This window comes from Enhydra lutris, unplaced genomic scaffold (genome assembly GCF_002288905.1).
Source record: "Enhydra lutris kenyoni isolate GAN:26980312 unplaced genomic scaffold, ASM228890v2 scaffoldscaffold18, whole genome shotgun sequence".
Taxonomy (NCBI): Eukaryota; Metazoa; Chordata; class Mammalia; order Carnivora; family Mustelidae; genus Enhydra; species Enhydra lutris.
In genome coordinates, this window is record NW_019154102.1 from 15353745 (window position 1) to 15497923 (window position 144179).

At 38.1% G+C, this 144179-nt stretch overlaps 1 protein-coding gene across 5 annotated transcripts; it reads right to left on the reverse strand.

The window, feature by feature from the left end:
* Positions 1 to 24208: 24208 nt before the first annotated feature.
* LOC111148074 (pellino E3 ubiquitin protein ligase 1) lies at positions 24209 to 97607 on the reverse strand. Of its 5 annotated transcripts, XR_002640670.1 has the most exons (9): positions 95136 to 95434; positions 50971 to 51110; positions 48067 to 48196; positions 45202 to 45303; positions 40999 to 41196; positions 40715 to 40903; positions 38413 to 40160; positions 36901 to 36950; positions 24209 to 24594 (listed from the first exon to the last, which is right to left on the reverse strand). XR_002640670.1 is itself a non-coding variant. In XM_022504459.1 (8 exons), the coding sequence occupies exons 3-8, from the start codon at positions 51039 to 51041 to the stop codon at positions 39594 to 39596; spliced, it is 1257 nt and encodes a 418-aa protein (XP_022360167.1). In that variant the 5' UTR covers positions 51042 to 51110; positions 87066 to 87106; positions 95136 to 95434; the 3' UTR covers positions 37639 to 39593. The 5 variants fall into 5 exon arrangements, 4 of the variants coding, with proteins under 4 accessions (XP_022360167.1, XP_022360168.1, XP_022360166.1 ...); XM_022504459.1 differs by lacking the exons at positions 24209 to 24594; positions 36901 to 36950 and adding an exon at positions 87066 to 87106 and having other exon boundaries at positions 37639 to 40160; XM_022504461.1 differs by lacking the exons at positions 24209 to 24594; positions 36901 to 36950 and having other exon boundaries at positions 37641 to 38531; positions 39550 to 40160; positions 95136 to 95435.
* Between the last annotated feature and the right edge of the window lie 46572 nt (positions 97608 to 144179).

Here is a 144179-nt window from a genome sequence, read left to right on the forward strand (position 1 = left end):
TATTTTTATTTATTTTAAAGATTTTATTTATTTATTTATTTTTAAAGTAAACTCTACACCCAACATGGGGCTCAACCTCCAGAACCTGATATCAAGAATTGCATACTCTATAAGTCAGCTAGGCACCTCTGTAAGTTTTGTTTTTAAAAGCCATTCTAGTGAGTGTGTAGTGGTATCTCATTGTGGTTTTAATTTGTATTTCCCTAATGACCAAAGATGTTGTGCCTCTTTGCAGGTACTTATTTGCGATCTGTATATCTTCTTTGGTGAAATATCTGTTGAAATTTTTTGTCCATTAAAAAAAAGTTTGTTTCTTATGGTTTGCTTTTAATACATAATCTTGAAAAATACATACAAATTTTGTAGAAAAAAGAAGAAAGTTAAAATCACCCATGAATCCACAATAAGATAATGATTTTCAAATTTTGGTATGTGTATTTCCAGGCTATTTTTTCACGTGAGTATACATGTTACAGACATGTAACCTGAATTTCTTTGGTTGCAACAGCCTAAATATACAAACAAGGTCAGTACATAGTAGTAACTCAAATGTTACTCACATCTTTTTCTACACCTTGATCACAAAACATTTAAAACAGGGTAATGGAGAATTCTTCAATGGACAAACTAAATGCCCTGAGAAAAAAGTATTTTCCTAGACTGGTGTTTTATAATCAGCCAATAAAAAGGTCAATGTATCAAAGGATCACCCTAAAAGGATCCCACCATTTGACCTCTCCCTCAACCCCAGCAAGGGCTTTCAATTTGCTTTCTTAGTTGATTTTTCTCACTTCCAAAAAGAACAGAGAGCAGACAATGAAGAAAACCCCACAGTATCATAGGTAACAAACAAACAAACAAAAAGGAACTCAGAGGAAACAAACTTAATGCAGGATGCAGGGGGTTAAAAACCCAACAACCAAAAAAAAAAAAAATACCCTTTCTAAAAAAAATTTGCGAATCAAAAATTGGGGAACCTGAGTGACTTAGTTAGTTAAATGTCTGCCTTAGGCTCTGGTCATAATCCCGGAGTCCTGGAATTGAGCCTTGATGGCTCCCTGCTCAATGGGGAGTCTGCTTCTACCTCTGCCCCTCTCCCTGCTTCTGCTCTCTCTCTCTCTCTCTCTTTTTTTCTCACTCGCTGTCTCTCAAATAAATAAACAAAATCCTTAAAAAAATTAAATTAAAAATACAGTGTGCATGGCTGGCTCAATTGGTGGAGTGTACGACTCTTGATCTTGGGTCATGAGTTTCAGCTCTACGTTGGGTGTAGAGATTACTGAAAAAAAAAAAAATATATATATATATATATATATATATATAATCCCTGAAACAAAAAATCAGAAAAAAAGGTCAAGAGAATATTGAAGATACGTCCCAGAACATCAAACAAAAAGACAAAGAGATAGAGAATGGGGGGAAAGTTAGGAAACTTAACAAACATCAAACAGAAATTCCATTTCAGCTAGAGTTCTAGAGACTATAGAAAAAAATGAAGGAGAAAAAAATTATAGACAAAACCCAAGAAAAATCATCTGAAGAACACGAATCTCCTGGTTGAAATATTGAGCCCAATGAATGAAAAAAGGCCTATAACAAGGACAAGATTATGAAACGGAGCACTGAGAATAAAGATCATAAAAGTTTCCAAAGAAGAGAAAACTGATTGTGTCAAAACGAAGGCAAAACAAACCAACCATTCAAAAGAAGGGGGGGGACACAATAATTTCAGGCTTCTCAACCAGCATCACTCAATTCTAGAATGCAATGTAATGTTACTGTCAACATTCTGAAGTAAAATTGTGTTTCCCTACAAATTTTATATCCAGCCATCAATACAGTGTGAGCATAGAATAAAGACATTTTTAGAGAATCAAGATCTCAAAAATTTACATCTTATGTACCCTTTCTGAGGGTAATTTCTGAGGAAATTACTATTTCAGAGATAAGAGAGCCAACAGAGAAAGAAGACCAAGAGCCCAGGAAATGGGAGAACTAAGCTAGAGGATGAGAGAAGTGCTAGAATGACAGCGATGCCTCAAAGCCTAGGGCACAGCCAGTCCTGATTAATCAAGTGGACAAGGGACAGATGGTGCCTACATTTGTGGTGACCATAGTGTAATGAATAGACTTGTCAAATCACTCTGCTATACACCTGACATATGCACCGTGTGTCAACTACACTTCAATACGAAAAAAAGAGGATGGATTTTTTTGAGGAAAAAAAAAGAGCTGATAAATTGTTTCACGGCTTTGCATTTGCAGGTTTGAAAAAATATATTGCTAGCTGATTGACATTTGAAAATCTTTATGTTCATAAGTATGTAAATATTGACTACTGAATTAATCAACACATTTTTGCCTTATGATGTTTTTGCCAAAAAGTCTTGCTACGTGACATTTAAAGGTTATGATAAACTATTGTGGGAGGAGGTGGGGAAGTGGAGGTGGCTGTTGAATGAAAAGCTAAATCCTCAATCACCATAACAGGATGTCAATAGGGTGTATTTTCAGTTGACAAACCAAAAAAGACAGAGTGAAAAGACATAAATGAGAGACCTGAAACCATTAAAATCCTATGAGAGAACACAGGCAGTAGTTTCTCTGACCCAGGCCATAGAGACATTTTTCTAGATATGTCTCCTATGGCGAGGAAAACAAAAGCAAAAATAAACTAGTGAGACAGCAACAAAATAAAATTCATCTGCACAACAAAGGTAACATCAGCAAAACGAAAAGGCCACCTTCTGAATGGGAGAAGATATTTGCAAGTGATATAACTGATAAGGGGTTAATATGCAAAATATGCAAAGAACTCATACATCTCAACACCAAAAAACCAAACAATTCAATTAAAAAGTGGGCAGAGGACCTGAGCAGACATTTTTCCAAAGAAGACATACGGATGGCCGACAGACACATGAAAAGATGCTCAGCATCACTGGTCATTAGGGAAATGCAAATCAAAACCACAATGGGACATCACCTTACACCTGTAGAGTGGCTAAAATAAAAGACACAAGAAACAAGTGTTGGTGAGCAAGTGGAGAAAAAGGAACCCCCGGGCCCTATCGGAGGGAATGTAAACTGGTGCAGCCACTGTGGAAAATAGTATGGAGTTTCCTCAAAAAATTAAAAATGGAAATGCCATATGATCCATTAATACCATTCCTTTGGTATTTACCCAAAGGAAATAAAAACGCTAATTTGAAGAGATGTATGCATCCCTATATTTATTGTTGCAGTATTTAAGGGAGCCAGGATATGGAAGTAACTTAAATGTCCACCAAATAGACAGATAAGGAAGATGTGGTACACACACACACACACACACACACACACACAGTGGATCATTATGTATCCTTAAAAAAAGAATGAGATTCTGCCATTTAGGGCAACATGGAAGGGCCATAGAGGGTCTTATGCTAAGTGAAATAGGTCAGACTGAGAAAGACAAATACCATGTGATTTCACTTATAAATGGAATCTAAAAAACAAACAAATAAATGAGCAAAAGCAGAATCAGACCTATAAATACAGAGAACCAACTGATGGTTACTGAGGGGAACTGTGGAGGGTGTTGGGCAAAATGGGTGAAGGGGAGTGGGAGATACAGACTTCCAGTTATGAAATGAACAAGCCATGGGAATAAAAGGCACAGCGTAAGGAGTATAGTCAATGATATTGTAATAGCTTGTAGGGAGACAGATGGCAGCTAGACTGTTATGAGCATAGCATAATGTATAAACTTGTTGGATCACTATGTTTTACACCTGAAACTAATGTAACATTGTGAGTCAACTATATTTAAAAAAAAAGGTGGGGGGCACCTGGGTGGCTCAGTGGGTTAAGCCTCTGCCTTCGGCTCAGGTCATGATCTCAGGGTCCTGGGATCGAGCCCCGCATCGGGCTCTCTGCTCAGCAGGGAGCCTGCTTCCCATCTCTCTCTCAGCCTAGTTCTCTGCCTACTTGTGATCTCTCTCTCTCTCTCTCTCTCTCTCTGTCAAATAAATAAATAAATAAAATCTTAAAAAAAAAAGAAACAAAGAAATAGCTGAATAAATTATTTAAACATAAACATGTAAATAACAGACCAAACAGCTAGATGTTGGAAGTGGTGGCCTTTCAAGAGCAGTATGGGTAGGAGAGGGAGGACAGTTTGCACTGTGTTCTTCTATGTCTTTTAGGATAATTTATTTTTCTAATACCGTGTACATATATGAGTTTGATGGAAAACAATTGAATGAAAACATTTACATATATTCTTCAGGTAGTGTGGGAGGCGGCAATAAGGCTTGAGACGAGGGCCAAACCAGGCCCTGACTTGTGCCTCCTTTAAAGTCTGAATAACCTAACAAAAGGTTTAGGACGGGAAAAGTTGAGTAGCACTGAGAAAGGTCTGTGCTATGGGCTGTGCGCTCGCCTACGTGATTTCCCATATGCTTGCTAAACAAATGAGAACAATTCGGTTGGGGTCATAAGTTCGTGGCTGGTCCTTGCTGCCGAGTAGAGCCCATAAATTACTTTCAGTTTGCTGTATCAATACAGAACAATTGTACTGGCATCAGCCATTTGGCGTCACGAGGTCTGCTTATAGTTAAGTGTGAAACTTATTATGGGAACTCGTGGTTGTTTAACTAGACACAGGTGTATTGCTTCTCCTATTGTAATATCACTCTATATATGGCCTTAATGCTTTGAATAAACTAGCACTGTTGGACATCCTCCTCAGTGCTGCTCCTGCCCCCATCTCTCTGCTACTAGAGTTCTTTCCTTCATCCTCTTACCCTCACGTTCCTGGTCGATTTGTCGCACCGGCCGCGACAAGGTAGAATTGGAATTGATGGCTCAAAAGGCCTAACACTTTTTAGGTTTTTGCTATATACTATAAAATTGTCTTCCAGTTGTAATCACTTATATGTACACCAACCTATACGACAAGTATCCATTTCCCTACATCTTTGTCAAACTAAGTTATTAAAGTTGGGTAGAAGAAAAAGAAGAAGAAGAAGAAAAAGAAAGTCTGGCTATTGTTTGAAGTACATTGTCTTGAAGTGGGTCCTACTTACAGTTGAGACTAAGTGGTATTCTCTCAGTTTGCCTTCTGGTGAGTTCCTGGATTATTCCTTAGTGAAATTATTAATCTTCTATATGAGCATCTAAACATCTAGACTCTAGATCTAGAGATACTTTGTGAAAGTATCAGAAAACATAACATATCCCAAACTGGATTATTTATCTGCTGTCCAAACAAGTGTCTCCTCCTGACTCCCTATTTCTGTTAACATCCCTAGTAATTTTAGTACCTTTTCTCCATATTTAGTCAGTCATATAATGAATCCACTTTGACTCTACATAGACTCTTCTCCCTGTTGGCTCCTTTCCATGCCCACTCTTTTTTTAAAAAAATGTTTTTTGGCATTTTTATTTTAATTCCAGTTAGCTAACGTAGAGTGTTGTGTCAGTTTCAGGTGTACAACATAGTGATTCAACACTTCCATACGTCACCTGGTGCTCATCATGGCAAGTCCATGCCCACTCTTACCACTTAAATGTTGCTTTTGCTTTCAGGAGAATTTTGTTAGATATTTCCAAATTACCCTTCCAAAATACTTTCTATAAACTTAGGTTTCTACCAATAGTGGAAAAGAACAACTGTGTCCTCAAACTGTCAACATTTGGTATTAACAAATTCTTTGATCTTTATCAATCCAATAGATGAAAAATAGATGATACCTCACTGTTATTTTGATTTATATTATTTATATCTGTGGCTATAATGTATGATTTCTGCCTACACCTTCATTACTAGCATTAGGTCACATTTGGCCTCCATGCCAGGGGGCTAGCAAAGTCAGCATTTTACTTTATAGACTTTATGATGGAAGAGAAGAACTGGAACAGATGTGGAATCTTTTCTTTTTTTTTTTCATTTATGACTTTTAGATTTTGTGTTGTCTTTGCTAAGATTAAAAGTTCATACATGGTTTTTAAAAACTATTATAAAAACACTCAAATACATAAAAGTAGGGAGAATAGAATAATGGACTTTGATGTATCCATCCTACAACTTAACATTATTAAATTCTATATTTTTGTTTTATCTATCCATACCTAATTATTTTTCTGAACTTTTCTAAAAAAAAAAAAAAAAAACCACAACTCAGGTATCATATTATTTTACTCATGAATATTTAATTTCTCTAACAAGGATTTCTTATTGATATATATCAATACTTCAATCATCTACATCAATCAATACATTGCTATAGGTGAAGAACAGGTTTTCCTCAACCCTCTTAGGGTCCTTAGCTGGGTCTGAAAATTAAACTTACAAAGACAGATTAACAGGTGAAAAGCATACACATTTAATATGAGTTTTAGTTAAGAACCTTATCAGGAAGTGAAGACTCCCCTGCCCCCCAAAAAACTACAGAGCTGTGTATTTTTAATGCTAGGTTTGATGACAAATGGACAGTTATGCAGGAGTGTGATAGGTTAAAGAGCATGAGGTAATTACAGTAAACTGGGGGAACTTAGCAAGTTCTGTTTGTTAGGATTCTTCCTGGTGTCTCTTTATCTTCCAAGTTAAGAATGAGTCTTTCCTCTTGGTATAGGGAGGGCACCTCTCACACGGGTTTTATGACCTGTTTCAGAGGAGAAGGTGGAAATGACGAGGGGGAGAGGTCAGAGTGACTTTCCTGTTCTCTCTTTTCTAACTCTTTCAGCTTAAAATATTCAATATGCCAAGATGCCATCTTTGGGGATTGTGTGTCCTAAACCCCACCACTGTCCCACCCCTATAGTTAACCACTACCAGCTTCATTGAGTTTTGACTGTTTTTGAACTTTATAGACATAGAATTCCATTACAAACTTTGCATCAGTAGATGGCATATTGTCTGATGTCTGGCTTACTTCACTCAACGTGCTGCTTCTAAGATTCAGCCATGTCTTGGATGGCAGCCATCAGCGCTCATCACTACAGTATATTTCATTGAGTTTTAGGATTTCTGAAGAAAGAGTGCAAGGCTCAAGGATGCTACCCTGTAAATCATCAGTTTTTATTCTTTTCTCATCCTTTCTCCTACCAAAGACTCTCCAGGACGGTGAAGAATAGATAAAGATACATAGAACTAGAAGAGTCGAGAAATAATCAGCCTCTCAACAAGAGATTTTATGTAGGTTACTATGAGCCAACTTGAAAAAAATAATGCTGCTGAGTGGTGAAGAATAAATGCTCTTCTAATCAGAGAGAGATGCCAATTCCTTCTGGGCACCATTCCTATGGATGAGTCTGCTTTGGTGCCCTCCAGTTTTGGAACGTCGAGTGGTTTTCCTCTTTGCACTCCTGACACGTTGAGGGGAAGGCAGGTGGGGTTGTGCAATACACTCATTTGTATAGAGGAAGTGGCTGTTCAGTGACCTTGGAAAAACCCAATGCTGATCTCGTACAGCAGGTGGCAGCCTTTCCCCAGGAGAGGGAAGAGCTAGGCTTCCCTAAAGAAAATTGGTTTGGGTTTTATAACTTTTCTTTGACATGAGGGTCAGGTGATTTATCTAAACCCTGAAGTTGAAATTGGGTTCATAACAGAGAAGAAAAGCAGGGACCCTGGAACCTGGAAAAGGAGTTACTCAGTGGCGGCCCTCAGGGAGCCTACCCAGCTCTGGTTCCACACCAGGGATGGGTGAAGGCTGTCAGCCTGACTCTCAGGAGGGGGCCATGAGCCAGAGTCCACAGGGAAGCACAGAACTGACCCAACGACCCAGAATCAGAGCAGATCAAGAATTAGCCGGCTGGGGACTGTGAGGGAGAGTAGCTGACAGCAGAGATATCATTCCCTTTTCATTCCAGATCTGTAAAGCAGTTATTCCTTCCTTCCTTCCTTCCTTCCTTCCAAAGTAAGCTCTATGCTCAACGTGGGGCTTGATAAAACAGCCTTTTAGATTAAACTGCCAAATTTTTTTTTTAAGGTTATTAAGTTCTTCTCATGCAAGTTTACAAAATGCTGATGAAGGGGCACCTGGGTGGCTCAGGGGGTTGGCGCTGGACTCTTGGTTTCAGTCTGGGTTGCCGTCTCAGAGGTGGTGGGATTGGCCTGCCTTGGGCTCCAAGCTTGGTGGGGAGTCTGCTTCTCTCCCTCTGCCTCTGCCTCACCCATGCTCTTGCTCTATAATAAACAAATAAATTTTAAAAATTAAAAAAAAAAAAACAAAAAACAAAAACGCTTACGGAAAACCAGACTTGGTGGAGAAGACTGACGCTGGAAATACATCCAGATTGTTTTTACTTTATGAACGGTGGCACTGTAATTTATCATTTATCCAGAACGTACCCTGTAGAAAATTACATTATTCAAAACTGAATGTGAATGAGGAGACCTTCCCTAGAGTCCCTACAGGTGAATTTGCATATGTTTAAAGGCAATTAAAACAATCAGACAGGAGTAGGAACAGAGAGAAATCATGGGATTAGCTGTGAAATGAAAATTAAATAAAATTAAAACTAAAAATTCAACCCATCAGTCGTACTAGCCACATTTCAAGAGCTCACTAGCTACATTTGGTGGATGGCTACCATACTGGCCAGCACAGATTATGGACCATTTCTATGATCACAGAAAGTTCTACCAAACAGCTCTGGACTGGAGTAAAAAACTGGGGAGTGTTGCCAAAGGAAAATGTGGGTGGTTAAAAACTAAACCCTCCCTGTAATACTAAGTATTGTAATAATAATGCCAAAGTGTGGCAGGAGTTTCAAATACAGTATTTCATATAATCCCCATGGCAATCCACAACCACAACAATAATGCTGCCGACATTTGTTGAAGTCTTACAGCAGGCCAGGCACTCAGGACTTGGTTGTAAGCTCACTGGTCTTTACGAGAAACTGGTGAGGTTAGTACTCTTGTTGTCCCTATTTAATAGATGAAGAGACTGTGGCAAAGGGCCTTCTTAACTTACCCACCATTACCAGGCTAGTTAGGAACAGCTGGGATTCAAGCTCAAGTTTTTCTGGATTGTAATAATCATAGAGAAGGCGTGGAAAGTGCCTAACACACTCCATATGTGAGTAAAATTTGCCTTTAAGCCACTTTCTTCTAAGGCAGGTCCAACTCTTGGATTCTGTCACGTAATTGTCCTTCTGGCTGAAGAAGGCGCTAAGCCAGTTCTGATAGAGAAACAATGATCCCCTGTTAGGCAGGATATGCGCCACTTCCTTCCCTACAGAGCAGAATCTGCTGTCTGCACAAAGGAAGTTGGTTTCTCAGAAGCTCACCTTTGTAGAAACAGGTCTATTTGAGTGAAAATTTTGAAATAAAATCTTGTTTAAGACAAAAATTAGTAGAAGTATATATGGGAAAGTGTTATTTTCTGTATGTGGTGAGGTTATGAAAAGTTGTCTCTTTTTGTTTGGCCGTATTATGCAACTTTTCTACATGAATATGTGCGATAAAATTTTTTAAAAATCCAAAAGCCAGATACTGGCTTTTGAAGAACTAGTCAGAGAGTGTATCATAAAAATCATTAATTAACAATATTTTAGGCTGTTTATTTATTTTTAATTACTCTCTACACCCAACCTGGGGCTTGAACTTACAACCCCAAGATCAAGAGTCCCATGCTCCACTGATTGAACCAGCCAGGCATTCCATTAGGCTCTTGATAATATAGCAAATACTTTAATACTAATAGCCAATAGAAACCTTTTAGTTGAATACATTAATTAATAGCAGAGGTAGTGTGGAATTTAATTGTAAGGTTAAAAAGGGCAGTAAACAGTATATAGGTACTCAGAGCTGCTCTGCAGGTGGGGACTCGTTTCACATTCCAGGGCCCCGTAGATGGCTGCCTTATGTCTTCCAGTTCAAGATGAAGCGATAGTCTCGTCAATAAAACAAGAAAAGTCTATAAATCACACTATCATTTTTATCACCCACTGGCACCAAATGGTCTCTAAAAATGAATAATCTTGGTGTCAGGTAAGAATGAGAAAGGGGATCTTTCCAAGCTATGGTATAGATGTTTGTCTTTCTCGGGTGGGACTCCTTATGTCGAAATGTTGCTACTGAGTGTGTTGCAGGGGAGACAGAAAAGAAATAAAGAAGCTGAGGTCAGTAATTGCTAAGGTTCTTTTCTTCTATAAAGTTCTAAGACTTTGTGATAGCTTAACTTTAGTAGTATATCGATATATCGTTTTGAAAACTTGTATCCATTCACATGTACATACATTTTCAAGTTCTCTTTAATTCAACCTGGCCTGCTGCTGAAGGCTAGCTTGATATACTGGCAGCGAAACCTGCAGGTGAGACCTGTGTAAGGCAAGAAAATGTTTTCAAATAACTCAATATCCTGATGGAATACATTTTATAGAATTATTCCTTCTAATGGCAAAGAAAGGGGCTTTTAAGGACAAAGGACAACTCAGGTGGGAGCAAGTGTTAGTGTAGCACTAAAGAATCAAGAATTCACTCCTCATTCCCTCACTTCCCCACCTTTTAAATTTTCTCTGGAAAGCAGATGCTGCCAACTTCAGAGTGTCCTTTAAGTTAGGTGGCTAAAGTTTTAAAGGTAACCGAAAAACCAAAAATAAAAAAAACCCCAAAACGCAAACCCAAAACAAAAGAAAAGTGAATTCCCAGTGATCCACTGTCTAGGCAGGCAGTTGAAAAAGAGAAAGAATGAACTGAAAAAGGACAAACCAATTCATTCTGCAGGTGGTGTAATCTGGTCCTTCTCAGAAACAGAGCAATACTCAGGCTCACTGGCTCCCGTTCCCTTCAAGAGGACAGACCTAACAGGTTTAAAAAGAGCGAGCCCTGGAATCAAACCAGGGCTGTTTCCTGTTTGATTGAAGGCATTTTGAAGCAAACAGAATGCTGAGGTAATTCACTTAAAAAAATCCTTGTAGACACACGGACATATATGTATATGCATTTTTTAAAAAAGATTTTATTTATTTGATAGAGAGAGATCACAAGTAGGCAGAGAGGCAGGTGGGGGCGGGGAGGGGGAGCAGGATGCCCACCAAGCAGAGAGCCCAATGCGGGGCTCGATCCCAGGACCCTGAGATCATGACCTGAGCTGAAGGCAGAGGCTTAACCCACTGAGCCACCCAGGCGCCCCAATATATATATGCATTTTTATAGTGCCTGCTGATGCCACATAATCCCCCTTTGCCAATTGAATTGTCTTTGCGGATGTCTGGGAACTGTTTGTCTCTTCTGTTTTTCATAGTTAAATAATATCTCAAATTTTCTTTTCGCTGGATGGAAATAACTAAGTCAGGTCACAGATCTGCCACTACAATATGTTCATTATGGGTTTTGCAGTGCATTTCTAGTTTCATAAATAAGGCTGCTATTAGGCTTTGGTTTCTAGAATTCAGTTTACAGGTGTATCCTCCACATTGTTCTCACCCACTGGCTTTTCGTGGATGTCTGCTTTGCTCAAATGTGCCCTGAGACCTGGAAAGCCTGGGTAGATGGATGGGCTACTCACTCAGCCATTTACATGATTACCTAAAAAAGGCAAACAGCATATCTCATTTGCGGAATGAAAAAAGTTCAAGAAATATAGGGTTTAGATTTTTTTTTTTTTTTGGACTTTGCAAAGACTTGAGTTAATCACCCTCCAGAGCTCATGGTACACAATCATCCATGCAAGGCCTTTTCTTGTTTTATTTTACTTTATTATTTTCTTTTCTTTTTTTTTTTCCTTTCCCCAATCATCTCCAGCATTCACAGCCATTCTAATGGATTTAATATGTGCTTGGAAATGCACGTATCCCTGAGTTGGGTTTTATACTGTTGTTTTATGAATGTATGTGTTTTCAATCTGTATTGTTCAATGGCTCTTATTCTGTTTATTGCTTCTTTTTCGGGGGGAGCAGAAAGAGAGGGAGAGAGAGAATCTTAAGCAGGCTCCACACCCAGTGGGGAGTGTGACACGGGGCAACACAGGGCTCAATTTCACCGCCCTAAGATCATGACCTGACCTGAAATCAAGAGTTGGACCAAATGAGCCACCCAGGTGACCCTGTTTATTGCTTTTTTACACAATGCTGTTTCTAAGTTCTTTCCTTGTTCCTTTATGCACATGTAGCTAATTTCTTTGAACTGCTGCAATAAAGTTTCATATTATGTGTCCAATACATTTAACATATCCACTCCTCTAGTGATAGATACCAAGACTGCCTCCAATTCCTTTGTACCATGAAGGAGCCTGTGATAAACACACTCATACATTCATACACGTCTCCTTAGGAACCTGTGTGAAGAGGGATTCCTGAGTCATCTATAGAATTCTAGTGTACATGTGTGCGAGCATGGGTGCACACAGAATGACCATATCTAATTACAGTCATGCCAGCGGCATGTGAAGGTTGTTTCCCCACATCTTTGGCAAGACTGCCAACTCACTGCTCAGCTTTCTAATTTTTACAAATCTATTGGGTGTGAGAGTAATTAATCTTAATTGGCAGTTCCCCTGTTTACCTGTAATATCGAACTTCTCTTCCATTCTTCCAGGTCAGCTTTCTACTTCTGAGAACTGGCTATTCATAGGCTCTGTTGATGCTCTGACAAAATTCTGTGCTCGACAGAACTACTCCGTCTCCTTAACCTTCTCCTAGGAACATTATGCACACTTCTTCGTAAAATCCAGTTTCAGCAAGAACCCCCCACCCCTGATATCTGATCAGGTTCCTCGTGCTCCACTGCCCCCAGGGGTTGTCTGTCTCCCTGGCCTGCCTTCAGCAAGAATCTTGGGACCTGGGGTTAGCCAGATGCCCCCTTACTCCCGATGTTTCCTCTTAGTAATTTCCCACCCACTGACCCCACCCCCTTCCTTAGCTACAAATTCCCACTTGGCCACGCTGTATTCCGAGTTGAGCCCAATTCCTCCTACCATAAAACCCCACGGCGATCGTTCTGAATAAAATCTGCTTTACTGTTTTTAACAAGGGTCATTGAGTACTTTTCTTCTCTAACAGTTTCTTTTGGGTACTTCATTTGATTTGCTGGAGCTCCTTATATAGGCTAAGTTTTTAAAAAGTTTTTACTTAAATTCCAGGTTGGTTAACAGTGTGATATTAGTTTCTGGTATATAATATAGGGATTCCACACTTCCACACAACACCTGTGCTCATCACAAGTGCCCTCCATAATCCCCATCACCTATTTAACCCATCTCCCCCAACTTCCCCTCTGGTAACCATGAGTTTGCTCTCTTGAGGTAAGAGTCTGTTTCTTGGTTTGCCTGACTTTCTCTCTCTCTTTTTCTTCTTTGCTTATTTATTTTTTTAAAAATTTTTTATATTAAAAAAAAGATTTTTATTTATTTGACAGAGATCACATAGTAGTCAGAGAGGCAGGCAGAGAGAGGAGGAAGCAGGCTCCCTGCTGAGCAGAGAGCCTGATGCGGGGCTCGATCCCAGGACCCTGAGATCATGACCTGAGCCAAAGGCAGAGGCCCAACCCACTGAGCCACCCAGGTGCCCTTGTTTTGTTTCTTAAATTCCACATATGAGTGAAGTCCTATATATGTTTGGTTTTAATTCTCTGTTGGTTTGAAATATCTTTTAAATATTTTCTGTCTGTCCTCTGCATAAGTTTGTCGACAACAGCCCTCATTGAACAGAAATCCTTAATTTTGGTGAGCCTAAATCTGTCACAATTTTGGGTTATGGCTGTGCTTTTTGGGTCTGACTTATAGAGTTCTTCCCCACCCCAAAGTCTGAAATATATTCTACGTGTTCTTCTATTGGCATTATCATTTTATAGCTTTCTAGGGGACCACAAGGCACCAAGGAACGTGTGGTTATTATAGAGTCCCCCTACCTTTGGGTAACAGAGTACTGGCCACCTGGTAGGAGCTAAAGATTCTACCTCTAACTCAAGTCCTGCTTCTCTGGTGGTAAACCGAATGATTGCTGAACTGGCTAGAGAGCCCTTTCTGCTCTGGGCACTGGTGAGGCAGCTGCATGCCCTCTGTCTCCCTTGTTCTGGCCACCATCACCTCATGCTGGGACTCCTGTAGCAGCTTCCTAGTTGGCCTCCTTCCTTGTACTTTGGGCTTTTTCCTATTCACTCTCCGCCCTCTTGTCCAAGTGACGGAGCTTAGTAAGTAGTCAGTGAATGTTGGCTATCATTACTATCACTGTCATCACCATTATTACAGAGTTTGGCATTTAAGAGTTACAAGCAAGAAAGGTGTTCAATTGTGATCGTACATGTTGGACCAGTTAAATGCTATCCAGAAAACCTGCGTGGCTTCAACTGTAGTTTTTACCAATCTTTCTGCTTCACCAAGTTCAGATTAACCGCCTATCTTTGGTCATTCAGTATCCATTACGGTCTCCAGATCATCATCCTGAACATATATTCCTACTGTACAAGATATGAGTAGCTGGAGATTAATCTCTGCAGGTTCTAGAAAATGTCTTGAAATTTTTTAAAATTCAGCCTCTGATTTGTCTTTTTATCATAAAAGTCAAGTGCACTGTATCAAAGTCCAGTTAGATGACAGAATAATTGGAAGAAGGAAAGTGTAATATGAATTAGATTAACTAAAAATGGGATTAACTACTATGGAGTAAAGGGGATCCTAAAGAATGAGGGATAGTGGGTATGGGGAGCCGCTGCTGCTTTTTGAACACTATTCCCTAATTTTTTTCCATTGCTCCCCTAAAGAGATTTCCTAGACTTTTTTTTTCCCCTTTGTGCCTCCCTTGTGTTAAATTTTAGTGCTGCAGATACACTGTATATCTGTTTAAGTTCTGTGCTCCTTTGGAGGGCTGCACACACCATTGGAAATCCCTGACATTTCACACCAACCTCCTGCCCCCAGAAGCCCTTTTCACCACCACCCCTCCCCCATCCTGCTCCCAGGAGGATGCCTGCTTTAGGGCTAGGGCTGCAGGTCCAAGGAAGGAATACAGTTAACAGAGCCTTTCTTCTCCCAAGCCTGAGAGGCTGACCTCACTGGAGAGGGTGTAGTGAGGTGCTGGAAGGCAGGTGGGGAAGCAAGAGGTCATCGACTGGGGTGTCTGTGAGACTTGCTGCAGGACTGAGCACAGCTGAAATTCTGGCGCCCGTGGCTGTCATGCACTGCAGGAGAAGGAAAGTCCCCTCAACACAGGGAAGAAAAGAACCCTTCCCCTGCAGTGGCCTCCAGTGCTCTTTATTCACAAACCATCACGGCCAGCTACAAAGGAAAAATGTTTAGTTTCAGCTGCCGCGTCACAGAACAAGACACTGAAGAGTGGATTTGGAGCTGAGAAGAATTAGTTAACTAGAATATGTACCAAAATAAAGTCTTTCTTTAAAAAAAAAACAAAAACCTTTAATTTATTAAGTAATCTCTACCTCCAACGTGGGGCTCAAGCTTACAACCCCAAGATCAAGCATTGCATGTTCCCCTTACTGAGCCAGCCAGGTGTCCCCAAAAGAAATAATTTTAAATTAGGGTTCTAATTAAGTTCTGGCTGGTCAAAGTTTTAGCCAGGGTTTTGCTACTTTGTCATATATACAGATAAAAAAATACCCAGGAATTTGTAAAATGCAGGGCATATCAGTAAAGTAATTCATCAATAGTATATGTTGTCATTTATATGTGAATTTTTATTTTTGACCCACAATCAGTGGTACTTATAATTTGAGTTACTTTCTTGAGAATGGAAGTGAATGTCTGATCTGTCTACATTCCTTCTCCAAACAATTCAGCCACACAGTGTTGACCAGCTGATACCACTCTTGCCTTTTCGACAATAACATTTCTCAGGGTAATTCAATGGACATTTGACTGAAACCTGTAGCCAGATTGGCAAATGCATCAATTCATCAGGACCTAACTATTCTCAGGTGAACAGATGAGTTGAGTTTCTGAATTATAAAACTAAGGTCTAAACCTCAGAGCAGAGCCCCAAATCATTGTAACAAGGAAGCCTGGTCTAGCCAGTGGGACTTCCCTACTCACCATATACTGCACCACCTAAGGATGATGTCTGCAGCCCAAAAGACAGCCAAGATAGCTAAACAAGTATTTGATCTTGTTTGAAATTTTCCCCTGTGCTAACTGCCTATGGAAGCCTGTAGCTGCATATCCTATAGATGTCTTAAGTCCTACCTCTAGTTGGGATTTGACTGTGAAATGGCTTGCTGAAATGGGGCGTGGGAATCAAGCTCTCTGGAATGCGGTTTCATGACCTATAAAGTGAAAAAGTTGGTAAAGGTGATGTGATTGGTATGTTGAATAAGTACAAATTTCTGACCTAACTGAAATGCGCCCGTACTTGTTTTTGTTCCCACTGTGACTTTACATATGTATGAAGTCAGCAGGTAGTCCAAGAGGAGAGCAAAGTCACCTTTCTCTGCTCTGGGATGAAAATTCTGGTAGGCCCTTAAATTTTCCAGCCATTCTGATGTCATGGACTAACAATTTCCGTTAGAAACACAGTCTTCATGCAGAAATTAGGTATAGTTCTGGGATATTAAACAGAACGCCAAACCTGATTTTTTTTTTTTTTTAATTTTATTCATTTGACAGAGAGAAAGCCAGAGGGAACACAAGCAGGGGGAGTGGGAGAGGGAGAAGCAGGCTTCCCGCAGAGCAGGGAGCCTGATGCGGGGCTCGATCCCACGACCCTTGGATCATGACCTGAGCCGAAGCCAGATGTTTAACTGCTGAGCCACCCAGGTGCCCCGCCAAACCTGATTTTAAGGACACATTCTTTCCTCTCCACAGCCCACGGCAGTTTCATTCTGAAAGCTTAGAGTGGGAAAGGGATGTTGGCTGGCTCTTTCTCAGAACGTCTTATCAAGTGAACAGAAGCATCATTATGCTGGGTATCTTCCACTTGCTCCTGAGACCCACTATTTCATGGCCTACCTTCCTCTCTGCCCAGGGAGGCTGGCCCTGTAGGAATGTGTCCCCTTTTCCTTTAGCCTCCAGTTGGGTTTGGCCAATGAGCAGCCCTGGTGGAAGACCAGAGGAAGGGAGAAGAAGAAGGTCAAAGTGTTCATCTGTTGGCTTTTTCCCAATCGGTTTGCCTCTGGCTGGCTGTGTCAAGGTCATTGCTCCTCTTACTGTGGTCTACTCTGAATAGCTCTCCCTTTCCAAGCTCTGAAAATCACTCCTTTCGGGCTAAAGGGTGTCAGCCACTCTGCGGCTTCTAACTCCTACTTCCTAGACTATCCCATGGGTTTCCACTACACCCCTGCAGCCCTTTGTAAATAGTCTCTTTGAAAAGAAACTCTCTTCAAATTATCCTAATTTAAGTGTGCCATCTGTTTTCTGTTGGGACCTTAACTAGGAAAAAAATCCATCAAAATTCATATTGCATAGCAACACTGAAAGTCTAAAAAATCCATTCTTTTTTTTCAGATGAACTCACATGACAAAACTCACTCTCAAAAACTCTCCCCACAATATTATCCTCCAAAGTAGTTCAATGACTACTGTACTGTACTGGGTCCATTCTATGTTCAGAAAAGCTAGACTTGGTGCTTCTAGTCTCCTCCAGTGCATTTCTGCCTTTCTCTTTCAGGTTCTCTTACAGATAATCTCTCCCCGTGGAAGAAACATGGATCTGATTAGTTCCAATATCTTCAGGAATCAGTCTCCTCTATTTCCAGGAATACATGCATTTTAAAAGCAAAACCCTGGATAAAAACAGAAGCTCTAAAAGTAGGCATTTCAGACTTTGACACCAGTGTAGGAGAAGGATTTTGACCTCCTCTATTTTGACCAAGAGGAGCCTAATTTTTCTCCTTTCTTTGTTCTAACATGTGTCACCTGGAGACACACTTTAAAGTCCCTGCTTCGGTTCTATGCAGCTGTTCCAAGATTTTCCAGTATATCACTTTTTCAAATTCATAGCCTATATCAAGGAGAGCCTTGTGTTCAGTTTTGAAAGTACAAGAAATACCTAAAGATTGTTGGTAACTGTTTCATAGTGTGGCTGAAAAAAAATCATCCATGTTGCCTCTTTTTTCACATCTTGCCTCTGATCAACCCTGCCTCTTTAGTCGTACTTGAAAGAAATCAAGTCAACAACATTCAGCAGTCAGAGACCCTAAAATAGTAAGCAGCTGGCAGCAGGTTAAGCACACACCAGCACACATGCAATCATTCAAATTTCGTACCTGGCAAATAAGGCTAACAATTTATGCTTTGATCTGACTTGATTATTTGAAAAAATTGCTTTTCTGTGGCATAAATATAGATGCTCTTCTGTCTTGCAGCCACATTTCTCCCTAGAAAGCCACATTAATCGTAGGATTCCCTTACAAGGAAACTAGTAGAATGATTTATTCTAAATGGTAAACTAATAAAAAGGTATCCACTAGTGCTTGTGAAGTTCAAAAAATATTGTCTTCCTTCTTTGCCCCTCTGGTTGAAATTAGCTGGTTTCAGTCCCTTAATATTTAGTGTTTACCATGTGCCAGGCACTGTTGCTGCAAAAAATAACGGTACTGAAGAAGGCAAACCAAGTCCCTGTCCATGGTGGTTGCATTCCAAGGGAGAGGGAGCTAGATAATAAACATGTAAATAAATAAATACAATTTCAGGAACTAAGTGCCATGAATAAGATTAAATAGGGTAATATGGCAGATAGAACCTGAGGGGGGATGTGGTTATTTGGTGACATCTGAGTTGAGACCTGAAGGCTGAGAAGAGGGCAGTAGTGTGGCCTTCTAGGGAGGAGCTCTGCTAGCAAAGAAAAAGCAAGTGCAAAGGATCTGGGGTAGAAATGAACCTGGTGTGGGGTCCCTGGGTGGCTCAGTCAGTTAAGCATCTGCCTTTGGCTCACGTCCTGATCCCAGGGTCCTGGGATTGAGCCCCCCATGGGGCTCCTTGCTCAGCAGGGAGTCTGCTTCTTTTCCTTTTGCCCCTCCCCACTCTTCACTTGTGCTCTCTTTGTCTCTCTCAAATAAATAAGATCCTAAAACAAACAAACAAACAAACAAACAAAAGAAATGAACCTGGTGTATGTGAGGGCAGAAAGATGGGCAGTGGGGCTGGAGCAGAGCAAGAGGGACAGCTTAGAAAGGGATGAGGAGATGAGACTTAAGAGGGAAGCCCAACTAGATCAAAGACCCACAGGAAATTTATGGAGGATTTAAAGCAGGAAAGCTGTTCAATATTATCAAAGCCATCTATGAAAAACCCACCGCAAATACCATTCTCAATGGAGAAAAACTGAAAGCTTTTCCGCTAAGGTCAGGAACACGGCAGGGATGTCCATTATCACCACTGCTATTCAACATAGTACTAGAAGTCCTAGCCTCAGCAATCAGACAACAAAAGGAAATTAAAGGCATCCAAATCGGCAAAGAAGAAGTCAAACTATCACTCTTCGCAGATGATATGATACTATATGTGGAAAACCCAAAAGACTCCACTCCAAAGCTGCTAGAACTTGTACAGGAATTCAGTAAAGTGTCAGGATATAAAATCAATGCCCAGAAATCAGTTGCATTTCTCTACACCAACAACAAGACAGAAGAAAGAGAAGTTAAGGAGTCAATCCCATTTACAATTGAACCCAAAACTATAAGATACCTAGGAATAAACCTAACCAAAGAGGCTAAGAATCTGTACTCAGAAAACTATAAAGTACTCACGAAAGAAATTGAGGAAGACACAAAGAAATGGAAAAATGTTCCATGCTCCTGGATTGGAAGAACAAATATTGTGAAAATGTCTATGCTACCTAAAGCAATCTACACATTTAATGCAATTCCTATCAAAGTACCATCCATTTTTTTCAAAGAAATGGAACAAATAATCCTAAAATTTATATGGAACAAGAAAAGACCTCGAATAGCCAAAGGAATACTGAAAAAGAAAACCAAAGCTGGTGGCATCACAATTCTGGACTTCAAGCTCTATTACAAAGCTGTCATCATCAAGACAGCATGGTACTGGCACAAAAACAGAAAAATACATCGATGGAACAGAATAGAGAGCCCAGAAATAGACCCTCAACTCTATGGTCAACTAATCTTCGACAAAGCAGGAAAGAATGTCCAATGGAAAAAAGACAGCCTCTTCAATAAATGGTATTGGGAAAACTGGACAGCCATATGCAGAAAAATGAAATTGGACCATTTCCTTACACCACACACAAAAATAGACTCAAAATGGATGAAGGACCTCAATGTGAGAAAGGAATCCATCAAAATCCTTGAGGAGAGTACAGGCAGCAACCTCTTCGACCTCAGCTGCAGCAACATCTTCCTAGGAACATTGCCAAAGGCAAGGGAATTAAGGGCAAAAATGAACTACTGGGATTTCATTAAGATCAAAAGCTTTTGCACAGCAAAGGAAACAGTTAACAAAACCAAAAGACAACTGACAGAATGGGAGAAGATATTTGCAAACGACATATCAGATAAAGGGCTAGTGTCCAAAATCTATAAAGAACTTAGCAAACTCAACACCCAAAGAACAAATAATCCAATCAAGAAATGGGCAGAAGACATGAACAGACATTTCTGCAAAGAAGACATCCAGATGGCCAACAGACACATGAAAAAGTACTCCATATCACTCGGCATCAGGGAAATACAAATCAAAACCACAATGAGATATCACCTCACACCAGTCAGAATGGCTAAAATTAATAAGTCAGGAAATGACAGATGCTGGCGAGGATGCGGAGAAAGGGGAACCCTCCTATACTATTGGTGGGAATGCAAGTTGGTGCAACCACTCTGGAAAACAGCATGGAGGTTCCTCAAAATGTTGAAAATAGAACTACCCTATGACTCAGCAATTGCACTACTGGGTACTTACCCTGAAGATACAAACGTAGTGATCCGAAGGGGCACTGCACCCGAATGTTTATAGCAGCAATGTCTACAATAGCCAAACTATGGAAAGAACCTAAATGTCCATTCACAGATGAATGGATAAAGAAGATGTGGTATATATACACAATGGAATACTATGCAGCCATCAAAAGAAATGAAATCTTGCCATTTGTGATGATGTGGATGGAATTAGAGGGTATCATGCTTAGTGAAACAAGTCAATTGGAGAAAGACAACTATCATATGATCTCCCTGATATGAAGAAGTGGAGATGCAACATGGGGGGGCGGTTACGCGGGTAGGAGAAGAATAAATGAAATAAGATGGGATTGGGAGTGACTCTTAATAAGTGTCTCTTAATCTCACAAAACAAACTGAGGGTTGCTGGGGGGAGGGGGGTTGAAAGAGGGGGGTGGGGTTATGGACATTGGGGAGGGTTTGTGCTATGGTGAGTGCTGTGAAGTGTGTAAACCTGGCGATTCACAGACCTGTACCCCTGGGGACAAAAATATATGTTTATAAAAAATAAAAAATTTTTAAAAAAGCAGGAAAGCTGGGAAGTTGATACAATCTAACTGATATGTGAAAAAGATACGTCTGGGGCTTTGTGGAGAATGGATTGTAGGAATTAAACACAGAAATGGGGAGACAATGGCTGGGAGGAGACAATTGCAGGAGCTGGTGGCTTGGCCTAGGGTTTCAGTAAAGAGGACATGCTGGCCCATACAGTGCTTCTGTGAAGATGAGAACGTCTCCCCTTCCCCTTAGTGGCCCCAAATACCAGGTGGATTAACTGTGGGGTGTGGAAGAGAAAGGAAGCCAGATGACTCAGGTTTGTACTGGCATAATGGGGTGGACTGTGGTGGAATCACTAGTTCACTTTTGGTCATGTTCACTTACAACACCATAAAGTAGGTGTACCCATTTCCTAATATGCAAACTTAGTAGCATTTATCACACGGACAAAGTCAAGTAGTTTGGCTATGGAAGGAAGTTACCACTTTGACCAGCACCGGAAACCTTATGCTGACGTTATGGAAATAGCATTTGTGAGATATCCAACCAACTTATGTTGCCTTCCTAGTAAACCCTTGTCCACATGGCTCCCCCACCCATTGAGTCAATGGCATGCATTGAGTTACAGAGAGCGAGTGAGAGAGAGAGAGAGAGAGAAAAAAAAAAAAAAAACAGCCAAGAATGGGTAAGTCATCATTTAGCTTTGAGTTTCAAAGTAGGATTTTTAAAAAATCCGGGCAAGACAATAGTTTGAAATCAACTGCTTTTGACTAGCAAAGGCCAGACTGTGTTGAGAGGGGAAAAAAAAATGTAACTTTATCTATCAATGAGGCAGAGCTTGGAGAACTGCCCCTGAGCAGATCGCAGATAGTGCCAGGAAGAACACAGGATATGATGTCAGAGTCATTTTCCCATGAAAGGAAAAAAAGATCAAGTTTAAGCAGCAGGCAGGAAGTTGAAAGATTCAGAGGGTATAAGCTCAGGCTTGCCCTAGGCGAGTGGTGGCAGAGTCCTAAAGCTGAAGAGATGTGTACCCAGCTTCCCATTTGGAACCAGCCGACTACACAAAAGTGGATATGCTGTGGTTAGGTAACAAGAAGCCTTATGACCGTGCTTCCAGTTCTAGGCCTGTGTGTTTTCTGTAGGAGAGAATGGCAAAGGCTAACAGGATGAATGGGCTGGAGGAGGCCTGGCTTTGGGCCAAGAAGGTGCGAGAGTCATTACCCCTGCAGGCTGTGGCAGGGACTGTAGCTGTTGGTAGAATGTGGATCTGGTGTAGGCCCAAAGCCTGGCGAGAACAATCTCCTCACCAGAGGAAGCTGGGAAGGCCTGGATATTGGCAGACAGACTTTCCCTGCAGCTCTCCTGCAGAAGAGAAGCCTGGGGATGAAGGACAAATACTGAGGAAGGACTGAGGGTTTGCCAAGATAGACTGTTTTAAATCTAAAGGGACTGAGCTATGCTTAATCAGCAACATCAGGTTCTTTCCACTCACATGAGGAATGGGAGCTTTTTAGCAGGAAGTCATTATAGACAATAAATGTTTTATTTTATTGGCATATCTGATTTTTAGTGCATACATTTCAAGATTGCTACATTAAGAAAGTCTGTTTCTTTTTACTGAATGAGGAAAGCTCAGCTTGATGTACCTCACCCAAAATGGGGAGATGGGGAGAAAGGAAAAAAGAGGGCAAGGGTTGACTGTCCACATTGGATGCCTCCAGGGAAGTTAACTGGGACACAGAAGAGGGAGAAAGACATATTTTTTTACTGTATACTTTTTGTACCTTTTGCATTTGTGTCAGGCATAAGCATTAACTTTCAAAAATAAATTAAAATGGGAAAAAGAACAGATTCTGAAATTAAAAAAAAAAAATGCAGGGGCACCTGGCTGATTCAGTAGGTAGACCATACAATTCCTGGTCTCAGAGTTGTGAGTTTGAGCCCTGTATTGGGTGTAGAGATTACAAAAAAATAAATAAATAAACCAAAAAGGGCAGATACACAAAATCTGATAGTGAATGCTTGACAATTGACATGAAATACTTTTTATCTTGCCAGGAATCTTCTCTGTGCACCTTGTGGTTGTTCCTTTCATTGGCACTGATGTTTTGTAAGCTGTCCATCTTGCCTCTCCAGCTTGCCTATGCCGTCTGTGCTTTGTACCCCAAACACATACCATACATTCAGTAGGTAGGCCATCACTTCTATAGGGAAAATAATCCTACTGACCCAGTCTTGCTTGCCATCCTGGATTGAGGCGTGGAAAGGATTGATGAGGGGTATTTGTCCCCATGCTGGACACGTCTATCCCTTTGGCATCAAAGAGCAGCATGGAAGTAATGGAAAGAATTTGGGCACGGGAGTCAGACTCACCAGGACTGAGCCCTGCGAGCTTCAATTTGTTGAGTGAGACTTGAGTCTTCTTCCACACAGTGGAGTTCATACAAACCTCATTGGGCTACCCTAACAAAATGCTAGAATCATTCTGATTACTCCCAACCCCCAGTCCAAGAGAACAGAGATTAATTTTTGAAAAATTTTGCATCTGCCCAGACTCTGCATATCTCTTCTTCCCACCCCCGTTCTGTTGTACCTACCTTGATAAACCCTATTAGTATCTGCTATGGTCTGGGTTCAAGCCTTTAATTTAAAATGTAACTGGGCACAGGGCCACCTATAATGTCTATTTGTCAGTGTCCCTTGCAACTAGATGTCTCATGTTCTATGGCCAATGGATTTAAGTATGCGTAGCATATGGGCTTCTCCTGATCCTTCCTTCCTTCCTGCTTACTGGAACACAAACAAAAAGGAAGGAATTGAAGAAACTGCTGGACCAGGATGTGTAAGTCAAATCCTGAGGACAGTAAAACTAGGAGCTAGAAAGAGTCTTGGTTCTTGACACCTTGGTGCTCTACTTTGGCCTTATTAGTCTAGCTGGATTTTTGTGTAAGAGAGCAGTGAATCTCTTATGTTTACGTTACTTGGGCTTTTCTGTCACTTGTAACCTAATCTAATGAATATAACAAAGTTGCATCATGATCATTCTAACTTCTTCCCCCATACCAATCCTGGGGTTTCTAAATGCTAATGGTCAAATGACTAAGAGATCACAGCCAATACCTAGTACCTTCTCCCACCTCACCTGTGCTGCTTAGCAGTGTGTCCAGTTTTCTCCAGTAACCACTTCAGATCTCATTTGTTCTCTTCGAACTTTTCTCTCTTCCTTCTCCCGTTTCCTCTCAGCAGTTGGGTCTCTCCTTATTTCAGAAGGAAAATACAAAAACCCATTAGATAGGGACTATCCCCCCCATGACCCACTTCCTAGATTATCCATATCCACACCCATTTTTTTTCCTTTCCACCATTTACAGTGAGATTAGCTTCTGAAGGCTAATTCTTTCCCTTGCTAAGGACCCAGTCTCTTCCATCCTACTAAGAGACTACCCTACTACTGTCCATTATCTTCCTTCCTTATTCCCCTGGCTCCTTTTCAGTTTCAAGCATCCTCAAGTAGTTCTCATTTGCAAAACAAACACATAAAAACCTTCCTTCAGCCTTGCATTCCTGTCCAGTTTTCTCTTCTTCCCTGCTTCCCTCTCCTCCCTCTTCCCTCTCTAACACCCTCCCCAACTCCTCCTCTCCACAGTCAAACTACTTGACTTTTCCAGGATCTTCTCAAACTTCCAGAGCATGGTTTCTGCTCCCACCACTCCACAAAAATACTGTTGTCAAGGTCACCAACACCTTCCTTGTAGCCAAATCAATGGATATTTCTCAGTCCCCAACTTGCTTTGCTCCTCAGTAATGTGACTCTGTAGACCATCACTCCTTAATGCGTTCTCTTCTCTTAGCTTCCACATCACTTATCTCTCCTGGCTTTGTCTTTTTTTCCCAATGACATCTCTTTCTCAGTCCTTGTTATTTTTTTTTTTTTTTCTTTACTCCATAGATGTTAATCTTCCTGTCTGTCTAGGTCACGACTTCCTGGGAAGTTTCATTCACTTATAGGACCTCAGGCTGGTGATCCCCAAATCTTCATTACCATCTCCAAGGTGGATCTCATTTTGGGGCTTCAGAGCCATACATTCAACAAGCAACAGAGCAGCATCATGGATGTATTATAGTGATCTCAAACTACCTTCATCCCCACCCCCAGACCTGCTCTTCTGTTAGTCCAGTTCAGTAAATAAACAACCATCCATCTAATTGTCCAAAACAGTCATGGGTCTTCTTTAATCAATCATAAAGTCTTGCCAAGTTTACTCTTAAATGTGTTAAATATGTTTCAGATCCATCCACTTCTCTCCATTCTCAATGTTACTTCCCTCATGCAGTTCCCCACCATCTCTCCCTTGGGCTATTCTACAACTTAAGCTCTGCTTTCCAGTCGTGCACACCCATTCTCTGCAGTACAGCTGAGTGATTTTTCTTTCTTTCTTTTTTTTTTTTTTAAAGATTTACTTATTTGACAGAGAGAGACAGTGAGAGAGGGAACACAAGAAGGAGGAGTGGGAGAGGGAGAAGCAGGCTTCCTGCTGAGCAGGGAGCCTGATGTGGGGCTCGATCCCAGGACCCTGGGATCATGTCCCTAGCTGAAGGCAGATGCTTAACCATCTGAGCCACCCAGGGGACCCCCGAGTGATCTTTCAAAAGTGCAGATCTGCCCTTGGCATTCCCTGATTCCTTGTGGCCATTAGTATAAAGCTTAATATCTTGGCTTTCTTGCAAAAGCTGTTGGATATGTCTCCAGCCTGTGTCTAGGCTTCTTCTCTTGCCATTTCCCTCCTTTTATTCTCCACTCGGCCACATTCAACTTCAGTTCCTCAAATATGTGCGGCTCTCTATTTGTGCTGAGACTCTGAACAGGCTAAGCTGTTTCCTCTGCTGGGAATCCTCTCCCCACTGCCCTCATCTGCCACCCTCCTTCATCCTTGGTTACCTCCCCCTTCTTTCAGGTCCCTGATTGTTATCACTTTCATCTAAAGAACCTTCTCTGACCTCTCAAGTTTGATTCAGTACCCCTCCTATGTGCTCTCTGCCAACCACAAAGACTGAGATCTTATTTCTGTCATAGCACTTACACATCACATTGTAATTATTTACTTACCCACTTCCTTTTACTAGATTTTTGGCATTATGAGGGTAGGGATCATTTCTATTTTACTCATCTTTATATCCCCAGTGTTTCCCGCTTAGTAGATGCTCAATATATTTTTAGTGACTACATGAACCCAAAGTAGGTATCTGGTATTCAATACATGTGTCCTTTTCTCAGTGGCTAAACTCATCTGAGTAGTCAGGCAATTGAGAGATACTCAGTGAAACAACGCTCCTGGTGAGTGAAAAGAAAGAATCCCTCTCTTTAGACATTTTTATTTAAAAATTTTTTAATATTGCTAAGTTTAACAAAGCTCTGGAAATTGTGACGCTCATTCAGAGAAAAAGATCAAATTAAAATCAGCTCTTGCTTTCCAATTAAGCTGTCAACAGGCTTCCTTCTTTGAGGTTTCCCCAGGAGTCCCACAGACTAAGGAAAGAGAAAAGGTTTATCTTAACTGTGAGCAAAGACCCTTATTAATTTCCTACTCCATGCAGAAGTGGAGTTCCTCTCTCTTCCATCTTGTGATCTCAAGTTGCTAAAAAATTAAAAATAGTTCTTCATCATTCATGAAGGATGAAGGGTCCACTTCTGCTCAAATATTCAATGAATATTTAACTGAATGCTGACTATATGCAAGACACCTCTTATTTGTCACAATCTCAGGTTTTAAGAAGGATCATTGGGGAGGGTATGTGCCATGGTGAGTACTGTGAAGTGTGTAAACCTGGCGATTCAGAGATCTGTACCCTGGGGCTAATAATACATTATATGTTAAAAAAAAATGAAAAAAAAAAAAACCTAAAAAAAAAAGGATCAAACTTTTGTCTTTTGCAAGTATTTTATTCTCTCGCAGACCTCCCTTCAAGAGGCCCCCTGGCCTTTAAGAAACAGAATGAAATCAGAGATATAGTTTCAGTCACAGTCATTCAAGTCTAAATCACATTACAGATTTAAGACACCAAAAAAATTTTTGCTCTGAGCTGTCTTTCTAATCATATTGATCATGATGCGTTGCACTACTTACATGCTCTAATCCAGTCATTCCAGATGGTCCCTAACTTATAATGATTTGACTTAACAATTTTCTTTTTTTTTTTTTTTTTTTGACTTAACAATTTTCTGACTTTATGATAGTTCAAAAGCGATATGCATTCAGTAGAACGAATTTTAAGTTTGGATCTTATTCCGGACTATCGATGGACAGTTTGAGCTCTTATGACACTGGGCAATAGCATCCCAGTCAGCCTTGCAATCAGGAGGGTAACAACCAATATACTTACACACATTCTGTCCCCATACAACCATTCTATTTTTCTCTCTCAATATAGTTCAGTAAATTACATGAGATATTCAGGACTTTATTATAAAATAGGCTTGGTTTCACCAACTGTGGGCACATGTAAGTGTTCTGAGCACAGTTAAGGTAGGTGAGGCTAAGCTATGATGTGCAGTAGTATTCAAAGTATTTTCAACTTAAGATATTTTCAACTTATAATGGGTTTATTGGAACGCAACCCCACTGTAAATCAAGGAAGATCTGTATATATTAGCCCCTGATACATGTTTGTTGGTCATAAAATAGTTTTCTCCCTGAGAAGATAATTGGTTCAGAAGGATCAGAAATTTTAGTGTTATTAAAAAACCCATTTCACTATCTCCAACTTCACTTAGAGAACTGAACTCCTGGAATTCTCCAAAAACATGGCATTACTTTTGTTGGCCCCCATGTAAGTTGAGCTTGCTTAAACACAACACCAGAAAACAGAAAGCCAATGCTGGCATTTCAGAAAAGCTGTGTTAGCTGGAAATAAAGCATGCAAACAGAAGCAAATGAAAGAGGGCCTTAAAAGTCACAGAGTGTTTGCCAGCCAGGAAGATAATGTCACTGCCTAAGATTCCATTTTGTTTCATTACACCTAGTTCTCCAAATAAATAAAGACTTCTATCACCTTTCCACATAAAGAGAAACTGAAAAAAAGCAGTCACAAAATAGGTTTTCTGGAAATATTCTCACTTGTTTGCGTGTAAATCTTCTCTAGTGAATGTGGTTACAGGTGAACTTATGATTCAGACCAAGGGTATTTCAGAATCCAGAAAGTTGACTGGTAGCTCAAAGTGTCGGCCATTATGAGCAACGATAATGACCTACATCAAATTAATGTAATATTCTCAGTAAAAATTTAAACTACTACATGTGTTGCCCATTCTTTCATTCATGTTTCTCTCATTTGATGGTATATTTTATGGGTGAGCAGGCTTAATTCATAATAAAGAAATACATAAAAAGGTTAAGATCAACTATCTATTCAAATTGCCATCATAACCAAATATTTTTGCAGATCAAAAAGATACTCAAACTGCTGTCATAGATCAACATATAACTAAATTGCAATACAGGCTAATATGGACAGATCCTTGGAATCTGTTAGGGGATTTCAGATGTTGCATCACTGCACTGACCTCTGTCCCCTCAAACTAGATAGACCCTTTCAGAAGTGTTTCAGCCATGAATAATTTGGAATATCCTTTTCGTTAGCCATTAAATGACTTAAAAATACTCAAACTGAAGGTAATCTCAGAATTTCTTTAAGACTCTCTGGTTCTGTTATATTTCAGAGAGGCTACTGAGCTCTTCAACTGAAGTTTTCTTAGTCTGGGACCATCTGCTCTGACAAGTCTCATTCCACACAAAGGACCAGCACCCAAGTCCTAAAGGCCTAAGATGAGGTAGTGAATGCACTGATGCCAAAGAGTCAGATTATCTTGTTCCCATAGGTTAGCAGGTAATGAGATTCTTAACCACAGTAGAGTCGGGGAGCTAAACATAAAAAGTATGTTGCAAAATTACAGGAAATGCTGGCCTCAGCATAACTGGATCATCTCCAAAAGGGGACTACTTATCTCCATATTTTCAAACTCCCCTCACTCAGTCTCTAGTTTTACAGCGAATAACTGCTCATTGTTACCTACTTTGATAAAAGAACATCTAAGCATTGGTATCTGGGGCCAGACTGGATTAAGGCTTGGACTCATGCCTTGTCTGAAGAATTCCTTATGTTTGTGAAATTCCACCCAGACATTTTCAATGGTCCTTTTGTATTTGAAGAGGAATTGAAACACTTTGGTAAATAAATATGGTCATATTTGAAGTCAGGAGTAATAATGAAACCATAAAAGCACCTTTAAACAAACCGTTGATTATAAACTCTCAACCTTTTAAACTCCTAAAGCACATGCCAAAGCGTAAACGTTCTCTTAGTGCTTGTCTGCAAAAGGCCACGTCTCAAGAGTAGTATCTCTGACTTTCGCTTCATCATATCACAGGTATCACTTCATAGTTATTTATATTTGTTACCTCTGCCACAAGATACCAACTTTGCATAGGACACCTCATTCAGGAATTCCTGCCACAGTTGAGTTCTTTGAATAAAATCAATAAAAAATATAATTAACTTTTGCATTCATGCAGTGTGACTAGTATAGAAATTACACTAACAAACTTGTTAGAATTTACACACTCAAGTGAACACTGTTTCTTTCAAAAAGTCATCTTGAGAGGCTATACTTATTCCAGAATTGTAAGCAGCTGTTTGGTGGGTGTGTGTGAGACAGAGATAGAGGGACAGAGAGCTCCAAGAAACTGCCAATCTCTTCTCGTTAGGATTCCTTCTTATAATGTCCACACCTGGACATGTGGATAATTACTATGGCTTCTCAGGGGAGAGGCACAATTAATTCTCAAATCCACCAACCCATCCCCAACCCCTGTTTACACTCAACTCTGAAAGTAATTACTTTAGGGATCCTAACATGTTGCTAAGACCCCTCTTATCATGTTACTAAGATCCTAATATGTTACTAAGAATTCCTTTCCTTACCCCTTCTCACCTGCACCTGAGCCCATCTCTGCTTTGGGAGCTCTTACCTGCTGTAGGTATTTGAAGTCATTTTGTAGGAATGTCCTTGTACAGCTAGGTACAACTGTCAACTACTGTTTCTCTACCTAGGGAACTCTTCCTTGTAAGGGCCTATTCAGCCAGAGCAGCCTCACCCTGGTTGAACTGCCATTTTGTTGTAAAACTTAAATTGACGTTGCCCCCCCCACCCCCAGGAACTTACTTAAAAGCAAGTCCGGGAAACCAGTCCCAGGTAACAAAGTCCAAATACAAGGGTGGGTCAGGCCAGGTGGAGGTATTCAATCTGTGGCGGTGCATACTGTCTCCTAGCTAACAAGGAGTATGGGCCCCGCCCTTTGGGCACCTTTGGGGCGCCAATTCTGAACTAGGTGATAGGCTGGTTCAAATGTCTACTAGGGTAAATTGTAATTCAATTGGTCACCTAGCATCACTGTGGAGTTTCCTGTGTGTGTTACAATCTCATTGGCCACCTGTGTGTGGCCAGGCCCAACCACATGGCCTTTGCTCTATAAAAGGTAGTCTGGAAAGCAGGGAGGGGTCGTCCTCCGTGTAGTGGCGGCCCCAACCGGTCTGTTTGACAGTTGGTCTGATTCCTGATGCTTGGCGCGAAATAAAGTTTTGCTTGACCTTCGCTTTGTATCAGTCTTGCTCCTTTAAAAACGGACCCATTATTGGGGTACCCAATTTTGGGGGGACCCAACACCTTCATGATTCAAGCTTTGGACAACTTTATGGGCACTTAGGATTCAGGTGACTATTGTTAATTACATCATGGATTAAAAAAGATTTTGGGTTGCTTGACAATGCAATAATTTTAACTTTATTTTTTTTAAGATTTTATTTATTTAACAGAGAGATCACAAATAGGCAGAGAGGTAGGCAGAGAGAGAGGGGGAAGCAGGCTCCCTGCAGAGCAGAGAGCCCACTGTGGGGCTTGATTCCAGGACCCTGAGATCATGACTTGAGCTGAAGGCAGAGGCTTAACCCACTGAGCCATCCTGGCACCCCTAATTTTAACATTTTAATGAGACATTACATCACCATTTCAAATAACTCATTTTCCAAAGGTTGTTTGACAAAGAAGCCAATTCAAAATGAGGAGTATCTGAACGTGCTGCATTCCCGTATAGGTGTGGTATGCAAAACAATTGTGCTAACCACACAATAAACAGATAAAGGGAAAGAAGAGCCTTGTCACTGAGTGAGTGCTCCTGTTAGCTGAATGATTCATGCAGAGTACCAAAGGACTATTAGTCAAACTACTGCACGTTTTCTCACTTCCTCTTGTCTTTCATTTCCAAACTAGGCAGCCTTTTAGTTGAAAGAATTCTGAAGCAGATCATCCCCTACAATTGGGAATCATTGTTTATAACACTAGGACAGTTGATGTTTTGACTCTACTGGCACTTATAATTTAAAAATAGAAACTATTAAAGTGCAACATAGTTATCTCTGCTTCAACAAACAAAACTTGGGAATTTAACTGAAACTTGGTGACCTAAGTCCCTGAATTAGGTGGACATAGGAAACAGAGGTTCTAGTACCAAATTTATCAGTCAAGAGCCACTTTGCCTGACTAGGCTTTGGTTTCTCAACTGTAACTTGCTTGATGGAGGGATAGTCCTAGTTTCATATTCTGTATTTTTAATAATAGTTACACAGTAATATGATATAGTAGCACTTTAGGAAATTCCAAGGTGGACAGATCTTAATTTTCCCTTTCAGTCTTGGATTGATTTTTGTGCCTTTCCTACCAAAGACAGGCCTTCAAGTCTGGATGACATACTTTTGGGCTGTAATTGATATTCCTTGTCTTTTCTCCAGGAGAATCCTTTTTGTTCTCTTCTGGCATCATCCCTGGGTTTCTTTTTGTTGCCCAGTAACCTACTATTGTCACCTTTTGTTATGTCTCTACATTTTCCATTTTTCTCTTTTCAGCCAATAAAAACCATTTTCTGATCAAACAAATAGCTTCTGTAACCTTCATTCTTTTGACTGTTTTTAATGCTCCTACTTAGAGACTGTTTTGGTAGCTAATAGTTCAGAGTTCTAACAGTTTCCTACAATTACCTAAGAAATAGTTTTTGAGCATCTACCTTGTGCGAGGGACCATGATAGCTCATCAACTGGGTTAAGAATTCCTTCAGTGTGGGGCACCTGGGTGGCTCAGTGGGTTAAAGCCTCTGCCTTCGGCTCAGGTCATGATATCAGGGTCCTGGGATGGAGCCCCACATCGGGCTCTCTGCTCAGTGGGGAGCCTGCTTCCTCCTCTCTCTCTGTTTACTTGTGGTCTCTGTCAAATAAATAAATAAAAATCTTTAAAAAAAAAAAAAAGAATTCCTTCAGTGTGTTCTCTCATTAAAGTGGGGAAGGAGCAGATAGGACACCAGAAGCACAGGCAACAAAAGCAAAAATAAACAAGTGGTACAATATCAAACTAAAACCCTTTTGCGCAGCACAGCAAACAACAGAATTTCGAAAAGGCAACCTGTGGAATGGGAGAATTTATTTGCAAACTGTATCTGATAAGAAACTCATACGATTCAATAGTTTTAAAAAAACAACTAAAGTTGATTTAAAAAAATGGGCTAAGGACTTGAATAGCTATTTCTCTTAAGAAGATATACAAACGGCCAATAAGTATATGAAAATGCTCAATGTCACTAGTCATCAAGGAAATGCAAATCAAAACCACAGGGAGATGTCATTTCATATCTATCAGGTTGGGTCTTTTTAAAAGACATTTTATTTATTCACTTGAGAGAGACAGAGCAAGCAAGAGCACAGCTGGAGGGGGTGAGAGGGAGAAGCAGACTCCCTGCTGGGCAGGAAGCCCAACACAGGGCTGGATCTCAGGACCCTGGGATCATGACCTGAGCTGAAGGCAGACATTTAACTGAGACACCCAGGTGCCAGTCAGGTTGACTATTAAAAAAAAAAAAAGACAACAAAGCACTGGCAAGATTGTAGAGAAATTGGAATTCTTGCACACTGTTGGTGGAAATGCAAAATGGTGCAGTCACTATGGAACACACACACACACACACACACACACACACACACAATCCTCAAGAAGTTAAAAATATAACTACCATTTGATCCAGCAATCCCGTTTCTGGGTATTACCCAAGAGAATTGAAATCAGGTTCCAGAGGAGATACTAGCACTCCCATGTTCACCATGATACTATTCACAAGAGCGAAGGTATGGGAACAACCTAAAAGTCCAACAGGTGAACAGATAAAGAAAATATGGTATATACATACTCTGGAATGCAATTCAGCCTTAAAAAAGAAATTTTACAATATGCAATATGGATAATACCTTAAGGACATTGTGTTAAGTGAAATAAGCCAGTCACAGAAAGACAATCCTGCATGAATCTACCTATATGAAGGAATGGCACTATTTCCCGGATGTGAATTTCTCTGGTTGTAGGATTAGAAATGATCGTGAGTTTCTTCATCAGTGAGTTTGCTGTTACTTTCTAAGCAGCTGCCCGGATCTTATAACTGATCATGTTGCCCTTACCGAATAACCCACTAAACACCTTTGTGCTAGACTGATTTGTGACTCTCATCTAACAAGTCTATAGGTCTTCATTAAATCCATTCATGTACTCATGCCACTTCTGGTTCTATCTTACTTTGTTCTAATTTCAAACCCTTTTTTTTTTATTGTTGTTCATTTAAAAATTTTTGTTATTGATGTTTTAATCTTCTTAATTATAATTTTGGTTAGCTACCATAAATCATTTTAAAAACAGTGAAAGAAATAGACTTCAAATCCCACTCAATAAAAAAGGGGTAAGGAGCAAACATGGTGGCTTTGTAAACAGGAATGGAGCAAGAATTTCTTTTTTTTCTTAAAGATTTTATTTATTCATTTGACAGAGATCACAAGTAGGCAGAGAGGCAGGCAGAGAGAAAGGAAGGGAAGCAGGCTGCCTGCTGAGCAGAGAGCCTGATGCAGGGCTCGATCCCAGGACCCTGAGATCATTTACCTGAGCTGAGGGCAGAGGCTTTAACCCACTGAGCCACCCAGGTGCCCTGGAGCAAGAATTTCAAGGTTCAAATTCCAACTTCTGTAGTCATGGGCCATGTGAACCTTGGGCAAGATACTAGAATACAATGTACCTGGTTTTTGTCATGAAATGGACATGAATTCCTGTGTCACAGAGCTCTTTTCAGCTTTAAATAATCTATGTAAAATTGTGCATTTAGAACAGTGCTTGACACATAACAAATAGTCATATGTTAGTTGTGAGGAATTTATTTTATGCTGTGGTTGAACTTTAACACACGTAGCTGAGTTTACAATCTAATGTCAACCTAAACAGACCAGTATTCCCACCAGATCATCTAACAGAATGTTTGGACATGATGCTTTACAACAGTCACTAGGGAAGCTCTGATACTCTGATCTCATTTACTCTGTTTTCTGCTGACAGTATTATCAAATACAGGCATACTTCTTTAAGGGAAGCTGAATATTGAAATCTGGATTTATAGGTTCAAGATTTGTTTTCTGGGGGCACCTGGGTGGCTCAGTTGGTTGGGCGACTGCCTTTGGCTCAGGTCATGGTTCCAGAGTCCTGGGATCGAGTCCCGCATTGGGCTCCCAACTCCATGGGGAGTCTGCTTCTCCTTCTGACCTTCTCTGCTCTCATGCTCTCTCTCACTCTCTCAATCTCTCAAATAAATAAATAAAATCTTTAAAAAAAAATTTTGTTTTCTGTAAACATCTGAATATTTGACATTTTTAAAAACAAAACACAACTTGTACTTTGCCAGAAAGAATTTGAAGCAGCAAAATATTAAGATTCTAAGGACTTTTTTTTGTTCTTAGCCAGAGGACTTTTTTGTTTTTGTTTTTTTTTAAGGCAAGAGCAACAGAAAAAAGATGTACATGAAGAGAAGGGAGAAAAACTGTATTAGAACACGTTGGTTAAAGGAAGTTACTATAGTTGAAAACAGAACTGCATTTCCTCAGAGGGCAGCCAAAGCAAAGAGACAAACATGAGAGGTGTCCCAACTCTATCTAATGACAGGAAGTTTGCCATTAATCAGGAGAACCACTTTTTGTTTCTAAGCTAACAGAGCATGTATGGAGAACTTTGTTCATGATGGTTAAGAACTTTGACAGCAGGGGCACCTAGGTGGCTCAGTGGGTTAAGCCTCTGCCTTCTGTTCACGTCCTGATTTCAGGGTCTTGGTATTGAGTCCCGCATGGGGCTCTCTACTCAGGGGGGAGGTTGCTTCCCACCCACCCCCTGCCTCTCTGCCTACTTGTGATCTCTGTCAAATAAATAAAATCTTAAAAAAAAAGAACTTTGACAGCAGCTTAAAAAAAGCAGAGCCAGCTTGCCTTTGGCAAGTACCTTGTCTAATAGAGGAGTCTCAGTCTAATGTTCAGGGCTCTGTTCCTGGTTCTCAAGTAGCGAGCCCTCCTCCCCAACTTCTCTTCTCATAATCTTCACTTTATTTAAATGGTAATTCTATTCTTCCAGTTGGTGAGGCCAAGTCATTCTTGACTCCTCTCCTTTTACACCCTATGTCTGATCTGCCGGCAAATATTGTCAGCTCTGCCTTCAAATATATCCAGATTCTGGTCACTTTTCAAACCGGCTCCACCGCCACCACTTTGACCCATGCCACCATCATTTCCTTCCAGGGTTACTGCAATGGTCTAACTGGTCTCCCCCTGATCACTTCAGTCTATTTGTATCTATAAAAAACATTAAGTCGGATCATGTTACTTTCCTGCTCAAATTCCTCCTATAGCTCCCATCTCTCTCAAAATAAAAACCAGCCTCAGGAGGCACTCCATGATCTAGTTTCATCCCTTTTCCTCTTTGGCCTTACCAATTACTCCTCCCTCTCATACTATATAGCTACACTGCCATTTTGCTATTACAGAAATATTCCAAGCACACTTTTACTTCAAGACTCTTGCAATTCTATTCCCTCTGTCTAAATGCTCTTCCCCTAAGTGTGGCTTTCCCTTGCTCTCCCTTTAATATTGCAAACACCCCACACCCATCACCCATGACATTTTGTATCTCCCTTTCCTGCTTTATTTGAACCTTCAGCACTATTCACTATCTATCATGCTGTGTCTTTTATTTTTCTTATTCACTTTTATCTTCCCCACTAAAATATAAGCCCCATGAAGGCAGGTATTTTTTTCCTGTTAAATCACCCAGTGTGGCTTGGTGTGTAGCAGATACTCAAATATCTGTTGCAAGCATGTGTAGATAAAATTTGAGGGGATGGTCTTAAAGTATACTTATTTCTGAAAGTGGGAGTGGGTGACAGAATAATATAGTTCCCCAAGCAGTATTTTGGTAATCTGATTTGCTACAGGGTTAATGCTTGGAACACAAATTACGAAAGAATGGATCATAGATCTCTTAGCTAGTGGTCTCTAAAGTAGAATAAAACAGTTAGATAACCCATCAGGATGAGGGCCCAAGTGTTTAAATTTATATGAAAAATATAGTCCTAAAGAATAATGGATGGACTTTCACTGGTGCCCTCACTCACTCAGTCTATGTGTCAGAAGATCATGCATCACCCATGGCTCTTGAGGTATCCTGAGAGAAAAGTAGAATAGGAGTACTCAGGTTAGATGTAATTATATATTTATTTACATTATTATATATTCCTATCCTATTTTAAATGTTCCAGAATATTTTTAAAATGGTAGAAGTAAGCAATTATAGCTTCCAGAAGATAGCCTGGTAAAAGACTCCTCCTTCGGGTTATTTAGCCTATCTCACATCAAGACCCTAACATTTTAGATGATGGGAACTTCCCTATATAAATTAAGGGACATTTAGATTGTAAGATCACTTTGATAAAAGAGTTAAGCCGTAAAGATGATCTTTCTTTCAAGTACATTTGGGAGATCTAAATACGACTTTTTCTCCTTGGCCAGGATACTGATATTCCTTTAATACAACTAAGTAACTAAAAGTGTTCTATTAGGCATCAGCAAAATGACAGAACCAATATTCAAAATGCTTGAACAGAAATACACCTAATGATTTAAATTATTGGAGTTTTCAAAACTTGGAATTTGGTAGAAAATGAACCTAACTTTTCATAGTCAGTGAAGCACTGTCTAGTATCACACTCTTGCAGAGAGCCAACTCCGTAGCAGGACTTAACTAAAGCATCAATTATTCGACCACTAAACAAAGTTCTTTTATTAATAAGTAAGAGATGCTTTCCCAAAAGAACCAGAGATTTGAAGTGTTACATTAAATGCAAATTCTTTATCTATTTCAAGTGAGTATTTTTGAAGTCAGGGGTAGATTTGTCCACAAGTTTTCATTTCTGGTTTCCCATTCTCAGTTATGCAAAAACGAACTCACAGAGACAAATTCAAGTATCTATTTTGAAAAGTATTTACTTAGTTTGAATAAATTAATTGCAAATAAAAATTAGCTACAATATATAGCCTGAATAGAAATGACTAGAACAAATACAACACAGGGCTTGATTTCCTTGCATTAGTCACAAAGCATGTGACTAGAAAACTTCAAAATCAATTATATTTCTTTGAAAAGGGGGTAACAGCAGTTACGGATACATCACAACTAGTAAACTTATAATACAAGTTTCCTGACATGCATTTCCTGAGTGAACCCAAATGATCATTTTTTAAAAACAAGGAAATTTTGACAAGTTGAATTAAAGTAAAATAGTTCATGGCTTCTAAGCAACAGGTTTTTTTTTTTAAACCAAAAGAAAATTCAGAACAGCATAGAAATAGTTATGATAAATTAAAGCTATACTACCACATACGAAAATTTGCTAGAGTCAATTATTACACAACTTTTGAACTAAAGGAAAAACAAATCAAAAGATTAAAAAAAAAGATTCTGTCTACTCTAAAAGTGTACTGATTTCTACAAGTGTCACAAAGGGTTTGATGTAGTGCAACTGTCTATACTTCCCTTGTGTATTAAAGAAAGGGGAGGGGAGGGAGTGAAGAAACGTTTTCTTGCTTCTTTAAGCAAAGAACTTATTGGAATGAGAGAATAAACATACCATGCAAGTATGTTCCTCTACTCGGCTGTCACTGGTGCTCATCTGCCAACCAAACATTTCCTTGAGTCACACGGTGGCAACTCTCCTTAGGATTCAAAGCCCACAAAGTTAAGGCTGGTCTGCTAGGTTAAAAAAAAAAGAGGGGGCACTATTGTCATTGAACCCTTTATATCTCTCTACATTTCTTAATGCCTGGATAAGATCACATACAGAATAATCAACTTATTTATTTTTCTAAAAGCAAATCAAGTCACTCTCCTCCTTGTTAATTTATGCGTCTTCTCATGAGAATTTTTTTTTTCTAGAAACAGTGAACAGATGAACCACAGTTTATATCTAAAAAATAAACTTGCCAAATGTTGCTGGTACTAAAAACAGATTAGTTATCATGGGAGAAAAATAGATAATCTAGATTAAATTGCATATTCAAAGGAGCATATAAAATGTTTCTTAGCATTTTTTGTTATATACTACACTTGAGAGAAACATTAAGAAAAAAACTTTCCTGATTATATTCAATGTGGTTAAAAACAAACAGCTCTTACACAATAATAATTAATATGAATTTGGTTTTACAAAGTATTTTAATTTACCAAATTCCATATTTAGAAGGGGTTAGGGAGAGAGGCTCTCTTGTCCTTCTTTCTAAGCTTGCAAATCCTTGAGCTGTGCTCACTAAACTACCATTCACACCAAGAGTGTGACACCATCGTTACCATGCTACTCTATCAAGAACATTCTAAGATGTTTTCTATAATAAAGATAAATAGAAAAAAGTTAATATACATGTTGCTGTATTTTACAATGTTTGCAACAAACTGTAAACTAACATAGTTTGAACCAACAGTACCCTCAGTTATATAAAACAATTTTTCAACACTGAGGATGGGTGATTCAAAAACACTAAAAGGAAGGCAACAAATTAGACTGTGTCTTTTCATCCTCAAAATATATTTCCAAAACTCAGAATTCAGAAGTCTGGTACTTTCAGAAATTCTTTTCCTTGAGTTTCCCAGATTTTTTGATCAGAAATTGTTACTTTTTATTATAAATGTTTAAAAAAATTCTTCATCTTAATGCAAATGACCAGAGCAGAGAAACTGTGACATGGACAACAGGTTGGAAAACCCAACTCACTTAGCTTATAAATTTATAATGTAGTCCTGGAGGACAACTGTCTGTTAGTCTAGAGGTCCTTGGAAAATAAGTCTGATGTAGCCTTGTTCACCAGCCAACTGATGTGCACAAAAGGGGCAGGCTGCATGAAAAGTATGAGTACCATGAGGAAGCGGGATCTGGGACCAATAAGCAGTTGTCTTTTCTGAACACACATGCCCACATGGGCTGAATGCATGGGTTGGAGGGCCGGCGTCCACATAAAATCCAGCTTCACATCCAAGCCACAGAGGGACATAGGGACCAACAGACCTACACATGGGACATTCACGATCTTTTCCATCACGTTCTTCTTTGTTTCCCCAGTTATGATAGCCATGCACATGGCCACAGTTTAGATACACCCATGGTTGTTTTTCATCGACAACATCTTTCCTCTTCATACTAGGAAATGCTAGTGTGTTGAACCCTACAGGGCATTGAGGTCGTGCTGCATTGATTTCCTGTCTTAAAGCTTCTAAATGCTTCACTGTAGGAGTGTGGGAAAGGCCTTCTGCAGTACGCCACAGCAACGTTGCACCGCAGAGGTCAATTAATGAGCCATCTTGTAACTGATTGGTTTCAATTTCCACCTAGAGGAAACAAGAATCAAAAAACACATTCACCACTATGTTTTCAATTTTTACATGAGAGTTTTGGTCTTATATACTCCTTACTCAAGAACTGAGATTTCCTATGATTATTACTAAATATAAGAAACTCTACTGGCAGTCATGAAAAATTTAAGTCTGAAAATCAAGGATAAAATATTGAACAGGAACATATTTCTTCTCAGCCTTATAGTAAAGACAATTTATGATTAAAACACCTGGCTACTCAGTAAGTCTAATATTTCCCATATATATCATGGCCAAAGAGGTAGAAAATACACAGTGTTATCTAATTTAGGAAAGCTCAGGTTTTAAAATATATTAACATAATATGAAAGAACAAATTTTTAAAGGTCCTGATTGAAACCTTAAGATAATACCCTCTAGTATAATATTTAGTGGTCAGCATTTTTGATAGACTTAAGTACTCTGTGTACAGCAAGAGATTTAAGTTTTTGGAATTATGTAATGCATTCAATCCAACACACCCAATGTGCTTAGTGGAAGTAAGTAAGAAGTTACATCTCAATACTTGCCATTTTTCCTCTCTGCTGGGCTGATCTGGTTTCCCGCAGGCTGAACACATTTCCACACACTGATATTTCTCTCCATATTCCAGGCTTGGAGTCTTCTGTGAACCCATTGCGTGGATGCATAACAAGAACGCCATTAGTGGTCAAACCATCCATCTGCCCATCTGATGTCTTCCATTTGGCAGCCTTCTCCTAGTAGCAATAAAAATAGTGAGCTTCCAGTTCTTTGGAATTCGGAAACAGAAATGGTTAAAAATAATGCACCATTCAGGAAAAAAGCTCTTTACCCCAAGAAAGATGTTTTTTGATGAGTCAAATCCTGCAGCATAAATCCGTGCTGTAAAGGGGGGATTCCGTTCACATATGATTCTACAGGCAAATCTTGATATAGTGCTTTGCACTGACTGTGTGTCAGAATTACTTTGGCTTCCAGGAACTGTGTCAGTTACTACAAAATCAATGGGACTTTCAGTCGACCGACCAATCTAAGGGAAAAAGAAATATCTATAAACCTATTGAAAGGAACACTGTGGAAAATCCATTCAAGAAAGGTACAAGAAAAAAAAAAGGTAGAAGAAGATGAAATCATTAAGCCTCTGAAATTTCTAAAGTGTAAACATAACTCTGAGAGCATTTACACCCTAGAAAACTAATCTGTCAAACTTGTTGTGACTTAATAATTATTTAGAGCATAGGAATAAGTAGGAACTTACCATCCAGAATATATGAAACCCTCAGGGAATGCAGAATTTAGGATGGCTGAGATTTCTAGATGGCTGCAGATTTTCATTTTAATCCCTTTGGATGGAAATATGGCTACCATGTATTTACCTTCTTTAACAGAATACAGTGAACATACACTATGTTATGATGACTCCAGGACATTGAATTATGAATACCATTTATATTACACTGAATGCAGTGATGTCTTCAGGTGCTATAGAGCAATGTACAAGAAGGCTGACCCTTATGTTATGGGTTTACATAGCTTCCTTTGAGGGCTTATGTATACTTTATAGATATTCTTGTGTGTTTTGTGAGGTTGTCAGCTATCACTTCTTGCGGTTGGGCATACCTGACTCTAGCAGCATACCCCTCCTCTAACTAGTCACTATTATTCTGCTGTGGGTTGAGAAATAAAAAAAAACTAAACTTTAAAGAATAGTATTTCAAAAGGTTCTTGGTAAATACCTAAAAGATTCTCTAGGGAGCAAAGAAAAGGAATTTTAGTGTGTGGCCTATGTGGCCTTAATTTTATATGCCTAGATGTCCTTTTTATTTTCTTCCTGGTTCTCAGCCGTATTTTAGAGAGACAAGGTTCCCAGATCAGAGTTCTGGTGGATGGGTGGGCAAATTAAACATCTTCAGAGGTACTAGCTAGTAAATAAATTTTCATTTTGAAAGATGAAAGTTGAGAAGAAAAAAAGGAAACAGATGACAGAACTGATCAAGTGTCACAGGGTTTTAAAGCAAACATTTAAAAATGATGAGTTCATTCATGTACTGGTTATAAAGTAATATCATAAAATTGAAGAAAGTGGATACTGAGAAAAAACACTGACCCTCTTCAATGATGATGACACTTCAAATTCATTCTTAGCGTAGTTGAGTCTCAAGAATTCCTCATAACCACACACTTTTAGATAAGATCCTTTTAGCATTTTTGTCCTATCATCAAGTATAAGACTTTCTTTAGTTTGGATAGTTTTAGAAGAAAACTGGCTGGTTAACAAACTTAAGATTGGATGTCCCTTTTCCTGTATTTTAAGATAGGATATCCAAAGAAAATGGTCTTAGCCTTTTGAAACTAAAAATAGTTCTAAGAATAAAAGACTCCCTTAGATCCAAAAGATGTAGGCCCAGGAATGGATTGAGGATTGGTATTTAGAATCAAGATATTCAGAAGGGCACTTATTTGGAAGGAGAGATTGTTCCAAAACAGTTGATATTTGATCTGTGTCTTAGAGGAGATTTAAGACATCAAAGCAATATTGGTCAAGATTGGTAAGAAGGAAGATATGTTAAGTATCTACAAAGAGAAAAAACCTATGTGATCATGATCAGTTGCCAAAATACAACTATGTGATAAGATAAATTTTAGTAATTCCTCCTCTTTCTAATTGCCACTATTAGCTTTAAGGTATAGATCTTATCATGTCATTCCCTCCCACTCTCATTAAAAACCCTAATGGTTCCTTACAGACTATTCAAACTTCTTAGTTTCTTATTTCTGTAATAATTAGAAACTGACTTCACAATTTGCATCCCACTGATGCAGCTTAATTTCCTATCATTGCTATTCACACAAAAAGTATATTGTAGCTGCAAGCAGCTCATCGGTCAATATTCTTCTTCTTCTTTTTTTATTTTGACAGACAGAGATCACAAGCAGTCAGAGAGACAGGCAGAGAGAGAGGAGGAAGCAGGCTCCCTGCTGAGCAGAGAGCCCGATGTGGGGCTCGATCCCAGGACCCTGGGATCATGACCTGAGCCGAAGGCAGAGGCTTTAACCCACTGAGTCACCCGGTGCCCCTCATTGGTCAATCTTCTACCACACTTTGCCATCTCTTTTGTCAGAATGCCTTTCTACTGGCTGGACTGATAAAATCCTACTCAAATTTCATTAAAACAAACAAACAAACAAACAAAAACAAAAACCAAACATATCTGGATAAAAAAGCACTACTATGAAGTCTTTCCCTCACCCTTCTTCAACCCAATCAGAAACTTGTATTTCATATTTAGACTGCCAGTGTACCACCTATGAATATAAGCAACTTGTAATGTCTCCTTTATTTACTAGTGTTAACCAATGCAGAGAGTCAGAGTTTGAATAGTTGATGAATTGAACAATAAATATTCTTTGTTCAGTGTGGAAGTCAGGCAATATCAGAATGGTTATAAAACCAGTTCCTCAAAGACTGGTTAATTTATCAGGGTAGTTTCGGATATATCTCTGTTGTTGTTGTTTTTTTTTTTTTTTTTTTTTGAATGTAGAAATGTTTGGATTTTTCACTGGTCTCATGCTTTGTAGAAAGAATATTATGAAGACTATTTAAGTAAAACTCTATTCCTTTATGAAAAGGAAAAAAAAATGTTGCAACTTATTTAAGGACCTTCATAAGATGGCAAAGACACTGTTCTCTATTTCAGAATGCCTGGTTTAATCCCAATTCTGCCCCCAACTAACTGTAGCCTTTAACTAACAAGACTTCAGTAACTTTATTGACAAAAAACAAGGGGTAAACAAATGAATACAAGGTATTTTCTGAAACAAAAATTCTAGTCTGGGGTCAAACATCTAGGTAACATCTTGACTTTTTAAAAAAGCTAATTAAGCGTATTTATTTTAACTGGTTGTCAGTGAAATAAAATGTGGAAAATCATCCTAAAGCTTGTGTTAGGTTCTCATTAAGATCCCAACCTTAATCTTCATTATGGGTGTTATTTATTTTAAATTTTTTTTTGGCAAAAGCAAGAAAGATAAACAAACATACATCCATACTCTGATATTAACTATAGAGACACAATTCTAAAAAATTCAGTATTCTACTGGAAGGGCTAGAGGGGAAAAAGTGACTTCAATGAGAAATATTTTGCTATTGGTTATAATTAAAGACATCTCCAGGCCTTTTCTGTTCAATCTTATAAAACAAAACAAAAAAAATTTGAGAAGTCACTGGGACAGTAATTGCAAAAGCAACATTATTGGGTACTTTATGTTCTATTTGTTTCCAAAAATCCAGGCTCTACAAAGCCAAACAAGAGAAGACATCATGGATTCTGTTTATATCTTTGGGTTTGACTGTTCTTTCATCTATTAAGTTTATGAAAACATCAGCACTGGATTGGTACAAAAAAGAGAGGAAAAAAAAAAAAAAAAACTTTAACTGCGTTAGTAGCCGAAAATATGTGCTAAAAAACAAGTCTGATCACAAACATGATATAGACAATTAGAGATTGCCTGTATATTTTGCTACCTAGAGAGAAAGGTGGGAAACAGTGGCAAAAAAAAGTCACAAGTATGTGCAGAATATTTGTTTTTTTTTTTTTTTTCTGGTAACAGCTAACTAAGCTATTTTTATAACCACTATTATTAATTGCTAAGTGTTTACCAGCTCCCTGGCCCAGCTTTGAGCACTTTACATGTACTAACACATTTAAGTCTCCTAAATGTCATATGAAGGAAGCTCTATTATCTACACTTCACAGGAGGAAACTGAGGCATAGAGTGATTAAGTAATGTTCACCAGAGCCCATTTCTTTTTTAGTATATGTGCTGCCGAAGCGAGCACAACCAGAGCCCATTTCTTAACCATGCTATGCTGACTTCTATATATGAGATTTAGAAATCAATATATATTTTAATGTAATACATGACTAAAATATGATAATCATTAAACTGACCACAGCATAAGTCACTGAAAATAGGTTGTCAACTTTTTTGTTTTTTTAAGGAAAAAAAAAAAAAAATTCAGATGTTATAGTACCTGAAACATATCAGTGTTGCTGTCATAAGTATATTCAACCACCACTGTCTGGGCCCGAGATAAGGTATATGATATGCTGTGCTGGTCCTTGTTGCTTATTGCCTAAGAAAGAAAATATTAATAGCAAAAATTAGCTGGTAGGCCAATCAAATCAAATTCAAAAAAGAAAAGTAATCTATCACATGTTTGACATATTTTCTCCCAAAATTTAAGATAGAAATTAGTAACTTTTCTGTAACGTGAGCTGTGATAGTAGTTACTCAGACTGAGTGGGGTGTACAAGAATACTTTGAAGATTCTAGAGTAAACATAATTTCATTGTATGAAAACACTGTAAAATCTGGGTTTCCCTTATAAATATTTTAAATTATAAAGTAATCAAAATGAGACCCCATGTAGAAACTGAAAATAGTACTCGATTATACTTTATTAAGGAGAAAATACAAAATTTTACAAGATAAGATTCTTATATTTAAAGTAATTCAGAGTTATAAACAAGTTAGCAACACGCAGAGTTAAATGTTTTTCTTAATCATTCTGTGACTCTATAGGTGACAAATATTTGCCATATGCTGGGCAAATACAGAAAAATTCGTAGAATGATTAAACCTTACACCAAAGGAAATGGACATAATGCTTACGACTGTACTTCTGACTTATCCCAAACTAAAACTAAAAACATTGCTAAAAAGAACTTTTCGGTTTTGTTTTTGGGCGTTTTCTATGTATTTGAGTTGAAGATAATATCAGAAAGGGGGAAAACCTGCACAAAGGAAGTGGAAACAGGTTGCGTAAAAGGAAAACAGATACAAAGACATAGAGCAAAGAAACTAAATTCAAAAAAACGTTTCTTAATTAGAACAGTGGCATTATAAAACCTTACTTGGTTTCAATTTGTAGGTAATCTGTAATAGATAAAGCTTTAAAATAATAGATTTAAAGTTAATTAAGGCTGTGAAATTTTCAAATATTTAAAGAAAATTTTAAAAAACCACCTGGGTACCAACTACCCTGCTTTATCAAAGCATAACAATGCCATTTTTGCTTCCGGTTTCTTAAATTCAACAGAGTATCAAGGCTGCTTACATGTTTCTCTCACTCTGCTCTCTTCATAGAGGTATCTAACCTCATTAATGCATGTAGATCATTCCCATGCATGTTGCTGATGTTTTAAAAATAAATATAAAATTGTTTATAGATTTTTAAAACCTATAATTACTTTAACTTAGCATAAAGCAATGATTTTTCAATCAAATAACTGCCCAGAATCTTGGAAGTAACGTGTTCTTAATGGCTAGAGAGATTTAAAAAACACAGGTTTTTGTGTACTTTGACATTGTAATCTCTGGCTTTTTTAGCAATTAAACCTAGTCTTAGATTAAGAGTAAGAACTATGTCTAGTTAAGTTCTCACTGGACTGAAAGGCAGAGTTTAACCTTATCCCAGATGACTGCCAGAACAGGGTATTTTAGATATAGGGATTATAACTATTTTCCCTCTGCTAGTGGTTCTCAACCAGAGGTAGTAGTAGCTGTGAAAGGGGCACTTGGAAATACGTAGGAGCATTTTCTGGCTGTGATTTGCAGGCTTACATGGCATTAGTGGTTGGGGACAACAGATGTAACAACCCTGCACAAAGAAGTGGCATACACCCAATGCAAGAGCACTGCTGCAGGGACAGGTCTGGCATCGAGCTCCTCGACGGGATGGGTCATTAGCTTTCATTCACTCTCACTACCTGCTTAGCACAACCTTTCTCTGCAAAGGAGCAAAAAGAAACACTTGAAAGAAATTGTCCCTTTTCTACATTTACTGGGTTTCAAGCAGTAATAGATGCGGCCGCATCAAGCCATGAAGACTGTTCTAGACACCATGTGGTATACAAAAATTCAATTAACTTCAGGGACTGGAGCTATGACCTAAAACAAGTCACCATATGCCAATTTCTCCATCTCTTGTTCATTTAACTTACAAAGATATATCTGAGGGGTATAATATTAATGCACATGTTGGAGCTGCCTAGCTAAAGATACAATTGCTTCCAGAAGATGAGAGACTTTGTAATTTTTATTCACTCAACACAATATCCAATACTAATTCTGTATTATGAAACTGGAAGTAGAAGAATTCACAGAAATGTAAAGATTTAAAATTCCCCCTAAACTGTCTATCACTCCAGGAAAAGCCCAAGTGTCCTGAAATGATGGCTCAGGTTCTGGATATTTTGGCAGGGAAAGAAAAAGGAGCCAATACAGTTGGGTATTTGCTCTTATAGTTTTGATTCAATTTAACAGTTAACTGTGGTCCATTTTGTTCAAGGCACTATGTTAAAAGCTTTGAGGCCCATAAAACAAGCAAACAAAAAAATAAGAGCATAAGCAGAATCTTTGATAAAGATCTCCTGTAAGAATCACACAATTAACCCTTAGTTTAAAAAAATCACCTCATCTAAACAATGCTTCTACTACCTGAGTATGCTTATTATAAACTACATTCATTGGCAAGGCCCCTCTAGTAACAGTGGAAACTCCCTACTTCTCAGGGTAGACATCTGTATAATTCTCAATACTAGATAAAGCCCTGGTCCCAACCTACCTTTTTAAAAATTTCTTATTGAAAGGGAATGTTTACTCCTAATTTCTACCCACTGATCCTGGTTTGTCATTAAAAAAAAAAAAAAAAGTCTGATGCCCTTCCATATGGCAGCCTTTCAAGTAATGTCTCCAAAGTGTCTGCTCCCATCGAAACAAAAGGAAACTTCTGGTACAGAATGTGAAGGGAACCCTAGAGAACATAAACAACATGTACGGGTCTTTCAATTTCTCAAGTTAACTTTAGTTTAATTTGGGTTTGTTTGCTTTTTACCTTTGCAGCCTGAGGAGTACAAGCGATATGCACAGTGCTGGGCTTCACCCCATTTGCCTTAGGTCTTTTAAACAAAGCAAACCTACTTTTCCTTCTTCCTCTGTCACCGTTTGGGAGAGATCCATTATACCTGGTGGGGGGAAAAAAGTTTAGGTGATCTCTTGTAAGAACCACACAATTCTGAAACAAATGTTTTACTTTGCCTTAAAATATGGATCGATCTCCAATTAATTATCTATTAGCACACTGTAAGTATCTCAAATTCCTTTCAGTAATTGCTGATCCCTAGACCAGCTGTCTTGAGTATGAAACAAAATGATATTCTGGTTACATTCCAAGCCACAAAGAAGTATTTTTTGGATTATAAATAGCTTTAAATTATCTGTATTTTTCTTCCCTTTTATTCAAGATAAACAAGAGCTGATTAATGGCATATCTGATTCCTTATGACTCATTCTATGTTTTTTAAAAGGTGGATGTTTGCATGTGCTAATACAACCTTTAAAAGTACAGTATGAATTGTCTAAAACAGAATCTCCTTTAATTGTCAACTAAATATTTTAAATAGCTTAACTTTTGAAATAAGAAATTTTTAGACTCATTTGATAAGTATGGTAAGTCTTAGGACATGAATGCACACATACACATTCACATTATGTTGGGAAAACCTATCCAATTAAGATGCCCGCTAAACAGTGACAAAACACATTTTTGTCATTCAGATCTTATAACCATTTCTCCATGATACTATATACATGTCCTGAAAATAAGCAAGTAAGTGAGGATTGGATAGGAAAGAAGTTCACAAGAAAACATTTGGGTGTTTACTGTGTATTAGGCACTATTGTGTTCTCTACCATATAGCACCTCATTTAATCCATCCTCATAAAAACTCTAGAGATTTGCATCACTCAGCTTTTACTGGTTAGGAATTTAAGTTATTCCTCAGGGGAATAAAATTCCTTAGAGGCTCAGGGAAATTAAGTCATTTTCTGAAGGTCACACAAGTGACAATGGAAATACTAGAATTTGAATCCAGGTGTTTGTGTCATGCTTTTTTGAATTCTTTTTTGCTTCATTTGGCCTGAGTAGTGGCTTAATAATAATCTCTCCTCATTCACTGTCCCCTGCCCCCTGACAAATCTTTGGTTTGTTTCCTGGTCTCTCATATATAGTTGGTCAATCTTGAAGGAAAATGAAGGAGGGACCAGGGACAGTTATGAGGTTGGAGGAGAATGTGATTGTAAAATGGCCTACAGTAGTGGCTGACAAGGAAGAGAAGGGGCTTTACTCAAACTGCCATATATAGAAATTATATTGATTCTTTACAAAAAATAAAACACACTGATTTCTGTTGGAGAAAGCCCTTGCTAATCTTGCTAGCCTTGCTAAGAGCTCAGAGTCACACCCCTTAGTTAATACAACACTAATTCTAGACTGTGTTTTGCCACCGGTCCCACTGTGGATCCTGACTGTTCTGTCTGCTTAGTTACTTGACTTGTTTCTCTTCTGGGGATATACTCTCTATTCCCAAACACTGTGTTTGTGTAGCTCAAAACTCTATTCTAAAGTAGCAATAACACCAAACTGACAACCTTATCCAGCTTTATTTCTCCTGAGGGCTGGAAAGAAGTATTATTTGTATTTTAAGAAATCAAGTGCCAGATACAGAGACAACTACTATGAGAAACTGCTGGGCTAAGAAAGGCAGTTTAAACCATATACTAAATTTTAAATTCCAGTCTTCAAATGACTCAAAATTCCTGAGAAGAATTTAACTTTGAATAATTTTTGGTAATTAGAAGCTGTTAGTCATTACTATATTAAGATCTATGTGATCTGAAGTTGTATTAAGTTGTTTTTGAGAAAAGAGATTTTTAGGTCTCAATGGGCCTTAGATGATCTTGTCTGTCATTTTTACTGAAGAGGAAACCAAGACCCAGAATGGTGAAGTGACTTGCCCAAGGTCATATAACTAGCAATGGTAGAATAGGCACTGGAATCTAGCATTCATGCCTTCTAGTCAAGCTCATTAACTCCATATTATCTTCTGACTTTCTCTCACTCTCTCTGAAACAAGGGACACATTCTCACTTAAACAAGAACTTGTACCAACATGACTAAAACATGTTGTTTCAAATATCTAAAGTCATATAATTGTTCCTAGAGCTGATTTCTAGACAGAAGAAAAGAAACATCGGGGGAAAGTAAAATTTGCAATTTCTAGTTTCTGAAATCTCTAGCTAATGGACTAATATTCTCAGTTTTGACAGTTAATGCAAGTTTAAACTGAATAAATTGAAATATGGAATCACCTGTTCCTTATTCTTTAGATTATGTCTATGTAAGTTGTATGGATGAGAACACTTAGGAAGCAAACAAGTAGTGAGACTCTGGGCTTCAGAGTCATCATATCTTTAGCCTGTACAACTCTATTACAAGAAGAATAGGACCATATGCATAAAGAAACAACTATCTCAGAAGGACAAAGGAACAAATAAATACTAACTTACGTGAAACGACCTAAACAGGGAAGGGATTTTGGTAAAGGCAGCTGAGGCAAACTCTTCTAAAAGATGGGACAGGGAAGACAAATGGAGTAATTATATGACTTTAGACATTTAGATTTTACATTTTTCATCTTTAAGAAGCTTTGTTCTTTCTGAGAGTAACGGTAAGGCAAAGTTTATGCATACCTGAGCACTTTTAAGAGATGGCATAAAAATGAGGATTAAGAGTTTCTTGATTTAACATTATCAGTATTATTTTGAGATAATTATCCTGTAGCTTTAAATCATTTTTGGAAATAGATAGGATATACAATCTAAAAAGTAATTTCAATCTGGATGTTAAAGTCACTATATATTATTCAATTTTATGTGTCATCAGATGGAGAAAACTTACCCTAAGACAATGAGTTCACCGTATTTTACTGGTGCTTTGGATGGATGATTTTCTTGATCAGGAGAAAACATGAGCTTGGCTGTCTTTCTCAAATCTTTGTTCACTGTTCAGGAGCCTTGGGACACCTTTTGCATTATCTCCTAGAGGCAAAAAGTTTTCATTAATAGTGTGAACAATGAATTTCAGTTTAAATAAAGATGTTATCTTCCAGCAGTCCTTGTGAGCACAATATTATGCAAAGTTATCATATAATACAGAAAGTGCATGACATTTTCCCCAATAATAGTTATATATTTAGTTCTACTATTTAAATAGTTTAAAAATGTAAATTTGGTAACTTTAGGAAGATGGAATAGGAGTAATTTTTCCCTATTATTTCCACTAAGTACAACTGCAAACTCTGGACATTATATACAAAACATAAGAAGACTCTAAAAAGTAGAGAGCAGACAGACCAGCTAGGGACCTTGGGGCACAAGGAGTGACACAGTGCTGAGTTTCTCTGCGTTTTCTTTATGGTTACTATATCTCAGATTTAGAGCTGAACAATCCAGCAATCTGGAAATAGCAATTGGCAGAGACAAAAAACAAATGAACAAACAAAAAGCCACCCCCAAAGCTTTATCTCTCCAGTTAAGGGAATGAGGAAGGGGCAGCCTTAGTAAGAGAGATAACTTTTGACAATAACTACTCTACTATAGCCAACCACCACAGAAAACACTGGCCCTACCACTGCCCACACAAGCAAGAGCCTAGTGGGGAGCCTAGACTTCCACCTCACAAGGCCATAATAAAGAAGCCTAGTCCCCTGCCCCCAACCAAGGTACTGTCAGGCAGCCAAGTAGGGATCCAAGACTTTCGCCCTGCTGGTTGGTAACATGCCCCCACCTCTACTCTAGCAGTGTCAGGGAAGCCTGGACTTCCATCGCCACATGGCAGTAACAAGGATTCCCTTGCGTTGGGTGTCAATGAAGGCTGAGTATGGAACCTGGACTTCTATGCCTATCTGGCAGTAAAAAGGAGGCAGCCACTATTCCCCAGCCAAGGCAATGAGAGAAAAAGACAGTGGAAATAGTAGGTTTAGGTAACATCCAGAGTCTCAGAACATAATACCAAAATGTCCAGGTTTCAACAGAAAACCATTCATTGTATTAAGAACTATAAAGATTTAAGACAATGCAAAAAAAAAAAAGCTGAGATGACAGAGATATCAGAATTACCTGACAAGGATTTTAAACCAATCATGATAAAAATGTAAGATGCAAACATATTTGAGACAAACAAAAAAGTCTGGACAAAGAGACAAAAATTTAAATGCTCACTTTTTAGGATGGGCTTACCAGCAGAATAAAAGTGACACAATAAAGAATCAGTGAACCAGAAGAGAGAAATTACTTAATCTGAACAATAGAGGGAAAACAGACAAGAAGAGGAAGAAGAGGAACAACAGAAGGAAAACAGACAAGAATAAGAGGAGGAAGAGGAGAAGGAAGGGGAGGAGGAGGGAAAATCAGTAAGAAGAAGGAGGAGAAGAAGGGAAAATACACAAGAAGAAGAAGAAGGAAGAGGAGGAGGGGGAGGAGGAGGGAAAATGGACAAGAAGACGAGGAAAAAAAAAATGAAGAAAGAACAGAGCCTCATGAACCTGTGGGATCACAGCAAAAGATCTAATATTTGTATCACTGGAACCCAGAAAGAGAAGAAAGAGAATGGAACTGAAAAAGTATTCATATAATGGCTGAAATCTTAGCAAAATTGGGAAAGAGAAACCACAACCACAGATTCAAGCTGAACAAAACTCACAGAGCATAAACCTAAAAAAATCCATGCCAAAATACATCATAGAAGCCAGAAGAAAGTAACATATCTTTTTCAGGTGTTGAAAGAAAAGAACTGTCAACCCAGAATCCTATACCTGGCAAAAATGGAGGGGAAATCAAGACAGTATCAGGTGAGAGAAAATTAAACAGAAGTTGTCACCACAGATCTACTCTATTAGAATGGCTAGCAGAAATTCTCTAAGAAGAAAACTGATAGAAGAATCCTGGAACATCAGAAAAGAAGAAAGAACATGGTAAGTAAAAATACAGGTAAATACAAAGAACTTTCCTTTTCTTGGATTTCTACAGTATGTCTGAAAGTCAAAGCAAAAATTATTAACACTGTCAGAGGTGGTTTCAAATGTATGTAAAGGAATATTTAAGACAATTATATATGGCACACCTTGGCATTTATCCTAGAGAAATGAAATGAAGACTTATGTTATAAAACCTGTACATGAATATCTTATAGCAGCCTTATTCATAATAGCCAAAAACTGGAAATAGTCCAGATGTTCTTTACTGAGTGAATGATTAAACTGTGGTACATTCATGTTGTGCACTAGTACTCAGCAATAAAAAGGAACACAGAAGAAATAACAAGGATGAATCTCTAGAGAATGATGCTGAGTTAAAAAAAAAAAAAGCTAACCTCAACAGGTTACATAAATGATTTTATTTATGTAACACTCTTAACATGACAGAATTATAGAAATGGGAAAAACAAAAATGCTTGCTAGGATGTTAAGGAGTAGGTGGGAATAAAAGGGAAGTAGGCGTGGCAACAGAAAGACAACAGAAAGGACCCCTGTGGTGATGGAAATGTTCTGTTTTTTACCAGTGTCAATATTCTGGTTGTGATATTTTACTATAGTTTTGCAAGATATTACAATTGGGGGGAACTGTGTGAAGGGTACACAGAATCTCTTGTCTTATTACTTATGACCACATATGAATTTACAGTGATCTCAAATTAAAAAGCTTAAGAATATAAATTTGACAGGAAAAACAAGACTAATATTTCTGATAAGCCAGAAGAAATGCTACAATAAACAATCCCCATAATACTATATCTATTTCATCAGCAGCTTAATGGGACTAGTTATTTCCTACATCTATTCTCTCCATGATCTTCCTGTTCGACCTGTTACAAAGGTTTTTCACAACTCTTACTAGCTAACCCATGACAGTCTCCTGACTTTATACTTCCACCAACAAGTTTCACAGGAAACAAAATGAATGAAAAATGCCTATTTGTCTTCTTCTGTAGTACAGTGAAATACAGCCTCTACAGCAGCACTTTTGGAGAGAAGGCAACAGACTATTTGTAGCCCAATGAGTAAGAACAAGTAAAAGAAGGCTTAACCATTCTGACCCTCTTTTAACCCTCATAACTGACATACACATTTAGACCAGCAATTCAAACACACTAATTTTTATTGTTAGTAAACTTAAGAAACACTGAGGTTATTTTAAATAAATAAAATATACTTAAGAACTATTTTTTAAAAATTTCCTCCATTCAAATACTCTACAAAATTCTCTCAACTCTCGGGGCACCTGGGTGGCTCAGTGGGTTAAGCCTCTGCCTTTGGCTCAGGTCATGATCTCAGGGTCCTGGGATCGAGCCCCACAGCATCGGGCTCTCTGCACAGCAGGGAGCCTGCTTCCCCCTCTCTCTGCCTGCCTCTCTGCCTACTTGTGATCTCTGTCTGTTGAATAAATAAAATCTTTAAAAAAAATTAAAAAAAAAATAGAGCTACAATTCTATGAAAAAAAAAATCCTCTCAACTCCCCAAAGAAATGTTTTATTTCAGTAAAATAAACAATACTGATCATATCCTCCATTTAGAAAAAGAAATAACATGAAGCTAACTAAAACCTTCAATGAAAAAATTGAAGAGTTTTAAAACAAATTAATTCAAATTAACCAAAGAACAATTTTGGTCCATTTACCAAGACCTTCTAATCTATATTAAATCAGATTTTAATATACAAACAAGAATTCATACCCTCTTATTCCCCCCCACAGAAACATCCCATTACAAAAAGCTGAGCAAAGCTTAATTAGAAGCTTTAACTGTGCTTTTCTTGTTAGAAATTAAAGTACTGCCATCAAACACAAAAAACATTGCTTTGATACATTTCTAACCAAGAACAGCAAAAATTAAAAATTTAATAACAAGAATTAAATTTAAAGTTTAAACTAAATTTTAATATTGTGTCTTTGTCTTGATTTAGACTCCGATTTAGAGTTACTTTCTATTTTTAGGAAGTGATAATTTTTCATTTATAGTAGTAAAATGTTCCTTTTAGAAACACTTAAAGAGGTAAGTCAATTTAATAGTATTAAATAGTATCGATAAGTACACATATATGGCCGAAATCTGAAAGTGATATATATGAATGCCCATATTTGGCTGATACTAGCGTATAGCATGGTTAACAAATATTAGCCTATGTTCTAGTTCTAGTTCTTTGAACAAAGCAATGTTCCCTCATTTCTAAAAATGATGGGACTAAAGTCGAATGAAGAGAATTTTAGAGCTGTAAAAAATACAGGACCATCTGGTTCTAACATAAGAATTTATAAGGAATGTACATGTAGGACTATAGATTTAGTCCCATCGCCTTGATAGCAAAAGGAACAATTTTTAGCTTTGACAAGTAACTGGAATAGGGCTAGCATACATCCACCATTCCATACTTCCTAGAGACCCTGGCCAAATTAGCCAAGGAAAATCAACAGACTTTCAATTATTCTTACTCTTCTTAGGTACCTTAGATTTTGGGATATTTTATCAGTAATATCAAAGTTTCAATCACGGGAACACACTCAAGCTTGGCTTTTACTTCTGTATCTAATAATCTGAAACCCATAATAAAACACTTTAGTGTACTTTTAGTACTTTAGTACTGTTTATACACTTAAATCACCCAAGATAAAGTTTTCTTAAGTTCAAAATGGTATATAACCAATGATATGTAACTTGGCATTCTTAAACTATGAATAACATATGTTATGACAGCTACTTCTGGAAACTTTCATTGTAATTCTAATACATGTTGTTGACAGGTTTTTGTTGGAAAGAAGTGTTAGAATCTTTACATGTTTTGAAGAGTCATGATTTTGAGTGGTTTAGAATCTTTAACAAAGCCAAGTTGCTAGATGGTGCTCTTGTACCCACCCTCCTTCTGTATTCTCTATATTTAAAATCTGAATAAAATACAGAATTCTTCAAAATTAATTCCTAAAGTCATTCCTAAATTCACTTGAGAATGTGAAATGAGTATCTCTATAAAGTATATTCCAGTGCCTCAATTACTGGCCCCACCTGTTGATACTCAATTAAGTTAGCTGGTTTGATCTCATATATTCAGTTCTATCCCAATGTAATGATCTAACAAAAAAAACATTAAATAGCATATGGGGCACCTGGGTGGCTCAGTGGGTTAAAGCCTCTGCCTTCTGCTCAGGTCATGATCCCGGGGTCCTGGGATCGAGCCCCGCATCAGGCTCTCTGGTCAGCGGGGAGCCTGCTTCCTTCTCTCTCTGCCTGCCTACTTGTGATCTCTGTCTGTCAAATAAATAAAATCTTAAAAAAAAAAAACAAAAACATTAAATAGCACAATTCTACCTGAGACTGGGAAAAAATGATAAGAAAAAAATCTTGCTAATAATAAGGCTGCTTCCTATAATACCTATTATTTTAAAACTCTGCTTGATCCTTAGAAAGTAAGCATGTTTTCATTGGCAGGGACCTTCCCTAGTTAAATTGTTTTAAAGAAACGCATTCTAAAATAGTGTTATTTTCTGTGTAGGCTGGGAAAACATAAAAAAAGAGCTATAAACTATATAGTTTTCTTATAAACAGTCTCATTAATTTGACTGATAAAACATTCCAATCATTTGTTGTTTAAAGTTTTGTATCAACTCTTCCCAAAGGAATGACTTTCTTTAACATATAATTGTCAGTTTCACTTAAAAGAAGGAAAACTAGGAAATCAATCTTTGTTCAAACTGCTCCCTCAGCATAACACGGTTTTTTTCTTTTATTTACATTGCACACAGCCTCTTGCTTACTACCTACTAAACACAGAACTCCTGCCCTGAAAAATAAAAAGAAGCAAAACAAATACTAAACAAAGAGCAAAACTGATCTTACGTAGATGTTTACATAATATTTTTAACACTTCTATTTTGGTGGGGAAGTGAATAGGCACAAAGGGATGCTGAGAAAAAAAACCACAAAAATGTTTTAAAACATGAAATGCTTCTTTTATGGTGAAAAATGGTGTGGACTGCATATATTATCTCTAATGAAACAGATTCCCATCTACACTAGAGTTCCCCTTTGGTTGATTTCAAAAGGATGACTCAAACAGAACTGTTTTGGTATATTTGTGGAGGAGCCATTTTATGAAACCAATTAAGCTACCATTGAAGGGAGGTGAATTTACAGCAGTTTTTTGATAAGAGTGAAAATCTAATCACCTTCTTTCACAATCAGCAGGATTAATAAGCAGCATTCTTCCATAAAAGAAAGGATAGAAGAAACAATGGAGCCAAAAGGAATATGAGGTTAATATTGCCTGTCAATGACTTTAAGCCTTTTAATATAGCAATGGAGGAAGTGAAGTCCACGTTCCCTTTCCCAAAATACAGGACACCCCCTGTGCAAACACCTAGTCTTCCCCCCATCAGGATAGCTAAATGACACACTGATATTCTACCACTTACAGGGACAAGATATTTTCATCCTGATGGGAAAGCAGTTAACATCTTTCACGTGGACAATATTTGCTCCTCTAAACTAGGGCTTCTCAACCTCAGCACTACCGATATTTTGATATTGTGGGGTGGCTGGCCTGTTCACTGCAGGAGGCTTGGTAGCACTCCTGGCCTTTCCACCCCTTAGGTGCCAGTGGCATCCCTACTTGTGATGATCAAAAATGTCCCACCTTCTCACCCTTCACCCTATGAGTACCACTGTTCTAATCTCAAATTGAGGATGACAGCTTGTTTTTAGGAGGGGAATTTCCCCTATTTTTGGCATAATACTTGGTACGTAGTAAGATAATTAACAAATGTTTGCTTTCTTACCTCATCATCTGATGTCTTAAATGGTTATTACTAAACCTTGTGTTAGGCAATGGCTTAGAAGGTAGCTGCAGTTTCAGTATTTTTTTAGAATTGATAAGAGTGGCTGGAAGTGAAAACTGAACTATCACCTTACCTTGATGGTGATTAATTATTAATATTTCTGTGCATTTAAAATATTTTAATATTGTAGCAACCTCTCTTAAGTGGTTGAAGGAAAGGGACTGGAGCTGGGGTGACCACAGAAGTAGTCTTACAGGACAGTGCGGGGTAGTCTGACATTTGGAGAAAGGCTAATCCGTGAGGGCCAGATAAGCAAATATCTTCTTGACCTAGGGGGCCCATATCTAGAGAAATTAAAAGCAAGCTTTGGAAAGCATAGGGGAATCTTTTTAAATCAAAAGGGGTGTCAACTTGAATCAACCTTGGATTAAAGTCTATCTTGCACTTGCACAGAATGTTAATTAGCAAAGTGCTTTCACATAAGGTTATTTTATTTGACCCTCACAATAGCCCTGTGAATTAGATAGGAAAGTCTTATTAACTCCATTTTCCAGATAAGGGAACTGAGTGTGTTAGTCAGAAAGGCCACTACTGGGTTCAAGGCCAAAAAGGTAATATCTGGCAAAGCTAGAACTGAAACCCATATATTAATTCAACATACATTAACTCATTTATCCCCATTTTATAAATAGAGAAACTGTGGCTCCTACAAGTTAAGTAGTCTGGGTTTTCTGATACCACAAATCAAATCCCATACAAGATTGGGTGGGGGTCCTTCCTAAATAAGAACAGGAGACTCTACTATGGGTTAGGAGAGAGACTAGAAAGTACACCTGGGTGAAATGAACTAAACAAGTTACTCTGGTATGGAATAGTAACAACTATGCAACTATAACTAGTGTTTTTTGAGATTGTTTGAAACTGTCACTTCCTCACTGCTCACTGTATTTGTCAATCCTGTTTCCTGGTAGCAACCAACAATAAAAGCTTCGTATATGAAGTGGACTTTGCATGGCTGTTTAAAAAATGGAAAGGGAGAAAGGAAACCAAGATGAAAAGCAGGTATTACACTAAGGCAAATTCCTGGTACCATCAGAAAGAAAAAAATATACTGGAAGTGAGTCAAGACAGCTTATGGACAGAAGCCTTCATGTACTCCCTAAAAAGTAACAACCAAGAAAAAACTACAGGGCAGTATTCCTGATTGGCTGATCTCAAATGATCACTTAATACCCTACACCTAGAAATGTATTTTAAAAGACTCAAATAAGGCCTCAAACATTTTTACTGTCTCTGCCCATACTTGGCCTGTGTGCAACCCTTTCAGATTTCCAAAGTTCCTAAAATGAGAATATGCTTCTCAGAAAGCAAGACCAGAATCCCTTAGGTTTAACCACTAAAATCCCAAACAAAAGTCTGTAGAAAGCAGCAAATTCAGTGGGCTTTGACAGCTATTTGGAACAAAAACATCGGATAAGAGTATATCCATGGAAAATTCTATCATTTTCTAAAGTCAGCACTCAACACTGGCAGTCAACTCACACTTATGCTACTTTTTTTTTCATAGTGGCTAACACTTACTGGGTTCTGTCCCTGTGCCAAGCACTGTTCTAAGCACTTTACATGTATTAACTGATTTAATCCCCAGAACAACCTTAATGAGGTAGGAACTATTTCAATTCTTACTTTATAGATAAGAAAACTGAGGTTATAACTCTAGCTTTCTGGAACTGCTGAAATAATGGAATTTAAATGTACATGGCAGGGGGTGGGTACAGAGAGAACTACAATGGTAAACAACAAGCAAGAATATCCTCTAACTATTCTTAATATAAAATTTTAAAGAGAGTTTACAGGCTACATGATACATGCTATTGTCCTAACACGGGAATAAAGTAATACTGACTAGCCATTTTAAATTTTCTCAGTAATTCAACTAATTGTTTAAAACTGAATTTAAAAGCCCCTTGAATAAAATTTAAACATGGAAAAAATGAATAAAATGGTTTCTTTGCCAACCACTTTAAATGTATACTAACCTATGAAATTAAAAATGGAACACTGAGCCCATCGTCATCTTTTTTTTAATATTCCAGCGGTAAACCATATTAATCTAATGTAGGTTATGGGCCCTTCCAAAAGGAGTATGATGTAATAATTATTTTGGACAGTTAAATTTCTCCCAGAAAGAGAAAAACCTGGGTTTTCTCTAGTCCTTATTTTTACTGAAACACTGACCAAGTTACATGCATTTTTAAAAAGGCAACAACAGGGGCGCCCGTGTGGCTGAGTCAGTTGAGCAACAGACTCCTGATTTCAGCTCAGGTTATCATCTCAGGGTCTTGTGGGATTGAGCCCCAAGTCAGGCTCTGCACTCAGTGGGGAGTCAGCTTGTCCCTTTTCCTCTCTTCTCCCCTATCACTTGTGCACGTGTGCTCTCTCTCTCTCTCTCAAATAAATAAATAATAATAAAAGGCAATAACAGTCTCAAAATATCTCCCCCAAGACATTTATTATTTATACAGGAGAAAACAAACTTTGCAGTGTTTTAACCTCGCTGACACCACTTTAATCAACTGATCAAGGATAACATTATCTATAATAAGACATTTGATATCATGTACCCTTCTGATTAGGCTGCACCAAAGGACACATTGTTTCCATGGTATGTCACCAAAAAATGCATAATCTCCATCTAGTAACCAGAAAATGTCAGACCAATGCAAACTGACAGACATTCTACAAAATAACTCAGTACTCCTTCAAAGTGCCAAAGTCATAAAAGACAAAGGAGGACTGAGAAATTCCCAGACTGGGAGAGATTAGGAGATGCAGTAACTGCCTGGGGTATGGGATCATGAAACAGAAAAAGACATTAGTGGAAAACTGGTTAAATTTGAGTATGATCTATAGTTTAGTTAATCGTATTGTACAGACATTAATCTCCTGGTTTTGAGTAATATAATATGATTATATAGACTGTTCACATTAGAGGAAGCTGAATAAAGGGTATATGTAAACTAGTCGAATTATTTTTCTGATTTTTCTATAAGCTAAAATTACTCCAAAATCAAAAGTAAAAACGAAACAATAAAAACAGAAAATACACAAAATAGCCCCTTAAATTAATAAAAGGCATTAAAGAACAAATTCAAAACTCTAAGTTGATTTTTCAGCCTTCTCACAACCTAAAAGTACAATTATTTCCATGCTGTGCTGGTCCTATCAAGTCACAGAACCTCCCAAGCCTCCCATCCTTTCTCTGATGTGAAACTGCCAATTCACACAGCCCCCTGGTCAAGAAGGTTGTTATACAAGTATGGCCACTCAACAGACTAAGTGATACCAGACCCAAAGTGATCCATTTCCCACAATGACTAGAATTTTGCAGAACTATGTTTCATGGATTTTTCTTTAAGAAAGAAAAAGAAGTTATGACACAGAAGGGCAACTTTACTATTAATCTACTGTAGGTGGCTTTATTAGAAAACACTCTGTATATGCAATAGTATCATAGTTTCTGAATTAATATATTTACATTTATTTTTCTTATCTATAAAGTCAGGGTTATAATAGTGCCTACCTCATTAGGTTGTTCTGTGGATTAAGTCAGTTAATACATGTAAATTCAGTTAATATATGTACTTTTACAGGTAGAAATCTTTAACAGTGTTTGAATTTGAGTTCTGTCCACCTGCACACATGAATGAATCCTCGTCTTAAATAGTTTATGAAAAGGAATAGAAAGGGAACTGGGAGGAAAAGGAATAGAAAGGGAACTGGTTAGGAAAAAGCAGCATCAAAGTGTAATTCTGGTATACCTCATTAAAACAAAATCTTGAAAAGCTATAAAGTCAAGGACTTTCCTGAATTATTCACTAAATTACTTCATTACAATGGTGTTTTCTTCAGATTAGAGAAGACACTGTAAAAGTTTAAGCTGTGACTGCCTAGGGCCAACCCTGAGAATTCTGGCCCCAGATAGTCATGAGGGCTATATCCAGGGTCCTTCATGAATTCTTGAATCTATTAAACCTATTCTACGGCAAGTGATTTGGTCTACCTATAAAATGGTAACAGTATTTTCCACACTTCATAGAATTTGTCACCAGGGCTGAATGAGAACAACAAAGTTGCTTTGAGATTTGGATGTTGGGCCATCTGCTTGGTAAATTATTCAAACTGTGAGGGTTAAACCAGGGATTTTCCAGGACCTAATGTAATGTAAATTTTTCTTTAAAAAAGTACTTGCTAAATACCCACTATATTTAGTTAGGCATACAAGTAGGTCTTACTAATACTTAGTAATTCTGCTCCATCATTTTAGATTTATTTTCTCAGAGATTCATCTCTATTTCTTGGTATCTAAACAAATGTGTATAATCTATTATTGGTAGATAACTGACACCATGCAATTTCTAGTTTTCTACTACTTGTAACATGTAACAGGCTCTGAAATACAATCAAAGGCCTCAAAAATCATTGCAATTAGTGTCAAGGTTGAATGTGGTCTAAATGTTTGATTTTCAAAAACGGGGAAAAACAGCAACCTAAGTCGGAGTTAGTGTATGTATTCCCTGCCCTTAAAGGGAAGTTAACTTTTAACTCTTTCATAGTTTCATAATTCCATTATAAATTCTATTAAAAAGGAAGGGGAAAATGTAGTTGAAAATTCAAATTACAAATGAATCATCAATATTGTTTCTAAAAGTAAGGTTAGCTACCTATAGAAAGAGAACATTATTACAAGATGACAACTATTATTCATGTGACAAAAAGAAGTTTCATCTTTTGAGAATTTTAGTTTTCTCTTTAGTTCATGAAAAGTTCTCAAAGTAGCGACTGATCTTTCTTTGACCAAATCATGTTTTCCCCATAAATTTTTATAGCAGTAATTTAGAGACATTGTGTGTGGGAGGCTAAGAACATCGATTTTTTTTAGCAGAGTGAATATTTTAAATCACTCAGTGTGGTATTCCTACTTAAACGCTTTTCATTAGGAAAATGATACATACATATATACAGCTGAGGTAGTTTTACAAATTTCCTCTCTCTACTCTGATTATTGTTTTATTATCACATTACAAATACCCTAATTATGCAAAATTACTATGATCAATTTTTCCTCCTAATTTGCAACTTTTCCCATTACTTCCATTTTATACATGTACAAGAGAGTGAATACTTCCCCTCACAAACAAATTAGAAAATCTGACAAAAAATGAACACACATTACTAGGCAGCATGTCAGTATTTTAGCAAAAAGATTCAATTTTTAATAAATTTCCTATAAAAAGAAAAATAAACCTCAATTATAACCCTTTCTTTTAATGAAAACACAATGCTTTAGAAAAGAATACTGGGAACTTATGATTGTTCATTTTAAAGCAGAAAGGAGTCCCCTCTCATCAAAGATCAGATCTAAAATTATTAAATTTCTTCCCATCATATCAGAGGAAGAACAACAAAACATTCAGGATAGAAACATGACTTAAAATCCTTATAAAGCAAGACTCAATATTTTTAAAAAATCTTAGTAATTTTTTCCTACCTTGTGAAAATGTCTAAATAGTAAATTGTATTTATTTCAAAGGCCTAGATCTCTTGAGAGAATCTCAAGAGGAGATTTATGGTCAAACAACAAGATTCTGAATAAACTCTCAATAGCTAACCAAAGTACAACGACAGCACCATCATTCTGGCCTCCAAACAATTTTCTTCAGAGAGCAACATAATTCACAAATTTAATAATTCAAAAGAAAACAATGGACATTAAGCTCTAAAGCATGTAAAAAAAAAAAAGCTACGTACACTAGCTTGGATTGGAAAAATATTACACATGAAGAGTTTGCAGGTTTCTGTTGACCAACAGTCAAGAGGCAATAAACACCTATAGATATTTTTCTCAGGACTGATGGAGGTGAGATTAACAGTGTAAAGCCTCCCTAAAAACACAAAAGCCTCAGAGCTAGAGATTTATTCAAACCTTTCTCTAAGACAGAAGGAAATATAATTCATACATAACATACTTCTAAAGCTGAATGTGAAAAAATTAAACATAAGAGATCTGATTATGATTCAAATTGTTCCTCTTAGAACCTTACCTTTAACCTGAAGTACTGACAATGTGACACTTAAAGCTATAGAATACCTACCTCTTTATTCCATTGCTATCAGCATAAGCTAGATAAACAATCTTCTCACCAGCAGATAAAATCCAGACAGTATTAAAGCATCTTCCAATTACACTTGGAATCACACATGGAATAGCTGTCTGCTCAGTGTTCTTTCACTTAAGCACCTCATAATGTGTGTGGGTGGGCCTGTTACGCAAAATAGGTAAACACTATATAATTCTAAATTCTATTGGCTGAAGTAGGAACTCAGTTCTCCCTCATGTCCTCCCTAAGGAAGCCTATAGCCCAAAAGGGAAGAAACGGAAGTAAGAGGGAAGCACAGAACAGTTTTTAACACAGGCTTAATTTCAAGTTATGGAATAAGGCAGTATTCTATTTCTTAAAAGGCTGACTGAATTAACTATATAAATGCTCTAAAAATGTCAGAGGTATAACTACCTTTCCATGATAGTGTAATAATCTATTTTTAACAGATTTAATATAAAAATCTGTTAAGAAATATTCCATTAAAAAAAAAAAACCCAGAAGAATCAATGCAATTCACATATAAAGAAACAGTATCCATTTGGCATTATCTAATGCATCAGACTTTTTTGGTCTTGTTACAAAACACTACATTAACCCAGGCATAAGAACAGCTGAACATTCAATCACATTTTCAATTGATCATGTTTTTTTATTTCTAGCTTTGTATTTTAAAATAAATTAGATTTATCTGGTGCTCATGAACATGGAGAATCAACAGCAATACCCAGCGGTGAGTTGAGATTGTTTAACATTCCTCAAATAGCTACTGAGGGCACCCTACTTACATACTTCAGCTGCACTTGTAAACTTCATTTGAAGAGTTAATTCCCTGCTACTCCAAATTCCCCCATTCCTCCTAAGAAATGTGTTTTCTTAAGGTGAAGGGTTGTGCATGGAACTCAGTTATTCCTCTACACAGTCAAAGGTGAGCTTAATTACATTTAAGATTTTCTGTGCTTAATTACATTTAAGATTTTTTTTTTTAAAGCATGCCAATTAAGTCACAAGAGTAAAGGCTAGTTCATACCTGTTCAGTGAGCTGTATATGCAAACCCATCCATACTCTCCCACCCACTAACAGGGGCTGATACTCCCTTATACAAAAATGCTTTCAGTTGGCCTAAGTCTTATAATACCTTGTTACCTAACACCCTGTCATAAAATAAACCCCCCCCCATGTTATAGCTGCAAGTTTACTTCTCTTGCTTCCCAGCATTCCATATCTGCATCATATCCCCTGAAGCTGTTCTTCAGTAAATCTGCATAATGCTTCCTTCGCCCCTTCTGCTGGCAGCAGGCCCACTTCAGTTACCATGAAGAAAATCTGCTCCAGTGGTCTGCTTTTGTCTAACTAGTGTAGATGCATGTCCAGTTCAGGAAATAAATCTGTAAAAATGATCTGGGCATATTCTAAGATTTTGCTATTTGGTGATCCTGCCTTGTCATGTGATTCTGGGCTGATGAAACTGCTCAAGAAGCCAGACATGACAGGTCCAATACTCATACGAAATAGAATGTAGTTGTGACTATGCCTTAAACCTGAGTCTACAACAAAACCTGAGGACGTGCCAGTCTTTAGACCAACATATCAATTCTCTTAATTTTGGGAGTGTGTTTCTTGCTCAACAACTAAGGTAACTGAGATATAAGTAGCTCCTAAACTACCTTAATGATTAACACTAGAGCATTAAGATTATAAAAGGTCCTTATGTATTTCAAGCTCTGTGTTTATACCAAATAGTCTCCTGAGGGAATACAGTTTTCTTAAAGAACTCTAAGAAAACATTAACAACAAAACCTCCATATTTTCTAAGTGAGTATGGTGAGTTATTTTTATAAATGAGACAAAGACCCATATTCATAAGGGATGGAAGGGCTAGAATTAAATCCCCAAGCTCTTCTTTCCCAGTCTGAATTCTACTTTTTTCTTTCTTTTCCTTTTTTTCAAGTTTTACTTATTTAAGTGATCTCTACACCTAATGTAAGGTTCGAACTCATGACTGCAATGATCAAGGGTCAGATGATCTACCTACTAAACCAGCCAGATGCCCCTACTTTTTGCTTTTTACATGTGCTTTATTTATAAGAATGTCTGATTAATAATACCATGTAGACCAGCCAAATACAAAAACAAAAACTTTAAGCACTTTTCTTGGTTGGTGGGAATCAAAGTTCCCAAATGTTGACAAATGGGCCTGAATTTCAGTGACCTTCCCCCTACTCCATATCTAGCTTGGTTTACAGGTGTCTTAAACTTCCTGGTCTCTATCTACAGTGTCTGAACTTCAGGCAAGTATCTCAGTTGAGCTTCAGGACCAGTGATAAACTTATAGTACCCTGAAAACTTTTAAAAATCATTCTGGAAAAAGGCTAAACAAAACAAAGTATACTTACCTCATAATTTCTAGGCCTTTTCAGATGTTTCTTTTCTTATGGTCCTGTTTTTCTTCTTATAAGTTGTAGTTTAGGTTTTGATTTCACCTTTGGACACAACTAACCTCTGAGAGCGTGCTTCTTCTCTAATGGTCTCTGAAAACTTCCACGGAAGTAATTAAGGACGTACTCCTCATACTCCCTTTACCTCTAGCCACGCCTACAGCAGGTGTGTAAATTATTTCATCCTTTAGTTCTGCCTCACTGATGATGTGTAGGTCATGTTCTTCTAATACATAAGTAAATTCATACAGATGGCATTGGCTATTCTATAACGTCTTTAGTGAGTATCTACATGTTCCTGGTTTTTCACTTGCCAAGTCCATCTGCCTCCAATCCTTCTGAGAAAAAGACATAATGGAGTCTAAGATTTTTCAACAAGGAGTGGGGGAAGAAAAAAGGAAAAAGGAAGAAGGAATAAGAAGAAGAAGAAGGAGAGGAAGAAGAAAAGGAAGAAGAAAGAGAAGAAAGTCACCAGTACTACTGCCCCATATAATCACATTCTAAAGCTGGAAAGAACCTTAAAAAATACCCTTCCTATTCAACTTGCACAATTTTCCTTTCAATTCCCTCATTTTATAGATGAGAAAAATCTATACCCAGAGAGGGTAAGTTATTTGATGAAGTTACAGGACTAAGTAGTGGAGGTAGCAAACAGATCTTCTGACTTCTTCTCTTCCCCCACCCCCAGATCTTTTGACTTCTGTTGATCTGTTTCATTAGTTTTGGAGGCAAGACCACAAGCACTAAAGAACAGACCAGTCACTCAACATGTAACTCATATCTTACACTGTGCAAGTATTATCATATGAGACAGCCAAGTATTAACCTTTAGCTCTATTATTTGTTGTGCTGGTTGTTATAATAATTTATATCATAAAGAGGAAGCTGAAAATTAGATAAATAAAAGTTTGATGACAGGCATACCATGGAGATTTGTTTCTTTTTGCTCATCAGAGGAGCTATGCCTGCCTGAACTGTCTGTTCACTCTCCACTTTGTGGGCTTTTGCTAACCTGGAAGTCTCCTTAAACAAATCAAAGAAACCTAGGTATCAAAGGTACTGCCTCTAGGATAGTAAAAGACACATAAAAATAAGTATTGGCAAGGAGGTAGAAAAGGTGAAATCCTCAATCATTGCTGGTAGGAAAGTAAAACGGAGCAGTCATTTTGGAAAACAGCCTGGCAGTTCCTTAAAAGAGTAAACATAAAGTTATCATATGACCAGAAATTCTACTCTTAGGTATATATCCAAGAGAAACGATAACATATGTTCACATACAGACTTATGGACGAATGTGCAAGGCACCATAATTCATATGGTCAGAGTGGAACAACCCAAATGTCCATCAACTGATGAATGAATAAACAAAATGTCGTCTGTCCATACAATAGAATATTTGGTAATAAAAAGGAATAAAGACTCGTTAGAATAAAATACAAATGGTGACCAGACTAGAGAACTCCTGAACAGTCATACAAAGTTTAATTTAGCTTATTAAGCAAGATAAGTGATGGTAACTTGACCTGGGTCACTTCTAAAAATCAAAAGCAAAACACTTCCCCCAAATTGATAAGAGGTGAGCAGTAACCAGTTCTCTTTAAGAAAATTCCAATATTGCAAGTTGTCACCGTAAAGAATAAACATTCATGCCTTCACACTATATAAGGTGCTTTGTAACAATATACATCTGAGCCTCATTCCATGTTTTGGTTTGAGTGCTCCTGGTTTGCAAACTGTCTTTTTGATATGTGTTCAATAAACTTTTACTAATTTCTACGTAAGTGATTGATATTACTTCTGTTTTCTTTATGAACTTTTGACAGTACTGATAGATGCTACAACATGGATGAACTTTGAAAATATCATGTTAAATGAAAGCCACTCACAAAGGTCTACATTATTATATGATTCCATTTACATGAAATGTCCAGAATAGGCAAATCCAGAGACAGGATGAGGGCAGGTAAGTGGGGTTTGAGGAGTGATGGCTAAAGGCTATGAGGTTTCTTTTCCAGCTGATGAAAATGTCCTAAAATTGATTGTGATGATGGTTGCACAACTCTGTGACTATGCTAAAAAGTGAAGAATACACTTTAACGTGGGTAAACTGTATGGTATGTAAATTATATCTCAATAAAGCTGTTATAATAAATAACAAAGAAACAAAATAGTACCACATTAAAAAAAAAAAAACCACCCTGCCATAAACTTGAGATTACTGAATACTGGAGTACATCTGGAATTAAAATACTGATCTTTTGAAGAATAAAAGATCAGAAGAACTTATGCAACTTTAGAATTTGCAAATTAAAAAACTCTACCTATTTTAACTCCTATTACTTGTTGAACCAGAGAAATGGAAGGAAGTAATCACTTGAATATTCTACAAGTTTTTACAAACAGCTTAAGACTTTCCCAAACCAAATGCTTTTGGTATCAGAAATCACAAAATACACAATTAGGTTTGGAATTTCTAACCTCATATTGTTTCAATCTGGCTTTAATTGCAGACATGAGTTTTCTTGGTTTATGCTTTGCTGACATCTTACATCACCTTCAATGAATGCAGTGGAGCACAGTGTTTCCTTTGACATCAATCAGTTCATCAATTCTCTGACACCAAGTGGGTGTCCAACAATTCAATTCAATTGACGCTACCTACCTGGAGTTAACTCAGATCCCACAAGTTAAAGAGCTCAGTCCCAAAAGACCATCCCACTTCCAAAGACAGTTGCAAATCCCAGGCTATTTCTACTTCTGACTAACAGACTATAAATCGGGGGTTTCCATGTCCCACTCCACATGTTCCATAGTTTACGAATATGATTCACACAATTCAGGAATACACTTCACTTACATTTACCACCTTATTATAAAAGGAAATATTAGCTACAAATATTAGCTTACAGTCCTATTTGGTTAAATAACTAAAAATAGTTTAAAAGCTATTATTTCTAGGTTACCAGATGATGATATCGCTACACAATAAGATTATAAAGAGCCATCCCTCTTCCAATATTCTAGATTGGTATTTTCCATTAAATGCTTATTTGTGATTTTTTGGTACTTACAACAGCAATTGTAGGCTTCCCTCACAGTTTAATTAACTTAGATGTTTGAACAGTTTTCATACTGAGGGCTGTGGTCGCCTTACTTTTTTTTTTTTTTTTAAAGTAGGCTCCATGCCCAGTGTAGAGCCCAATGCAGGGCTTGAACTCACAACCCTGAGATTAAGACCTAAGCAGAGATCAATAGTTGAACACTTAACTACTGATCCACCTAGGGACCCCTCTCCTTACTTTTAATTTTGTGCATCTAGATAACTAATAATGCAATTACTAATCCAACAAATTATTAGTGAGCATTCACTATAATACCAAAAGCTACGGGAATATTCAAATGAGTGCAAATAGTGTGATTCCCTATACTACCACTATTTCCTTATTGTTAGGAAAAAGGGTACAAATCAATCAGCCCAACCCAAATCAGTACAGGATAGATAACTATATTAAAGCAAAAGACCAGAGGTACTGTAAGACCTCAAAGAAAAGTATTACCACTTCAGTGGAAGAACCTCCAGGGAAATCCTCATAGGAGGGGTATTTGAGTTGGGCCTTGTGAAACAGAAGATGGACAGACTACCAAGACCAGAGAAATGGCAGGTCAGGTGGAAGAAACACATACATCAAGACAAAAAAAGGCAAGGAGTAAAAACTATAGTGAGTCTCAAGAAAGAACAAGTAAGCAGGTTCCCTCGAGTGAGGGACTGGTTAGACCAATAAACAGTAAGTCTGGAAATCAAAGCAGTATGTCTCTATAAGCTCAGTCACTATCAGCCAGCACTGAATAAATGTCTAATACCTGAATGAGATACAGCTAAAAGGCAAAGAAGTGCCCTATATTGTGGGCCTTAAGGATCAGGGTAAGGTAAAGAGATTGAACTTTATTCTGGAATTAATCAAAATTCTTTAAACAAGGTTTCAGAGAGGCGAAAAAAAAAAAAAAACCGTATTACCTACTAGGCAATAGGTATTAAGAACTTTATATACATTAAACTCAAACTTTATAACTGTTTATAACAGATATGGAAAACAGGCTAAATAATTTGCTCAAGGTCATTTTGACACTGAGTGGCAAAAGTTACGATCTGAATTTAAGGCCCTGTCCTTTCCATCATTCTACACAGAAAAGGTCAATCAATCAATCAAACCAGGGCCAGAAGTCATCTGCCAAAAATGCCCACAATAAAAATAATGTATTATGTCAAATTCATACTTTTAGTCTGGATTACTACCAAATTATGGAAAATGGGTTTTTGCCAAATTTGGGTGGAATTTTGGAATATTATGACCCAAAATGTAGGCTGTAGACATGAAACTCACTTTAGGGATTCTTGGGAAGTCATCTCAAAAAAAGAGTTCTCTTTCAGAAGAGAGTAAACCAATATGAGAAGTCAATCTGAATATGGAGAGGGAAATAAATTCCATTTGCATTAAGCCAAAATGGATGAAGTAAGCTATGGGAAGCCCCAAAGGCACAGGCAGCATGGCCTTTTTTTCCCTAGTTACTAATTCTCCTCACATGTCTTATCAATTTTTTACTATTTAGAAAAATCTATATTGATGAATATAGGGGGCTGGTGTGGGATCCCTCAGCATTTGTGTACTATTGTGTATTGTTCAACATCTCCCACAGGGAGGGTTCTTTTCCTAAGGAAGGTTACCAGAGAGGGACGGGTTTAGAACAGGCCAGTAATGTGGCTCCTCAAATGAGGTGAGTTGCATAGATGCTTCTGCAATGCAAATATGTAATAGGAATAAAAAACTGTATATGGAGCTAGAAGATGCTTATCAAACTATCTGAAACCAGCCAGGTCAAAACTGATCAAAAGAAATCTCTGATGTTGGACATGGTCTTTATATTTTAAGGTACTGAGAACCAGGACAAATTTGACCAAGTCTGAGTTTACTGAGAAGCTGGGTGGGGTAAGTGTGGGTGGGGTAAGTGGGGTAAGTGGGTGGGGTAAGTGAGGTAAGTGTTTTATTTTGGTGTACAATACTAAAAGTCATAATTGGTGATTTCTTTGGAAGAAAACCAAAGAAATCACCAATTGACTTTTAGTATTGTACACCAAAATAAAACACTTCATTTTTAAAAATTTAGTGCAAGCAAAAATTTTGATTCCCCTTTATAGCCTCACAATAGAGAAAATTCTTTACCTCATATTTTTTCAATGATGGACAGACTACCAAGACCAGAAAAAACATTTCCTCAAAACATATTAATTTGCAAAGCCCAGGTTGTTATTAACCCTTTTGCTGATGCTTATTAAACAAAAACAATACAACAAGATAGAATCGAAACATAAAACCCGGGGGGCGCCTGGGTGGCTCAGTGTGTTAAAGCCTCTGCCTTCGGCTCAGGTCATGATCTCAGAGTCCTGGGATCGAGCCCCACATCGGGCTCTCTGCTCAGCAGGGAGCCTGCTTCCTCCTCTCTCTCTGCCTGCCTCTCTGCCTACTTGTAATCTCTGTCAAATAAATAAAATCTTAAAAAAACAAAAAAATGTATAAAAAAAACCCCCATAAAACCCATCAAATTCCATGCCATTAAGAGTTGATTTGAGGGGCACCTGGGTGGCTCAGTTGGTTAAGCCTCTGCCTTTGGCTTAGGTCATGATCTCAGGGTCTTGGGTGGGGCCCCAAGTCGGGCTCCCTGCTCAACCAGGAGCCTGCTTCTTCTTTTTTTTTAAATTAACATAAATTGTATTATTAGCCCCAGGGGTACAGGTCTGTGAATCACCAGGTTTATACACTTCACAGCACTCACCATAGCACATACCTTCCCCAATATCCATAACCCAAGCACCCTCTCCCTACCCACCTCCCCCCGCAACCCTTGTTTTGTGAGATTAAGAGTCTTTTATGGTTCTCCTCCCTGTCGGTGTTCTCTGTCACTCTCCCTCTCTGTCTCAAATAAATAAATAAAATCTTAAAATTAAAAAAAAAATTGATTGAAAACTTTTCAGAGACACGATTCCATATACACTTGTTGGGAGACTATGCTTTAGTAGATTACGATACCATAGCAATGTTTCCTAAACAATGTTAAGTGAGTTGAGTTTTTGACTCTGGTGAATATGGCTTGAATTGGTAGTGGATGTCTTCCGGAACTCTGTTGTGCTAAAAATGTATTCATTTAATGCTGTTTTAACTGTTTTTCTCCAAGTCTATTTCCAGTGAGAGCTTGACTGAAACAACTGCAACTTTGCTAATCACAGTTCTATTCCTTGTTGTCAAAGGATTACTATACCTGAAATTGGAACTTACCTGGAAAATCTAGGTTTTTGCCTCAGTTAACATTTGAAAATCAGAATTTAGCTTCCCTCTAATTACATTCATTAGGACTGACTGCTAGATAGGAGTAGATCCTTTTTTCAGAAAGCTTCTCTCCTTGGTTGACTGACTTTTTTCCATCAATCATCTCAGATAAAAACAGATTCTTCCCATTCATATCATTTAGAAACTATATTCTCTACTGTAGATACCTGAAAAGATGGTATGCTGTTAAATCTAGTTCTCTTTTAAGTACTTTCAGCTCAAACTAAGATTGGGGAGATGAAAATATCAACCAGTTTTCTTCACACTCAAAACCGAGAACCTATTTGTACCAAAATTGAGATACAAAAGTGGGTGTGTGGGGAGGGGACGAAGTATAGTTTTAAAGCCCAGAAAGATAACACTATCCTATTCCGGAATTTCTAAAATTAAGGTTAGTTCAGTACACATTTACATGGTGCCTACAATGGGTCAGCTACTGTGCAAGGAGTTGCAGATACAAAGATTAAATGAGAAATATTCCTCTACAAAAGGAACTATTAAAATTAGGAAAAACACCCTTTTTTGCCACTAGAATTTTTCTGAGATATCCTTTTAAAATCATGTGATAGTTTTATAAGCAAATAAAGTTATACATGGTATACTTCTACGCTTTTTTTTTTTTTTTTAATTTATTTGTCAGAGAGAGAGAGGGAGAGAGAGAGAGCAAGCACAGGCAGACAGAATGGCAGGCAGAGGCAGAGGGAGAAGCAGGCTCCCCGATGAGCAAGGAGCCCGATGTGGGACTCGATCCCAGGACGCTGGGATCATGACCTGAGCCGAAGGCAGCTGCTTAACCAACTGAGCCACCCAGGCGTCCCCTTCTACGCTTTTTTTTAAGAGGATTTGAAATTTTTTTTAAAAAGACTTATTTATTTGACAGAGAGAGATCACAAGTAGACAAAGAGGCAGGCGGGGGCGGGGGGAAGCAGGCTCCCTGCCGAGCAGAGAGCCCGATGTGGGGCTCGATCCCAGGACCCTGGGGATCATGACCTGAGCTGAAGGCAGAGGCTTTAACCCACTGAGCCACCCAGGTGCCCCTACTTCTACGCTTTTAGAAGACTGAAAGACTGGATTCACTTCTTATTTTTTAATTTTTAATTTTTTAAAGATTTATTTATTTGATAGAGGGCACAAGCAGGGGGAGCATCAGGCAGAGGGAGAAGGAGAAGCAGACCTCCCCACAGAGCAGGGAGCCCAACATGGGTCTCGATCCCAGGACGCTGGGATCATGACCTGAGTTGAAGGCAGACACTTAACTGACTGAGCCACCCAGGCGCCCAGTAATGTACTTTTTAAAAGCACCGTAGGGGAGCGCCTGGGTGGCTCAGTGGGTTAAGCCTCTGCATTCGGTTCAGGTCATGATCTTAGGCTCCCGGGATCGAGCCCTGAATCGTGCTCTCTGCTCAGCAGTAAGCCTGCTTCCCCCTCTCTCTCTGCCTGCCTCTCTGCCTCCTTGTGATCTCTATCAAATAAATAAATAAGATCTTTAAAAAAAATTAAAAAAAAAATAAAAGCACTGTAGGGCCACTGGGGTGGCTCAGTCTGTTGGACATCCGACTCTTGATTTTGGCTCAGGTCATGATTTCAGGGTTGTGAGATTGAGCCCGGGGTCTGCTCTGCACTGAGCATGGAACCTGCTTGGGATTCTCTCTCTCCCTTTGCCCCTCTACCCCCCACTCCCCACCCCTGGCTCTGTGCACTCTCTCTCTCTCACATAAATGAAAGAATGAATGAATGAATAAAAGTACTGTATGCATTTCAATTGCCATCAACATTTCTTTCTTCTCTTCCTCTTACTAGGGAAAATATTTTTTTACAGGATCTCAAAAATTTCCTAAAATTTTATATTTTTAAACAGTTAAAGACTGAGCTAAAACTAATGTGACATCTCTAATGAATTTTTAAAAAATTTTAATTTGCTTCTACTGTCATCTTTAATTATTTGTCCTAATAATGATTCCTGCTTTTACTGGAGTTTTATTGTAGAGTATATGACAATATGTTTTAATTTCTACACACATCTTTAAAATTCATATAGCTTATAATTCTCTCAGCAAGGATCTCCTCTATTAATATTTTCACATATTAACAGCTGTCAAAAAATTGGGTTTTATATAAGTTAAAAATTAATTTTTCATAACAGAATAAAACATATTTTAATTAACATATTATTCTTTCTCTTTGAAGTCCCTGACACAGACATAAAATTGCTGATATTTGGATCAGTAAGTTTGGTGGATTTTTTTTTTTATCTTAACCTTTCACCATAAAGTGTTTGGTCTATTACTGTGTTTACTGAGCCAAATATCTACAAGGACAAATGGCAAAGCTTCTACTATTCATTCCAGCTAAATCAATTAGGTTATTCACACATTTATTGAACACTTGCCAAAAGCCCCCCCCTTGGTATCAATAAAAAGCATTCTTATAATAAAGGTTTTTTTGTTTTGGAAAAAAGCCAGCATTCTTAAATTTACTGTGTTACTTTGCAACTCCTGCTTCACTTGCCTTCTACGTCGTGTAGGAGGAGGAAAGAAACCAAGACATTCAGAACAAAATGTGAAGTCAAGGGAAATTTTTAGACAGCAATAATTTGTGAAAATGACTTAAACTTACTGTCAGAACAATCTTTTGTTGAGAAACATAAATGTGGGAACTTTAACATACCCCTGATATTCAATGAAAAAATATGAGACTCAGAATACCATAAATTCAAATCTTATTTGTTTAAACTAATTTGGACTCTTTTTTATATGTAACTCAATAAACTGCAATTAAAATAATATTTGAATAGGTTTTGTCTAATTACTCCTCTTAGAACTTCAAAAAAAGACTTAACTTCTTAATAACTATGAAATATATTATTCTCTTCTTTGTGATTATAAAAATGTTCTTCAGTAAACATTTAGAGTATTTATAAATTTTCCAAGACCACTCATTTAAAGTCACACTGTATTTTGGAAAGCTCACTTTAAATGAATGATCTTACATTTGAAAAACACATTAATACATATATAAAAACCAAGCACATTAATATGTTGTTGATTCTAGAAGATGTATAGAGTACAGACTACAATTGCTAATATTGCTGATCCATATACAGTCACAGGAATTTCTTTAACAATGTTAGAAGATTAACCTAGAACCTTCTAAGGAAATGTGTGTAGAATTTTTTTATTCAAATGATCGATTACCTCTTGAGAAACAATGTAATTTTTGTTAGAAATGATTTTCAACTTCTATTTATACTACAAAGAGTTATTGTGGTGGCTGAAATAGAAAGCTTCCCATATGATGTGTCACAATAAGATCCATTACTTTTGGTTTTTAAGTTTTAAACCACGTGTCTTTAGGACCCACCATAATTCAAATTCTTCCAACTTTCCCCCAGATTTAAAAATGATATATCACATGTTTCTGACAAAAAAAATGAAACTGATTATGGGACACCTGGGTGGCTCAGTGGGTTAAGCCTCTGCCTTCGGCTCAGGTCATGATCTCAGGGTCCAGGGATGGAGCCCCACATCGGGCTCTCTCTCTCTCTGCCTGCCCCTCTGCCTACTTGTGATCTCTGTCTGTCAAATCAATAAATAAAATCTTAAAAAAAAATGAAACTGATTATAATTAAATGCTCAGTAAACAATGGTTGTTTTAATGTTGTCACTATTTACCTGTAAAAAAATTCTGATAATGTTTCAAGACCCATTTAATATGCCTTTTCCAGTGAGGAAGTCTTTCTTTATTTCCTAAATACTTATCCTTATATCCAGCTTTGCATTACAGTAGATATGGGTCTTGTGCCACCTCCTATTAAAGCTGAAAACTCTTCTAAGGGAAAAATTGCCTTGCTCATTTTGCAGAAATTGGTTAATAAAAGAAAAGAAAATGTTAAATGTATGTTTAAGTTAGATCTTATGAAGTCTTCATTTTGTTATCATTTTTTAAGATTTTATTTATTTGAGAGAGACAGAGAATGCACAAGCGGCGGGGGGGCAGGGGAAGGGGAGAAGCAGGCTTCCAGCTGAGCAGGGAGCCCCATGACCCAAGCCAAAGGCAGGTGCTTAACCAACTGAGCCACTTAGGCACCCCTGAAGTCTTCATTTTAATTTGGTGAGTAAAGCATAAATATTTCTGTGGTGTCAAGAAATTTGGGGGCATCTGGGTGGCTCAGTTGGTTAAGCGTCCACCTCTTGATTTCGTCTCAGGTCATGATCTCAGGGTTCTGGGCTCAGTCCCTGAGTCAGGCTCTGTGCTCAGTGTAGAGTCTACTTGGGATTCTCTCTGACCCTCTCTCTGTAAATTAAACAAAATTAAAAAAAAATTTTTTTAAAGAAAAAACCTAAAATTTTCTGAATACTACAGGATGGTAAAGCCTTTTGGGGATATTTGTACTCATTCACATATATATGAATGTAACATAAAGAATTAAGGGAGTGGGACCCTTGGGTGACTTAGTCAATTAAGCCTCTGCCTTCAGCTCAAGTCATGATCCCAAGGTCTGGGATCCAGTCCCACACTAGGCTCCCTGCTCAGAGGGAAGCCTGCTTCTCCCTTTGCCTGCTGCTCCCCCTGCTTGTGTGAGTGCTCTCTCTCTCTCCCTGACAAAATAAATAAATAAAAGCTTAAAAAAAATAAATAGGAGGAGCTATCTAAATAATTATATTAGAGACTGAAATGTAAATATAATTTTCCACTTCATTTTATATTTTTTATGTCAAAAAGAATAAAAGTATAATACATACTTTATTTGCCTTTTCAGTAATAACTGAGTTTCCATTTTCAGACTAAAATCAGTTACAGTAATGAATACATGAAGCCTTTGTTAGTGTTCCTCATCACCACTTACTGCTCCTCCTCTCCCCAAGGCCCTGAGTGTCTGTAAGAGAACCTTAGATTTCATGGTTCTTTATGAACTTTTTGGTCTAAAGCCCAGTCTGCTTAAGGCATTAAAGAAGTATTAACCTAGAAAAACATGTGAATCCCTAAAGACACTGTTGCATATCACAAGAACTAGTTATAAGCAAATGTGATTCCATAACTAATACAAAAATTAATAGTATGGAATTTGTTAAAGTAGCCCCAATTTTAAAATTTTGATATTTTCAAAGCTCTTCAAAGTTGAAAAGTCCTAGCAATTCCCATTTATATATTGCTTTAAAACAGTAATTTGGAAGGTAAGTCATACAAATTCCAAATTAGCACTGAATACAAAATTAAAAAAAAAACAAACAACAAAAAACAATCAAACTGGTCTTTCTTTAGTTGAGCCCCAACTCTTAAAATGGAAAATATACAACAAGAGTTAAGGACATCTATTTTCTGTTGCCCAGCATACATCACCCTTCCTGCAATATAATGGTATCCTCATTTCCTTTTTGGAAATTACAGTCTATATATATCTGGTGGAGTTGACTACGTATGCCCTCAAACTTGATGGGTAGGCATATGGCTCACTCCCAGACAATCCAAGCTTCACATTCCTGTGGCCACAGAGCAGGCCAGTCTGAGCCAATAAGATGCAGTGAGGCTTTTGCTGGGCCTTCTAGGAAAAAGATGGTCACATCTTTCTGGATACAAATCACCCTGCAGGGATTTAGGAGCTGAAGGAGTTAAAATTATCTGCTACTCAGGTAGGGCTGGAGAATAAAGCCAGCGAGAGGAAGTAGTGCCAGGCAGGAAAAGCACAGAAATTGAGTCTTAACATTATTAAAGCCTTGGGTGAGGCCATTCCTGAAGCCACACCTATCCTGGTCCAGTTTATACAGACCAATAAAACTTTTCCCCTCTTAAGCCAGTTTGAGTGGAGTTTTCTGTCACAATAAAGTTTGTTTCCCCAAGAGTAAATACACTAGGCCACAGAATTCCATTCCAAAAACATGGTAAAACAGACTCTTCTTCATAAATGATTTTGTTTTTCAAAGTCCACTCTCCTTCTCAAGATCCCCTCCTTGCTAAGTTCAAAGGCTGTAGAAGACTTTTTATCTTCTGCATTTATATTGTCTTAATACAAAGGAATTTCTCTTTTGGCCACAAAGAAATAAAATAAAAAACCAACAACGGAAAAAAGAAATAATAAGCAATGGGGAAGTGGGGGAGTAAATCATCTATAGAAACTATAACCAGATGTACTTTTTTTTTTTTTTTTTTACTAAAGGCCTAAATGAGAGTCAGGGACTAAAACTTACAAAATTAACCAGATTCAACTATATAAAAAATCTAATACAAGACCTCAAAATACTAAAGTCAAAGTTGTGATTCAAAAAGCAGCTGAAAAAATTAAAAGGAAAACTTTTCCTTGAGAAATTGAAATGTCTATGACTTTTAAAAATAGGCAAATAACTACATGATTTCAAAAGGTATAGTTCATCATAACCATAAAAATTACTGATTTTAAACATAATATGTGAATATGACATGCTTTTGAGCTTCCAAGTCATTCTGAAAATATTTAGCAAAAGAAGATTTAAAAGAGTAAGTAATTCACAACAACTAAAGATACTTTAATATTTAAAATTAGTACTCCTCCTTTCTAGGGATTTTGGAGACTTAACAGCTAACAAGAAAAAGAGAAAAACAATGCATGTGGAATAATATGGAATTTAGATGTATATCCTTGTGCTTCCCATATCATATTCAAGTGAGCTTTTAACTGCATATTTTAGATCTTTTACATTTTAAACACCAGGTATGAGTACTAGAATGAATTACAATATTTGTATGATCACAGTGAGATATATGGAGTCTGGTATGCAAGAGGATGAGATACATTATTATTAGTTGAGATGAAATAAAATAGAGTGGTTGAGGGAATTCTGTAGTCAGACTGTCTATGTTGACTCCTGGCACTGTTATTTAATAGCTGTAAGTCTTGGACCAACCCTACTGAGGCTCAATCTCCTCACCCGTAAGCCCAAGATAATAAGTAATAATATTAACATGTATGCAGTGCTTATCATAATAGGTACCAGGTATTTTTGAAAGAACTTTACATATTAGTTCTTTAACTCCTAATTGTATTTTTGGGAGACAAATAATATCTTCTCTGTTTTATGAGGAAACTGAGGTCCAGATGAGTAAATCACCAGAGGTCACACAGCTAATAAGTGGTAGGGCTGGCATTTGGGATAGGAACCTGGGAAGTCTTGGTTAAGAGACCACACTTATAAACACTACAGTCTATTACCTTACAACAATATAATATTACCCACTTCAAAGTGCTGTTTTGAGAATTAGAACAAGTGCATAGCTCATAGTACAATAAAGATTTATTGTAGTTCTTTTCATAGTCACTTTCTATGTACTTGGATTTTTATATTATCAGTTAAATATTTACTTTAGTATAGAAACTCTTTCTTGCTAAAGAGAATTTGGTGGGGGAGAAGGACAACCCTAGAAATTAATTTTTATGAAGGGTAATAAATCACTCTTCAACAACTTTTATAGCCAGGTACTGCTGAAGCTCCCATAAGTTTGACTTTGAGCATGGGAATTTGAGGTACCTTTGAGACATCCATGGAGCATTAGAGGCAATTATACACACAGGTCTGGAGCCTGGGCTGGAAATACAAACCTGAAAACCTTCAAAGTACAAATGAAATTACCTAGGCAATGAGTATAGAGTATGAGAAGAAAGCCCAAGATTAAGCCTTGAGGAGTTCAAAAATTTAGGAATCTGAAAGAACAGTAGCAACTCCTAAAAGAAATTTTATTTTTTTATTATTTTTTTATTTATTAATTTGACAGACAGAGATCACAAGTAGGCAGAGAGGCAGGCAGCAAGAGAGAGAGGGGGAAGCAGGCTCCCCGCTGAGCAGAGAGCCCGATGTGGGGCTCGATCCCAGGACCCCGCGATCGTGACCTGAGCGGAAGGCAGAGGCTTAACCCACTGAGCCACCCAGGCGCCCCCTAAAAGAGATTTTAAAAAGCGACAGCATCAAAGTGCTGGTCTATGGTGTATGGCATCCTGGAAGTGAAGAATGCTTCAAAAAGTAGGAAGTAGTCAGCAATGTCAAATGTTGCTGAGAGGTCAAGTAAGATAAATACTGGGAAAAAAAAAAGTATCACTAATACAGTAGGGAGATAGTAAATGATCTTCACAGCCATTTCAAAGGAATAATGGGATTTATTTTAAACACACTTACACATCTCTTTATCAAAAACAGCAAGCAAACATTTGAGATATACTGATAATTATATTGGGTCTCCCTTCTTCCTACCTCCAGCCCCCATAATGCCCATCCAAGGAAGGCTATACTGGTGAGATATTCTGCCATGAAACTATAAGCCTACTGTAATTTTCCTCATTGCATATTAAGCACAGTATTGGGCACTAGGTAAACAAGGAAAACCAAGACTCAGTTCTTGTCCTTAAGAAATGTATGTAAAATACAATTTTAAGTCAATGTAATATGGTAAAAGTAGTGTCTGCACCCCATGGAAGCAAAGAATACTCATCCCAGTTCAGGGGGTACGGTCAGACTGCTTTGTATAAGAAACATACCCACTCATTCATTTTGAGCAGCTCCTATGCACTAGACCCCAGGAACACAAAAGCAATAAGCTTAGATCTCTGGATCCACATAGCTCAGGGTTTAGTAAAATGTGTCTAGATATGTCAAAAGAGAAATTCTAATACAATGTGATCAGTGCTGTAACAGAGGTATTAAACAAATATTAACCAAATGACAATAAAAAGTAAAAAAGCCTGAGACCTTAACCCAAACATGGAGAACTTGGAGAAAATTATATAAAACAATAATATTGAAGATTGGCTTTGAAGGATGAAAAGGTCTCAGCCAAAGATGTTTATTCTACGCAATAACATATGCAAAGGTTCAAAACCATTTTGAGAACAATGAGAATTTCATTATGACTTATGCACAGTAAAGAAGGAAAGTGAGAGGGAAGCTAAAGGTAGATGAGGGTCAACAATTTAAGGACTTTATAAGCCAAGACAGAATTTGGCGTTTTGTTTTTTTTTTTTTAAAGATTTATTTATTTATTTGACAGAGGGAGGGAGTACGTGCATGCGCATACACAAGCTAGGGGCAGACGTAGGGGGAAGGCAGAGGGAGAAGGGGAAAGAGTCTTAAGTAGACTCCACCCCCACATGGGGCTTGATCTCACTACCCTGAGATTGCAACCAAGCTGAAACCAAGAGTCAAGATGCTTAACTGGAGAACCAGAATGGACTGACATAACTATATTTATTTTTTTCAGACTCTCAAACCTGACAAACTAGAGTCATGATTGTACCCCCTGCTCTAACCTATCCTATCCCTAATCTATTTCAGTAAATGGCACCACTATTAACCCAGTAATTGCTCACAGCAAAAACCTGAAAGTGATTAATAACTCCTTCTTCCTCATTTTCTATATTCTGTCTACAACCATGCCCTACCATATCACTTTTAAAACATACTCAGCATCTTTGCTCATGCTATACCCTCAGCTTGAAGCAATATTCCCTGTTCTTTGCCTAGCTGGCTCCTCATTTTTGAGATAGCAGCTTAAATGTTAATTCCTTAGAAAGTGTTCTCTGACCATCCAATATACAATATAACACAGATGCCTTCCTGTTATTCTCTCTCAGCACCCTGTTCTGTATTTACTTGTATATTTACTTGTTTTTAATATCTACTCCCCTTCCTAGTCTGTGACTTTTCATTAGGAACTGTCTCATTCTGTTCTCTCCCCATATATTCAATGCCTTAATATTGCCTTCTACATAGTAAAGCATTTAAGAAATACTCGTTGTAAGAAAAAAAGTAATTTCTAGGAAAATAACTTTGAAAGCACTATGGAGGATGTGTGAGGAGGAAGAGGGTGTGAAAAACAGGAGGAGACTAGAACCAACAAGATCAGATCAGATAAAAAGAGCCCAGGTGAAAGGATAAAGAGCCCAGGCAAAGGGGAATGTGGAAATGAGGATAGAGAATAGTAGTACTTGAGAAACCAAGGTGGAACTGACAAATTCCTGGCTTGGGCATTTATAGAGTGAAACCTTAACTTCCATCAGGATTGAAGGAGACAGAACAGATACTGAAAGAATGAAGAGATCTTCTTGACAATGGTAAGTTTGAAGAATTTGGATTAATAGGTCTAGTAGGCAGCTGAAAATTTAAATGTGGCACACAGGAGGGAGGTCCTGGGTTGGGGAACACATCTTTTCCTCTCTTCTTCCACCTCTACAAATCAAGATGTTGGGAGGAATAAAAACAGCTTCCAATTTTTGATGACCTACATTATGCTTGACATTGTGCTGAGGGTTTTATGTATTTCTATTCCTTTCAACAACTCTACTAAGAAGGTATTTAAAGCTTTGAGAGGTTAAGTAAACTAAGTCAACTGCCCAAGGCAGCAGAGCTGTTAATCAGAGGCAGAAGGATTTAAATCCAGTTTTCTTTATATCAAAACCTCTTTCTGTATACTACCTTACTTGTAACTTGAATGACCACCTATGAAGTTGGTTCTGGGAAGGGAAAAACAACAAAATTAAAGGAGCTATCAGACTGAGAAAAAAGGGAATGAACCTAGAGAAATGAGGCTTCAAAAACAAGTTTAATAAAATTTCATGTGAAGGAGTTGGAGAAAAAGAAGTAGAGTTAAGATTTAAAGACCCAGCCAGAAGAACATCAAACTGTCATAATAGTTTTATAAAATATGTTCCATGGCATACAGCATCAACACATTTGGTAGCCTGTTAAAAATGTAGGCTCTCAAGTCTCATCCAGACTTACAGAATCAGAAAATGCATCTTAATATGACCCCCAGATAACTTGCATAACACATTAATGCCTGAGAAGCAATGGTCTGATACCATTACATAGATGAAGACACTAACCAGGCTAAAAAAACAGTTTGCAGAGCTAGAAGTCAGGCCTTTTGCCTCTCAGGCTAGTATTAATTCTGATTCACTATGTACCTTTCAAACAGACACATCAAGTTGAACCTCACTAACCTGCAGTTTTGCCATCACAACATTTAGGAATTGAAATGAGTTTAAAACAAGTCTTCACCAACCCTTTTGAATGTTTCCACTTCACTTGGAATTTTAAGTGTTCCCATGAATTTTCTCCAATTTTTTTTTTTTAAGATTTATTTTTTTATTTTAGAGAGGGGGTAGTGGGAGAGAGCGAGAGCGGTGGGAAGCCAGAGGGAAAGGGAAAGAAGAAGATTCACTTCTGATCACGGAGCCAACTTTGGGCTAGATCTCAGAATCCTGAGATCATGACCTGAGCTGAAACCAAGAGTCAGACACTTAACCGACTGAGCCACCTGGGTGCCCCTGCCAATGTAATTTTTTTTTTTTAAAAGATTTTATTTATTTATTTGACAGAGATCACAAGTAGGTGGAAAGGCAGGCAGAGATAGAGAGAGAGAGAGAGAGGTGGGGAAGCAGGCTCCCTGCTGAGCAGAGACACGGGGCTTGGGGCTGGATCCCAGAACCCTGGATTATGACCTGAGCCGAAGGCTTTAGGTTAAAGCAGAGGCTTTAACCCACTGAGCCACCTGGGAACCCCTGTTTTTAACATCACAATATACCTTAGCCATTTGAGTTGCTCTAAGAGAATACCACAGAATGGATGGCTTATAAACAACAGATTTATTCCTCACAGTACCAGAGACTGGGAAGTCCAAGATCAAAACTAGCAGATTAGGTGTCTGGGGAGGGGCCTGCTTCCTGGTTCAAAGATGGTCATCTTTTTTTACTGTGTCCTCACATTGACAGAAGGAGTGAGGGATATCTGAGTTCTTTTATAAGATCACTAATCTCATTGATGAAGGCTCTGCCCTCATGACCTAATCCTTCAAAGATTTTATTTATTTGACAGACAGAGATCACAAATAGGCAGAGAGGCAGGCAGAGAGAGAGGGGAAGCAGGCTCCCCACTGAACAGAGAGCCTGATGCGGGGCTCGATCCCAGAACCCTGGGATCATGACCTGAGCTGAAGACAGAGGCTTTAATCCACTGAGCCACCCAGGCGCCCCTCATGACCTAACCCTGTCCCAAAGTCCTACCTCCAAATACATCATTGTATTAGGGATTAGGTTTCAACACGTGAATTCTGGGGAGATTCAGTCTATAGTCCTAAATGAAACACATACATGCCATGTAGTCAGAACTACAAAGAATTCTTAATTCACAGAGTAAGTTTCAACTCTGATTGTTCAACGTGAAAAAACAGTAAAGACTAAGAAAAAGACTTTTTATTGGCAAGTCATTTAAAATCATGGAATCATGGAGTTAATAGACACCTTACAAGGCTGAGGTGACATATTTCATCTAGACTGCCAACTATCTAGCTGCTGACAGTGCAGTACCAAAAAGGGAGTATGAGCTGATTTGGGGTCAGCTATTAAGGTATATCTGCCATGGGTTGGTCCCAAAGAGGGCTACCATAGAGTTGTTAACCTTGTAAAGATAAGGAAACTAAGGCCTAGGGAGGTTAAATGAAATATGAGTCATACACCAAATAAATGGACAAGAGTTCTAGGTCTCTTGACTTCTGGTATACTGGTTTTTATCCAGAATCCACCTGCTTTTCCTCTCTGATACATCTATTCAACGAAAGAGAACATCCTTTTTGTGTAATAGCAAAAATCAAGCCAACTAAAATTTAACTGAGAATAAACAAGTCCTCATGATTTATAAGTCCTGTAACAACGACTTACATGTAAGTACATTCAAAGATTTATATGAAGCCCACAATCTCTAGGTTGTATCATAGTGATCAGTGAATGATTTCTGACTCAGATTATTTTCTGACAATTTTACATCATGGTGAGTTTTTCCATGTTAAAATTCTTTAGAGTTTGGCCATGATGACTCAGGGCATCTAGATGCTATGAAGGAGCTTTCAATTTAAGAAGTAGGAGGAGAATGAGGGGGCATACTGAATCATTAACAACCTACTCAGTTCTGAAATCTAGAAAATCCTTTTTGGAAGCCATTTTACGGATAGCGTAAGGAGGCAGATTCTGGCTAAAGCCTTTAAAGACTGGTCTTTAAGAGGTGAACTATATACAAATAAACTGGTACACCATTTCTAAAAGAGACACAACCATCAAGTTGTGACTCTTTTTGTTAACTAAGTATCAGTGACGAAAATAATGATAAAAAAAAAAGGTCTGGTGTCACTGAAGTCACAGACATGATTCTAGGTTGAACAGTTTAATAAGGGCCTAACTCAAAATTTATTGCTCCTTTGGTGAACTGATAGGATTTAGTTCAGAGGCTGAATCATCCCATTTTAAACAAAAATTACAGTAAAGCAGTAAGTAAATTTAAAAAGCTTTCAGATTCATGAAGTCTGTCCAACACTAAGGTTTTGAGGAACCAACAAATCGCCTCCAATTGTTTTTACTTATTGTTAAAAAATAAAATTAAACTTTATGATGCCTTCTAAGGATTAAGCCAACTGACATGATGAACACTACAATGAGCATCTAACTAGCCAAAAATCAGGGCCAATCACCTTGTAATTTATTCCACGCAAGGATGGAGAAGTTATAAACTTCTTTACCACATTACTGATTTTCTTATCCTTTCCCTTTCATTGTCAAAAAGCACCTTATCAGAAGTCCAGGCAGTTTTTTTCCAAGGCCATTTATTATTACAGTGATGATGAAGTCCCTGACTGATGTTTTTGGAAAAGACAACACGCACCAAGAGCTGAAAATGGCCTTTGAAATTCTACTAGGCTTCTAACTCTATTAAATTTTGCTAGTTTAGGGGTGCCTGGGTGGCTCAGTAGGTTAAAGTCTCTGCCTCTGGCTCAGGTCATGATCCCAGGGTCCTCAGATCGAGCCCCACATTGGGCTCCCTGCTCAGCGGGGAGCCCGCTTCCTCCTCTATCTCTGCCTGCCTCTCTGCTTACTTGTGATCTCTGTCAAATGAATAAATAAAATGTTTTAAAAAATTTTTTTGCTAGTTTAGGTATAGGTTCTGGATGGATGCAGAATTAACTCACGAGGCTTTCAGTTCAATGAGTGTACTACTACTTCCTACATTATTCAGTTCAAAAAGTACTGTGTTCTCTGGGTCACATACTTATCTCTTAGTGCCTAGCTGATGGGATATGCTATCTCTCTACTAGAACACACACCAAAAAGGGGGGGCAAGAAAAGATAAAAAAGAAGCTAAGTAGGTAAGACACAAATAGGACAAGTGTTATATTTGTCACCTACCTGTTACTTCTTTAACACTCTTCATTCATTCCAAGCCCACTCTGTAAGTATAAAAAATGGGAGACATGTAGAAAACATGGTGGAGGAGCAATGGGCACTAAAGCAAGCAAAGGAAGATAAACAGAGCCAGTGACAAAGTGAGAAAGAGATGAAAGTAAGAGAGAGATGAAGTGAGACCTGCCGAGATATGGAATACTAGTATCTTACAAAGCACAAGTTGAAAAGAACATCTTGGAACCTGATGCTATAAAAATCTACAGAGTTTAATAGAGTAAACTTTCTTTTTTTGAAAAAGGTTTATTTATTTATTTGAGAGAGAGCATGCAAGTGCACGTGCACATGTGAGCAGGTGAATAGGGACAGAAGAAGGGAGAGGGACAGAGGGAGGGAGGGAGGGAGAGAGAGAGAAGCAGACTTCCCACTGAGCATGGAGCCCAACTCAATTCACGACGTGAGACAAAATCAGGAGTTGGATGCTTAACCAACTGAGCCACCCGGTGCCCCAAATGTGAATTTTCAAATAATTCTTTATTTCTGTTAATTATCATCACCATCATTATTAACATTATTATCAATTCATTATTGTTATTATTTCCCAAAATAAATACAGGCTTTATCATGGTGAAAAAGTTTAAGCCAATATGAAATTTAAGATGTCCCTTTTGCAAAGCAACTTTTTTTCTTGAAATGGAAGGTGTATTATTATTACTATTCTCCATTTAATTTATAAATTTGAGTCTTAGCTCATTAAGTCATGGACACTTAAGTAGATCCAAGTTACAAGAATTATCTATGAACATGTTTACTCTTTTGTGAGAGCCAATTTTTTTCCTTCCTTCCTTCTCTTCCCCTCCCCCTCTTACTCTTCCTCCTCCATCATAAGTTATTTATTCCACAAAAAGGGAAATGAAAAAGATTCATAATCCTACTACCAAATCAACAGACTAAAAACAATTTCTAAGATGAGCCACACACCATGAAATTCCCATCATAGAATTTCAAAGTTCTTCATGAAAAACTATTTTTCTTTTTATTGTATTTTACAGGTGAATCAAAGATAGCTTGTAAAGATCTTCAGAGTTAATGGAAAGCCCAGGAATTAAACATGGGTTCTCTGTTTCATGTCAATAGACTAGTGTTTAAAATACATTAAATAACCCAACCTAACATCTAAATCCTGATAATATATACAGTTTATGAAGGAAGGTTCTATTTGTCTATATGTACACCTACACATATACACACCAAAAGGACCAAAAACTCTGGTTGAATTAAAGAAATTAAAGAATTTTCTGAAAAATGTTTAAAATAGGGAGCTTTTTAAAGTATACTGTTACATACTTATATTCCCAGTGGTCACTTTATGCAACTTTTTTGTTATTATTTTTTTAAGATTTTATTTTTTAAAAGTAATCTCTACACCCACCATGGGTCTCAAACTCACAACCTTGAGATAAAAAAATGCATACTCTACTGATTGAGGAAGCCAGGTGCCCTTGCAATTATTATATAAAGAAGTTCACAAGTTCTACTTATCTCATTAAATCCTACATATTATTGATGAAAAATACAAGAGAAAACATTGTGCCCTCCTATTATGCATAATTAACTATAAAATTGTTTTTAAATTCAATGTTATCAACACAGTAAAACTCATTGAAATAAGTTTAGTTTCTCAGGTTGGAAAACTTATCCCTACAGAGAATGAAAATCATTTATCATTTTAAGTAATTTAGTGTAAAACCATTCAAAGTTAGTAATCTCCACATGTATATTGTCCCATGAATGGAAGATTTTAAAAATCCATATTTATGGAGGGTTTCTTTGAGAGGGACTTTCAAACATTTGGAGGATGAGATCAATTTTTCTATAGTAATAAAAGATTTAAACACGGTTCTTTATTATGGCAAATCATCATGTTCCAGAAACAACTACTAATCTGAGAACTAAAGCATGAATATAAGACTTAAGAATCAGATTAGTCTCTAACACTAAATGTGTGCTAGTCTTTCAATTCCCTAAGTATATGCCATAGCAACAAGAAAGTTATACAACTTCAATACATTATAAATGCCATCTCTTCAGTCTTGAATACACAACACGGAAACTTACCTGCAATGATTGTTTTGAGGACCTAATTATTAAGAAGTGTGCATGGTCTAGTGTGTATATGTGTTATAAAGCATCAGACGAAACTTAAATATCACAATGAGTGTAATAGCCTCTTCCATATTAGTCACTCTCAGAGGTAGATCCTTATTCTAAATGATGCTACAATTGTCCAAAACATTATTAAAATTCCTTTTCAGTCTACGGGTAGATCTGATATTTAGAAACAGTAATTGCATTCTCAGAGTGGATGTGAATTTTAGAAACAGCCTGAAGTTATTTCCTATTTTCTTTCTGTCCAAAATCTTTTCTGAATCATATCTGATAAACGAAATGAGATATCATGTGGCTAATACCCCCCTTTTCCTTAAAAACAAGTAACAAATATAAAGTACTGAGTTATTTTTGTGTGTGGCTCTTCAACTTGCTTAGAAGGCAATTCCCAAAAAAAGGTAGTTCCAAAAATATTTGGAGTAATGCTAGTATTCTTGAAATAAGTGCATAGCTTTCAGGGTGACTAAAGTAAAGTATGTAAAATAAATGTCCTTACTTTAAAGCAAGGATGGATAACCAAGCAGGTCCTATAAAATCTGGTCTCCTGGCCCCTCCCTTTACCTTTCTTACCCAACCTCCTGCTACTCTCTCACTCTAACGCAGTCACACCCATCTTCTTGTAGTTTCTTGCATTCTAGTCAAGATTCTCTACCTCAGGGCCATCATACTTGCTGTTCTCTTTGCCTGTGTCCTGCCCCAGGATTATCTGCAAGGTTTACCCCCTTACCTCACGTGTCTCTGTGTGTGTGTGTGTGTGTGCGTGTATGTTTGTGTATAAACTGTTCATTACAGAAAATTTCAAACATACACAAAAATAGACTATGAAAAATCTCAGGTATCCATCATCTACCTTCAACAACTTTCAATATATGGCCAATCTTGTTTCATTTATGCTCCTCTCCCCTCCAAATTATTTTAGAGCAATAATTCAAACATGGTATTTTAATTCATAAATACATTAGATCTCTAAAAGGACTATTTAAAACCCATAACACATTATCACACCTACAAAAACTAACAATTCCTTTTAATCAAATATCTAATGTCCAAATTTCCCCAATTTTCACAAACATCTTTTTATAGTTAGTTTGCTCAAAGCAGGATATAAGGTCCATACACTATACATTTGGTGGATATGCCTCTGAAGTCTCTCTTAATCTTACAGCTTCCTCTCCATTTCTTATTTCCCGTTATTTATTTTTTGAAGAAATGAGGTCATTTGGGGCACATGGGTGGCTCAGTCGGTTAAGCATCTCCCTCTGGCTCAGGTCATGGTCCCAGGGTCCTGGGATTGAGCCTTGTATCAGGGCTCCCTGCTCAGCAGGGAGTCTGCTTCTCCCTCTCTCCCTCCACGCTCCCCCATCCCGCTCATGCTCTCTAGCTCTCTCAAATAGGTACATAAATAAAATCTTTAAAAAAATAAAAGAAGAAGAAGAAGAAATGAGGTAAAACATGAAGTATTTTACTTACTTATTTTATTGCTTGTGTCTTGGTTTAGAATGTAAACACCATTAAGGTAGAGTTTTTACTTTTAGTCTGTGTGAGTGATATTAGCATCTAGACCAGGGCCCAATACATAAAAGACATCCAATAAATACCGAATGAATATTTGGCATTCATGTCAAAAGTCCATTGCCCACGCAATAGCAGAGATTGCTAATCATAGCACTCTTTCCTGCTGAGTCTGAACTGCGACTCCCAGTTTTCTAAATATTGTGCAGGGAGCCAGATTTGGTACCCAAGGTGAAATTTGTTATCCCTACTTTACCTTTCCTCTTTCAAAGTAAGCATACTTTTATCTCCAAAACAAATTTAATGCACATTGTACAATGAAATTTGGCTGAAGTTTAGCATCATAAATAACTGACTATATTTCTTGTCAAGTATGTGAAAACTTTTCTTAGCTCATTTTAGACAATTTAGGGGAGAAAGCAAATTGTAGCCAAAAAATGATAGGAAAAGAAACTGCAGAAGATGGTGGGAAACTAGGGGTACTACATATTTTTAGAATTAGCAACATCCCAAGGGTTCATTATAAAAGAAAAATCAGTAATAAATTCTTTGAAAAGGAAGTAAATTACATGTGTATTGAATTTAGAACTTTTTTAAAAACTACATGAATGGTCAAAATTAACTGGGGAATGACAAATGTCTGGATTTTGCCATTTACAGGCAATAGCAACATATTCTATTTTTCTGTAAATGGTATTTTGAGGTGTATAAAAGTCTTATAGGGGTAATACATGGAATACTATGTAGATTCTTGTTCTTTGAAACAGAGTTTACTGAAGCAAAAAAAAAAAATCTAAAACATCGCCTACACATTCTGAAAAAACAATCACATCTTCATAGACTCATTTACAATTCATTTCTCTTAAATTACCTGATGAAGCTCTTTTCCTAAGTTTACTTCTGAAGGAAGCTATGCTAATTGAAAGGCTCCAATCAGATATTCATGTTTTGATTACTTATTTCTATTTAAAAATGAAAAAAAAAATCACAAATTCCCTGATATTCCCTCAAGAAATCATTGCTGCTTCTTTATTACTTGCAAATTAATTCAGCAACAACAACAGAACTTATGTAGGGCCTACTAAGTGTAATATGTTAGGCAATTATTTTCAATCTTTGAAAGGAAAATTAGAAGTGGTCTTTCAAGACAATGTGAGAAAAAGCTAGTGGCATAACTTGAAATTATGTCTAGTTTCAGTGACCAATATTTCTTGTTTTGAGATTCCCACACATTACTGTGGGGGAAATCTTCTCTGGCAGAAGTCAAACTTAAAGAAAAACAACAATAACCCACCCACCCCCTTAACACATGTGTAAAAAAAATCTCCAACAACCCAAATCCCTTGAAAGAATGATCTGTTTACTTTTTCTGTGTAATATATTTAGAAGGAATCTGGAAAAGATGGCTAGAAATCTATAAACAGAAAGTGCTAAGTGGAATTCACTGTTTATAGATTTTAGCTAGAATTTTGTCCCTTATATAATGTTGCCAGGAATCTTTTATATTGTACTCTTTAAAAACATTATCAGGTTTCCTTCTTTCTGTTGATTTTCCTCTTCCTTCTTTCCACTGGCTCTTAAATCATTCTTTTTAATTAAATGACATAAATGTAACATGATTTTTCCAAAGAAACTCCTGGGACCATCTTAGTGCCATCATATACCTGTCATTTTGAAATTTTAATATATACTGTACAGTTAAAATATAGTAATAAAATAATCCACACAAATCTTTTTGATTTAATGAATACAAGGATAGATCTATATTGATATGCAGTGGTAAGATGTATGTGTGTGAGAAAGTTAGAAAGATAGTTTTCAATTCTAAGCCCGGGCTTAAAATATTTATCAACCCCAGAAGTTTCTGTCTGTAAACAGTTGTTCACAAAGCAGGATTACTACAGTATAGTCCTTATCATCTGACCCACTGGACAACTACCATAAGGCATATTCTGAATCACAAGATTCTGAATATACAAGTGACATTATAACAATCTGAAAAGAAGCTGAAATAAAGTCAAATAGCAGTCTACAGACGTTTCCCCTTGAAACATGCCTGACTAGCATTCGGTGGTACCAGACTCATTCCCTAACCTGTGCTTTTCAGTCATTTCTTTCAGGGTTCCCCCAAAGACATCAGGAAACCTGCAATGCCAGCCTTTGCCAGTCAACACTAGCTTCTGCCTTTGGACTCCAGTGACTGAGTAAAGATGTTTTGTCAGTAGCTTCCTTAAAGCACAAATGCCTTTGGCAAATCTGGTTTGTAAAAGCTTTCAGAAAAAGTTCAACATAGCCAACTAACTGCAAGGTCACTGAAATGACAATTTTAAGAAGAGCACAGCTTCTCCTCCTTCACCCCAGATCTGTCACTAAGACACAATTTCTAGCTTTTTCTTTAAGTCAATAAATACTACCATTATTGCAATACAGCACCTCTAATACATTAATTAAAACCTAGATGACAGTTTTCCCTTTAAAAGGTGCAAATTTATTAGATGAGGCATTAAAACCACTTCACTACATGCAACTTTCCATACACTTAACTGTTTGATTTCCAACTGTTTGTTTTAAACTCAAGACCTCTTTAAATATACTACAGGAAGGGGGCAGGTTAGAGGACTGCAGAGAAATATGAAAAGAACAAATGTCTCACTTTCCTTTTCTGATGGGACCACTAGAATCTAAAATTTGGGGACAACAATATTACACAAAGTTAAATTTAGGAGTAATTAGGATAAGTGAAAGTACTCACTGTTACTACAGTTCTAATCATTATTCACCTCAGGAAATAACTAAGAGAAACGATGCTTAATTTGAATTTTTGGTACCCTTCAGTTTGGTTCAACTACCAAAATAAACAAGCTTGTTCTCAGAGTTAAGCATATTCCTCCAGAAGAGGTTGTTGGTGTGAATAAAAAACAAAAGGAATTCATATGATATATTTGTACAATAAGGACAATGTTTTGAGATATGTAAATCTGATCACTCTGAGAAAACATTTCCTGTTTTAAAGGAAACATAAACTGTAACAGAAGAACTGAAAGACTGAACCTTCTCCACAATTCAAAAATTTAAATTCACACTACAATGCAAAAAAACAAACAAAAAAACAGCACTTTACATCTCTCCTCAATTATAATACATATTCAATGTAGAAAAAGACAAAGCCAGTTCTGAAACAAAAGATCAGCTGCTACGAAAACAAAACATTTTGCAGAGGAAAAGTACACAGCCTTGAACCAAAACAAACAAATGACCTTTTCAAACACTTAAAGCTTCAGTCCATGGCACAATCAGCACCTTATGGATGAAATGTTCCCTCAATTTTTTGTTAACATACTGTTTGACGACTACACGACGGGAAGGCTGTTGATGCTGTTAAAACCAAGACACATTTCCTTGTGTGTAGTAATTAATATCTGTCAAATCTACATTAAAAAAAAAAAAAAACTCTGCCCTCCTGCCCCCCATCATTGCTCTCTTGCCTCATAAGAGACCTGAGTGTACAAAAATAAAAGTAGATGCTGAGGTGAGTTTATGATTTACAGCATTTTCCAAGAGTCCTTTGAGGTTTTAAGATTCAAATACTATTTAAGAAGAATTATTGTTTGAACTACCTAACAATTACCCAGACTTCTTTTAGACTTCAGTTAACCTGTAACTAAAATGAGCATCTTTAACTTTTCCACGGGGCATTGGAGAACGAGTTCTTACTCATAAACGGTTTCAGGTCCTCAGACATTAGGCGCGGCGGAAGATCAAGAGCATCCATCAATTAGAGAGCTCTTCCGGACCTCAGTTTACCCACTTACGAAAACGGGCATATTAACTTGTTTCGTAGGGACCCCAGAGGTGTAATTAATTAGTGTTTTTAAACGCTATGAGATCCAGAGATGAAAGGAAATGCGAGAGACACGCAGAGAAGATGACAATAATCACAACAATAAAAAGAATGACTAACTTGGAAGTCTGCGTTATGTAAGGAAGGAGAAAGAAGTTAGCAGATTCACACAAACAAAAGAAAAGCCCACCGCCCCCTTTGTTTCTCTTTCAGTTCTCTCTTCCTCCCTGCCCCCGCGGAGCTCCCCTCCCGCAGCTTGCGGCCGCGCGCAGAGCGCGGGGCTAGGATTTGGCCGCCGCGCGCCGGACTCCCGGGCGGAGGGGGAGGGCGCGTCGGGCCGGCTCCTGACAAAGGCGCTTCCTCCTGCGAGGGCGCGGGATGCCCGCGCCGCAAACTCGGCTCTCGGCCGTCTCCAGCGCGGGGGCGCGCAGGCGGGCGGGGAGAGTCGGCCGGTCGCCCCGAGCAGCAGCCGAGGAAGTTACGCGCCCGCCTTGCCCGCACCCCTCGCCAACCCCGTCACCATCCCTCCCGCGGCGCGCCGCCGCCACACTCACCGGACAATTGCTGGCGGCCGCAATCCCAGCACGGCCCCGAGAGCCGGAGCGAGGGGGTGAAGTGTGCGTACGCGAGGAGGGCGAGCAGACAGCCCAGCGTTCTGCGCCGCCTTCCTCGCCAACCGGCCAAGCCCCGCGAGGGAAGTTGGCCGCGGAACCGAGTGCTGAGGAGCCGCGGGCGGAGGGAAAAGCGCGGGGCCCGCTTTGTGGTCCGCTCCCGGAGGGCTCGAGGCAAATCCGAACGCGCGGCACGGCTGGGGTTGCTGGTGGAGGCGGCGGCCGCGGCGGCGCCCCCCGACGGTCCCTCCGCCTCACACCGCCTCTGGGTCACTGACACACACTCAGAAGGAGGGGAGGGGACTAACAGGAGGGCGTGGCAGGAGGGAGGGGACTAGGCAGGGCCACGGCGGGAGGCGGTGACGCTTCGCGGAGTGGTCTCTTGGGAGTTGTAGTTTTCCGACTGAAGAAAAGAGGGAAACCTTGGGGTTGAGGATGCTGCCCACTCTTTCTGCACTGCGCATGCTCGAGGAGAGAGGGTCGGCCCCCACTGTTACTATGGTCACCGACACACACCGAGGAAGAGAACGTGTTCTTTGCTGCAGCGGGCTGAACAAGGCCCTTCTTGTCTTAAGGTGCTGTTAGGGATCCCGCCCTCAGCTAGTCCTTCCTACTTTGCTCCACCCCCAGCTCCTAGCTTCACCACTCACAAGTGCCCAGTGAAGTCTGACTTCCTGTCGCTATTTCGGTCTTCCTTGCTGCTTAATTTTTTTTCAAAATTCTGAATCACAAATACAATTTTCCTTCCCTTCCCTCAAACGAATCCTCTCTGCCTTAAATTCAAGGTTTTGTTTTGTTTTGTTTTACGTAAGACTTGTAGAAATGTAGCTGCCTTCCAGTAACCTAACAAGTGATGAAACTATTATTAGCACTGTCGGAATCCCATAGTTAATTTTTTCACTTAGTCACATCAAATTTTAAGAACAGCAAAGGTAAAAGTTCAGGATTGGATTGGTATTTTTTACTTGCTCAGTGTAAAATAACCCAGATTTGTTTATTTTAGTCTACGATTTTTGAGAAATATACATAAATTCAAACAATACGTGGGATGTTGAAAATTGTTTACTGTACATATATTGGCAAACTTTCATTTGGCAATAACAGAAGTCTGAACTAAGGTCTAAGTATGCTGTTGGGCTGGTCAGCTAAGTCTACACCCATATCGAGCACCCAGGTGCAAATTGGTAGTGGAGGAGGGTGGTGAAAGGCAGGATAAAGTTACTGGATCTCTACAGGACTAAAAGCAACCTGTCCCAAGCAAGCTGTTTTGTTTTCCTGCTCTGCTTAGCTAGAAACCCATATCCTGGAAGAAAAAGATTAATGTTTATAAATTAGAAACACATTTCGTGAGAGAAAAATTGAGGTTTTCAAATAGAATCTCAAGATCAGAAATCCTTATGCTTGTAGACCACATAATTACTCATTCAAAAAAACATTTATTGAGTATACTATGTTCCAGGCACTTTATTAGTTCTCAGAAGTAGAGATACAAGAATGTAAAAGAAAGTTTCCTTGTTTTGAAAGTGCTTGCCATGCACAGAGCACACAGGTAAATAAAGGGACTCAATGTGATAAATACTATAACAGGAAAGTACACCAGGTACTTTAATACACAGCTGCCCCAGACTCAAGCAAGATCAGGAGATGCTTCCAAAACATTCGAACTTGAAGATGACTATGTGTCAACGTGTTTGTGCATTTTGGTGGAGGAGGGGAAGAGAGAAGTGGGTGGGAGCCTTGGGGGTGGAGGTAAAAGGTAGCAAGAGCAAAATGCTAGAGGCAGGAGACTGTTCAGTATTTTGATTATGCAAAGAGTTCAGCATTGGTAGAATGGGTTTGAGGGAGTAGTGAGAGGAGACACAGAAAAAGTAAGGGAAACTGCTTAGATCATGAAGAATCTTATACAATATGCTAAGGAATGTGGACTCTTTTCTAGATGCAATGGAAATTCATGCCAGGACTTAAGCAGATGAAATTTTGATAAGATATGTATTTTAGAAATGCATTTTATGCATTTAAAAAAGAGGAGAGCCTGAACTAAGGCATTGGCAGTGACAATGACACTAGTGACAGAACGGAGGGTGATTAATCAGGCACTATTTAAAAGAGAGAATTAATAGAATCTAGTGAGCAATTACCTGTGTTTGGGGGTGAAAGGTGAAGGAAAGTTATTAATTATGATGCTTTTGGTTGCAAGCAGCAAAAACCCAGCTCTAACTGGCTTAACCAATAAACCGGTATTACCTGTCTTAGATAGAAAGTCCAATGAAAATGTGAGCTACAGAGCTGAATGATTCAACAGTTCAGAGATGTCATGTTTCTCTCTAGTTTCATTGCTTTTCCTTCCTTAGTATATGGTCAAGTGATAGTGGTTTTATGAAATTCCTATGGTTTTAAGTTTTACCATCTGGGTACATGAAAAGAAAAAAAAGAGTAATTTTTGAAAAGTCTTTTAGGAAGGAGAGAAAACACCTTTCCCAGAAGCCTTAAGAATTGATTCACATGTCTATACATGACCAGGGATGACATGAGGCTAATTATTTAAGGATAAAGACATATACCCTTTCCCTAGACCCAAAGGAGTCAGATTCTCCCCAAGTTGTGATGAGAAAGTATGGCTATCCCAGTGAAAACTGAGGTGATTGCCCAGAAAATGAAGAACGAAGGCTGACGGGATGGGAGGGATCCACAATATCTATTATAGGGAAGGAGAAGGATGAGTCACAGATTTATGAGCTAGTGATGCCATTCACTGAGTTAAGGAATACAGGAGATTGAACAGCTTTTGAGGGGGAATTTGATGAATTCACTTTGGATATGTTGAGTTTGAGATAATTCTGGACATCTCTGTGGAGAAGTGGAGTAGGCAGTCATACATATATACATATGTATATGTATATATATATGACTCTAGTGCTCTGAAGAGAGATCTGGACAGCAGAAGTTATAATTGGAATATACCATCACTAAGATGGCAGTCAAAATTATGGGAATGGATGAAATAATCCCAGGGGGAGTATGTAGAGCAGAAAAGGAAGAATCAATAATAGCATCCTGGGGAACACCAGCACGTAAGGCGTAGGCAGGAAGATCATGAAAATGCCGGGGAACTAGCAAGAGAACTAGAAAATACAAAGAAGTAGGAAAATGTAATCTATAATCAGGAGAAAAGTCAGTCAACATAAACACAGAAATGACAAAGATGGCAGAACTAGCAGTCGACAACATTAAAAATTATTATAAATATGCTCCATATACTGAAAGAGAAATTAAAGATATAAAAATATGGAATTTCAATGAACATAAAAATTTCACTGGGTGAGATTCACACTCAAGCAGATTGGATGCTCAGGAAAAAGATTGGTAAACTTGAAGACAAGGCAGTAGAGTCTGGCATGTGAAGGAAAAAACTAAAACAAATGACAACAAAAACTAAAAAAAGGAAAACAACCTCAGTGATCTTGGTAGGATAATACCAAGTATTCTAATTTTTGTGCAACTGGAGTTCCAGATGAGAGAAAGGTGAGAAGAGTGACAGAAAAATTCTTTGAAGTAATATAGCTAAAAATTTTATAAAAATTGTAAACTTAAAGACTCAAAAAGTTCAATGAGCCCCAAGCAGAGTCAGCACACACACTCACAAAACCACCACAAAAGACATCATCATTAAATTGTTGAAAACTTGTGATAAGAAGAAAATGTTAAAAGCAGCCGGGGGTGGGGGGGGAGAAAGGTACCTTAAGTATAGAGAAACAAAGACAAAAATTCAATAAACTACTGATCAGAAACTATGCAAGTCAAAAGACAATGAAAGGGGATTTTAAAAAGTGCTGAAAGAAAAGAAGTCTGTCACATAGAATCCTCTATCAAGAGAAAATATCTTTTAAAAATGAAAGCTAAATAAACCAAAAGCTGAGAGAATGTTGCACTGCACCACAAGAAATGTTAAAGCAACTTTTTCAGCATTAAATACACACATACACACACAGAAGCTTGGATTTATAGTAAAGAATGAAGAGTTCTGGAAATGGTAACTATGTAAGTAAACACAAAAGATGCCCCCCATTTAAAAAATGTTAAATGATAATTACTACTTAAAAATATAAGTGTTTTATAGGGTTCATAATATATGTAGAAGTAAAATACTTGACAATAATAATTCAAAGGATGGAAGGTGAAATGGAATTATATTGTTAGAATTAAATTATATGTGAAATGTACTCTCATTTGAAGGTCAGGTGTGATAAATTAAAAATGTGCATTCTAAATCTTAGAACACCCATCAAAAATAAAACAGGTATAGCTAATAAGTCAACAGTGGAGATAAAATGAAATCTTAAAAAAAGTATGTGTGAATGTAGAAACAGAAATGACCTCTTTTAAGTGTGACAGAAGTAAGCTTCTTTCTTATTTATAGGCATTGTTATTTTGTATTCTATGTATGTACAGCTGAACATAATCAGAAGAGCTACATGCTCTTCTGTTTCAGGAAATAAAGTAGCTTCATGAAATAAAGTATATTTCCCAGAATCAGGTAGACCCAGACATTGCTCAAAATTTGGTTTCATTGGCAGCAACTTCAACATAATTCTGGAGTTTGTGTACTTGTCACTAAATTGAGGGAATAGTTTATCTTTTGTATGATCATCACTTATTATTAGTTCAATCAATTTTTCTTGAAAGAGGAAATACATGTAAAGTCCTTAGAATAGAGCAAATGTTCAGTCAATATATACTACTTTGAAACAGCCACCATAATAACGTGGAAATAGCCCAATTTAGACATTATGGGGTTTGTACTTTAAAGTCAGGTAGAAAATCAAGGTTGCATTCATTTATATATGAAAATCAGTGATTCTCTTTTTTGAAATTGTGTTCACCATACACTTCTGTATAGTTCTTCAAAATCTGCCCTGCTTTGAATTCAGGAAACTTTAGTCACAGGAAATGAGTGCACCTTCACTTACCAGCATCTATTCAGTCTATGTATCTAGTTTAATACTGAACATTTCTTTGACCAAAACAGCTATCCTTTTTGCTTATCTGCACTTTCAAATTTGGTATATTCAAATACCTAGTCATTTCAGTAAGAAAGTGAATCCTGGAGGATTAATAACTTGGGTTTTGTTAGATCTCTTAAATTCTAAAAAATTCTTGATCTTGAGAATTTGCTCAGTAAATCCCAATGTTTCCTCCACCATTGGACCATATAAAAATCAACTAAAACTGTGTTTCTACCCTCATTCCAAACATACATGACAATGGTATTTAGAATATGAATATAAAGGAAAAAATCACAATATTGATACCTTTCTCCAAAACATCATGCAATTAATCTAATTTGCTAGTAAATGATGTAGCAGGAATTAGATCACCAATCTTTCCTTATGCCTTGAAAAAAACTGTTACAAACTTATTTTTCTCCTTTTATTGCAAATGTTTCATCTGCAGCATATGAATGTACCTTTTCATATTTTGTCCAAATTTCTCATATGCTGACAAATGATTATATCCTGTTAGTTCATGTATGTTAAAAGGTTTTTTTTTACTAGAAATGCAGGCAGTCTTCTCTTTGGGATCAGGAAGACCTAGACCACATATTGAACTCTTGCTAAGACTCTCAGATTTGAGAGTAATAACGTGTGTTTTGGGGGGAGGCATGCATTTTAATATTCATATATTATGTAGGTTACTCTTAAAACTTCTACCTTCCAATAGTCCTCCCTAAAATAAAATTATTCTCTTTTAATGTTCTCAGAGTCTCCAAATAGCTCACAGTCAACATGGAACATGTTCCTATTTTAAACCTGTGAATGGCACACAATTTGAAGGCCTGGGCTTTCACTCAAAAGATTTGTAGGCCCCAAATGCTGTCTCTGACATTTTAGATATATTTGGAAAATGTCAACGACAAGCTAGTTAAGATTTTAATGTTTTAAAGGAGTATGCTTTTATATCAAAGAATGCAGCCTGTATATTCTCAGTATTAGGCCAACCAACACATATGCAAGCAGTCATTTTGGAACTTTAAAAAATACTAAATAATGAGAGAAGTGGAAAACTCATGGAGAGAATATTTAGATTGCGTTTCCACCCCTGATTTATATGTTCATGGAATAATTACTTGTATTTTTATACTTCAAATTTCATGCATTAATTCTTTCATTGAATACTCATTGATCATAGTGCCAAGCTATGGATGTAAAAGATTAATTAGTCATGTTTCCAAAACTCCAAAATCTTCTAAGCCAGGGAATAGATAAGTAAAACAAAATCTTACCACTTTTCTAGAAGTATGTTTTGGAAACAGTGGATATGTAGACAAGGGAATAATTGTTTTACATGAGAATACAGTTAGAAAACACTTCAAAGAGGAGGTAGTGGTTGAGCTGAGTCCTGAAAAATGACTGGGTACTTACCAGGTGACCAAGGACATTTCAATACAGCTTGCACTATAAGAAAAAACACGGAAGATGAAATAGCATGGCCCACTTGGAGACCTATAAGCAGTTCAGGCCAGATGATAGGGTGTGATCTGGGCACTCGGAATCATGAGGTTAGGTAAATTTTTCTGGGATCAGATCACAGAAATCTTTCTATGCCATGCCATGCCATGCCATGCCATGGAGTTTGGCAATGAGAAATTGTTGAAAGGATTTAAACCAAGGAGTAATATAAATCATATTTGTGTTTGAGCAGGGTGACCAGTTAATATGTAATAATTCAGGTGAGAGATGATGGACAAACTAAGTAGCTGTGGAGAATGGAGAGAAGAGAACAGATACCGAAGACATTCAAGAGATAGAATGAATGGACTTAATTGCTGATTGGATGTGGGAAGTGAGGAGAAGAGGAGAGAAGGATAATTTTGAGGTTCCTGGCTGTGTAACTGGGCATTATACATTGAAGTTACTCATTAAAATAGTGAACACAGGAGGAGAAGCAACTTTGTAGAGAATAATGAGTTTCGTCTTGGACAACAGAGTTTGAAGCGAATGTGATGATATCCAGTAGACATGAGATAAATATTGAGGACTCATACCATCACTGAAGTAAGATCCCCCAGGGACAGGGGTGCCTGGGTGGCTCAGTCAGTTGAGCCTCCAACTCTGGGTTTCAGCTCAGGTCACGATCTCAAGGTCTTGAGATCAAGCCCCGCTACGGGATCTGTGCTCAGTGGGGAGTCTGCTTCTCTCTCTACCCCCTCTCTCTTTGCCCCTGCCCCTCCACAAATAAATAAATAAATCTTTTAAAAAAGATCCCCCAGGGAGAGTGTGTAGAGTAATAACAATAACAACAGTTAACATTTATTGCATTACTAAGATCTTACCTGTACCAAGCATCCTGCTCTGTTATCTCATTTTATCTTTGACACAACTCTATAGATAAGTACTAGCAATCGTTAATTTTATGTGTCTGACTGGGCCAGATACTTGCTTATACATTATTCTGGGTGTGTCTCTGTGGGTGTTTTTGGATGATACTGACGTTTGAATCACTAGACTGAGTAAAGTGAATCGTACTCCCTAATGTGAGTGGGCTTTATCAGATCAGTTGAAAGACTGAATAGAACAAAAAGCCTGAATCTTTCACAAATAAGGAGGAATTTCCTCCTGCCTGACTACCTTGAGCTTGGACATTGGCTTTCAGCTATCTGAAAGTCCTGCTGTTAGCAGAAGTCCCAGTTCTAACCTCAGCACTGCCAGACCACTACAAATCCCTTTAGGGGCATTAAAACCCTGGCCCCAGGCCCTTAAAACTGAGATTTAGGTCTCTGGCTTTGAGTCCCCTTCTCCTGACACAACGCTTTTCCCCCTCTGGCAATAAGGATTTCTCTTTATTTCTTTCAGTTCAGCTATGTTGTTACGTTTACCCAGGATGTCTATGTATTGTATGAGAAAAAGGTGGCTACAATTAGCTCAGTCAGCCATGCTGTGGAAGTCTACTTTTCACTTTTTTTTTTTTAACTTTTCACTCATTTTTAAAAGCAGTTTCAAATACTTTGCCACAACTACCTATATTCTTCTTTTTAAAAATCTTTTACTGATACCTTTAAGAACATTTCTGACTTTCTAAAATACTACTTCCTTCACGTTCAAGTACAAAAGAAATACACTGACTGTGAAGCATTACCATCTCTGGAGTGGTAGTATATACACTTTCGAGGCATGATTAGGGAATATTGGGGAGCCAGGCTGGGGTGTGGAGGGAATTTAGGGTAAATAACCATATTTAAAGTTGGCAAGTTATAGGACTGTAAGTTCATGGTGCTCACTCTAAGTCTCCTTGTTTCATCCCCCCAACTAGGCTGGTGCCCCACAACCCAATCCCTCCTTGGTAGTCTTCTCTAGTTCTTTGAATTAGTAAGTAAAGTAGTAAGTTACTCTCTAAACTCATGGGTTTTTGTTTCATTTCATTTTGTTTTAACATCTCTTTGTAGGCCTGAGTACAGGAATCTTGGACTTTGCCAATAAACTTTTCCTAGTTAAGCTCTGCTTTTTTCAGGATTGATCCCTCCTAACCAGGTCTCCTGAACTGGTACTGCTTTAATATTTTCTCAGATGATTCCCCCATTCAGTTTCACAACCTGCCTTAAGCATCTGTCTCCTGCTTGTCCTGCCTCCACAGTTACCTCTCAGAGATCAGTTTCTTCACAACCCCACCCTGCTGTGTCACTGTATAAAACTCCCAACCTCCCAACCTGAGTCACCACACGCCCCCTGCTAGTGTTACCAGCCGGGGTTCCTGCTCCCAGCCTGTCTCTTCTCTGATAAAATCAGAGTTGCACATTAGCCAAGTCATATAGTTCCATCCATTCGACCAGACATAGCAGCCTGGAGTTTTTCAGTTTATGGGAGAATGTTTTTAATGCATTATTTACAGATCCTTTTATTATATGAAATTTCAAAATATACAGAAGAACAGAAAGTAGTCCAATGAATCCCATGCATCCATCATCCAGCTTGAAGAAATTTCAGCTCTTGGCCAACCTTGTTTTGTCTCTACCTCCACTACACCCACTGGCTTATTTCAAAACAAATCTCAGATGCCATATAATTTTATCTGCATATTCATACATGTCTCTTAAAAACTGGGCATCTTTATTTTAAAAACAAAACTATAACATGATTATCACACCTAAAAATAACTTCCTGAATATTTCCTTAATACACTCAAATATCCAGACAATTTTTTAAAACTATTGTTATTAGCATATAATGTATTATTTGCCCCAGGGGTACAGGTCTGTGAATCGCCAGGTTTACACACTTCACAGCACTCACCATAGCACATACCCTCCCCAATGTCCATAACCCCACCACCTTCTCCCTACCCTCCTCCCCCCAGCAACCCTCAGTTTGTTTTGTGAGATTAAGAGTCTCTTATGGTTTGTCTCCCTCCCGATCCCAACTTGTTTCATTTATTTTTTTCCTACCCCCCCAAACCCTCCACATTGCATCTCCACTTCCTCATATCAGGGAGATCATATAACAGTTGTCTTTCTCCGATTGACTTATTTCACTAAGCATAATACCCTCTAGTTCCATCCACGTCATTGCAAGTGGCAAGATTTCATTTCTTTTGATGGCTGCATAGTATTCCATTTATATACATACCACCTCCTCTTTATCGATTCATCTGTTGATGGACATCTAGGTTCTTTCCATAGTTTGGCTATTGTGGACATTACTGCTATAAACATTTGGGTGCATGTGCCCCTTCGGATCACTGCATTTGTATCTTTAGGGTAAATACCCAGTAGTGCGATTGCTGGGTTATAGAGTAGCTCTATTTTCAACTTTTTGAGGAACCTCCATGCTGTTTTCCAGAGTGGCTGCACCAGCTTGCATTCTCACCAACAGTGTTGGAGGGTTCCCCTTTTTCTGCATCCTTGCCAACATCTGTCATTTCCTGACTTGTTAATTTCAGCCATTCTGACTGGTGTGAGGTGGTATCTCATTGCAGTTTTGATTTGTATTTCCCTGATACCAAGTGATATTGAGCACTTTTTCATGTGTCTATTGGCCATCTGGATGTCTTCTTTGCAGAAATGTCTGTTCATGTCTTCTGCCCATTTCTTGATTGGATTCTTTGTTCTTTAGGTGTTGAGTTTGATAAGTTCTTTATAGATTTTGGATACTAGCCCTTTATCTGTTATGTCATTTGCGAATATCTTCTCCCATTCTGTCTGTTGTCTTTTGGTTTTGTTAACTGTTTCCTTTGCTGTGCAAAAGCTTTTGATCTTGATAAAGTCCCAATAGTTCATTTTTGCCCTTGCTTCCCTTGCTTTTGGCAATGTTTTTAGGAAGAAGTTGCTTTGGCTGAGGTTGAAGAGGTTCTTCGTTATTCTCAAGGATTGTGTGTTCTTCTCTTGTGTTCTCTTGTGTTCTTCTCAAGGATTTTGATGGATTCCTGTCTCACATTGAGGTCTTTCATCCATTTTGAGTCTATTTTTGTGTGTAGTATAAGGAAATGGTCCAGTTTCATTCTTCTGGATGTGGCTGTCTGATTTTCCCAACACCATTTGTTGAAGAGACTGTCTTTTTTCCATTGGACATTCTTTCCTACTTTGTTGAAGATTAGTGGACCATAGAGTTGAGGGTCCATTTCTGGGCTCTCTATTCTGTTCCATTGATTGATGTGTCTGTTTTTGTGCCAGTACCAAATTGTCTTGATGATTACAGCTTTGTAATAGAGCTTGTAGTCTTATCCAGACAGTTGTTAATGGCCAAAATGCCATTGGTTGTTATTATCACTTAAGTCCCTTTTTTTAAAAAGCTTTGTATCAGTGTAATATATATATGTAACACCCAGTTCAACCACAACCAGCGATCTATCTCCTTCTATTATCTCTACTTCTACCCACTCTCCAACTACCATTCCTTTATTTTTTTAACAGTGTTTTGAGGTAAAATGTTACATATATTTCAACATACAAATCTTAGCTGTACAGTTTTGATAAATGGATATGTCAATATAACCCATATCCCTATCATCACACAGGAATTTACATCTCTCTAGGTAGTCCCCTTGTGCCTCTTACTCCTTCACAGGAAACTTCTATGTTGACTTTTTTGAACCTTACATTAGTGTGTGTTCTAGGCCTTTCTCCTCTTTAAGTCCAGCTTCTTCTCAATATAATGTTTGTGAGATTCATTTAGTCTACTTCCTATAATTGCTATCACTACTATAATATGTGTCTCTTTTCTCCTGTTGATGGATATTTGGTTAATGAAAGTTTTTGTTATTGAGAATAAAGCTGCTATAAACATTCTTCCATAAGACTACCAGTGCTTAAGTCTCTTTTAAGATTTAAGTGGTGTGTGTGTATATGTGTAGGTGGTTGTAGGGGGTTGGTTGTTGTTGAGGAAATAAGGTTATTTGTCCAGTAGAATGTCTAGTCTGGATTCTGTTGACTGCATCTACATGTTGTTTTTTTTTAAATTGTATTTATTTATTTGACAGAGAGAGGGAGAGATCACAAGTAGGCAGAGCAGCAGGCAGGGCGGGGGGACAGGCCCCCTGCTGAGCAGAGAGAGCCCGAAGTGGGGCTCGACCCCAGGACCCTGAGATCATGACCTGAGCCAAAGGCAGAGGCTTTATCCCACTGAGCCACCCAGGTGCCCCATGCATCTACATATGTTTTACATATTCCTCTGTCCCTTGAATTTTCTGTAAATTGATAGTTAGATCTAGAGGCATAAAAGATTCAAGTTCAATTTTGTCAAGACTGTTTCAAAGGTGCTGTTGTGTGCTTCCATTAGAAGATTCACAGTTATGGGTGTTCTTTTATTTGTCACTATAACATTGGAATGTATTTCTAGAAATAAGATTGTTGGATCAAAGGGTAAATGTGTTTATAATTTCACAAGATTTAATTTAGAGGATTTTCAGAGGTGTATTATAAACTATAATATGTGGTTCAGTAACTGGTATTAGCCAGTGGCAGTAATTTTGCTACATAGAAATTACGTACACACATGCACAGTCGAATCTCATTATTCATAGTAGCTATGATCTATAAAGTTGCTGCAAACACTGAATTAGTGAATACTAAACCATGTCTCTTCAAGGAAATACAAGATTAAGATCTGTGAGCATCTGGTCACAACATTTTAGTCAACTGAGGGATAGATAAACTTATTTTATGTATACTTCTGTTTAAAGACAACTTATTTAGTATATATTGTTGATTCATTAATATTGAGCTCACAGTCAACAGCACTATAACTCATGCCTAAATGAAGCTTATCTAAGATGCATATTTTCTCTGAGGGCAACGTCATAGCTGTCCTGTACTTAGAAAGAGTAGACAGCACCTCAGCACTATGCTTGTGGGCCATTTTAAACATTGAAATCACCGAAATAAAAAAAGCAAAAAATTTGAACAATTTGATGCTAACCAGACCACAAAAAGGATATTTCTTTCCACTACGAGAGCTGAGACAAGAAGGCAGAGCATTGCCTTGTTCAGCCTCAGCTAGGTATGCAGGTGCCAGGTAACTCAAATTTTTGACTGCTCTTTGCATGTCCATGAATGACCTGCGAAGGCACTATGAACATTTATTTGGGGGTACAAATAAATTTTAGCTAGTGGGTTAATTCATGAATACATACTCCATGAAGAATGAGAATCAACTCTATACATAAAACAGGGTTAGCATCTCTTTCTAATCCCCCAGAAATCGGGCAACTAAAAAGAAGAATAAAATTATTCTTTCAGCAAGCTCGATAGGACTATAGTCCCATAAGAACTAGGCTTGATGGGGGTATCCTGCCTCAAAATATGTGTATATTTAAGTGTAACCGTAACTCATTGTGATAGGCGATGTAGGTAGATTGGGTTTTAGATAGGCTAACTTTTTTACTAAAAAAGAAACCTGCTTAGGTGAGAAAAACAATATCATAATGTAGAGGTAGAAATGGCATGAGGTCTAGAAAGATAAATGTAAAAGTGCCTAAGAAAACTAGCTTAAAATCTGACTTGATAGAAAGAAAAGACTGAGAGCTTGGTACATAATGAATGCAAAGAATATAGTTCTAACATATTTTAATGAATGGGGAGTGAGAGACATACTACCTAATGAAGATGTGTGGTCATGAGAAGAATCAATTTACCTGGGAGCTGAGAAGTAATAGAAACAGAAAAGCCTTTGCCTCACTAATGAAAAGAAAAAAAAGCTCTGACTTGGACTTGAAGGTATATGTATAGGAAAATGTATAAAATAGTATCCCCATAAAATGTATGGGAAAATAGTAAAAACAGACCAAGTGAGTCCAGAATATGGATTAAAAAATTGTCTTATTCTAGGTATGAACCTCGAAAACAATTTATAAAGAGTCTGATTAATTAATTAAGTGGCAGCAGATCAGCATAACAAATAAAACTGAATGCCTGGTGATTTACATATTGAGATAAATTTTCTGCTCCCCAAGGCCTCTGTAAATTATAGTCATACATTTGGCTCTCCACAAATTAAGCAAATCCTGGTATAAAGAACTATCAGAGATACTAGAGGCAACACATTGCATAATGGCCATATTTTCCAAATATATCATAACAATTACTTTTCCATCTCTTATCCCTAATACCATTCTCTTGAGAGGCAATAGTAGAAAATATACCACTAGATTTTTGCTTCAGACTTACCCTTAACATTTCTCTCGAGGTTAGATATCAGGCTGAAGATACTTCTTGAAGTCAAGTCAGACATTCTAGTGCTTGACCACAACACTTATATCCCTACGGTGAGAAATTCCAGCCTCCTTCCCAGCCCCAACCAGGATTCCCATAAACCCCTCCTATAATTCCCTCTCCTAAGATGCTCTCATAAACAGCATGTTCTAAATCATGGGTCACTAGCCTGGGTCTCCCTTTGCTTATTGAACATCTTGCCTACACTCACTAGTTTCTCTCTGGGAAGTAGGAAAAAAACCTTCTTGATGTAGAGGGGGAAATGGTACTGGAAAAGCCCATTAGTATTATATACTTTTAAAGAAAGCAACTTGACTCATATGAAGATTATCATTACTATGACAGACATCTACATTTTAGTTTCTTACTGACCAGACTTAACAACGTTTAGGGAAATCCTGAAAAGTAATTCTTATCCCCCAGAAGACTAGAATTCAGGAAAGCTCTGCCACTCAGAAGTGATCTTGCTGACTGAAAAGAATAAACAGGAATTCAATAAAAACTTTGTCCTAGGGGCGCCTGGGTGGCTCAGGAGGTTAAGCCTCTGCCTTTGGCTCAGGTCATGATCTCAGGGTCCTGGGATTGAGCCCCGCATCGGGTTCTCTGCTTAGCGGGGAGCCTGCTTCCTCCCCTCTCTCTGCCTGCCTCTCTGCCTACTTGTGATCTGTCTGTCAAATAAATAAATAAAATCTTAAAAAAAAAAAAACTTTGTCCTATACATATAAAGTAGTAGAATTGATATGAAATTTAAAAAAAAAACTTTCATAATTGCAAGTTCAGTTTGAACTTTTATTTAATTTCTAAATTTCATTGTTCAATTAGAACCATATAATAACACTCATGAGATTATTTTGCTATTCAAAGCAATTTATTGCTATTCATTCCATAACCATAGCTCTCTACCCTCATCTTTCACTCTCCAATTTCAGATTCCAACGGATTATTCAACAGGATGATTAGACTGAGCTAGGAGTTGAAGACAAATAGGTGATACTTAACATAAAGAAATGTAATACATAATGTAAGCATTCCATTTTGAAATAAGTTAGACACTAAGATTTAGAAATATAACTGCTATGAATTTTTACTGATGACATGGCCATTTGTGACCAAGGCTATTGATATGGTCAACCGCACATGAATAAAAGGCAAACATTTCTATACCTGCACACAGGTAAACTGGTTAGCTTAGAAGAAACTTCAAATCTATTTCCATAAATGGAAGAGAGAAAATGAAACCAAATGACACTGGGAGGAAAAAAAGAAAAAAAGATAGGTTATCTCATAGTCCTATAGCATAAAAATCCCAATTATCTTGAGATCATTTATCCAGCAATCAAAATAGGACCCAATAACCCAAAGGTAAAACTTCTGAGCTGCTAGAGGGAAAAAAAAAGGCAAAAAAATGTTTAAAAAGCTATATATTAAAAGTCACAACTGTATTAGTAGAAAATGTGCTAATATTAAACTCATCTAAATAAACTTGATATTTCATTCCCCTAGTCACAGAAAATTAGAAGCAATATTTTTTAACCCCCAGTTATTAGAGACTCTAACATTTATTGTGTTTATTATGTTTACTATGTGTGAGGGATAGTTACATAAATAGCTATCTTAATCCTATGAGGTATGTATTATGATTCCCCTCATTTCTTAGACAAGGAAACAGAAGTAGAAGGAAGTGGTTAAATTTGCCCACAATCACACAGAAACCAGGAGGGTCAGGATTCCAACACAAGTGTTTTACCAGAGACCACCCTTTTGGACATTAATGGCAGACATCAGGAACTGTGAATCCAGTGATGAACAGGTTGGGGAGGCCCCTGCTGTCAAGGTCTGCAGGGGCTGGGGAACTGTGAGAGGAGTGAACTGGTAGGAGCAAGAACTGATGCCAATAGCACAACAGCAGGAGGCTGAGGATTGGGAGCACCAGACCCTTTACATTTATTATTGAATTCATTCTTTGCAACCATTCTGTAACTTAGAAGCAGCCCTTTTTTAGATGAAGAAATTGAGGTTGTGAAGCATTAAATAAATTCCCCCCAAATTGCATAGTTAGTAAACAGTGGACCTGGGGTTTGAATTCATGTCTGTCTGATATGAAACTTAATTTCTTTCTCCTACATCTCACCCCTCTTACAAGCCCAAGGAACACAGGAACTTATAAAGCACTTTGTCTACAATTCTGTATAAAAGGCAAGAGCGCTGAACACACAACACCAGCCTGAGAGTTTTGTTGAATAAAGTGGTTGAATGTAACAGTGGTACAATAAAATGTGTACAATTAAGACCCCAGTAATCAAGAATCAGTGACATTATGTTGATCACTCTCTGTTTAAGAAAACAGGGGAAAGTATTGCATATTTTAAAAAGTTTAAAAATAGATATGGTTAAAATTAAACGTGCATTCAAAGGGATGAGCTTCAAGTATCTGGAAAATTTTCCTATGTGGAATAATACCTCTTTTCTAATGATGCCAGATAACTAAAGTTTCCTATATTGGGAAACAGTTCAAATAGACATATTAAATAAAGGTTAACACTATTTTGTGTCATAGAGCCCAACAAAACAGTCCCAGCACTTTAATACCAACTTGGATTATGTGTTAATACTGAATCATACAGTATCTAAAATGTGTTTGTTCAAGTTATAAGAAATTATAATTTGTTAGGAATTCAAGCTATCAGGAAAGTAAAATAATTGGATTTCTCCCCATTCTATACTTCTGTAAGAAAAAAAGGATATCAGATGTTCTTCAGAGATCTCTGAACTTAAAATTCAGGTATTAGGCTGAGCAAAATAAGTCAATCAAAGAAAGACAATTATCATATGATCTCTCTGACATAAGGAATTTGAGAGGCAGGGCGGGGGGTTTGGGGAGTAGGGAAGGAAAAAATGAAACAAGATGGGATCAGGAGGGAGACAAACCATAAGACACTCTTAATCTCACAAAACAAACTGAGTATTGCTTGGGGGTGCGGGGATGGGTAGGGAGAGGGTGTTTGGGTTATGGACATTGGGGAGGGTATGTGCTATGGTGAGTGCTGTGGAATGCGTAAGCCTGATGATTCACAGGCCTGTACCCCTGGGGCAAATAATAAATTATATGTTAATAAAAATAATTTTAAAAAATTCAGGTATTCAGCACCAAATAAACGAAGAGTTTACTTTAAATAGTAATATATATGGTAGGTCTTACATACAATGTTGAACTGTATTTCCTATACTTTCCCTATAGTGCTGTGTTGATGAATGGTCTCATCAACCATGAATGGTCTTATCAACCACTGTGGATCATGATGTTAATCATGATCCACAGTGTCCACCCTGAGCTACGAAAAGACAAAAAAAGCTAAAAACTACATTCAGTGTAATTTGAGAGTAATAGATTCGATTACCACCTTTAAATAAAGTGAGCCAAGTATTGCTTAGCTAGTATCTTTCAGATAACTCAAATACTAATTAGAAAATTTCACTCTCCAGTCTATTCATGATAACATTTTTAAAAAATTTATGAAGAGTATTCCTAGAAATATAAGAAAATAATGTTTTCATTTACTGCACATTACTTTTATTGACTTGCATGTTCTTTTTTTAAAATTTTTTAATTTTTTATAAACATTTAATATATTTTTATCCCCAGGGGTACAGGTCTGTGAATCACCAAGTTTACACACTTCACAGCACTCAATGTAGCACATACCCTCCCCAAGACTTGCATGTTCTTTTAAAGTCCCATGTCCTGCTTAGGTGTTTGATGTATATTTAATGAAAAATTTTAACAATTTAAAAATAGCTATTAAGAAATTTTCAATTGGTTAATGATCATAGACAACATTCAAGCAAACAAAAAAATACCATTTGTTACTGAATAGCTTTAACATTTTGTTTGGGTTGCAAGAAAACTTTGTGTTGGAGATAATTATTTAATTTAGACATATATATTTGTTCACTCAGATGTGGTGCTTTATGTCAATGACAGAAACATAATTATGCATAAAGTTAGTTTTGTTCAAGCCCTTTTGCTATTTTTTTAAAAAAGTCAAAGAAATGGATGTAGTTTAAAGTATAAGAAAAAGGAAAATATTTTCTTCCCCGGGCAAATTCACAGTAGATGGAGGATGTGTAGCTATAACTACTTTTTGTAGAGTTTCTAAGACAGTTCCAATTTTAATGCTCCATTTAAAAACCATGTTAAACCATTCATTTTGATTTTTGCTTCAGTGTTTGAACACCAAAGAGAGTAATGATCAATATTTTTAGGAAAATCTTACTTTGACTTTGTTTCTAAACGGTGCTTAGGAACATCAGAGAGTTTTTATAGGTGGATCCCACACTCATGGAGACTTGGAGCATTTAATTAAAAAAGAGTAACTGATTGTGAACAGGTCTTCTGATGGGCTTCAGATATTTTATGAAATATGATCTGAGTTTATAACAACATAGAGAACATATGAAGCTGTATTATACCAGAGATACTCTGAAAATTCTTTCTTCCAGTTTAAGGCTTCAAATAACACATGTATATTGATTAGTCTGTAAGTTGGGAAGAGTCCATCTATTATTAGGACAGCATTTCTCCTTTTAAAAACATTTATTTTATTTTCTAAGAAATCATTTAAACATTCAATCAGTATGACAGGCCTTGTCAAAGCAACAGTTGAACAACTGGCCTAGAACAGTACTTTACACACCTAGATGAGTCTCAGATAGTAAATTCATTAAAAGAACACAATGTCCCGTTTTCTTCCCCTTTAAAGGAAAGGAAGCATTCTAGCAGCAGCAGTGTAAAGACGGTCCTTGCTTATTAGAAGAAAATGTTGCATGAAGCACTGGGTTTGGTGCATAAACAATGAATTTTGGAACACTGAGAAGAAATAAAGTAAAATAAAATGGAAAAAAAAAAGAAAACGTTGAAAGGGAATCTTATCTCTACCTGCTTGACAGCTTCTCAGAGAAGACCAATCTTTTAATTTCCTTCCTTTTTCTCTTTACAACTTTTAATTGGTTCACGTGTTCCAGACCTCAGGGGACAATTTGAACTCTCATCTTGAATGTGGCGTATCCTCAATATCGAATGCCCAAGCACACACAATGGGTGTGATATTGGCGCTTCCTAAGACATACTTGTTTTTGTGTCATACTTGTGTTACACATCTTTTATGATGGTTATGACATACTTCTTGCCAAATATAGACTTTAAATTTACTTCTTTTGAGGTTAATCATATAGTGGCACAGAAAGTTGTTTATTAGTGTCATTATTACCACCTCATATTATGACCCTGAAGTTTTTTAATGACAAGTTCATACACATGTACCCAACAGGAGAGCTCTTATAACCACCTACATATTTATATAGGGTAAATCTAAAAACTGCCACAGAAAGCCCAAAACTCCATTCACATCAGGGGACTGGAAGTGAGAGAACATTTGTTTGTATTTGATTTCCTGGTGCTGTGTCTTTATATAACTAAGAAATGATGCGAATTCACATAATTGTGGCCAATGGCCATGACTTCCCCAAGCACTTTGTGAGGGTATGTGTATGTTCATGAAAAGGTATACTAAAGATTTCTATCTTTGTAATTTATAAACTTTTATGTCTAGACAAATAAATACAGTTCAATGTTTGAGCATTATTTCTGATGTGTATGATACTAATTTGCACAGACCATTTAGACAGACTAAAAATATATGAATTTGGGATGCCTGGGTGGCTCAGTTGGTTAAGCAGCTGCCTTCGGCTCAGGTCATGATCCCAGTGTCCTGGGATCGAGTCCCACATCGGGCTCCTTGCTCGTCAGGGAGCCTGCTTCTCCCTCTGCCTCTGCCTGCCATTCTGTCTGCCTGTGCTCGCTCTCTCTCCCTCTCTCTCTCTGACAAATAAATAAATAAAATCTTAAAAATATATATATATATGAATTAAATGTGGTGCTTCTAAAAAGACCCTTCTGTTTTTCACTCTGGAGAAAATAGTTTGTTGTTTTACTTTACTATTTTTTTTTTTCTAGTAACTCAAGGGGACCCATGATTTGAATATATTTTTCTTCTAGGTATTTAAAATAACATACTATAAAAGTATATAGTATTTTCAAATTTACTGAAAAAGGGAACTATTTAAGAGTGTAACTTTCAGACAATACTCTCCCTTAAAATTTAGACAATTCTCTTTTTTGACATTTTAGTGAGTTCTGAAGTTCATGTATGTTTTTGTCCTTTATTGGATAAAATGTCACCCAACATATAATGGGAAAATAAAAACTTACATATCACAATATTATAATTGTGTCTATTCATTGCATACGACACACTATATTATGTGATTGACCAATGTAATCTGTAAAAGACTGTGTGGCCACTATTAGCTGCTTAAAATAGTCAAATGAACTAGATGTTGATTTTTTAAAAAATTTTATTTATTTATTTGACACAGAGAGATAGAGATCACAAGGAGGCAGAGGGGCAGCCAGAGAGAAGGGGAAGCAGGCCCCCTGCAGAGCAGAGAGCCTGACGTGGGGCTCAATCCCAGGACCCTGAGATCATGACCTGAGGCTTAACCCACTGAGCCACCCAGGCACTCCTAGATGTTGATTTTTAAACCTCAAGGGAGCATTAATGGTTTACTAAATTTTCTCAATTGAAGTTCATCATCTGGGCAGAGCAATACCTTTTTTTTATTCTTCCTGGGTCAAAAGTCATTCTTTTGCTATGTTACTCCACCCTTCTCAGTGTTCACCAGAATGAGATTCAACTGTTGCTCTCAAGGCCCCCATTTCACCATCTTTCTGTCTTGCTCAGATCACAGAACTGCTTCTCTTTGATGCACTTCTGACATCTCCAGAGAGTCTCTCTCTCTCTCTCTGTCTTTTTAAGATTTTATTTATTTGACAGAGAGAGACACAGCAAGAGAGGGAACACAAGCAGGGGGAGCAGGCTTCCCACTGAGCAAGGAGCCCGATGTGGGGCTCAATCCCAGGACCTGGGATCATGACCCAAGCCAAAGGCAGACGCTTAAAAACTGAGCTACCCAGGCCCCCCTCCAGGAAGTCTCTCTACTGGCTCTCCTCAAAATGCTGTCCAAGACTGTACACCCTCTTTTAGCTATTACCTTCTCTCGCTCCTTCTCTTCCCACCCAAGCTTCTTGAGAAAAGGCTATATTCAGTCCCTACATTTTCTCACTTCTCATTTAATCTATTTATTCTTTTTTCTTTCAGTGAAATACACATAACATAAAGCTTAAATGAATAGATCTGTGGCACCAAGTACACTGACATTGCTCTACAACTGTCTCGACCATCCATCTACAGAACTTTTTCACTTTCCAAACCGAACCTCTATATCTGTTAAACAATAATTCTCTATTCCTCCTCCCCACTTGCAGCCCCTGGTAACTACCATTCTACTTTCTATCTCTGTGAGTTTGACAACTCTGTGTACTTCATATTAGGGGAAGCATACTGTATTTGTGCTTTGGTGACTAATATTTCATTTAGCATAACGTCCTTAAGGTCTGTCATGTTTCTTTTATTGTCTTTGTTTTATTTTTTTCATGTCAACGAACTGTTCCTTGCCAAGGTCACCAGTGACCCCCAACTTACTCAATACTGTGGAAAATTGTCTTTTTAAGAAAATTTTCAGTGACATTCAACTGCACTTGGAACTTATTAACACTCTCCTCTCTTTTCAATTCCAAGGCATCCCTCTCTCCTGATTTTCCTCCTACATTCCTAGCTCTTCTTTGTTTGCTCCTCTTCACCTTAAATAGTTTTTCTTCTGTGTCTATGTACATCAGAACACAATTTTCCATTCCCATAACTTCTATCGTCATCCATATACGAATTCTGAATCTGTCGTCAACCCAGATTTCTCTCCTGAAATCCAGAGGAGGGCAAATATCTATTGGAGGAGATCCCCACATGAATGCTCCACAAATGTTTCCCTCTGAATTTATATCAGCAATACATGGAACCATCCTCTGAGTTACTCTTGACTTTAAAATTTTCCCTACCCACAACATTTAATTGATTTCTTGAGTTTTCTCAGTTTTGCCCACTTAATATCTCTGCAATATCCTTAATATTCACTTTTATCTGTCCTCACTGCTACTGCTACTTGTGAATTCAGGTATTATTCTTCTCTTTGGGATCACTGTCATAGATTCCTAATGAGTCTGCTTCTCTACCCTCAGTTTCATCCCATCTGATATACTCTCCACCTGTTGTCAGAATGATCTTTCTGATTATATCACTCCTTGAATAAAAGTTTTGAATGCCCTCCCATTGCCTTCAGGAAGAAGGTCAAACTCCTTCTCATAGTGTGCCATGTTCTGCAGGATCTGACCTCTACATCTAAACCTCAGCACTTGCTGCTTTCTCTTATGCATTATTTGTTCCCAAGGGCATGATAAACTGTCCTAAATTTTCCCCAGGCTGCCATATCTTCATATGTGCCATTCTAGATAACCCTTGCTTGTCCTTTAGGATTTAGCTCCAGAGCCATTCTCTCCAGAAAACCTTCCACAAAGGTGGGTATGGTGGGTCCAGTGGATTCCAGTGGGACTGCTTGGATTCCTCTACTGCCTCAGGACTGAAACATTCATTCCCTAACTTCTGAGAGTGTTGGTAACTGATAGATCTCAGCCAAGTTTCATTTTGGAGATTGACCTTGGTTGAAGAGAGCCACTTGGTTAAGGTTATGCCTTCCTATCTATGGGCAGTCCATATGCAATGACTAGTTGATACAAAAGTACAGAGGCTTGGTCCCATTGTCCCAGTTGGGACAATTCTGCAGGGCATCCTATCCCTATAATCTTCCTGTGAAAAGGCAGAGAACTTTGTTGTGACTGCATCATAACCCAACTTCTTCTTCTGCTCAGTTTCTTTCACTTCCCCTACAGGCGATCAGTCCTGAAAGCAAGACTCCTATGTACAAATCTCCACCTTACAGACTATTTCACAGGGAACTACATAGTAACACTGACTTAGGACTCTCAACATCACTTGCTTATTTCTATCACAACTCTTATTCCACTATATCATCATAATTGTCTGTTTACTTGTGGGGCTATGCCTAAGTACCATGAGCAACTTGAAAACAGGGATTTTCCATTTTGTCTTTTTACCTTCACTTCCTTTTTGTCTTCATTTGTTAAATCTCTTTGAATAAATGAATAAGTAATTAAATGCATGCAATCACCATCTTCAAATTCCTCAGGGATTTTTCTAAAATCAACTCAATCCTTCCTGAACTTTATTTCCTTTAGGAATAGCCCCAGATAATCTGGATTGTGTCTTCCAAGATGTATTTTAGGTTTGACCCTATTTGTGTTTCATGAAATTGTGAATTTGGATTTGAAGCATGGATTTGAAGATCTGGATTTAGAAGCCTGGATTGAATTCTCAGTCATCATAACTGTGTGACTTTGGGCAAATCATATAACCTCTTCATGTCTCAATTTTACAGCTGGACAATAGTAATATCTAACCCATAGATACTCGTTGGTTGTAAGTAAATTAGGTAATATCTGTATGAAATGATGGCACATAGTAGATACTCAGTAAATTTTAGCTCCATCTCCCCCCCCCCGCCTTTTTTTCTTTTTAGATTGAACTTACTCTTCCTAGAGAAGAAGTAAATTACAGAATTACAAAAAAATAAGTTACAGTAGTTTGCTCTTACTGAGATGATCCCAGTAGCTCTCATTATCTTCTCACCCCACTCCCCTGCCTTCCCTGACACATGGCAAAAATCCGTCATTCTCTGCTACTGTTCTTATTTTAGTAGGGAAAGAAAGCATCTACTAAAAGCATCTACTCAACAGTGCAAGTCCCTGCTTGCTACAAGTTTTGTTAAATTTATTGTGAAGCATCAAACTTGCTAGTGACTAGAGAGGCATGACTAGATATGTCTGACAGTGAATCAAAGGTGAGTTAAATGACATGAATGTAACATTACCTGGTGTGTTTCAGTGAAGCATAGGAAGGGCTAAAATGATTAACATAAAGCACCAAGAAAAGGTTAAAAATATGGTAGCAAGGTATCCCATATTTAGGTACCTGATTCACTCCTATTTCTAGTTTTCTTCTTCCCAGTACTTGGAAAATCACATTTCTCAGTTCCCTTGTCATTAACAAGACCCTGTGATAAGCTCTGGACAATTACTGGGAGCAGAAGTGTTGCATCATATATAAGGAGGACTTTTGAGTCAGTGACCAATTCTCAGCTAGAAATCTGGAATTTTGAAAAACATATGCCCTGTACAGTCTCTTAAATCTGGAGCAAATTCTGTAAAAAGTGAAATAAACTTTCATTGTATTAAACTGCTGAGGTACTCATGTTACACATTACCCTAACCATTTGGTTAAAACTTAACCATATCTGACCAGAGCTCTGGGGCTCATGAGGACTCAGGATAAATTTGAATAAACAAAACATCTCAGGAAAAAGAACCATGGCCAGCTGTCTCAGAAAACAGAACTGGAAGGTTGTTCATGATCCTTGTTGCCCACATCTACTCTGCTGTTCTACAGTAGAGTAACTTAGCTATTCCCTTTTATTAAGCTCTCTTTTGTGTCTGTCTTCTTCCCCCACTTCCAATGGCCAGTTTACTTTCTCTGCATCATTGCATCTCTTCATCCCTGAAACATTCATCTTTCAAAGAGAGAGAACTCAGTTCATCCAAGTTAGGCAACTATCAGAAAGTGTTCTTGAACCAGACTACGTACATTTCTGGGCAGTCTACAAAGGGGCTTTCCTTGAATTAGATGCCATCCCCTGATCCAACTAACAACCATGGGGTTGGGTTATGAGATACAAAACATGGCCCCTCATGCTTAAAAGGAGGAACTATGGGTTGGAGTCCATTTTGGTTTGTCCAGTAAACTGGAACACAGACCTGCAGGCCAGTGAGAGGATAGTACTCCATTGCTGTACCCACAGGGCATTGAACTGGTTGTGCAAGTACCTTGGTCTTGACCTGGAAATTGACCTGGGACTTCTGGGTCAGGACAAAATTTTTGTTGAGTTGACCATGAATCTTACTAGATGAGACAGAAAAAGTGGATCCAATGACCCTGGGTCAAATGCAGGAACTCGATGACTTCTTAGATACTTTTGATCAAGACCTAGATAATCAATTTTGAGAGTGTTTTGGTTGGTAATAGGTACAAAAGGCAACAGTTGTTTTAGAGCAGTGTAATAATCAGTGATTTAAAAGTGGTTTTGATGTCTGAATATAAATTAGGGACTTTGGGTTATGGACATTGGGGAGGGTATGTGCTATGGTGAGTGCTGTGAAATGTGTAAGCCTGATGATTCACAGATCTGCACTCCTGGGGAAAATAATACATTATATGTTAATAAAAATTATTTTAAATAAATAAATAAATAAATAAATAAAGGGCTATTTCACTTCAACCTGAGCATTTGGTTGATTTATTCATAAATGTGAAATAACAGCTTCCCTTTGCTTACCTGCCATAGTTTCTTACAAATACTCTTATTGATGTATGGTAGTCTCTACTTAGAGTGTATTTATTTACTGTCTTAGAATGTTTATTTCATTTTAAGCTCCACTCCTTAACCTGTCCCTGTTGTTTAACATTCTCCTGAGGAACCTTATTATCTTTCCTCTGCAGTGGTATCATCTCCCTCACTGGCCCTCCAGTCCACTCCCAGTCAAAACCCTCTGAGGTGATTTCAATTGAAGTTAAGAGGAAAAGAGCGAATTAAACCGCTATTAACTAAGCTAAGAATTTCTGATAGTTAAGTGACAAAATAAAAATAATGCAGAAAAGGTTTTTGATCAGAGCTGTTTTCCTACAGTTCTTTAAATTATTGTAGTTAGGTTCTTTCAGCTTTCTTTTGACATTATAAACAGAATAGAGGTCTCCAATACTAGCTTTTTTTTTTGGTCAGAGGAAATGATACAGGATGAAGGTGGCGAATTCAATATTTTTTGAGAAACCATTACCACATTTCAAGGAATTTTAAAGGTTATCATTTATAATATGCATTCTTATTTCAGGGATGTTAAGTGGTAAAAAAGGTGTTCCATAAATTCTACCAAAATGTGGCACTGGGTTGGTACACTGAGGAAATGTCAGAGGAGTGGAGTGAGTGCTGAAATTTAATTGGGACCAGGTTCAGCTTCCAGTCGTGCCCCTTATTAGCTGTGAGACCCTTGGCAAAGCATTTAAATTCTTTGAGCCTGAGCATCCTCATCTGAAAGATGGGGATAATAATAGCTACAAGGTTATTAGATATTTTACATAAGCTATTGTACATGAACTATCTTGACACATGGCAGGTACTCAGTGGGTGTTAACTGAATTTGAATCTGCTTTTTAAGCACCCTGTAGTCTTGAGGAAAGAAAATCTGTCCTATCAAAAGGATTGATAGAAGACTGGAAAGAACTCTCTGGTTGGTAGAGAAGACTTCGGGTGAATGCCCGACTCCTTTGGACTATTTTTGACTTGATAATAATTTGCTTGTTGTTCCTTTACTCATTTATTCCTTCACTCAGTTATTATTTTGGAGGTCCCTACTTTTTGTCAGGCAGTAGGGATTTAAAACATGAATAAGACATGGTGGTCTCTGCAGATCACAGAACCTGGTAGAAAAAGAAATGCATCTAACCAAATAACTGGGAACAATTAAACTATCTATTCTTTTAAAATTTGCAAACCTTTCCATTAAAGAAACAATTTTTAAAAACAAGGTAGAGTACCAAAATATTCTGTGATTTGTAAATTGTTATAGAAGCACGGGTGATCCAAAGCAAACTCATCAAAAAGAAAATTCCCTCTTTCAACTTTTCCCTCTTGTTAATTTTGCCTTTGGCATCAGGACACGTTTTGTTACTCTTTTGCTCTCACACTGCATCTGTTACCTTCTCTGTCAGGCAAGTATAGAAAGTAAATCGTCAGTCAAGAAACAATAAGCTCAGCACACATGTAGAATCTGAAACAAAGTTGGAAGACATAATTTTAGCTCTACCTGTTTTCACAGCACTTTGCATATGGACTACTGAATCTATAGAACTTTTAAGGTCTTTTTGTTTTGTTTTGTTTGTTTTTTGGTGAGGCAGGATGGCACAGTGGGAAAATAGAGGCCTAAGAATCAGAATAAGTTTAAATTTTTACTTTACCACTTACTAGTTGTGTAGGGAAGTTCTTTAACTTCACTGACTCTCAGTTTCCTTATTTGAGAAAACGAGCCATAATAATACAGGATTATAGTGAACACTATGCCCCCACATATGACTTCAACAAATATAAGTTATTACTCAAACCTTAAGACACAAAAGAAAATATTTTCTGAGGGCAAATGGGTGGCTCAATCATTAAGCATCTATCTGCCTTTGGCTCAGGTCATGATCCCAGGGTCCTGGGATCGGGTCCTGGGTCAAGCTCACTGCTTGGCAGGAAGTCTTCTTCTCCCTCTCCGACGCCCCTGCTTCTGTTCCTGCTCTGTCTCTCTTTCTTTCTCCATCAAATAAATAATATCTTTAAAAATATATATATTTTATGAGCCCTTGGATAACTGTATAAAATACTCAAATACTTTAAATACAGATTGTGTATATTAGGGGCAGAATTTGACTTGATTATATTAAGCAGCAAATAGTTATTAAGATTGTCTTAATTTGGGACACCTATAGTGACAAGGTCATTACAAGCTGTAAATGCCTAGCTAGAATGGGGAGCTCTGGGAACGAGGCTGGGCATAGGTTGCAGACAGTCAAGATGGGAGTGTGGAGTGGGGGATTAAGCTCTGCCTCCTGGAGGGGCAATGTCCTTAAATAATATTTGGAGTTCTTTCATAAGGAAGAATTTTTTTTCTTAATTAATTAATTAACTTTTATTCATTCATTTATATTACTATGGACTTACAAATATTTTATATTTTAGGTAGTAATCTAATGCTATGTTGTTTATTTTGCTGTTCAAATTGTTCCAGCTTTGTCCATAGGGAGCCCTTTCAGGTTGTTTCCTGTGCCCCTTTGACATATTCTGACCCTTTTGTGGTTTTGAGCATTTCGTTGTTTTCTGGGACTATAAGATGTTCTAGGCTCATCTTGTATTTTCTCTGCTCCAGTTCTAAAGTCAGCCATCTCTCCAAAGAGCCCTGGTTCCTTTTATTAGGGAATGGCATTTAGAAAACAAAATCTGGGTCCTGTGTGTGCTCAACAAATATTTTCTGAGCATTTTCTATCAGCCTGGAACTGTTCTGGGTACTGGAGATGGAACAGCAAAGTTCTCTGACCTCATGGAAATTACGTTCTAATGAATCATGAAATACTATGAACAAAATGATACTATGTTCATGATACTATGAACAAAATGTCTAGAAGAATACTTGGTTTATAACAAGGGCTTAATAAATGTTAGCGACTTCTTCCCTCTCCCTCTTACTATACTTGCTCTGAAGTTGTTCAAATCCCTTTCTTAGGGATTAGAGCTAACTGGGCTGGGCGGAGGGCTAGAGCTCCATGCAGAAGTGAGCATAGGGGTTATTGCTGTCGCCTAGTTACATAACATATGTGTTCTACAAAGCATGTTTGAAGTATTCCTGAGAAGGCAAATCAATGTCTATAACAGAAGATCACCATCACATCTAAACCTAACCCAAGAGCTCGAACTGTTGCCAGGAGATGAGGCAGAAACTCAGAAATATCAGTTAACCAAAACCAACTGTGGAAGTTGAGTATAAGTTGAATCGGGTAAGAAAGGTCCTGACTGAAGTCTGAATGAGGTAACAGAGCTGGGTCTTTATTGGGTCCTGCCTCTTTGGTACAGGAAAACTTGGCTGCTCATAAGCTCAGGCAAAGCAAACATGCTGGATCTCTGAATGCCCATCTCCCTGCTTTGCAATTCCCCCCATATTTTTTGTCCACTGCTCCCCGCTGCCCTGTCATGTATTCCAGGGTTCAGGTAGAGGAAAGCTTAGTGCAGGTATAATGTTGACACCACCATGGCCCCACTATCCCCCAGAGCCACAATGTAGGTATGAGAGCAAGCTGTTGATAGCTACCCCCAGAATTGAGGCTCACTTAAGGGAATACCATGTCTCTCTGCTTTCTACCTTTGTGTCCAAGTCCCCCTTGGTGCTGGGTGAACTGGGAAGTTGCTACGTGGGAAGGTCCATGGTGAAGAGTGGGAACGCATGGTCTTAACTGGGTAACCAGATTGTGAACAGAGAGAGAGGCAGAGGTTAGCACCAGGGAAGTTGTCAGCAGAATCATGCCTGAGGCTACAGACAAGGAAATAACCCAGGAGGCTAAAATCTAGAAAGTCTGAGAACTAGTAAAGAAAAAAGATGTAGGTGTAGGACACCTGAAAAGGTGTAGACAAAGGCTGAAGGTGTTAGGGCTCCATGTGCCCAGTTACACATGGTGATGGCTGCTGTATGGGTGAGCTGGATAGGTTCAGGTGGTTTTCCAGGCCTGGACCCAGAAGCTCCAGGGGACTAATATTGCCCCTTCTTTTATAGTGATAGCAAACAATGAACAATTACCTATTATAATGATAAGAAAATTACATCCTATGTTAATGATTTATAATAATAAATTCTATATAAATAATGAATGGAAATTTGGCTTCTGATGTCATTTTGAGGTTGTGATAACATTTTAAGAGACAAAACTCACCAAAATCCAGTGAAATGAATCCAGTATTTAAAAAATTTTTTTAAAAATATGTTGACTCAGGCCTGTCCTTCTTAACCTCATCTTGGGGCAGGAAGAGGTCAACCAGTTGTTAAAAAAAAAAAGTTTGGCATCCCCTTGTCCCTTTATTGCCTGGCCCCTTAACTAGAGACTATGACATCATGGAGTTTAGAGGAGGACAAGGCCCAGAGGAGAGAAGGGATGGTATTAGGGCCAGATTATCATATCTTCTATCACTGTCCTCTCATAAAACCTGTTCTCCTGGCACAATCTTGCCGAAATTATGCTGACAAATGCTTAAAATGCAAGTCAGGATCAATGCATGGACAATCATGCAGGAGGATGGTGGGATGAGATGATTTGTCCTCAAAGTCAGGCATAATGTCCTCTCACCTCTATGCACATCAGGACACTTGGAGAGCATGTTCTGTACCCTGAACAGGATATTTTAAAAGTCTTAGCTGTTTCAAAGTAGAAAATAAAGTCCAGCAAGATTTTAAATTAATTTCTATGTCTCCTTGGCAGCTTTAATATTAAATATAGTAAATATCTAGGGTAAACCAAGTAGCCACAGGGGAAAATGATATTTCACACCTCTATTTTGGAATTATGTGTGAAGTTTGCCATATCCCTCATGTTGAATATCACATAGTTAAATTGATTTTCACCCCAGTTGAACATGATGATCTGTAATTAAATTATTAGTCATTATTCTGTTGCATAAAAATATTTGATTTCTCAACTTATGGACAAAGTCTATAACAAAGGTTGCTGGCTTATGAGTTGATATTTGCCGAGACTTATGCAAGGTTATAAAAAATTAATTAGCAGAGGCTAAAGAAAAGAATAATTTGAGATATTATTAGGTCCTCTGTTAAAAAATAAAAAAAGAAACCGTTATGAAAATTTAGATTCAGTTTCTAATAGAAGAATAAAACCTAAAGGGCATTTGATTCCTTAACAACTGAGCACTAGAACTCTGCAGTTCTCTGGCATATATTAGCCATGCTTAAAATTCCCTCTTTGTGCTGAGGAGGACATACTGGCAAAGCAAGTAGAGCTGGGAAGGCGATTATCCTGTCCCTGCTTAGTATGTGTTTCCTCTGCATTTTCCTCTCCCTCTCCCAATTGCTTAGGATGTAGTTCTTATCCTTTCCTCCCTGTTTCCTTCTCATTCTGTCTAGCCATGTTACCTTTGCTTCCTTCCCTCCTAATTTAAAATCCTCTTTTCTTTCTTCCCTCCCTTCTCCTTCTTCCTCCTGGGCAATCCTGAATACTGGTGATTAAGCGTGTGGGCTCTGGAAGCAGATTAAGGCTTCCAATTCTGGCTCCGTCATGCACTGAGTGATCTTGGGTGAGTGAGCTACTTAATCTTGTCCTGATGCCACTACCTTGGATCAGTCAAGGTTTGATTAGGGAAACAGAACAGCTAGTGTGGGAGGCTTTGCGGAAGTGAAGATCAGACAGGCATGACCAATTACAGGAATGGGCCTGTGAGGAGGGAGCTGTAAAGAAGTCCATGGGGGAGCTGCAGCCTTGGAAAGTTTGCATGCAAGTATCCAGTGATGCTGTGTTTCATCAGCAGGGACAGAGGTCCTCCAAAGAACAGGATGTGGAGTGGAGGAGAACGAACTGGCATCTCTATGTCTGCCACTGATGCTTCTAACCGTGATGACCTCCAGAGAGTGATGGCTGCTGCTTACTTCTGCATTCCAAAGCTCATGTGAATTCCACTTTTGGCCAAATCAAACCCAGAACCATACAGGGAAGTGGTTCTGGGAAACTAGGTCTAACCTAACCAGGTTTTTGCAGTACAAACCACCATATGAGTCATTTTCAAAATGTAGTTTTTAAGAATTCATAACCCATGGAGATGTTGTGAAAAGTAGATGAGACTTACTATATATAAAGAAAGTACTTATCACCGTGTCTGACACATTGTGAGCACCCGGTAAATAAATTCTCCTTTGTTTTCAATCCATTTACTCTTACGTTGTATCTTCTACCTAGGCCCTATAACCAGATTTCTCACTGTCATTGGCATTGTATCATCAATGCTCCGGATTATTAACAAATGATGTGGGAAGTGTTACCATAAAATAGATATCATTTTATTGACTACTTACTAGGTGATATGACTGCAACTTTATATGCATCAACACACAAGATGCTGACAACAACCCTATGAGCTAGCTACCATCATCATTCATGTTAAAAGTTGAGGAAATTGAAGTAGAAAGATTATTTTCTTGCCCCAAATCTCAAAAGATTTGAACGCAGTACCTGTTTGTTTACAGTGGAATAATGTAAGCCCAGCCCTTTTAAATACTCTGTTGCCATTAGAAGTGGGAATACCACCTGTCAGAGGATTATTGTCAGGAATATAGCACCTTCAGAACTTACGGATCTCAGAATTCCCTTTCTGTTGTTATTGTTTCACACAAAAGTGGGCCAAATTCTAAATCTGCTCTCCACGATACAGACTACACCACCAGTGGTCAAAAAGGACTTGGGAGGGGGCAGTGTTGGGTGAAGCAGCTTTGATCAAGCCAATAGAAGGTTGAGGGACTTGAGAGATGGCGGAAAGTTGAAGAAAGGTTGAAGTTAGTTTGTAATTAGATACAATTTTACAACCTAAAACTTGAAAAACTTGTTCTAAATGGACTCTATGGTCCCGTTTAAAGCATGGCCTTGTGACTTTTATTGGAATGCAAAGTCCAGCAAGGAACTCTGGCTTCTGGCCTAAGCTCAGGCAGAAACTTCAAATCTGCACCTCCATAGATTGTACTCGATGGGCTTGTGCTATCTTTTACATACTTCTAAAAAAAATTTAATGTTTTTGGGTGGGGCTTATCACAGTTCCCATTCATCCGTCCTTATCTGTCAAGTAGCCTTACTTCACTCATCGAATATTATATCCCTTAACCTAGAAGACATTGAGTGTCTAATTCCTGCAAAATAACCATCTCTAAAAAGACAGATTTCAGGGGTGCCTGGGTGGCTCAGTGGGTTAAAGCCTCTGCCTTCAGCTCAGATCATGATCCCAGGGTCCTGGGATCAAGCCCCACATCAGGCTCTCTGCTCAGCAGGGAGCCTGCTTCCCTTCCTCTCCCTCTGCCTGTCTCTCTGCCTACTTGTGATCTCTGTCTTTCAAATAAATAAATAAAATCTTTAAAAAAAAAAAAAGACAGATTTCAAAGGGGTTGGCTAGTCTTGGATTTCCACATGGAAATTAGCAGAGATGAGGGGCACGAATCCTCTCAATTCTTTTTTCCTACTCCTCTGGCCTCTCACCTCTGAACCCATTCTTTAAAGTTCTTTACTGATAAACTTGCTGTGTGGCATTCTGACAACCACTTGGTTTGCCTTCTAAGAAAGAATATCTGAGTTGCTTAAAAGCCCAGTAGTGGAACCACACAATTTCACTTTTGCCAAACATGACAGGCATTTGTAAACAAAAAGTCCTGAGACATAAAGGCTGAGAGTGAAGCAGAAAATCTGAGGCTGTTCATAGTTAGACCAGGCTCAATCCCTGCAAATGCACCTGGAAAAAAGTTAATTGTGTACTTTTCAGTTTGTAGGGCTTGAAGTTTTGAAGTGTGGTATTAGGGAAATATTTGATTTCCTATGGTTTGGAACACCTGTGGTATGAAAATTTGAAGTTATCAGAATACGATAAATGATAGTGTTTTAGTTATGTTGACAAGCATGTTTGGGATTGAGATTGTTGTCTGTCAAAAATAGGGCTAGTATTCATTGAATTTATTAACTGTCACTGAAACCTGAGACATGATAATGATGGTGTGGTAAATGTGTTTGGTTCAAAAGCTTGTTTTGGTATTTTACAATACAGACTGACAAAAGTTTGTGATATATAATTTAAAACATGTGGGTGTAGTTAAGGTAACCAAAGTATTTATTGGAGAACACCTTTTCAATAGCAATACGGAGAAAAATAGGACTATATAGAATCTAGCTTGCTAAAAGGAGGCATAGAACCTGTTTTTTTATTACAAAAGACAAAGCTTCCTAGAAATTTTCATATTTCTCCCAGTGTGCTCAGTTTCCTGGTTTGTGGTCCTCAATCGAGCATATCATCTTCACCAACCCCTTACCTTCGTTCTAGCACTTGTATCATCACTAAAGAACTTTTGCTTGTATGGGTATTTAAATCAAATTATTACTTTTTTTTTTTTAAAAGATTTTATTTATTTATTTGACAGCGATCAGAAGTAGGCAGAGAAGCAGGCAGAGAGAGAGAGGAGGAAGCAGGCTCCCTGCTGAGCAGAGAGCCCGATGTGGGGCTCGATCCCAGGACCCTGGGATCATGATCTGAGCTGAAGGCAGAGGCTTTAACCCACTGAGCCACCCAGGCACCCCAAATTATTACTTTTTTAAAAAAAGATTTTATTTATTTATTTGAGAGAGAGAGACAGTGAGAAAGAGCATGAGAAAGGAGACGATCAAACGGAGAAGCAGCCTCCCCATGGAGCTGGGAGCCCGAGGGCGGAACTTGATCCCAGTATTCCGGGATCATGACCTGAGCTGAAGGCAGTCGTTCAACCAACTGAGCCACCCAGGTGCCCTAAATCAAATTATTACTTTTAATTGAGTATAAATGTTATAGTTTTGTTATCCTACCCCCTGGCAACTTTCTAGTCTCTGCTGACAGAGACAAAATATTTGCTTATAGTGTATGGAATAAGATGGCTGTAAGTACAGTCTTATTTTTTAAAAATGTTTAGTTGTGGAAATAAAAAAACTCAATAAACATATTGAATATTATTCATTTGGAAGTCTATACCAGTTTAACACTTAATTACAATTTCGGAATGTGTGCAATCATGCACTTAACATAATTAATACAAATCCAAATTCCTTGTACACTAATGATGACTTCCAGAGCACATTACATCTTTCCCATTTTTATTCTCAGTATAGCACATAGAGAACTGGCCTATATAATAAATGCACTTTTAGAACAGTAAATTTTTCTCAATTTCAAGGATTCTTTTGAGTACTTGGGAAAGTATATAGAACCAATAAGGTGCTTGGACCTTAGAAATCAAAGCAGTCAAATGATTTGTTGATGATTTGGAAGAAGAAGGTGAAGATTACGTTCAATCATTGAGTGGGGAACAGTTTTATAGGAAAGGGGGTCTAAATCACCCAGTTAATATTAACAAGAGCAGCAATAATAATAAGCTGATTGAGCCTGGAAGAATAAGACTCCCCTTTCACTAGAATGTTAGCATTACTTGAGCTGTGCTGTCCACTAGAACTTTCTACAATGATGGAAATGCCCTATAATCTTCACTGTCAAATTTAATTTGTGCTATTCCAATAGCCACTAGTTGTGACTATTGAGTATTGGAAATGTGGCTAGTGCTAGTGAGAAACTGGATTCTCCATTTTATTAATTTTAATTCATTTAAGGTTAAATTGAAATAGCCACATGTGGCGAGTGGCTACTGTATGGAGAGTGCAGTTCCCAAGTGTTATGGATAAAGCTTCTTTGAGCAATTTCTTTACTTCACTCATTTATCAATGCACACACATATATATTTTTTTACATTCATTAATTCTGCAAATGCTTTTTGGGCTCTTTCTTTGTTTCAGGCACTAGGAATACAATGGGGTGCAAAACTAACCCAGACGCTACCCTCATGGAATTTATAATGCCTCATGGAATAGATGAACACGAATCAAATAATCACGTAGCTGGTGGGAATTAGGAAAATGTGAAGGTTGTAAGATCATCCCATGTGGACAATTTCTTTGAGGAAATCCAGGCTTTTCAACTTTTTTAGTCTTCTGATTTCCTCCAAGGAAGTGACCTCTGATCTGGGATCTAAAAGCTGTTTGACCCTATGAAATGGATAGATTTTATCAGTTGACACTACAGACATCAAGCAGGATTGGTAGAAACACATTTAGAAAATTATCATACTGATTGTATGTGTAAATAAAATCACTGTTTCTCTTTAGAAAGAAGAAGAAGAACATCAGGAGCCTGGTGTTTTAAGGAACATTATAGTTGTCAAAATTGCAAGAAGGACAGTTGATTAGAGGATATCCAGGGAGTTTCCAAGTCATTTTGTCTCAGTGTAAAAAAGCAGAGACCCTCTGAAGAACTTTTTTCTCTTTTATTAAAATAACATGTAGAAAAAAAACTTGTGCACACACCTGGGTATAATTAAGAAGTCAGAGGTCACATAAATTACATTTCCTTGAAGAAATATTTTAATATTCTTGGAAACCTAGACCACTACTGAATGCTAAGTTTCTATTATAGACAAACTATGTCTTTTGCAAATATGCCATATGAAATAGGACTGATCTTTCCCATCTGAATATTTCCCAGTGCCCTAGGATGGTTATCTGTGAAACAGATGATCTGAGGGTTCAGGAAATAAAGCTAACCAAAAGGAGCATAAATAGTGAACAGAAGAATCTAGTTTGCATGTAGAATTTCAATCTCCCTGAAAGTTCTAGCTGATAATCTAATTTAACCGTGAAAATGATAAATGATAATTTGAAAATAATTATGTACTCTTAAATAAGAAGCCACTAAAGTACGGTGGCTCAGAATTAACATAGCATGTGACACTCTGTAATTTTACTTGCTGTATTTTTAATTTGGGGTTTGGAGTCAGGGTAGCAATGCCTCTTCAAAACATCCTGACCCTGGTAAAATATCCAGGCAGGATCTAAGGGAAATATACTCTATCAACCTCAAAAGGGTATAAAGTTGTCTCTACTACTTCTGCCAGTGCCATATTTTGTAATAAATCTGTCCAGTTTTATGGAATGCTGCCAGATGGCTGAGCTCTATCCTTCCTCCCACCCTTTACCCAGTGTGTCCGAAAGCATCTGAATTAGGCTAGGGGCAGGACTTCATCAGAATTATATTACATTTCAATAACAGAAATCACTACATAACACACCTACGGAACATTCTGGAGATGTGTGTTATATAGAGCCATGGAGAGCTCTTGGGTTGATGCAGTACTGACGGTTTTATGTCACCTACAAATATTGACACATACTCCTCCCTGTGCCCTCCTGTAAGATCTTCATGAGTGGTCAGAGGGAGGGGATACTGTCTCAAATTTCAAGTCTGCAGATACTCTGAAGCCCCTGTGCTTTGTTGATTGTTTTCAATTTTCTATAAAATCCACACTGACTGCTTTCATCAGGATATGTGCTCATTCTCTTCCCAGGGTCAGGCATTGGTTCTAGGGAATTCCCTAAGTTGTTATTACCCTACACTGACTCTTTCTGACCTACCTTTTTTATATGAAGGAGTTCCTGTTGCACAGGCTTCTGTGTGTGGAGGGGGAGACAGGGAAGATTAGTGGTTAGGGGAACAGAATTCCCTTCATTTCACCAGTGGTCACTAATGGCCTACCTGTCTGGTCAGTCCTGTCAGTTACTGTCCTTTTTCAATGAAAATATTTAAAGGATTTGTTCTTCTAGAAAATGCAGCCTAGCCTGAAAAGTTGTCTTTAAGGTTGAGCTGGAGTGGCTGGTCCCTATAAGTTTCCACGTTCTGAACGCAGATTTACTGTAGTAAAGAAAAATCTAAGTCAAGTGTCTGAAGAACAGGGTGTGATTTAGCTAAAATTGCCAATTTTGTTACAGCATGTTTGGAAAAGTTGCCCCCGAACCGGCTGTCATGAGTATTTCTTAAATTAAAATAATTCCCACTGAATCTTTTGAAAGCAAATAGTTGATGTCCAAGAATCCTCTCAGAATAAACCATGGTAAAGTCTCATCAGGACAGGGGACTTTGTCTGTGCCACTCACCTCTGCATGCCCAGGGCCTGGCACTTGGCAGATGCCATAAATCTGCGTTGACTGTGGAATGAAGAGAAATTATTTATGCCACAGTTCAGCCATACCAGGAGCCTGGCTTTGTGCTTCATCCTCCTGTTAAAGCTCTCCCTAAGTAAGCTCTAAAACTTGTGGATGTTACAGTACACGTTCCTCAAGTAAGTTTTGGAGGATGACCTCAATATGGTCCAAGTCCTATGTGGCAAAGATAAACCTGGACTAGTATGGACCCATCCTAAAACTCCCCATGGGTTCAGTTGCTGGCAGAGATAAGGCACACCCCAAGATGGTCTCAAGAGGACAAATGTTGAATGGAACAATTGCTACCTCCAGCTGCTTTTGACACAAGTATTTGGTGGAGGTGGGGAGCAGAGGAGGACGGCATATTCACTATTCATGGACAGACTCTTTTCATTTTTATCCCGTAAGCTTTGTCAGCTAATGATAACTAGCTGAAGGTAAGATACACAGGTCAGATACCCTGTATCTACTGGGCACTCACGTAAGGAGAAAGAACAAGGAGCAGTAGCCACTTGCCTTTATTAGAAATGGTGTGGTGCCCTGGCAGTGCTCTGCCAGTCAGCTTTGGCTTGGGTGTGGACTGGGCAACTCACCACCAAGAAGTCCTCAGGGGAGGGTTGATGGGGGGGGGGGGTGGGGGGGTAAAAGGCTGGGGGGGGGGAGACCTGTACCCCTGGGAAAAAAAAATATGTTTAAAAAAAATAAAATTAAAAAAAAATTAAAAAAAAAAAAAAGAAGTCCTCAGGGGAGAAAGGCTTAAGGGGAGGGACAGTGAGGTAGATGAGCCACCAGATTGAAACGTAGGTTCAAATATATCCATCTCATCCTTACACCTCATTGGCCAAGCATTAGAGGAATTAAGTTGCTCCTGCAGTTAGTGTGCCTCAGTTTCCCCAAGTTTAGCCGTGGGTAGAGTACACAATACCCTAGAGGCTGCTGCTTGCAGCAGGAGATAATGCTCTTATATGCATCACTAAGCACAGCATGAAATTAGTCCCCAAAGGGAGGAGGCATGACCAATGTGTATCAGATGTTCAGGCTTTCTGTGTGATTCCAGCCAGGGACAGGGATGCGGCTACCAGGAACATAGGATTTGGGGAGATAAATGAGCTTGGAGGCAACCAAGGCTCCAGGTTAACCCCACAGTATAAAATGCATGGCGGGGGGCTACGGGGGTTGTATGGGAAGGAGGGCTCGTGGGAGTCAGTGAAGGAAGAGTGAGGGAGGGAGAGATCTTTGCAAATGGCATATTAGAGCTCATGTGAGCTGGCTTGGTCACCCACCAGCAGTATGACCTTGTCTAAGTTAACCTTCCTGGGCTTCACTGTCCTCATTTTTAAAGTGGGGATCAGGAAAGTACCTATGTCATTGTGTTGTTAAGAAGGGCAAATTCATAAACAGAAAACATATAGGTCTGTATCTGGCAAAAAAAAACCCAAAGCTAAAAAGGTCAATAAACATTAGCTCTTATTATCTGTAGCTCAGGCTTGCTTTTATGATGTGGTTTGACTTGTTTATTGATGATTTGTACCAAGGCAGCTTCTTGTATAGAGGTCCCACTGGATATCACTTCACAGTGAATAAACTCAGGTACACCTAAAGGCTGGTGATCCTTAAGAAATGTCCTTAAGGAGGATTACAACTGCCATTAACTATGAATTATTTGGTTAATTCAGTGTTACAAATAAAGAATGCAAAAAAAAAAAGGCTTTCCTTACATCTGTACTCATTTGATAACATAATAGAACACTTAGTGACTCACTGTCTCACTTGTTAAAAAAAAAAAGGCAATTAAAGAACTTCACAAAAGAGAGAGTACACATCTCAAGAGGGGTTCTTTTCTTCTGCAGGAATATATTCTTATTAGGTCGTTGGTCAGTCTGCATCTGGGGTTTGGGAGTGAGTGCTGGTTTGAGGCAGACCTCTGTACCCAGGTACAACAGGATCTGATTAAAAGTCCATGAGAAGAAGAAAGATGCTGTGAGCTTTCAAATAACTACATGGATCTGAAATTCAATGTGTGATGTGGGCCAGGATGAGCCTTGGAGAAACACAGGGGAGAAGTTACTGTAAAAGTGATACATCACCTGGCCCAGTAGGAGAAAGGGGAATAGTAATGTAAAAAAGTAATGTAAAAAAATAATAATGTAAAAAATAATGTAAAAAAAAAAAAATCCCGGAGGGGTGCCTGGATGTCTCAGTGGGTTGGACCTCTGCCTTCTGCTCAGGTCGTGGTCTCAGCGGCCTGGGATCAAGCCCCGCATCGGGCTCTACTCAGCGGGGAATCCGTTTCCCCTCTCTCTCTGCTTGCCTCTCTGCCTGTTGTGATCTCTCTCTCTCTGTCAAATAAATTAACTAATTAAATCTTAAAAAAAAAAATCCTGGGGTGTAAATGTAAATTTAAATCCTGGGGTGCAGGGGAAGTCAATAACCTTCTAGGTTAATCCCCACTACCTATTTACTATGGGAATACCTCTTTATCTTGATACAAGGTCATTTTAAATGTAAACCAGGAATAACATGGAGGCATAATTATTATATCCTAAACATTAATCACAGCAAATCACTTTTTATTGACCCAGCTAGTTTGGGTCAAGAAAAAAATATCCTTGGTGTATTTTCACTGGAGTCTACCTTCATAGTGTAACTTGGGGGAGGGACTGATACTGGAGCGAGTGGTGGAAAGGCCTTATTCTTTAAGGTTTCTTCTATTATCAGTCTGTGATTAGTAGGTCCCTGATGGATGTTAATGCTAAGAAAAAGCATCATCAGGAACCTTGTTTTTAATATAGGGTTTTGCAAGCTCATACAATATGCAGGGGCCTAAGGAGCAGGATGAGCCAAATTCAAGTCAATTGTTACCAGATTGTTTGCATTCAACCTTAGTTTACCTCTTATTAAAAAGGCAGTATGTTTTCAAGACAAATACTATGAATGTCTCATAAACAGAGCAAATTAGAGCTATACATTAAATTCTTATAGTTCATAAAGAAGGAAAGAGTTAAAAGGGAAAGAAAAAATTTCAACTTGATAACTTTACAAGTTTAGAATCAGAATTTTGGATCTTGCCATCAGGGATGGTGTGATCCTGAATAGGCAACTTAGTTTCCCTACAGAGAGATTTGAGAAAATACCTTGATCTTTCTGCTATAAATTAGAAATACTTTATGAATGTTTTTTGTCAATGTCTACATAGCAGAAAATAAAGAAGCGATTGCTGATCATTCAGTTTGAGTGATCAGTGAAGACAGCAGAACAAGTCACAGATGAGATTTATTGTCCTTGACTTGCTTGCCTTGATTACGTAACTAATCAAGTGGCCTTAATTAGCCAGCTTTGTGTAGACTTCCCTCCATTTTGTACTCAGCAAATATGACTGCAGAGTTGTCTTCCTTGCCTATGAAAATGAGCAATGTTTATTTTAATCAAACCTGAAAGAAAATTTTAAAAGAGGACTAAAAACTAGAGAGTAGAACATTTTCATTTACTGAGCCCCTACTTTGTACTTCCTTCTATCACCCAAAGGATGGCTCCACTCTCTTGGGTCACTTGCCTCTAGCTCAGGGGCTCTCAAATTTGACTCACTGTAGACTCACTTGGAGGACTTGTTAAAACAGATGGCTGGGCCCCACCTCCAGAGTTTCTGTTTCACAGGTCTAGAGTGAGACTGAGAATTTGAATTTGCATTTCTAACAATTTGCCAGTGATTGCTGATGTTGACCATCTTGGGACCGTACTCTGAGAACCATAGAGGAAATTGGCCTCCTGTCAGCTCCTGAATTGTCCCATAATATTCTCTCCACCAAGCCCCCACCATCATTTATCTCTGCCATTGCTTCTATCATTGCATGTCTGCATTGGGATCTCTGGACTCTAGCTGCTCCCTCTATGTGGCCCTGCTGGGAGTCCATTTCCCCACCCCCCTGCCCAATACAAGACTTGTATGTTTTTTAATGGAAGGATAGGAGGGGAATTGCAAACAGAAGTGGATAATGTGAAACTGATGGTAAGTATGATCGTTCTAGTACTCCGTTCCTTAGCATTTTTTCATTATCACCCCCTAAGGAGACTTTTTAGTCCTTTTTTTCCTCCTACTTACACCCCATCCATTTCCTCATCCCTGTCCATGAAATTTAAACACTATGATACACTGTACATCTGTTTATTTACCGTAGCCTTTTTAAAGGGCCATAAACCACTGTAATACCTAAGATTTTACACCAAGATTTTATCTCTACCAAGGACCAATTTTGTCTTCTTGGGGTGATACCACCCCTGCTAAAGGATGCATATTCTAGCAGAGTAAGGTAAAATTACTAAAGCAATTTAAACTGTCCATGTTTTCTTTGTGGGCACACTTAGTTCTTCACGTTGCTCTAGTGTTTCAAAGACTCTTCTTGTCTCTTCTCTCTGAGAGAGGTCCATTCTTTGGTTTTACCAGAGCTTATGTCCAGCTTTTCCCTGACCCTCCTCTTTTTAGGAAAACCCATTTCCATTTCTCCCCCTCAGGTCTAAAAGGTGTGAGATGGAAAGAGAGACAGTAACGCCACCCAAGAAATCAAAACCTTATGTTCTCCTTCTTAGTTCTCTACTAGCTGGCCTCAGGGGTGAAACTCTCCACCAAAGGCGGAAACTCAATTTAAATGGACTACCAGATGCTTCCTTTTATCTGACCAGGTAGTCTAACAATGCCACAACAGCATTTCCCAAGGTGTGTTATTCAGTTAAGAACAGCCCTGTGGGAACTTCTGTAGGAAGGTCGGTAGGAGGCCATGGCCCTCCAGGAAAGGTTCTCTCCATGGTTTCTTTCACTGTTGGGATGTGCAGATGTTTCCTATTCTCTGCACAGGCTTTAAATGGCTGAACAGGAGACTCTCTCTCCTTTCTGTTCCTCCTACCCACAATACACACACACACCACAAGCACATACATCAGTGCAAGTGCAACAATTATTAGAGACTGAGTAACCTAAATTCAAATTAAGAGTAAGAACCACCCCCTACCTTGTTTCCCTTCTAAATACAGCATATATGCCCAAATCCCTGTGCCCACAAGGGAGATAGAATTTTACATTTTTTATGTAGAATACTTTCAGTTCCTTTCTCCTGTTGCCAAGATAATGCTCTAACTCCCACTGTGAGAACCTCACTTGAACAATTTGCCAAACAACAGAACCCCCTGCTCCAACTAGAGTTCAAAAATTAAAACTTTTTCTTTGCTTGGGACCATTATTTACTTTTGAGCTCAATACAGAAGAGAGGGAGTTTAGGTCTTGTTATTGGTCCCACCAGAGTAAACAGCTTGAAGAGATATGATCAGGTGGGAAGGTCTTGTTCCACTAGTTACACTTTTTAAAAAATGAAAATCTGTTTTATTGGGATAAGATGTATATTTTTGTGCTTCTTCTAGATGGAAAATGGGAGAAAAGTCACTTAATTCACTGGATAAGTTTTCACGTCTAGGTCAGGTGATGGGTTGGCAGCCAACATGCAAAAAGACATATGGCGGATGTTTGGATTGAGAACCACTCGGTCTGGTAGGCTGGAGATGGTGGGTCCAGTGTAATGGCCATCATCTGCCTAATTAGTGACTCCTACTTCCTAGCCTGGGAAGGACTGTAGTGGTAGCCTAATGAACTTATTTATTTTATATGGAGGAATGTGATCCAGAAGGGTGACCTGGTTTGTCCAGAATTAGCCAGATAAAAAAGAAGAGCCAGAGATCAAACCTAAAGTCCTCTCCTTCCTGCCTAGATGGTTCTTTCCATCATGTCATTGTTACTTCCCATGGTTCCTTCCCTTTCCTTTGTTGTAACATTGGATTCTGGTCTCTTCACAGATACTAGTGAGACATGTAAAGTCTCACAGTAGAGAAGTTTGAAAGGTCTGGCTGGGTTTAGATTCCAATTTTCTAAAGAATTGAAGGAAACAAGATGACAGGATGACCTGGCTTCTGAATATAAGGGTATGAAGAGACCACAAAGGAGGCCCAGAGTTTTAGGAGTCTTCTCTGTATTTTCAGAAACCTTATAGAGAGAACTCTAAAACATTTTCCTATGTTTGTCAAATGACCAAATGGAAACCAAGAAAGGAAAAAAGGAAGCTAAGGGTGAGGTCTGGACAAAGATTTCCCTTTCCTTCTCAAGTTCCTCTTCTTTACACGTGAAGCTGTAGAAGCAAGATTCAGTGACATCAGCATCTTTGTTGAAAAGGAAGACAGAAGTGGAGGGTATGTAAGAAAGGAATTAGCAGCCTGAAGGCACCCAACCTAGCAAATGCAATGTGGGTGTCCAGCAGCTAAATTAGTGGAAGCACCATCTGGACGTGGCCTCTGTTGTAGGTTTGGGCCTGGATTAATCTATAACTTGACCTAATTCACATCAACAAATAAACATTAAGGACTGATTATGTGCCAATAAGTGTTGTGGGAAATAGGGAGATTAAACATGGTGTGGATCCTGCTTTCAAGAAGCTTATTATCTAGAAGGAGATGGAAGGGCTGTATACAAACCACTAAGGCACAAGACAGAATGTGACTATGCTGTTAAAGAAGTAAAAACAAAGTTCTTTGGGAGTCCTGGGCTATGTCTGCATAGAACTCTGGAAATAATATCTTATACATATGGGTTACCATAAGGTTTGGAGAAGGCCAAAGTAGAGGGCCCGTTAGGGAGTGAGTTGCAGTTAGTTGGAGGATTTAGTGATAAAGAGATTATCAGCTGACTGCAGAAGCATCTACTTTAACAAGGTATTTGTGGTCATTGAGGCCAATTTTCAATTTTAGTCTATATATTTGCATCCCTGATTCTGTGAGTCCCCTCTTCCTACTCACCAGTCTTGTAAATAACCAACCAATGTTCTTTCCATTTGGGTAGGTAAGCAACTGAGTAATTGCATGTGCAAATTCAGGGGTTTGGAGACAAACACAACTATTTAGTGGTTGTGTTACCCCAAAGTGATGATGGAAAATTAGCAGGCAATCTGTGAAAATTATTACTAATGTTTTCCTTCTATACTGGTCTTCGGAATATGATAGATAGGACTAATGTCTCTCTTAGACAAGGAACAGAAGTTTTCTAAGTAGCTGAAGCTTTGTTATTTGAGGAAGATCTATATTAACAACAACAAGAAGAAAAATAAAACCAAACCACAAGATCCTGAATATTTTTTGGCCATTCAAGTTTCAGCATAAATAGATCTAGAAATAAAGCCTGAGCATGTCCAGGATAGGAAGCTTGAAATTTTGTGTGGCAGAAATGATGAAGAGATCACCAAAAATTTATCCTCTTCCGTCCCCAGTGGAGTTGTGGGAGGTGGTCATTTAGGCAGAGGCTACATTTTTCAGCATGCCCCATCTCTCTGACTCCTTGCATCCAGGTGGTCATCAATAAATGTGACAGAAGGGATATGTGTTTCTTCTAGGGCCAGGCTTTTAAAAAGTGAGTGGAGTTTCTTCACATTCTTTTTTCCCCATCTGCTGGCTGGATACAGATGGTGGAACCGCATGATGGAAATAGCCTGAGTCTGAATGATCACGAGGAGGAAAGCTGCCTACAAACCAGAAACACTTGTACTGGACTGTTATGTGAGTGAGAAACAAAATTCTATTGTTTGATAGATTGTACTATTGTTCCCAACTATCTGCTGCTGTACAGCAGGGGTCTATGTAGGTGAGTCTCCCTGAGAAAGGATGTACTTCCTGTTCACTGATATTGGACTCAGCCATATGACTCGCTTTGGTTAGTGAAATGCAGCAGAATTGATATAGACCACACATGAGCAGAACATCAAGAGTTGTGGCATGGCTCCACTATTATTCTTTGTTCTGCTCTGAGAACAGCAAGCATCATGTAGAAGCTGCTCGTTCAGGCTAGAGGCTTTCAGTCTGGGTTCCAGATGAAGAAGATGTATGGGGCAGGGCTGCAACTAACATACAGTCAACATATACCATGAGCAAAAAATAAGATTTGGCTGTTGATTTGGGGATTGTCATGGAAGAATAACCCAGCAAAGGCTGTCCGATATATTGTGCTAACCCACCGACATTTTGATAGTTATCTAGCATAGCGTTAGTGTTACCCTAACTAATATACTCTGAAATTGAGAGAATTGAGTGTGTGGAAAACTGGAGAGTAGGCAACAGTGAACAAAATATAAAATATTCTTTTAAAGTATGGCTAAACATGAAATATTCTAATAGAATTAAAAGTCTTATTAAATATTAATTGGCAACTCACAACCAGTGAAACTGCAAATCAAACACAAACTGGATAACAAATCATTAAGCTTGTGGGACCACCTTCTGGCTCCACTGAGCTATCTGACTCCTCCAGCCAAAGGAAAATTTTGGTAGATTCTGAAGAGGTAGATAGGGACCCAAAAAAAGAGATGATCCTACACAGAGTCTATGTTCCTTGCAACCTCAGGACCACCTCCCTCTCCCTGTTCCTCCTCCTTGTTGGAATGTCAGAGGAGAGGGATATGAGGCAGAAGGGTAGATAAGATAGAAACAAAGGAACATTTCAACTTCTCATTTTTGCATGAGGCTGGACTCTTCACATGGCTGGCCTCTTTGTATGAGCCTTAAAAAAAAAAAAAAAGATAGGATCATTTTAGGATTATTTTGGAGATCCAAGGCCCCCTGAGATAAGCATACTGGGTTGGTATGTGGGCAGGGCATTTGTGGGAAGAGGTGGAGAGGAAAGTTTGTGACAGATCTACAGTGGTACCATTGCCCAGGGACCCAATCAGCTAATGCCTGGGCGCCTCGGACAAGGAACCCTATCTCTCTCTTGCTCAACAGGATGGTTAGGCTCTTGAGAAGTGAGTAATTTAAAAACATAAAAATAGATTGTGTCATAAGAAAAAAAATGAAATGTGCTCCAGTAGGTTGAAAAAAATTCTGTCATTTTTATTTATCTCATTATCATGATCAAGGAATTTATTTCCACAAATGATGAATGTGTGGAAAATAATTAAGGCATAAAAACGATTATTCACAACCTAGAGAACAAAAACGTCCACGGTGATGTCTGACTGAGTTGCAGAAGGCAGTACGTTGCAACCATTAGCTCTGCCATTTTCCATGCTCTCCACCACATCTGCCATGGGAATGTGGGATGAGAAGTCTTGTCACACCCAGGGCTATGTGCTACTCAGGTCTTTTGAAAATCTAGTTGGCCCTGTCTCATCACCCTCTGGCTGTAGACTTGCTCAGGTGGTATTGGTCATTCATTCAACATATTCTGTTTGGTAGACAACTTCTATTTTTACCCTGGGAAACTCTTGGTGATGTTAATGGAAATGTTGTGTAATATTGTGATTTATGAGAAATACATATTTGGTCATTTGGATGACCAAAATATATTTGTCATATGTATTTGGTCTTTGCCCATGGTTTCTAACTCACAGTTCCTAAAACCCCTAGAATTTCCTAAGCAATGAGAACAAGAAAATTGTCTTTTGTTATGTTAATGATGTGACTTCTGGACCCTACCTAAAGATGGAGGCTGGTTGCCAGTGGAGCCAACCACATTATTAGAGAGTTAGAACTTTCAGTCCCCTCCCACCTCCTGGGAGAGAAGAGGGGTGGGACATTGAATCAACCGCCAATGGCCAGTGATTTAATCAATGTCTATGTAACGAAGCCTCCATAAAAATCCAGAGGAACTGGGTTCAGAGGGTTTCTGGGTTGGTGAACACACAGAGGTACAGGAGCAGTGGTGCTCCAGGAGAGGGTGTGTAATCTCTGCCCCCTATGCATCTCTTCCATTTGGTTGTTCCTGAATGATGTCCTTTTAAAATAAACATTAAAAATAAATATTTCTCCAAATTAATGGAACCTAAGGAGGGGTTCACGGAACTTCTGATATTTATAGTTAGTCGGTCAGAAGTACAGGTAACAACTTGGGCTTGCGACTATGAGTGAGGTGGGGGAAAGGGTGGTCTTGTAGGACTAAACCCTTGTGGAATCTGATGCTGTCTCTGGGTAGGTAGTGTCAGGATTGAATTGGATTCTCAGACACCAACAGGTTGTCTGAGAATTGTTTGTTGATGTAGGGGGAATCACCCTCCTCTGTTGGAAATTGAGTCTCAGAACTATGTCATGTGCTCTAAACAGGAAAGGTGGATGGTGACCAGGACCAGGCTTAGGTCCTCACGGCACATGATATTATGTCACATTACATGGGCCACCAGCAAACCCCCTGCCCCCACCACTGCACCATTAGCTCCAAACCCAAATGCTTTGATGGATGGTTTAAGTCTATTATTCCAAAACTTGTCTTAATTTTTTTGTTCCATTAAAAAATTAAATTAAGATTATCTGAATGCCCATGCCAGATGTTGATAAGGATGGTAGGTAATATTGGATATGAATAAGTGCAGTGTTATTTCTTTTAAAAATGTGTTTGCAGCACTGTTCATGGATTACACTATGTAAAGTCACATAAGTGAAAGGTGTTTATAATAAATATATAGTTTTTATATGTCTGGATATAGTTTTTCAATAAAAGAATGTTTTCAGCCCATGTAAAAAATTAAATGTGTGAAAGTTAGGAGGTTGGTATATTGAGTGAGTTGGAACTTTGGCAGCAGTGTGTAAAGTCTATATCTGGGAATGGTTGAGGCCAAGAGTTTAATTGCAATGCTTAGGATTGTGGGGTTCAGTGAATAAAATGGATATAAACTAATTAGGTAATTACTTTTACTTCTTCCTTTCACCTGAGAGTTAATCAAGAGTAAAGTCCATCTGGCTTGTACTAAAAATACGCAGAAAGGTTTGAAAATATATCAGCAAAAAATGTATTTAGAAAAAAAAAGACAAACCTTGGTGTTAACAAAACACAAATATTGTGATCTAACTTTACATTTTGTTGAAAGTGTTTTTATATCTGTCTGACTATTATTTCTAGTCTGGCCTTTTCATTTTCCCAGAAGAGCAATATAGAGTTTGAAATGAGGGAAGTGGCAGAACAGGAGGCCATAAATGTGATGGAATGCCCAGAAGGAATATAAGAAACTAAATATTGATCTTTGTTCTTTTAGTGAGGACTCTCGTGTTTCTAAGGATGTCATTACAGCTATGGTGGCATTGGTTAATCTGATCTGCTATTCAGCTGTGGTCTTGCTCAGCACTGAAAGAACACTTTGTTCATGGGCTTCAGCTGACAACCAGAGAGTTTTCTAAAGTAAGGGTTATAGTGAGAACATTCCTCTCCATGTGTTATGTAAGATATTTGGGGCATGCAGGACTCTGAGGCAATGAATAAAACTTGCTTTAAAAACAGACACAACTAAAAAAAAATGACACAATTTATACATTCAAATTAGTATTATCCTTCCCAGAGTCACATTGGGAGACATATACTTATTCTCACAAAGACACCATTGCTCAAAGCATTTTGAAACTTTTTATTTTAGAGTTGCCTTTATAAGTAGGGGTAGGGTTTGTGAATCACTTAGAACTATTTAGTGTTTCACATCAATTTTTAGCCATGTCACAGAAGGTTGATTACTTCTTTTTCTCCTCCATAGACTTAATGCCAAGTAACTCGAGATATTAAAAAAATCAGATCTATTCAGTTATTCATTCATCTATTGATTTATTTATTCAGTAAAAATCCACTGACTGCCCCGTGCGCCAGGCTGTGTGTTAGAAGCTGAGGAGTCTGTGATGCATAAGGCAGAAATGGTCCCTGCTCAGTTGGAGCTGATGTAATTGGAAAGACAGACCAAAACCACCCCCATAACAACATGCTGACAA

Excerpts from the sequence above, each read along its gene's own strand:
- LOC111148074 (XM_022504460.1), bottom strand. The coding sequence starts at position 51,041 with ATGTTTTCTCCTGATCAAGAAAATCATCCATCCAAAGCACCAGTAAAA. Across the intron at positions 48,197-50,970 it reads GGTGAACTCATTGTCTTAGG|GTATAATGGATCTCTCCCAA; the intron begins GTAAGTTTTCTC and ends TCCCCCCACCAG. Across the intron at positions 40,161-40,714 it reads CCCAGCAGAGAGGAAAAATG|GTGGAAATTGAAACCAATCA; the intron begins GCAAGTATTGAG and ends TGTTTCCTCTAG.